At 38.7% G+C, this 122,573-nt stretch overlaps 4 protein-coding genes and 1 long non-coding RNA gene across 17 annotated transcripts; 3 read left to right on the top strand and 2 right to left on the bottom strand.

Moving 5' to 3' along the window:
* The first annotated feature begins 1,089 nt into the window (after positions 1-1,089).
* Positions 1,090-26,006, top strand: LOC144653621 (la-related protein 1B-like). Of its 3 annotated transcripts, none has more exons than XM_078513671.1 (24): positions 1,090-1,564; positions 1,646-1,695; positions 1,799-1,870; positions 2,007-2,049; positions 10,741-11,010; positions 11,452-11,665; positions 12,056-12,110; positions 12,609-12,698; positions 13,169-13,268; positions 13,381-13,440; positions 14,654-14,809; positions 15,348-15,430; positions 15,903-16,000; positions 16,374-16,548; positions 16,751-16,792; positions 16,903-17,262; positions 18,488-18,585; positions 19,061-19,221; positions 19,658-19,745; positions 20,025-20,081; positions 20,409-20,518; positions 20,792-20,841; positions 21,049-21,129; positions 22,057-26,006. In XM_078513671.1, exons 1-24 carry the CDS (start codon positions 1,318-1,320, stop codon positions 22,663-22,665), a joined length of 3,369 nt encoding a protein of 1,122 aa, XP_078369797.1. In that variant the 5' UTR covers positions 1,090-1,317; the 3' UTR covers positions 22,666-26,006. The 3 variants fall into 3 exon arrangements, with proteins under 3 accessions (XP_078369797.1, XP_078369796.1, XP_078369798.1); XM_078513670.1 differs by having other exon boundaries at positions 2,007-2,088; XM_078513672.1 differs by lacking the exon at positions 13,381-13,440 and having other exon boundaries at positions 2,007-2,088.
* A 4,201-nt stretch (positions 26,007-30,207) lies between these two features.
* Positions 30,208-69,091, bottom strand: LOC144653620 (kinase D-interacting substrate of 220 kDa B-like). 9 transcript variants are annotated; one of them, XM_078513662.1, is made up of 21 exons: positions 65,132-65,270; positions 63,154-63,198; positions 61,628-61,780; positions 57,786-57,896; positions 57,404-57,502; positions 56,884-56,982; positions 56,226-56,324; positions 49,598-49,696; positions 48,489-48,587; positions 47,012-47,110; positions 46,097-46,195; positions 44,465-44,563; positions 42,203-42,301; positions 41,723-41,821; positions 40,654-40,831; positions 39,732-39,899; positions 37,136-39,111; positions 36,637-36,708; positions 35,706-35,908; positions 34,971-35,035; positions 30,208-34,331 (listed from the first exon to the last, which is right to left on the bottom strand). In XM_078513662.1, the coding sequence occupies exons 3-21, from the start codon at positions 61,724-61,726 to the stop codon at positions 32,977-32,979; spliced, it is 5,217 nt and encodes a 1,738-aa protein (XP_078369788.1). In that variant the 5' UTR covers positions 61,727-61,780; positions 63,154-63,198; positions 65,132-65,270; the 3' UTR covers positions 30,208-32,976. The 9 variants fall into 9 exon arrangements, with proteins under 9 accessions (XP_078369788.1, XP_078369786.1, XP_078369791.1 ...); XM_078513660.1 differs by lacking the exon at positions 63,154-63,198; XM_078513665.1 differs by lacking the exons at positions 61,628-61,780; positions 63,154-63,198; positions 65,132-65,270 and adding an exon at positions 69,071-69,091.
* On the top strand, positions 49,816-77,187 carry LOC144653627 (uncharacterized). 3 transcript variants are annotated; one of them, XR_013570775.1, is made up of 3 exons: positions 49,816-49,963; positions 56,243-56,368; positions 77,057-77,187. It is a non-coding gene; the product is annotated as an uncharacterized LOC144653627 (long non-coding RNA). The 3 variants fall into 3 exon arrangements; XR_013570777.1 differs by lacking the exon at positions 49,816-49,963 and adding an exon at positions 52,959-53,710; XR_013570776.1 differs by lacking the exon at positions 49,816-49,963 and adding an exon at positions 54,654-54,706.
* Positions 77,188-77,258: 71 nt separating this feature from the next.
* Positions 77,259-110,504, bottom strand: LOC144653623 (P protein-like). Its single transcript, XM_078513674.1, has 27 exons — positions 110,018-110,504; positions 107,374-107,431; positions 106,091-106,163; positions 105,400-105,474; positions 104,816-104,889; positions 103,420-103,520; positions 102,851-102,947; positions 102,650-102,703; positions 101,346-101,417; positions 100,906-100,971; positions 100,644-100,700; positions 100,031-100,111; positions 99,651-99,694; positions 99,262-99,344; positions 98,812-98,867; positions 97,587-97,666; positions 97,277-97,329; positions 96,786-96,927; positions 83,142-83,190; positions 82,057-82,165; positions 80,977-81,104; positions 80,367-80,426; positions 79,958-79,984; positions 79,708-79,809; positions 78,961-79,048; positions 77,527-77,620; positions 77,259-77,399 (listed from the first exon to the last, which is right to left on the bottom strand). The coding sequence occupies exons 1-27, from the start codon at positions 110,323-110,325 to the stop codon at positions 77,324-77,326; spliced, it is 2,307 nt and encodes a 768-aa protein (XP_078369800.1). The 5' UTR covers positions 110,326-110,504; the 3' UTR covers positions 77,259-77,323.
* A 243-nt stretch (positions 110,505-110,747) lies between these two features.
* Positions 110,748-117,689, top strand: LOC144654835 (uncharacterized). The gene is made up of 7 exons (XM_078515058.1): positions 110,748-111,172; positions 111,304-111,391; positions 113,931-114,105; positions 116,164-116,305; positions 116,430-116,492; positions 116,699-116,780; positions 117,270-117,689. Exons 1-7 carry the CDS (start codon positions 111,085-111,087, stop codon positions 117,304-117,306), a joined length of 675 nt encoding a protein of 224 aa, XP_078371184.1. The 5' UTR covers positions 110,748-111,084; the 3' UTR covers positions 117,307-117,689.
* The last annotated feature ends 4,884 nt before the right edge of the window (positions 117,690-122,573 follow it).

The following is a 122,573-nucleotide window of genomic DNA, read 5'->3' as shown; positions in this document are numbered from 1 at the left end:
TTTTGTATATAAGTCGCCATTTTGCGGTGCCCCGTTCACAAGGTTCCTATCTCAAAAAGATTGAAAAAAATAATAACAGGAAAACTGATAGTAAAAAATACAGTAGGCCAAAATAAACGAATTCCAAAACAAATAAAGCACAGGATAGCGAGAGTTTGCTTTAAAACTCAATTTATATTTGTGCCAGAAAAAAAATATTTTGGACGCGTGCCGCGCGCGTGATCCAAAGCATGCCTCATTGGCAATAAAATACATAGGCTAATATATATGGATAGAGCATGTCAAGAAACAAGTCACGATCAAATTTTTTAAACTTAAATAGTCCTCAAACAGTGTCAAATATTTATTTAAGATTCTCGCTTTTCCGCTTTCAAACTTTTCCAAGAACTTTATGACCCTCCAATGTGTCACTATCAGGTTTCAGTCAGAGTGAGTGGACATTTAGCATGACTGATAAAATTTAAATTAGCCCGCCTCGGCAATAGATGCGCTGGATGCGATTGATTCACCCTGTGAAAAGAAATTATGAGCGGATCTTTCGTTCGCTGTATAAAATTGAAGCATTTGATTTTTATTACTTTTACGCAAATTCTACGTCAATACGATAACGCCGGTTTCCGGGACTCAGATAAATGTGCTCGCCAAAGGAAAACACTGAATCGAGATGAAAACAGCTGCTTTCAATAGTCATAAAACATTATGAATATTCATGATGCATAATCACACTTTTTCCTAATATATTTTTTTTCAGAGATATTTTAGATGCAAATAGGTATCTCATGACTGAAAATTGACGCCGTATGTAAATCCTTTGTCTGGTAAATTTGTTTTTCCAGGTTTTGTCACTAGAAGGGGTTGGGAAAAATATGGATTCGCGTTTCCAATACAACAGGTACAGAGGGTATCGCCATTATTTTGTCTTTAAAGTTTCATCTTGCCACGGGTAAGCGCTTTCATATTTGTACAGCTTATGACTGCGTTCAAGTCAAGCTTTTATTTATTTCATTTCTTTGTTCTATTCTCGTCGCTGATTGGCTAATCCTCTATCCTGATCACTTGCTCCGCGCATGGCTACTAAGGCGCTTGCGGAGTCAAGATTCTCTCTCTCAAGCCACATGGCTGAATGGTAAAGAAAAGCTGAAAATTCGCCGGATATTTTAGGTTGTTTGCCTTTGGGAGAGCGGAGGAAGCCTTCGCGGACGCAATCTGAGACTATCTGCTCTTCGTGTGTGGGGTTCAGGGTTGTTCGTCGGCTGAAGGTGTCCTTGTGGAATAGTTTGAAATACGTCGACGTAATAACACGTTAAACTCCGTATTATGACTGAAGTCGAAAGCGTTCCTAAGACGAAACTCGATATCGTGGAGGATGAAAATCACGTTACCAACAATTGTGAACATGTTAAAGAACACGTAGAAGTCGAGAACCATACTTCTGAAGGAGAAGAAAACGGACTTTTCAGCGAAAACTCATCACAGAAAGAGGAGAATCGCAATGATCCCGTCGAAGCACCTCCCCCGCCAAAAAATCCTTGGACGAGGCACTTGAAAAGCAATGGCGAGAAAGGTACTTAAGGGAAGCTATCCTTTCGGCTAACTATTGTATAAAACAACTATTTTTAAGCCACTGTGTGTATATTTCTTTCAGAAGAAGCAGCGAAGCCAACTGTTGTGAAAGCCGCTAAGCGGAAAGGCAAGGTAGGTAACTCAGGGGTATGGGGTTAGGTGATGAATTTTGCTCGGTCGAAAAGGATAGCGGGTCATTTACTCAGGTGTTTTTCGTCTGTTTTATTTAATATAGGGCAGTGAGTTTACAGATATAACGAATTGGCCGACCCCTGGTGAATCTACAGCCTCAAATAAGGACGGAAAGGTACGGTTGAATAATAATAAAACTTTAGCGTGGGACGATAATAGATGTGCATTTATTTGGTATCGTGTTCGTCCGTGTATATTTACGAGCGCAACGTTGATTTCGCTAATGCCCTGTTTGTTTTCTTCTCTATAAGACGACTGTTATCAAGAAAGAAAATGCCGAAAACGAACTTTCAGGTGATGACGAGAACCAGAAAACAACGCCGAAGAAAAAAGGTTCAGTGATCTAATTACACACGTCTAAAGTGCTTTCTACAAACACTAGAACTTTGCCTTATGGGGGATTCATTTGTTTTATACTGGGCCACCGACTGGCTAAGGTTTCATCTTCAAATATTAATGATTTGTATTTTTGGAAATAATGGGACATTAAATTGGGTATAGGGGTCTGAACACTTTCTTTCCTATCCTTAAAATAGATCTCCATACAGGAAGGATATGCTATTTTTATTTTTAAAATTCACAGAACACCCCCTTTTAAAACTGCAATATTTTTTTCCTCTTTAACAACATGCTTTGTTGGGGTTTGAAATATATAGATCTTTCAAATATTCTTTTTGTATGGGAATTTTTTATCACCTCTGATGAAACAACTAATTCAAAGTTTGTTCTTTGTGTGTCACCTTACAAGGCTTTTTCATTTAAAGCTTATGCGCATATTACTAGCTTCCCCTAGGTCAATGGTCCTACTGATCAGTTTATTGTAAAAAGGGTGAAGCAATGCTTATGGTTTTCACTAAGGTCAGTCGAAGCTCTTTGTTCGTAGACCCTGGTTAGATTTACCTTTACAGACAATCCTCCTAAAGACCATTTACAATTTATCAAATTCTTCTTCCCTTATCAAATTCAAACAGTTGGGTTTTAGCCCACTCAGGATCAAAGATCCCATGTTATATCCCCTTTTATTATTCAACAGATGCGCGCGCTGCCCATATATGGTCAAAATGTTAACGATATCTGTCATCCGTACATAACAGATATCCTGCGATATTCGTAGGTTGCGAAGATTGGTCCGAAATCTTGTAAAGCGCTACATAGTTACAGTTTTTCTATGTGCAAAATGTGTTTCGTTGACAATTTGTTGAATAATAAAACAATTATCCTGCTCAATCTTGCGGAATATCGTCTGATTTTAGCCAACTCGGCCTACGGCCTCGTCGGCTAAGTATCAGGCGATATTCCGCGCGATTTCGCAGGATAATTGTTAAATATTTCTCACCATATCCCCAAGGTTGGCCGGTGGCTAACTAGGGGATAAGCCAGCACATTCATGCAGATGCTCTTTTGCAATTGATACTCCTTTTAGTTTTCTGAGGTTGAATATGCCAATTGTGATGTAAAACTGAAATTTTACATGTAAGCCATATTTACAGGGCTGCAAATATTTTTTTCACATGAAAGGACATATGTCCTATAAAGACACCATCTTGGTCGGACAAAACAAAATTCTGGTTGTACAGATTTTTTATTCATTATTGCTGTGAAATGATTTATGATCAAGAAAATTGTACGACCACACTTGGGATTTAGTCGGACATGAGCAAATTTTGGTTGGCCAATGTGTCATTACCGACTGTTATTTGCAGCCCTGATTTTGAAAGTATAAAACTGACTCGTAGATGAATTACAACTCTTAAACTGATTGATTTTGTCTTGACCCTAAATAGTGTTTTTAAATTTTAATCCAACATATTATTAAACTACATTGTTTTAATTCTCATTTCCAATTATGTTAATCCTATTGCAAGAGAAACAAATAGTATTCTAACTGAGGATGTCTAGCTGCTTGTCTGAAAAGGTTATATTGTCTACTTTATACAAATATTCAGCTGTTTTCATTAACACAAACACTTAAATTCAACACTGTTTCTGCCAATTAAACTGACTAAAACCAATTTCTTAAGCCAACCAGAAAGCTACATCTAAGAGCATGTGTACGACAATTTTGTTTTCAACATTTGATAGAAGCTTTTAATAAAGATGTATTTTTCAACAATGACACAAGCATGGGACAAAGAAAAATTTTGAGTCCGCGACGGGAATCAAACCCATGGCCTCCCAGATACCGGTTGGGCGCTTTAACCAACTGAACTACGAGAGACTCGTGGTGAGCTGGACCATTTACTAGGTTGATATGTGACATGTGTCCTGTATACTGCTAGGATCAGCAATGTCGAAATCATCAATTCTTTGTCCCATGCTCATGTCACTGTTGAAAAAGACATCTTTACTATTTATCACCGAGCTTAAGGTGGCTCAACTGGATTTTTTAGGGGAAACATCGCTCAAATTTGAGAATTGACTACGTCGCCATTAACAATGCTTTCGAAAAACGATCACCACAGTTGTATCAGATAAAGATGAAATTTTTTACGACCAGTGTTATATTAACATCGGAGTTGCCATAGCGACGAAATGACGTCATTACGTTTTTTACTTTCGCTCGTATTGCTCGGCACCAGGAGATTTTTTTCGGAAATCGCTCAAAGGAGCTTGTACCATACATAGTTGCCTCGATGTTGGCAAAGTTTGAACAAATTCTATGAGAGCGTTTTCGAAATATTTGGGGATGAAGTTTTCGGGCCTATAAATACAGTCAAAAACATAATAACGAGAAAATGGGGCAATATTTAAAGAAAACGACGCGCCTGTGAATTGCAATTTCATCTTATAGTAGTTTGATTCCATTTAAAATCGTGTGTAAAACAGTGGTGGGGATTGCTTTGGTCGATTGCGAGAAAAAAGAATTTGATGAGCGTGCCTTCAGGTGCGCTTGTTGCCATTTTTGTTTATAATTTGGTCTATGCCTACATAAAAGATAATAAATTAAAAACTGCTCGATGAATTCTTTTTAAAATTTGACGAACACGAGGTTTGTCATCAATTGATATAGCTTGCAAGTTTCAAGCTTATTGAAAACATTTAAGGCAATAAAACTGGGCTTCCCATGTACTGATTTTTTCTCGAAGATTTCGTGTTTACAAGCAAGTGTCCTCATTATTCACGGGTATTGTTTTCAAGTGTCATATCTACGTGCACCACTCCAGCAAAAAAAATCATTTGCATTAAACAGAATGCTCGATTGCTTTCCGAAAATTTTTCCGAAGCATACTAATCTGCGTTGGGGTGAGAATAGCAATGACAATATATGCAGAATAATAGCTTTTGTTTTCTGGACAGAGCCGGGCCCTTGACATCAATCGCCCGACAAATGCTGTTACAATTTCTTAAGCAATTAGGCATGTTTCGGAAACTGTTCGGAAAGCAGTCACGCGTCCTATTAAATGCACATGAATTTTTTTTTTGCTGAAGTCGTGCACGTGGATATGAAACTTGAAACCAATACCCGTGAATAATGAGGACACTCGCATGTAAACACGAAATCTGCGAGAAAAAATCAGTACATTGGAGGCCCAATTTTACTGCCTTAAATGTTTCAATGAGCTTGAAACTTGCAAGCTACATCAATTGATGACAAACCTCGTGTTTGTCAAATTTTAAAAAAATTCATCGAGCGGTTTTTAATTTATTATCACTTTTGTAGGCATAGACCAAATTATAAACAAAAATGGCAACAAGCGGACCTGAAGGCACGCTCGTCAAATTCTTTTTTCTCGAAATCGACCAAAACAATCCCCACCACTGTTTTACACACGATTTTAAATGGAATCAAACTACTATGAGATGAAATTGCAATTCACAGGCGCGTCGTTTTCTTCAGATATTACCCCATTTTCTCGGTAGTATATTTTTGACTGTATTTATAGGCCCGAAAACTTCATCCCCAAATATTTCGAAAACGCTCTCATAGAATTTGTTCAAACTTTGCCAACATCGAGGCAACTATGTATGGTACAAGATCCTTTGAGCGATTTTCGAAAAAATCTCCTGGTGCCGAGTAATACGAGCGAAAGTAAAAAACGTAATGACGTCATTTCGTCGCTATGGCAACTCCGTTGTCAATAAAACAATGGTCATTAAAAAATTTCATCTTTATCTAATACAACTGTGGTGATCGTTTTTCGATAGCATTGTTATTGGCGACGTAGTTAATTCTCAAACTTGAGCGGTGTTACCCCTTGAAAATCCAGTTGAGCCACCTTAAAATTTACCATCTTTATTATTTACCATATAGAAGCTTTTGTTATCTGTAGAAAATTTGCCTTGCCGAAACAGTGAAAAAGTTATTTCAAAATAATATTTAGGAAGCTTGTAATAAATTGCTCCAATAATCTACAAAATGTCCACCAAACTAGAATATGTTCTATGGTAACAGAGCAGGACTTTCTTCAATCAGTCAAATCATGAGTCGCAATTGGTGGATTTTGATCCATTTTGTTTATTAATATTTTTCTAACACTTTCTCATTAAGATTTCTGTTGTAGTTATATCTGATTACAGCAGTGTAAAGTGCAACCATTGTTTTACTTTTGAACTTCACAATTTGTGTTTTATTAAAAATTGGTGTGAATAGTATCAGGAGTTTAGAACAGTAATTTTGATTTGAGGTTTGAGAAAGATCATTGCTATGGCAGTATATCATTTCCTCAATAATGCTTCAGCAAAGTTTCTGAACATGTTCATTATTTTATTACAAGGTTGTTTTTTTCCCATCAATGTTGATAATGTAAAATACATGCTGAATAATGGATAAGAATATCAGCCAGTGATATGAAGTTACAGATCAAAAGAAGCCAAAAATAAAAAATAGCCAAAATTGCAAAAAAAAAAAACAGACAAAGATAAAATAAAATTGCAAAAGGAAGAGAAAGGGGCCTGTTGGTGAATGTTTTTCACCTCCAATCAATATGTTTTTCCTTATTAACATCACTGCTGATTGTCAAGTGTCAGTGTATTTTTGTTAGTTTGTTCACAAAAAATATATCTTTAGCAACAATAACCATTGCAGCTTTTTTATTAGGCTAATTGGCATTGTGTTGGCCTGATTTGTTTGCTCTTTTTTTTCTAAGAAAAACAGACTACATACACATTTCTAGGTTATTTTTAAGAACCACGAATCATGCTTTTTTAAACTTTGCATCTTTGGTCTTGTTTGAGAGTAATTACACATGCATCAAAGGGCTGTCATTGTAGATTGACACTATCACAAGCAAAGGAATAAAAAAATAGTTTGTCTCCTGTTCGGTTGCTAGGTTGCCATAATACGAGAGTGCAGTACTTATTGTTTAATATCAATATAATTTATGGTCGCAATATGCTGTCAAAAAACAGATACAAGTGGCATGTGTATCCATTGTGATTGTAATAACATTCCAGCTGAGTTTTCCTTTTGTTTTAAAGGGACAAAAAATCAGTTTGAAAGAAATGCTTGTTTTATAGTCAGTTTTATTAGTAACACAATACTGTGATAATATTTTTTCATCACACTTTTTGTTATTTGCTTTAACAAGATTCTTTTTCCCCATTGTGTATGTTGTGGTTTAAATTTATCTTTGGTTTAAATTTATCTTTGGTTTAAATTCAAACCAGTTAGATTTTAATTTTCCTTTGTCTCATATTCATTATCATAATCTGAAACAAAGGAAAATAAAAATCAAACTGGTTTGAAAAAAATTTGAACCAAAAAAAAAAATTAACCACACCATATCACAAGTGATTTTGCTGTAGTACCTAGAAAGCTACAGTAGACATGGAAATTTTTGAAATGAAATGGTTTTTAAGCCGACTTTTTTTTAAACCAAAATTTTTGTTGACTTTACTGTTCACCTTCATCAGAGTTCAGTGACAACATGCAAATTGTTGATTTATTTTTCATACAAATCAGCATGTGATAGATTTATAAACATGGACATGTTCCTTTGTGTTAGTGAGGTAATGTGCTATATGGCATAATATTTATTGTCTCTTTTATCAGGCCATTATTCATATAGCGGCTTCCAAAAAGTACAGCGTTCTCTTTTTATCTTGATATTGCAGTTTTAGCTTTCTACAAAACGTAGATACATGCAGAGCTGTGCTCTAGCAGAGCAAGCGACTTACTTTTGCCTCTGGGCAACTTGTATAACTTGGCTATTATGAAAGCTTTTAAGAGTTGGACACCCAAGATTTCTTACAGAAGAGCCTTTGGGCACCCTGCAATTATTCTAAGAGCACAGCTTTGACATGTAAATATGTTATGTGCTTCTATTTATACCTGCTGCCTTTGAAGTAGTTACAAACAAAAATTCAGGCAAGCAAAGGGCTTTGTGGAGTGGGCAGTAGTTAAACAATGAGTGAGACCAAATAAACTGATATTCAGTCTGTCAATTCCATTCATTCCAGTGCACATGGAACAGATCTAATCGGGTCTAGTTCTTTGCTGAAATTCCAACTGTGATCAATGTCCATTTTCTCCTTGGAAAATCTATTCAATATCAAGCAGACAGTGGCAAGAATAAAGAATGTCGTCAACTAAGCGATAATGTCTTGTTTAACAGTGCACCGCCAAATTATTAGAACTGATCAGTGGCTTTCAGTTATGAGAACGTCTAAAGCTCTTGGTACTGAAAGTGTTGGCTTATATTGAATGAACGAACCAGTTGCTATATATTGTGAAATAAAAAATACTGGACCATGAGCAAATGGTATGGGCCTGTTTTTGAAAGCTGAATTCATCCCTTTGATCTTGAACCATGAAATGTTGATTAGTCCCACTATACAATTTATTAATGCCAGTGCAGAGAATTTGCCAGTTCATCATTGCAATACCCCCTAGTTAGTTCTTTTCAGTTTTCTTATCGTCTGTCTGCATAGAACTATAAAAAACATTTGTAAAAATTTAGTTGTCCAGTGTTTATAACTCGCAATGAACTTCTGGGATTCTATGAAGCATCAAGTTGTCAAGTTGTTTTCAGTTTTCTTATCGTCAGTTTGCATAGAAATATTAAGAACATTAATTGTGTACAAAGTCAAGTGCAAAACATGTGATTTTGCCTGTGGGAGAGAGCAAAAGATCTTGGAATTTGCACGGCGCAGAACACAAACCTGGCGCAAAATCAAGCAACGAAAGCGCAATAAAACTTTACGCGGAAACAACAGACCATGACATCCAGATTACATAGAAATTTTAGAAAGAAACCTGAATAATAGACAACAACACCTTTTCCTAGAAGCGCTACATTCCATTCAGGACATCAACTGCGTGAACGAACATATACATCCCTAGAGACCGGCGGCATATAAAAACTTATTATAAAGTAAATGGTTTGAACCCAGGAGTATCAGTAGTTCGTATAGTGTGATTGTCCGGGTGAGAGTAGTTCTGAGAAGAACTGTTGTTGGTGACTGACGTTTCGACAACCTGAGCGGAAGTCTTGACTCTGAAGATGAGTTCCGCTCAGGTTGTCGAAACGTCAGTCACCAACAACAGTTCTTCTCAGAACTACTCTCACCCGGACGATCACACTATACGAAAACGTATTATGCAAAAAAGAACTGAACCAGTTTAACTCTGATGAAGGTAACAGAGAGTTACCAAAAATTCAGTTTTTATACGTTTTTTTTAACAGCTTTTTAAAACCAATTTTAAGATCAGATACAGAGTGAGACCGTTTTTAATCATAAAGAACATTAGTGAAAATTTAATTGTCCAGTGTTAATAACTTGTGACGAACTTCTGGGATTCCATAAAGCATCAGACGACGTTTGAATAGTATCCCATGATGCATTTCGTTTCATCTTATATTATCACTGCGTACGTGACCTAATCAGTATTGTTCAGCTCTCGCGAAGTGAGAAGAAGCGTTCGCCATGGCGTGTTTCCGGACTAGTTTTGATTCAAAAGCTGCTGCTTTCGAGGAAAACAACTTATTCTACGTTCACTGCGTTTCAAAGGAGAATTTCAGTGTCACATTGAGGGGATTTACCTGTGTTTCGCTAGTATACAGAGAAATACATGTTAGTGTTATCGAACAATTGGACGAACGTTGAAGAGCTCTCATTCCTGTGTCAGTCAAAAATTCAGCTATAGATGAGCTATTTGTTGCTGGAGTGTTAATAAAGAAGTCCTGTGCTGATCCGAATCGGTTTTCTTACATTTCTTCTTACATCTCTATCGATCTCTAGTCCGTCCACTTCGCAGCCGGCGGGCTCGTTCGGCGTTGTTTACATATAATCTGTGAATACATATTTGAGCTTATTATTACGGTTATTTTTCACCAGTTGTAAGCATTTCACTAATTTGAAGAGTACAGTTATAAGATTACTTTCGAAATTAGTCATTTTGAATGTAAATATAAATGGCAATGATGACAAAGCGCGCACGAAAGAGCCCAGCGATTGTTGCCTGAAACAGACATCACACATGCTTCGCAGCAGGCGGCGCTGGTTTTCGATCGAAATTTCAGTCATCTTTGATCGCTGAAAAAGTCATTAAGATGTGGGTACTTTTGGGTACTTCTTTGCAAGTACAATAATACGGCCTTCATTATGCTAGCGTGAGACCCATATTTAGTAGAAACCTGCTTATTATCCGAAGAATCGTGAATATTTATGACCTCGTTGCGGGTCAGTGAACACTTTGTGAAGGAAAGCTAATCAAAATAATCAAAATAAAGGACGTTTTTTAACAAACCACGGTCATAGGACAATTGCAAATCAATGAAAGTATGACAAACAACAAAATAATACAATTTTCTTGCTTTTGACTGGAAAAAAATACGAAATGTGCCGTAGAGAAAGCGGCGTTATTTTACGGTGGAATCCGCCATAACTTCGATATTGCGTGAAGTGCGCGGAGAATTGCACCATGGGATACTATTCGAACGTCGTCTGATAAAGCATCATGTTTGATCTGAAACTAATCAATTCCTCTAAAAGACTGGAGAGTTGTAATTCCATTTTGATTAATCTTTTTCAACCAATTTACAGGTGGTCGTCAAAAGTGGGTGCCATTGCCCCTAGAAGGGGCAGAAGGTGCCGGAGAAAACTCTAGCAATGATGGCGTGTCGGACAAGTCACCAACATCGCCAGAAGCTGCCTCACCAACCGCTGTTACTGCTAAGCCAGTCAAGTCCCCCACTAACAGGTTCAATCCAGGTGGCATGCCTGGGAATTTTTCCCCTGTTAGAGGTGGTAGGGGTGGACGTGGAGGAATGAGAGGTGGGCGCGGTGGACGGGGACGACAACGCTCACCAAGAGGTAATGATATAATGTGTACAAGGAGAACAGTTGTTCTGTTAGAGGGTGCGCAGTTGGTTACCAGAAATCTGTCAAATCCTCCAAAATATTTTGCTGAAAGGCACGATGATCTTATGGTTGGTGTGATGGTTTCTGGATTAAGCAGTCTGGGTTCAAGCCCTGGCCAGGGTCACTGTGCTGTGTTCTTTGGCAAGACCCTTAACTCTCACAGTGCCTCTCTACACCCAGGCGTATAAATGGGTACCGGCAAATTTAATGCTGGTGGCTAACCCAGTGATGGACTAGCATCCCATCCAGGGTGGAATAGAAATACTGCTAGTTGCTTCATGCTACGGAATGCTACAAGCCTAGAGGCTTGATGGGTCACTAGGCTTGTATGCAGACTTTACACTACCTCCCAAAATTTTCGAGGTGCATTATTTTACTATTGTTTGGTTGTAGGAGATGGTCATCAACATATGCCATACAACTCAGGTTACCGGCAACAGTTTGGGTACCAGATGTATAATGGAACAACTTACTTTGCACAACCACAGTACGGTGGTGCCAACCAGCCTTACAGCTCCAATTTTTACTACAATTCTGGTAATTACATGCCTGCCACGGCTGTAGCTTTGGATGAAGGCACTCTGAGAGAATATGTGAAGAACCAAATGTAAGTTTTTTTTTCCAGCAGAAGGTAATTTTCATATTTGAGAAATAGTGTTAGTTCAGATGTATTTCTCAGTTAGCAGTTGTTGTGATTATGCAATTGTGCCAGCCCCAGTTTATTAGTGGTCTTAGGCAATATTTACACAACCTTTAGGAGGGCTGTGTAATCCTTATAGTGTCTTTGTGGGTCAAACCAAGAAGCTTTGAGGAATTCTGCACTTAATTTAGTATCAACGTGTTAAGGAATATAGGTGTCCTACAGAAGCATTAAGCTTCATGTACAAATTAAAGTGACTTGTAGATGTGGAAGTGCATGTAGTGTGTAGTCCGGCAACTGGTAAATGATTGTCCAATGCTTAGCTGAAATGAATGTTTTTATTTTTCTTTATTTTAGAGAATACTACTTCAGTGAACAGAACCTTCAGAAAGACCTCTTCTTGAGACGCCAGGTATGAAGATAAATTGCAATTGTCTTGTAGTGTAAATCTAGCAAACATATACCTGGTTTTTTTTTTTTTTAAGGGGCTTCGTCACGGATTTTACCAAATTTTTGATACAGCCAAAATTTATATTTAAGTCGCAGGAAACCTAAAAATAATGGTCCATTTTTACTAAAAATTGCTATATTAGAGCACTGAAACTGTTAACAAGCCTCTTTGGCTGCAGATGGCTCGGATGGAAATGGATTCATTTTGAAAAATTAAGGCTTAACTTTTCAAGTTGTTTCCACGCATCTTCAAAAAATCGATCTTTATAGCTGTAGCTTGATTTCTATCCGTAAATTAAGGTTACATCTTCCTTTAGATGTTCAAAGATAATGATTTTCATGGGTTAAGTTGCGTACCGCTAATTTCTGAACAGTTTAGACCAAAAATCTGTGAAATCCCTGTGACGTAGCTTCTTTAATTTTCGATGTTCATGTGCACTTGTTGTTTTGTTTGCCACAGATGGACTCTGAAGGTTTTATTCCTATTGCACTGATTGCAAGCTTCTACAGAGTTCAGGCTCTCACCCAGGACTTTAACTTTATTTTAGAGGTTTGTAAACAGTGATCTTTATGCAGGGCTGCAAATAACAGTAGGTCATCAGACATTGGCCGACCAAAATTTTTTCATGTCCAACGAAGTGTGGTCATGATGTTTGGACAAGTTTTTGATGGTAAATCATTTTACGGCATACAATGAATAAAATTAAACCTTTTGTTTTTAGTGATGTCCGTCCAAAATTTTGTTTTATCCGACCATGATGGTGTCTTAGTAGGACATATGTTCTTTCAAGTGAAAAAATTATTATTATACGACTATCATCGACCAAAACACTACGAAAATGCATCCCGCTGGTTTAGAGAATGCCGCAATACCACAATTCAGTATTAAAATTACTGAAATACAATACGAAAAATTGGCCAATACTGCAAACCTCTATGTCCCCCTCAAGCAGAGTATAAGTTTAATTTTGTTTTGAGTCTTTATAGTGTTAATAATGACAAGTCTTTTAAATGTTACAGTCTCTAAAAGGCAGTGAAGCCGTGGAACTAGTTGATGGAAAAATACGGAAGAAAGAAAACCCTGCCGTATGGGCTATCCCTCCAGACCAACCCATCACAGGTATTTAATGCCACACATTTAATTTTCCTTGATCCGCTTGAGTTTCATTCTGCTAAGCAAGCATGTTTTTTGCATGATGGCAAAAAGTCAAAATGTTTTCCTTTCCTTTTAGTTGAGAACACAATTGCACATGTTTATGAACCTGTTTCTTCAGTAAAACACCAAGTCACAGGTACGAGTGTACTGCATTCAGGCCATTTTAGGTTATCGCCTTTCAATAATCACTGTTTGCCCTTCGGATAAGCAACTCTGAAAGTTGCTTGCCTAGGGGGTTTCAGTATGTTTGCCCAAGTTTACTTTCTTGTTTTAAAATCGTAATTTAGTCACCAGGGCTGGGTTGTTCGAAAGACGATTAACGCTAACCCAGGATAAAAGATGATCAAGATTTTATTTCTCTGTTTTGGTTCCCTATTTTTGTTGTGAGATGGTCCGTGTCAACTGGGGACAGAAAATATCAGACCTCAACAAAATTATATATTGTCATCCCTTCCTGGATTAGCTAACGCGACACGGGCAGATAGCTTGGCTAGCTGTTGCCCATTGAGCAAGTGAGCATGTAATGTGATTTGCCTGACAGAAAATCTGTTGTCCCAGAATTATCAGGTGGAACTCTTTGGAATCTACCTTATTATAGGAAATTAACGCTTGTGTTAATTAAGGTATTGGAAATTAAAATTAACGCGAAATTAAATTAATGCGAATTGAAGGAAAAACTACTTCCCAATAAAGGAAATTAACGCGAAAGAGTGGGTAACATTTCGAAATGAAGGAATTTAATGCGACGTATACAAAGAAAAGTCTTCAAATTGGCGCATAAACGCAATTTCATGAAATTCCCACTTGAACGCTTCGCAGTTCAGTGGCGCGTGTCCACCCTGAAGATTTTTCTTTGGTCAAAAATCTGACGCGAGTGGGGCCAAAATAATAAATAATCATGTCCTATAAGGTGCGGATAAGTGACTTAAATTAACGAATTTTTGAATTCGCGTACTTAATTTATGAGGTGTTAATTTCCTTTAATATATTTAAGAACCCACTAAACCAGTCTTTCAGAACACAAAAGAAACCTGAGCTATTTTTTCAGTGGAACCCTAATTTCTCAAACCTCCTGATAACTCAAACCAAAAGTTGTTTCCCTTTGATCTGCTTCACTCGGTCCAGCATTGCAATTTCACCCCCGAATTTCTCAAACTCCTGATCTCTTTGACCAATTTTTGTTTCCCTTGGAAGTTTGACAAATCATGATTTCACTGTGTTTGTTGAAGTGTTGTTTGTTCTCTACTAAGTTTAGTTGGATAATGATTTAAATGTTATTTATATCTGGAAATACCTGAATTCAGCATTTATAACTAGACTGATAAAAACATAACTTTGGTGTTTTATAGAAGTTGAGGGGTCTTCTGCTGTGGAGCCAGCAAAACCAGATAACAGGTTCACCAACCTTGATAATCCTGCTGAAATAATAAAGCAAGCGCAAAAGGAATTGATATTCAATAACTCTGCCAATAAAGAGGAGAACCAGAAGGGTCCTGAACATAAAGGTAACTCAGACCCCCCAGATGGAATCAGCCATCCGGCGGGGACTGGGTCGTCATCATCTGGGCATCCGCTCACTGGAGGGCGCGGCGCCTCGGGCGTGGCTGGGGCGTCCCTCCATCCTCTGCTCTCTGCTCTGGCTCTTCGCCATCTTCGTGTCTGCTCGGCCCTTGTTTCGTCCCGTCCCTCTCGCATGGCTAATTAACCTCATGACCTTCCACACACCGATTGGTTGCTCTTATTACTAGCTACAGGGAGACTCGTAGCAAGCCAGGCCATAAATTCTAGGTTTATATTAGATGCGACCTGCATACTGCTAGGGTTGGCAAATTCAAAAGTGTCCGGTGTAGAGATGGAAATTTTAAGGTCATTAAATCAAATGCGAAAGATGCAATTTTCTGTTGTCACGAGGGTGGGATAAAAGGAAAGGTAGTGCATGCTAAAAGGAACTGTAACGCAACTTAACTTTATTTACTGATAATAAGAGATGTACAGTTTGTTCTTCACATTCTTTACTGACAGCTTGGTATTGTGTGTGTTCAGTTACAGAAACCAAAAAGCAGGATCCAGAAGCTTGGACTGAAGTTAAAAGAAGGAAACCATCGTCTACAAAAACAGATAATAAGGTGAGGATACATGTGGTGTATAATGGGAGGGTGGTGGCATAATTTACAAGTGCACTGTGTTTGTGTGCTGGACTTGCTTGTGTTCTTGGGTAAGACACTTTACTCTCACAGTGCCTCTCTCCACCCAGGTGTGTAAATGGGTACCAGTGAATTTACTGCTGGGGGTAACCCTGCGATGGACTAGCATCCCAGTTCATGCTACTGAAGACGGGATTTGCTCCGGCCTGATGGGCCACTAGGCTTGAAGGCAGACGTTTCCTTTACATACTTTACCTACTTATAGTGTGTTATTTTTTCCAACATTATTAATGCAACACATTGCAAAGAGGCCGGGGAATACAGTCTGAAACAAGTCAGCAAGGGAACAGAATTAATTGATTATATGAGGTGGTTTTCCTAACGCAATGTCCTTTTGGGATTGCATGTATGTATTGTTTCTTACTCAATTTGTTTTTGTGGGTTGTTCCATTAGATGACTGGCTTCTCTAACGACCAAGAAGAACTGGACTTCCAGTTTGATGAAGAACTAGAACATCAAGGCAAACAGCCAACCATTTGCTCCGCTGATTGGTAAGTATATTCCTGCAATGTTTTGGGAAACCTGCGATTGTCTAGCATCCCATCTAGGAGAGGGAGAGGGAGTAAAACTACTAGATTTTTATACTGAAGAAACTCAAGTAAACGTATGACTGACATTGATAAGTGGTTAGTTACTTTAAAAATTTCTGCTTATAAGCCCAACGCGTATAAGCCCCCACCCCCCTTGGATACGAGCCCCCAGTTTACAAGGCCATCCAAAACCCCTTACGAAGTTGTATAAGCCCAGGGCTTGTAAGCAAAATTTTACAGTAGTTTAATACACAAATCTTGTTTTGATACTGATGCTTAAAGAACCCACAGACCATGTTTGTTCCAAGGCAATGATGTGTTTGTTTGTTTGCAGGGATGACGATTCAGATGATGAAATAGATGATTCAGACATACACAAAATAATGATCGTCACTCAAACCCCACCCCCAGTCAAGAAACATGACAGGACAGGAAGCTATGTCACCAGAGTCAAAATGACACAGGAACTTTCCAAAGCCATTAATGATGGACTTTACTATTATGAGCAGGTATATAAATAGAGGTTTTGAGGTCATGGGTAAGCATGGTGAATTAAAGTCACATTCAAGTACACATAGGAATGCTTGGTAGAATGCATTGAATAGGGTTCCTGCGGTAGGGGAAAAGCTAAGGTTAACATTAATTTGTGTAGCACTGCTATCAGTTTTTTTCTAGAAATAATTGACAGTTAATTACATTCTTTTCTTTTAGGATCTTTGGGATGACAGCGATGATAGTTATCTAAACAGGAAGGTACATTGTTTTTTTGACAGTGATAAAACAAGCAAAGATGTGCATTAATTTGTCCTCACTTAAGTTATTGTGGTGAAGTGTGAACAAAATTTGTGTTTTTCTGTTGATAGATTGTTCTTTCTTCATCAATGAAACGTGTGGAGTTGGTTAGTCAGGACAAATTCAATTACCAGCGTGATGCACTGGAACCACCAAGAGCTCGCTCATTCACCGAAGCTGAATTCCCTCCACCCAGCCCTCCCATAACCACTGTTCCTCACACTACATTATCACCTTCAGCTGAAGTATTCCGTCCACGGGCAAACACTGCTCCATCTCAGCCCCTGTCCAGGTCTCTTCCCACCACTGTTCCTACATCCCCCACCCAGGAACAAGCAACTCGACGTGGTTCACGCACACCAAAAAGAAAGGATGTCCAGGTTGCGCCAAGGTTCTTCCCTGCTTTCAGCAAGGAGAATGTTAGCGATCAGGTGAGTGTAACCCAGCAGTAAACAATTCGTGTTGATTTCTTGTGTCAATGTGTTGTTCAGAATATGTTCATACCCTTCCCACAGGTCTGAACTCTCCACCCACCCTCACCCCTTGTTAAATTCCAATTTGATTTCATACTTTCCATTACAAACTGTGTTTTTTGAACCCCCCCCCCCTCCCCTTGATATTTTCAATGACCTTCCTAGGGGTGGTGGGGATATTTCCTGGAATTTCACAATTTAAACAGGCATCTTGTAACTTAGATTTAAACAAGGGAACGTATTTGAGAAAACTCTCAATGCCACACCATATTTTCTGTTTGTTGTGGCACAATAGTTTAGACAAAGGTAAAGGTGCAGCACTCTAGTTGTTGGTGTACAGTAAAAACCCGCGTATAAGAACAAGTGGATTAAGAACACCCAGGCCTGATTTTAGGAAATAAAGTACCATTTATATAAGAACACATTCAGCCTGAAAAATGGAAAAATATTAAAGATCAACACTACTTTTCATTGCACACATAATAGTTCCACCCCAATTACAGTACAGTATTGCCTTGATTTATCAATTTTATTAAAATTAAAATACAATTGTGTGCATATAATTAAATTGATTTCATATATTGGTAGCCTAGTATGTGTATGTTTAAGAAACTTTTTTTAAGAACACTTAAGAACACTTACAGGCTGATTTTGCAGATTATAACCCTTTATATAAGAACCAAATCAGCCTGAACCGCCAAAATAGGTGTTCTAATACGCGGGTTTTTACTGTATTGGACTTGAAATTGGGAGGTTGAGTTTGAGTGCAAATGGGTGTGAGAAAATTGTTAAGGAAATCTAACTAAAATGCTGAGGGTAACAAGCACAAGACCAGCATTTAGTCAAATGATGCTGTACCAGCATTCATGAGCTATAAGGATGCTCCATTAGTCCATTTTTGTATTCTTGGTATTGCACTGGAACTAGCTTGCAACTGAGGCTAATGTGGTATGCGTAATATTTTCAAATGCAAATGACATGACACTTGTTTTGATTATATTCCCCTGCATAAGCCTCAATTGCAAGCTATTTCCAGTCCAATACCAAGAACATAAAAATGGTCTATTCCTTAAATTGGTATGGACTTGCCTATCTGACCTATTTTTTCTAATATTGCAAGAACCATATGAGTTTATTATAAAATATATTATAATTCCATGTTTTCTTTATTATGTGTTATCAGGGTCCAAAGAAAAGAAAGACAAAGTACAGTCAGAATCCACCTGTGGAACAGCATGTTGGCTGGGTGATGGGTTCTAGGGACTATCCACCACCAAGAAGGTTAGCTTCCGTAAACTGATTGTTACTATATTTTATAAACCCAATGGTAGCCTCCTTGTTGATATGTTTTGAAGCAGGCAACTTTCATAGTCATGTACAGTTTCAGACTGTTAACCAAGGTTTGAAAACAGGCATTCATCCTGGAGCCTCCAAAATAAAAATCAGCATGAATTGTTATGTCATTAATTGTCTTGGCAAGTCACATGTCTCATGAATCTGTAATCTCCAGGGACTAAAATGTAAAGGAAGACCATATGTTGTGGTTGAAACTTATCTTTGGTTTAAAATTAAACCAGTTTTATTTTTATTTGCCTTTGTTTCAGATTATGATAATCATTAGGAGACGATGAAAAAAGGAAAATCAAACTGGTTTGAAAAAATTTGAACCAAATATAAATTTGAACCACAGCATATATACATGTACCTGTGGGTACATGTGATGTTACTAACTTTATTTGCCTCCATTATTTTGCAGTCCAAGCTACAGTATCTCAGAGGGTATGGCTCCCGTTGTTGGAAGTTATGGATCGACACCGCAACCAATCCCACGCTTCCAGCATCCCTCACATGAACTTCTCCAGGACAACGGCTTTACTCAACAACTCTACCATAAATATCACTCCAAATGTCTGAAAGGTTCGTCCACATTAATTAACATGCATGTACATTTGCTGTTTGCGTTGGTACATCAGCACCAGCAACAGAAATAAGGGCTGAGACAATCTGTTACTAGCGACTTAGAGTTGCGGTCGGCTTGCCAAACTTATTGACAAAGATTTGGCAAAATCTTCGTCACATTGCTTCTACAGACAGCCGATTGTTAATAGCATTTAAACTGTCAAGTCTGACTTTAATCACCCACAATCTTTGCAGTTGAGGATTGATTTACATTTGTACAAGATTAATCCTGAAACTTTATTGGTATCAAGAGTACGTACAAAAATTTGTATGATTTCCTTGTGAACAAGTAAAAATAGTTCCACATAATTAAAGGGAAAACTGTACATGTTAGTGTTGCATTGTAATATTGCTTTGTTGTGAAGCTAACAGTGAGCTTTGTTCTTTCTTACAGAGAGAAAGAAGGTTGGAATTGGTCAATCACAAGAGATGAACACAATGTTTAGATTCTGGTCATTTTTCCTCAGATCACATTTTAATAGGTAAGTACCTAAACAATACTTTGTGAAACTTACTCCCAGGTGTTACATGTATAAATACTTTAATTTTATTTAATTTTAATTTTTTTTATCGACTGTATATTTAGTTACAATACTGACTCCACATTTTGAAATGAGACCATAAGGCATTGTTCTCTAACAGAATGTTTCCCCTTAGACAAAATTTAATGTGGGCCTTTAAGAAACCATTTTGTGGGATGGCTGTGGATGTGTTCACTGTGTATTTATGATAATTTTTATTTTGCTTTCTTATTTTTTTAGGAAAATGTATGATGAGTTCAGATCATTAGCAGTAGAAGATGCATTGGCTGGTTACAGGTATGCTTTGTAGTATAAAGCTGATTTCACTACCTGAAAGAGAGCTTATCGCTGGCTAAAATTTCGCTGAAAAACAATTATTTTGAAGGTACCGATATAAGACCAGATTAGCTGCCTAGGCTTGTTCATGAGCCAGCTTAGTATTTTCTTAGCCACATCCTGGAAAAGATTGGAGTTCACCACACAAAAACAAAGCAAAAGCAAAAAGGAGAAGAACAACAGAACCTTTTCCTAACATGCTTCTTGGAAATATCCTGGCAGTTCATTTTAATTAGTAATGTTGCTTACTTTGTGTTAACCACATGCTACCCCTTTCTCTTCTCTCAGATATGGATTAGAGTGTCTCTTCAGATTCTACAGTTATGGCCTTGAAAAGAAGTTTAAGGCAGACTTGTTTAAAGACTTTCAGACAGAGACAATGAGAGATCATGACCAAGGTATGGCAAGTTTTTTGTTGAGCACAGGAAAAATTCACCACTAAGCTTGGTCTTATGCTTTCTGCCTGAGTCATGTTACAAGTTGTTATGACTTTGATGCTTTTCTTTCAAATTAACTCAAGAAGTTCTCTTCAACCAAAATTATCTTGTTACCTGGTAGTTTTACTTGGTATTTTAATGTAGATGTTGTTAACAAGGTTGCAGTATTGTACTGGTACATTGTATAGTTATGTGCACACATGTAGGGTCCTTCACATGCTGTTTCTCTTTCAGGGAATCTTTACGGTCTAGAGAAGTTCTGGGCATTCCTCAAATATTACAAAGTGAGTCGAAATACTTTTCCTACTTGCTAACTGTGAAGCGATGTATTCTTGTTTATGTCTTTGAGTGTCAGTGATCGTTTGAAACATTAACAAAATCAGTTTGTTGTACTCAAAGATAACAGCTAGTCTCCGTAAGAAGAAGGTTTGTTTACTATAGTTGTAGTGTGATTAGTTGTGTGTAAATAACAAAGTATTTGTTATTTCAAGGGAAAAACAAGATTTGAAATTGATCCAGAGCTGCAAAAGCGCCTTGCAAAGTACAAGACGATAGATGACTTCAGGAATGATGTAAGTTGGCACCCAAAGTGTTGTGACAAATTCATTTTAGAAGCTTTGTTGTGGTTCAGTTTTACCCCTGGTGTAATCTGGTATTTTCTGTTGTTTTATATTCACTATCATATTACCATAGACCAGAACAAAAGAAAATACCAAATTGTACATACAATAGCACATTTGCACAATGTCGTCATTTGACTACAACTACCAGAATTCATTTCGCTTTTCTTTTATCATTTAAATTTTGAATCCGCAGTGGGATTTAAAAGACAATTGCTCTAATTAGAATGACAAAAAGAAAAAGCGAAGGATTCTGGTAGTTGTAGTCAAATGATGTCATCATGCATATCGCCTATTGAACCCCATCATCACATTATAGGTTGCAAGTGTAAAGAACCAGACTCTCTTCAATGCAATCATGGCAAATGCATTTAAAATACTACAAGGGAATTCCTGCCTGACAAGCCAATTCTCTATTTTCCAATAATGCACTTTGTTTGCCCCCCAAATTTTGCATAAACTATTGTTTTGGAAATATGCAGTCCTCCCAAGAGAATTTGAAAATAATAGTTTATGCAAAATTTGGGGGGCAAACAAAGTGTATTATGGGCAATTGGAAAATATACAATTCCAAACTAATAAAAATTATTTTCACACACAAAAGACGTTTATCACAAATCACATTGATTTTGCTTGGAGTTCATGAGTTATATGTAGGTGGCAAATGTTCTTTAAGTCTTGAAGCATTTAATAATGAAAAAGAAGACAATTCCTTGTGGATGAAGCGCTAGGTGTAGCCTGCGATAGATGTGCGTCTCATTCGGGGAAGGGGGAGGGGATTAGCAATACCCAAGGTGACAAGCGCAGACTTTATCTTGAAACCAAAAGTAGATGATGAGCTGTGGAAGTGATCTGATTGTGCTTCTGTTTTCATTTCAGCCCATGAATCAGTTCCCGGTAGACCCACACAGCAACAAACCACGATCCAGACACAACTCACACAGCGACAAACATGATCACCATTCTCACGGCGGCAAGGAGGAGCATAAGACTACCAAGGAGGAAAAAAAGAGCCACAAAAGCAGTGAAAGCAGCGATTCAAGAAGGAAGAGTCATGAGAAAAAGGCAGAAAAGGAGAGCTCATCTGAGGAAAAAGACAAAAAGAGTGCTGCAACTGGTAAACAGAGCCACACAGCTGCAGCCTCCGAAGGTACTTCTGGAAAAGTTCCCTCCGGTAAAACCACAACTAGTAAAACCACTGGGAAAACAACTTCGGACAAAGCTTCACCCAACAAAGCTACTTCTGACAAAGCTACTGCTGATAAAGCTTCTCCTGATAAAGCTACTTCTAACAAAGCTACTTCTGATAAAGCTCCTTCCAACAAAGGTACTTCTGACAAAGCTACTTCCAACAAAGCTACTTCTGATAAAGCTTCTTCTGGTGCCGCAGCCTCTTCGGAAAGAACAGATGTTGCCAAAGACTCATTAAACAAACAAGAGACTTCTAAAGAGCATGCATCAGCTTCTGACAAAGGAGTGACCTCTTAGAGGAAGGATGCACCATCACTAAGACATTAGTAAAGCACAAGACTTGATTCTAATTTAAATGCCATAAAAAATTTAAAAGATGAAAACACTGAAAAAAAAAATAGATAAAATCTTGCTAGTGTATTATTAACCAAGACAATACTGGCTGTGGTTTATAACAAGGCACATCTTGAAAACAAATGAGTTATTTACAAGTCAGCAAGAGAAGGGCTAATAATTATTGATATGGCATTTTATCACAAGCGGGAAAGGATTCTCCTTTACTTAATTTCATTATATGCTGTTTGATGGCCTTAATTTGGCAAGTCTTCACCAAGGTCGTGTTTCACCCTTGGGGTGTGGTGATGACTCACACAGTGATCTAACGATGAACTAGAACACATCAATTTTGCAATTACAAGGGAACTTCTGCTCTCATTATATCCTGTTTGATGGTCTTTAATTGGCAAGTCTGCACCAAAGCAGTGTTTCACCATTGTGGTGTGGTGTAACTTGACTCAAGCAAGGATGTAACAATGAACTAGAACACATCAATTTTGCAATAATAAAGGAACTGCTCAGCTGCTCTCCTTATATGCTGTTTGATGGCCTTAAATTGGCAAGTCTGCGCCAAGGTCGTCCCTGTTTCACCATTGTGGCATGGTGTTGACTCACGCAATGATGTAACGATGAACTAGAACACATCAATTTTGCAATTACAAGGGAACTGCTGCTCTCATTATATCCTATGCTGTTTGATGGCCTTAAATTGGCAAGTCTGCGCCAAGGCAGTGTTTCACCATTGTTGCATGGTGTTGACTCACGCAATGATGTAACGATGAACTAGAACACATCAATATTGCAATTACAAAGGAACCCCTACTAATGGCGATCAGGAAGAATATTTCCTATCACATGCAGAAAATATGAGTTGGTTATCGACTGCTGTGGAATAATGATACAAAGTACTTGATTCATCCCTGATAATTATGGAGACAAGTCTGTTATCTAACAGGACAAATATGGCTCCATAACAAACGGCTGCTTCTCATCTTAATGATTGTTATATAACTTAATGATTGTTATACAACTTCTAACTTCTCTGGTCAGGTTATGAGAATGACAAGCCAATTGTTGTTGGGAAAACTGTCTTAGAACCATACTCTCCCATGGAGAAGTTAAATACAACACACAGTGACCTTGTGAGAAGGCCGAGGGATTTTCCCAAATACTTAAAAACTATTTAAAATTATTTTTATCGTTGTCAAGGTGAGTCACGCTATGGTATTGCTGTTATTATTTTGGTTATTCACAGAGAAAATTTATTGAATTATATATATAGTGTGAAAATTGCACAGAAATACTAATCGCTTCTGTCTGTTCAGTGAGGTCTTGCAATCAATTTTCTTGAAAATCTACTTGTTTCTCAGTCAGGTGTGAGCCTGCGGTGAGGGTCAGCCAGGTTGCTAGGTAACGTGAAGTGTGACTGTTGCTGTATTTTGATTGGTTAGAAATAATTTTTTGCCACATTCTCCTGTGGCATAATCACAATGACAAAATGTTGCAAAATACTCACTGGCATACTGAGTGTGAAGTGTTTTAAAATAACAATTGATCAATAATTCTTATTAATCAAGACAAGAACATGTTGATGTCTGTGGTGGTAATTATGGTGGTGATTGTGCATGATTTCAACAACGTTACAGCAGGAACATGCCAGGTACTAGTATGACTCTGTTTCCTGCAAATTGGCCTTCACTCTGAAAATCGAATGAAACCTTTCAATACATGTACATTCAGATCGATAAAAATAGAATTGAAACCTGGAAACTGTTGTAGAGGGTCTATTTGTATACTTAGGTTATTCGGTCATATTCAAACTGGCGTAAAAGTAAAAATTAAAAAAAATCTAAAATAACAGTTTGGTATGCGAGAAAAACACCAAGAGAATACAAGGAAACTGTTCACAAATTTTTATGGTCAAAACAGGACAAACTCGGAACAAATTGTAAAAGACTTTTCTGTCAGACCCCAGCAAAAGCTACTTCAGCCCAGTGCATAGAATATGATGCTAAGAAATTATCTGTTTCATTTTACAAATGACATCATATCATTTAGTGAATATTTCATTGGCATTTTTGTTTCGAGGTTATTGTAAAAGATTATGCAACAGTCGTCAAAAACGGCACAACCTGGCTGAAAATGTAATGATAGTTCTGCAGGTCTGCTTTCCACTATGGAAAGTGTTTACGGATGTTGAGGATGTTTTAAGTATCTTATATGAAGTGAATTGAGTGAATCACCACCGAATCCTTTTATTAAGCTCTTTTAAGTGTGATCTAAATTATACGCGCTGAAGCATTTATAGTCTGATTTAGTTGTATATAGAGATTTGTAAGTTATTAATTGTCACCCGAAATCTCTTCCTTTAAATATAATGTTGGACTTGAAAGAACAAAATATAGAACCTTTGGTGGAAGGTAGTTTATACATAAATGTAACTGCGCAGTTATCAAAAACGTAAGATTTTCTTTTTTTGATGAGGTGAATAATTATTATTACTATTATTATTATCAAGTTTGATTTTAAAAGAAATGTTTACACCTTCACGAACATTCGTGGAGTATTGAGTAGTGTTGAAATAATAATTATATTCATGTAGCTTGTAATATTGTAAGTTAACTTGCACTCTGAAGAAGGGGAAATTTGGTCAATAAGATTGTAGATTTATGGTGGCATTCCAGAAGAAGTTGGAAAAATTTAATATGGAAAATGTGAAATTCAAATATACAGTCGGCAGGGGACAAGCTCTTTCAGTCGGAGGCTTTTGCAAGGGATGTCGCCTGGTGACATGGCATACAAAGCTGCTTGTTTTGCTGGCAATTAAACAATGAGAATCGTAAATCCTTCGGGTACACCACGAGGATTTCTGAAAATATTTCTCGTTCCGCCGACTGTATATTGAGAATGGTGAAAGGAAAATTTGTTGCGTGACCAATTTCAGGAATTTAAATTAGGTTATTTATCACGTTTAACACACCAAGTTATAAACGAATTTTTAAGGGACTGCTGGCTTGTCTAGTGAGCAAAATTCGTGGCTCGTTTAGACTGCGAGCATTCTTTTCACATCGTCGAGCAATGTGACTGAAGCCGCGCCGTGCGTGACCCTAGTTCTTGTCACGCATTCTTGTCAGATTTGGTCACATTGGTCCAGGATTTAAGTGGAAAAACTGCTCCTAGTCTGTGGCTCGTTAATTTGCAGTTCTTTATATTAGCTTCATTATAAGGGTTTCATTATGCATTAGTAGTAGTTGTACAAAGGTAATTACAAAAAAATCAAATAAATTTATTTTAAAACAACATTCCATTGTTTCGTTGGTTGCAAATGTATCACTATAAAACCCGTAATGGAGGATGTTGTCAACTCCTTGCTGCGCCTAAAAGATTTCGGGGCTATTGCTGGTTTTCACTGTCCCGCCGTCCGCCTGCCCCGCTTGGCCGTTCAGGTGTGGTGTCCGTTCCAGTCTCGGTCTTCGGTTCCGTCTCGGGTTCCCGCCGGGCCGGCCGGTCCCCGGGGGCACCGTGCCGCACATGTGCATTCCTCCTGCGTCGTTCACCTTCGCCCTCCTCTTGCCTCTTTTCGTCGCGGATGGCATCTGCTCGGCGCCTTCGGCGCCGTCGGTGGCCCCTGTTTCTCCGGTGTGCTTCGGCGCCTCGTGGGCGTCTGCGGGGTCGGGGCTCGCGTCGGAGATGGGGCAGAATTGCAATTGTCACAACAGGCCCCAACCCGTCTGCGTTCGGAGGCTACTACATTGGCTTAGCAAGTAATATATCAAACACGATTAAGAGTATTTCATCGGGATATCCAAACACCGAGAAGAGAGTTGAAAATACGACCCGCAGCGGAGTATTTTTGACGAAATTCGAGGTGTTTGGATAGCCGATGAAACACTGTTTTGAGTGTTTGATAAATCTTAAAGCCTGGTTTTCCCTAGCGACGCAAGCAAGGCAAGCACAACAGCAAGCATAACAGCTTTTATTTCACCGTGGAAACGGCTTCGACGCAAGCATAAGCACAAGCACAAGGATCAAAATTTTTCCTTTTCTTGTGCTTGCGCTTGTGCTTGGGTTCGTGTGAAAACGAAACGCCGCATAAGCACAAGAAAGTTGTTAACGTTTGGCCGTGTCTAGCCAATTAAAGCAGTCGTTTCAGATTCCCGCGCTTCTGAGCACTGGAACAAAGTGGCGGAGGCCGCGGTTGATTTTGATAAATGTTTTCCGAGGTTTTTCGGAAGAGTGTAGGGAATTAAAGACAAAAGCAAAAAGGCACAAGCCAAGGAACGAGTAGCGAAAGTCAAAACTCTTGCCCCTGCCCCCGCCCCCGCGTCGGCCCGGCGCCCCCGGCCCCCCCCCCCCCCCCCCCCCCCCCCCCCGCCCCCCCCCCCCCGCCCCCGCGGGCCGTCCGGCCCGGGCCCGGCCGGGCCCCGGGCCGGTGGGCCCCTCCGCCCCCCCTCTTGCCCGCCCCTCTCTCACTTGCGGTCGCCCGCTTTCTTCTCTGGCCCCCCGCCGGCTTTCTCGTCGCGGAGCTGGGTTGGCGGTCCCTCCTGAATAATCAGTCGTAAAAATGGAGATGAATGCTTTCTTTAAAAATGTCTATAGCCCTAAATGTTTCGTTTTCATCCTTTTTTTTTGTTTTCTTTTTCACTTTTTTCGCCACAAGAGTAAAGGAGACAACAACACTCTGCCTGGAGCTTCTCCAATGTTTGCCGAGAAAACGAAGTCGAGAACGGAACCTTCTGCCGACTTCTAACTAGTAAACATCGTTTATGCTTGTGCTTGTGCTTGTCGACGTCGTCCGCCCTTCTGCGCTTGTGTGTGCTGTGCTTGCGTCGCTAGAGAAAACCAGGCTTAAGCGAAAGAAAAACTACGAAGTAAACGGAGAAAAAATCGTAAAATTCTATGCAAATTAAGACCGGGTATCCAAACCTCTTTCTCGGTTATGATTTTCTTTGTTTTAACTTGATGAATTATTAATGAGTTTGAGAATTGGTGTTCACTGTTTTAATAATGTAATAATAATTCATCAAGTTGAAACAAAGGTTTAGTTTCCGTTTGAAAAGATATACTCGAGAGACTGTTTTGTCACATTTCTAAAAACCTAGTATCATCAAAAAGAACTCCGCTGGGTGGCTCACTTCTCAGTGTTTGGAAATGTGACGAAACGCTGCCTCCTGTGTTTGATGTTTTTTCAGTCAATAGATTTTTCTAAAACTGAAGCTCAAGGTTTCTATCTACTTCTCGCCCCAAGTCGAATGGTTGCATAAAAACACTGACTCGTCCCCAGTCGTCTCTTATGAGAAAAATGCATCACGCGAAGGATGGTGGGAAGGAAAGACTACCTCCTCTTCCTCCTTCCCATCATTCCCTGCGCCTGTTTTTAGTGCAGAATGCACTATTGTGATGGCTTTTAGTGCAGATGCACTATTGTGATGGTTTGTTGGGACTGTCATCCGCTAAACCCCTAAACCTCTAACGCGCTAAGGTGTAAACTTTAATGTCAATTAATTTTATTCAATATTTTATTCTTCTTGAAGGGGGTAGGGTGTGGAGGCCCTACCGACCGTAAACTGGGGCATATCTCAGTTCAAAGATCTCAAGGTATTTTGTTTCAGCCTTTGCTTCTGTGGTATCTGTAGGGCAAAGCACTTTGCGCGCAGAGTCACGTTTTTTTCTGAACTCTCATCGCTGCTTGTATTGCGTGTTTGAGGTAGGATTCCTCACTTGTGGCAAGTGAAACCCAATTTATAATTTGACTTCGCAGCGCTTTCGACGGTGAGGGTAGAGGCGGAATGAGTTGCGGAATGGCGGGATGACTTGCGGTGGCATATCGGAGCGGGATACTCATTAAATATTATTGAGGGCGCCAAAATTTACCCCTGGCTCAAACTATCAACTGGAGTGCGTTGAAGACTCATCAGCGTTGTATTTCACGTTCGTCCTTGCGCTTCCGAGGACTTATTTCGCACCTGTCTCCTGCGTGATCGTTCGTCTTTCTCCTCTCATTCAATTTCCGCATGAGTGCTGTGGTCGCCCGCTTGTTCTTCTTCTCGGGTGGGGCTATTTTCGTTTTCTTTTCGGCGCTTTTTGTGTTCGTCCGGTTTCGGTTTTTCTGTGTTCTCAAGTAGCGGTCGCTTTCATCGGGTAGTTGCGATACTTGTTTTCGCTGGTGTTTCTCGCGGTGGCTGTCGCTTTTTTGTGTGTCTTCCACTTTCTCGCAGGGGGCTAGTCCGGCTTTTCGCGCCTGGCGTTCGAGACGAACCTGGAAGCGTTGCGTGATTTCGCCCGGCGGCTGCGAAGGGACCACGAAAGCAGGCTTGACTTTACCCGTAGTGTTCCAATCTCTCTCTTTTTCCTGTCTTATATCGATCTTCCGTATGGGCAGTTTTGTCATTGCAGTTTTCCCGCTTGCCGCTTCAGTTTTGGTCTCCCGTATTCTTCTTCGCTCCCTTCTCTTCCCCTTTTACCTCCCTTTCCTTCCCTCTCATTGCATTTTTTATTTTTTTTTTCGGCTTTTGCCCCTGGGCTGCGGTCGTCTTTGCCGCGGGCGGGGCGTCGGGGTGCGTCTTGTCGGGGGGCGGGCGGGTGGCGGGGTTCCTCCTTGGTGGTCGTGGCGTCGATCGTGTCGGCCGGGTCATGGTGGGCCTCTTCCTTCTCTCTCGGGCGGTCGTTTTCTCCAAGGGGTCGCGGTCGTTCCTCCTCGATTCGTCCCTCTGTCTCTTTTTTCTCTTCTCCCAGTTGTCTTGCGGGTCTTTGGGCCCCGCTCTCCGCGTGGGCCCTTCCTGGGGGTGCGCTCTTCGGCGGGGCGCTCTCGGGGCGGGTCGCTTGGGGGTTGATGTTGTGGGGGCTGGGTCGGCTGGTGCTGGTCGGCCGTGGAGGTTCATCTTTTCCTTTTTCTTTTTCCACTTCGGCCGGTCACTGTCGCAGCTGGTGTCGTCGTTGGCTCTGGATGGACGTAGTGTCGTCTTCCTTGACGTCTTCGGTTCATGGTGGCTCGTGGCGGATCAGTTCTTCACTCTTGTGCGGTGCGTGCCGGTGGGTCGATAGTTCGCCAGTCTCTTTGGGCCTGGTTGAGATGTGCCTTTAGATGAGGCTGCTTTTTTTTCTTCTCTGTCCCTTGGACGTCTTTCTGATACGTATTGGATTTTGCTTTATGAGGAAAACAAATTCGATGTCGCCGTGAAACAAAACAAAAACGAACAAGTCACGCGAGAACTGATTTTGGTACACGCAAAAGTTTGCGGTAGAAAACCAGGGAAGGAATACAAGTGGTGTTTCAACGTCTAGTTGAGTAAAAAAGCAACAACAAAAAAAAAACGCGAACATAAAACAAGATACTTTCAATTGTGCTCATTGCATTCTGCACTGTCCTTAGAGTCTCTGAGTTTCTCATGGGATGAGTGGTGACGAGTCAGATAGAAACCTCGAGCTCATGGGCTCATTGTCAACTATTCAGACGTACCAAGATGAAATTCATTTATGTTACAAATAAAACCACACAAGTGCGTTCATAATTACGTTCAATTTATATTTCAACCATTTTTTATCGATACATTCTGGAGCATAGTAAGCTCATAGGATCTGATCGTAAATAAATAGATCACAATTACACCTGAGCACAAATAGAAACTTACTTTTCTAAGAAAGTAATTCTGGCCCTATCAGAATACATTAAAATGCGACCTCGTCCACAAGTGCAACAGTTAAAAGGTGACTGCATTGTCAAAACTTGAGCGCTTGTGCACGCCGGTTGCTACGGACGCGTTGACAGGTCAAATTTCAATTGCAAGATAAAGCCTTGTCTTTGTTGAACACTCCTGCCATCGGAAGAACTGTAAAAACCTATTTGGAGCCGTTTTTGCTTGACTTTGAAAGTAGTTTTGTTTATAGTAGGATCTGTATTGGTTTAAAAAGTTCTTGCGAACGCACTTAAGCAATCAGAGCAAATGTGTTTTTTTAACCAATCACGAACAAAAACCGAAAGCACTCGTGATTTTGCTTGAGCGCGTTTTCCCGCGCTTCTCATGGTTTGCATATTTTTTCTTTGAGTCGTGATTCGTTCATTACGTTATTTTAAAACTTTTGCTTCGATTGGTCAGCTCTTGATTCTACCTCTTCATAGTCTACGTCACATAGGAGTCACGTGAGATTGAGTCAGCAAGCTACAATGTCAGCCAAGACTATCCAATATACCGAAACGTTCGACCAAAATAGCAACACTTTATACCCCAAATAAGAAAAAAATACAAAAATACCTATTTTTGTGTAAAAAATACACAATACCCTGTTTTAAAGTGCATTGTATACTGTATTCGTAATAGCAAAATCCCTGGCTGACCCTTAAGCTAGCTGTCTAGTCTGCAGTAAGCTTTTGAACATGGCGGATCAGTTCCAGAGCGGGAGATGTAAAGATATCGAACCCAAAGACAAGGAAGCTAGACGCGCCTTACTAGCAAAAGAAAGTAACGAAATATCTGATAATCCCACCAATGGTGGCAATCCTTCTTCACCAGACAAAAGTTCGGCATCTAACGAAGACCTATAAAAGCAGATGACTGAGATGGCGCGAACGCTAATCTGCTACGACGCCATTCGTGAATTGTAAAGGACCACGAGGCGGCGGCAAGTAAGGTTGGTGCTCGGCTGTCAGCAACGACCATCCCCTGAAAGAAATCGAGGATGACTACAACATGGCAACACTCGTGACTCCTTTGTTCCAGACTATAAATCGGTAGAATGTAGTTCAAACTTCAACTTATGAGGTAAGTCGTTTAACTTTAATCGTTTACGACAGTCAAAACAAAACAAGAACGCTTTAGTAGTCCATTGTCTCAAGCCAACTTCAAACATCGAGCTTCGTTTCGACAAATTCTCAGGTGTTATTTTTTATTGTTAAAATTAAAAAAAAATTATAACGCAAGTACCCTTGAGTACTAAGAATATTGCTACGTCTGTTTCGCGCCACCAGTACGTTCAGTTGCTTAGTAACTACTGTTGCTTAGCAACTACATACACTTCACACAGTATTGGTTAGGTAACTTAATTTGGTACCACATACGAAGATTGAGTGCTTAACTGGGCCTGTCAGCATCAACCACAGGCAGCCCAAGCTAAGAGCCACAATTATCTAAGAAGACTCGATTTATAAGGATTTGTATGGGAAAGAAACAATTTTGTTTTAAGAGGTATAAATTCGAATGGTTTATGAATAAAATTGACTTACACTATTGCTGTATTGTGCGTTTGTTGTCTGCCAGTTCCTCAAGTCGATTTGAAGCGAACAAGTTAACTTAAATGAATATTAGCAAGGATGGAAGCAGTTCACTACACCACACTCGAAGCTCGATACTGTGGTAATTAAATTGAGTCCTTTTAGGGTACTGTGGCTCTTAGCTTGGTCTGCCTGTGCATTAACAGAACGAAACGCCTCGTTGTGTAAGCTTAAAGGAGCTATGACACTATATACATTTAGATGATCATTGTGATAAACAAAATTACTTTCAAATCGAGGGAACCCTCAAGTTTACTGAGGTGGAAAAACACCAGAGGTTATAAACTTATAACAACCGAAAATAAACAAAGATTATGAACTTGAAAAATTTAGGCCAAATTTTTCAAGTTGTTCCATTTGTGAAGTAGCTCCTTCAAAACTAAGAGAAAAATCATAAAAAATGAAATGAACACTATGCTAAAAAAATCACAAAATACTTCACTCATCTGCCTGATTTCCTGTGAAACTGCCAACATTCGTCGACTCCTTACCAAATTAATACAAAATAAGAAACAACCCTAAAAAATATTCCCGTCAGCTCAAAATGCCTGCTCATTCAACACTTTATCCTATTTACTTACAAAACTCACACCAGTAATCAACTCGTTCCACGAGTGCACAAAAATTCATTTTTGATTGTATTTTTCGGCTACTATATTTATTTATGTTTTTTACTACATCCAAGTACACCATAACGTTACATTTTCAAAGTACGCTAAGTACTTTACTTAAATTAGATTTTCACAATTACACTCTAAACCGCACAAAAATGTCACTGTTTCTCAATGTTCATTCTATTTAAAATTAACGGTACTATTTCTAAGACCGTTGTTACGACTTTAACACCCAGCTTAAAGATAACATATTATTCACTTGCCTGCGCGAAGGCAGACGAGAATGCTGAAACCAAAACGAGGCTATCACCACAGCGAGGCTGTCTAGGCTCCAGGGAATGATCGGGCTTCTTCATCGCAAACAAACCACGCAAAATCGTAGAAATCGTTTCACACGCAAGTCTCGCTTTTCAGGTTTTCTTGCTGGCTGTTTTTATTCTCCACGTAAGTTGGTTTCAGTTTCGGCGTATACGTGCGGAATTTGGGCACTTTTTGTTCGCTTACGCCCGTTGACGTTTTGGGCCTGGGGCGGCGCTGCGGTAACAACGGCTCCTCACTTTCTGAAACAGACGAAGCGCCAGCCTCGACCTGAAATCGAGTCATAAGTGGCACCCAAGGGGAGTCCCCTTGGTCATCGGTTGAGTTGTCTTCGATTGACGGTGGAGGTGGCGGAAAGTCGTTTGAATCACGACTAAAACGTTTTAAGTCTTTCTCCTCTTTCATTGTTTCAGGGATTAACGGGTCCGAAGCCAGCGCAAAAGGCTCTGGTTCGTTGTCCGAATCAACCCGCGGGTTCTCGTGAGTCTTTTTAAGGAATTTTGGCGGGTGCTCGATAGTAACGATATCCGTCGCAGAGTGCGGCCGCGCCATATAACTGGGCTCTGGGAGCGAATTCTGCCGTGTTGACAGAGAGAGACTGGGCGTTGATTTCTCACGACCAAAATCAGCGGAAACTGACTGCGAAATAGGAAGTCGACCCGAACCGGAACTACTTGTGCTACTTCCGGAAGAGCTGTTGCTTCTCTTGACGGCCACAGCCGACTTGACTGGTCCATTCCTGTTCAGTGTTAACACAATGGGCGCAGGGCGACCAACCTCTTCGCTGTCCTCAGTGTCAAAAAACAGCGAATTCTTGGACCGTTGGCATTCTTGGGCGGGGTCGATTGTTTTTAAGGGATGCAGGCTTTCGCACGTGCACTCCATTGCTGTTGAGGTATTAGTTTTCTTCCATTGTGTAGCCGATTCAGCCGGATGAGCAGTGAAAATATCGTTTTCAAGGTCCGTGCGTTCCCGCTGGTCTTCCGATTCACTAAACGTGATCAAATCGGTGCCGCACGGGGGAGGGGGTGGGGCAGGGAGCTCGTCGTCATTTTCATCATCGTCACCAAGCGCTGCAGGAAGCTCGGGCTGAGGTGGGAGGTTAATATCATCCTCCAGAGAAATAAGAACACTGTCTTCCTTTGTTTTAATACGATTCAAACCGGCATCAGTTGCTTCGACTTCTACTTCTTCTTCCTCGTCGAAAATCTCGTCAATTCTTCTTATGCTTTCCTCTTTTTCAAGTTCCGTCTCCGCCGTGTCCACAGTTTCGCCGTTATTGTCCTCCTCCTCGCTCTCCGGCGCCGAAGGAGGCTGCAAAACTATATCCGGGGCTTTCGATGAATGATACTCGGGCGGAGCTTGTTCCGCTGAATCTGCGCTGCTCCTCCCAGTTGCGGTCAGTGGATTGACGTGATCCCACCCGCCTGAGGAGGAAAAAGAGAACAACACCAAAAAATATATGGCAATCGAAACGAAAAACTGCTTTATAGTACCCTGAAGAATCAGTGACGAATGCAGATATTGTGCAGGCGAAAGACTCCACATAAAAAGCAACGAAATTAATTTTTCTGTACTTTCCTCCTAGCGAGCGTACACAATACATAATACCGGGGTATTTTGTTATGCGAGTGTTAGCTTTTCACTCTGTAGAGCTTGTAATCTTTTTTCCTGTCCACTAAGTACGAATCGCAATGTCAGCTCATCGCAACATCGTTCTATGGGTCAGAACGGTAACGTAAAAAGTCTATCGGTATAACATGTACTTTGATATTCATTGTCACGCGATTTTACATCGCTGTGACGTCATTTCACAAAATTGTGACGTCACAGTCCACAGCAGTCACGCCGAGAGATCGTTACAAAGTAAAGAGGCTAGATTACATAGAAATTTCCGTCATTTTGGCATTTCTAACATGGTAGTGACGCCATTTTGGCTTCACAGAGAGTCATCGAAGCAAAACCAAGCACAGGGTGAAATGGGCTCATGCAGATACATACCAACCGACTACCCCTCCGTGCAGATTGAAATAGAGCAAAGGATAGTACGCATGCATGATTCTAACCTGAAGATGTCTTGAGTAGCTGGCAATTCATCTCTCCTGGACTTACACATCTGCTAGTCAAGTGACTGGAAGAGAGACGATTGAGGAGGAGTTCAGATGGAGACACTGGGGACCCGTGTGAGTAGTGACAAATAACACACACGACTGGAATGTTCACAAATGAAGGTGAGACGTACGAGAAAGACAACAAACACAAATGGCCACAGACGGGTGGGACTCAAAGGAGAAGCGCGCACAAGCCTACTCTTTATTGCGCGCCTTTAGGCAGAGCGCTCCTAGGGGTCCGGAAGCATGCAGATAATCCGGAGGTGGTCTAACCCGCAATAGCTGGGGAAAACCCGGTCCCTAATCTCCGGCCCTTACTCCCCCTTCATCAAAAAAAAAAAAAAATTTTAATTTTTACAAACTCTTTCTTTTAACCCCCCCACAAAAAAAAAACAAACCCCTTTTAAAAAAAAAAAAAAGTGTGGCTGACTAGGGTCCTTCAACGACAGCGCTGGTCACTGCATAACTGCGAATGACGCGCATTAATAACATAAATGCTTTACAGGAATGTGTATTGTTCTTACCCTGGCCTAGCTCCCTAACAACACTTTTATTTGGAGAAAGTTGACAAAGAAAGCAATCCGTCACAATAAAGAAAAGGTGCCCAGACAAGTCTGACATTTGTTTTCAAAGTGCAAATCTTGACAAATTAAATAAAAGTGGCACACAAAGGTGTTAACAGTCACATACCAGGCAGTGCATTCCTGAGCAGGATTTCTGGCCGCTAGTACCCATGCGCGGAACAGCTGCCAATCACCAAACGTCATGCCCATGATGTGCCCCAGCTCGGTCAAGTCGCACGTGGCCAGTACTTTGCCATTGATGTTATTTTCTGTTATGACGGTCTGATAAGTGGATATCTGTTTCTGATCTAGGCCCTCCAGCTCCGCAATCTGAGAAGCAAGTGAAAAATAAGCAAGATTGAACGCATTTACAGACCCATTCACGCTGAACAAGTTTTTTGTTACAACTTGGTACCAAACGCGGTACTCATGCTAATTAAAGAAGCAATGTCACAATATTTTAAGATTATTTTTTGATTACTCTTAAATTGAAGGAAACCTCAAAATAATAGTTTTCTAACATGAAAAACAACAAAGGAGTAATAAGACGCCGAAAATAACCAAGAATGGTTTCGACTGACAAAGTTTAACACGGAATACGAATGAAAAACTTTGAAAAACTTTGAAAAATGCCAACTTTTTTAAGATTCATTGTACGTCACGTAGGACTACACAAAACTGACCACTGTCTTTGTCTGATGTTTAATGGCAAAACAATTTCCCACAGTGCCTCTCTCCACCCAGGGCAAGCTGATAATACTTTGGGGGTTGGGGGGGGGTTGGGGGGTACCCTGCAATGTGCGAGCATTCCATCCAAGGACAGTTTTAATTCTTGTAGTCCCTTAATGCTACAGAAACTGAAGTAAGGTATGGTTTGAAGGGCCGATGGATTTCTCTGATACTCACGACGAAACCGTAATAGGCAAAAATTCCGTGTGGTGTTTCAAAGAAATTTACATCGCTTGCAATTGGAGAGTAAGTGTTTTGCATATTTTCTTTTATACGCGTGCCATCATATGAATTTAGCACTCCAACGACAATAGTATACTGTTACCAACCTGTTTACAAACATCCTCGATTGATAGAGAAGGTAAACTCGCTTGTTTGTCAGATCTTGATGTGCCACCAACCTGGATGAAATAAGTGTAATAAGAAGTGTTTCATGATGAACATTATTTCTTTCTGTCTTCAATATTACTTATAGGCAAAAACAATTTACCAAACTAAATAAGTTACTACAGTATGCCATGGCCAAGCTTACCTTAGACCGTCTTTGTATTTATCACATTACTTGACGCTTTCGATTGAACCGTTCATAGCCGGCAGTATGCAGGACGTATGTTACATAGGAACTTAGAGAAATGGCCTAATTCGTCATGAGTCTCCCCCCCTGTATCTCAGTGTATAATTAGAGCGACCGACCGGTGTGCGGAAGGTCGTAAGCTCTACACCCTGCAGGGGACTCGGAATTGTTTCGTTGTCCCTCGCTCGCTCGTAAACGGAATACAGTTAACTGAGTTGTTTGCTAACCTCGGGTTGATAAAGCTAATATCTTACCTGTAGATGTGGGTTTCCTTTTCCTACGCTCCCAGTATCAGATTTATTGCCCGCCATGCTGATCCCTGACTGTAGGCACTCCACCATCTGCCTGCGTAATGACGGATCCAGATGCACGGTGCACGGCAGAAAACGCCGCACGTCCGACGTGCTAAGAAGCGGGTGATGACTCGCCAGGAACGTTTCAAAATACACCGGGTCTCCGTCCACCGCGCAATCCACTTCATTGATCACTGGCATGGCAGACAACGTCGCCTCGTAAAGATCTTTCAGCGACACGTTGTCTTGTAGACGAGTGTTGCTGTCCTCGATAAGAAGAACAAGCCAGGAGGTCTTGTAAGGCCATCCATCCACGATGCTGACCCAGGCAGCCAGCCGCTTCCACGAGTATTCGATACCGCGCGCGCGTAGGAGGCGGCACGTCAAAGAGACGATATTCATCAGGCGCTTTACACCCAGAGGGTTCACAGTCTCGTTGTCAGCCAGTACTTGCGCGAGGTCGGTGGAGATGCGTCGCCGCTCTTCAAGCTCCAGCTCTCGGTCAAGAAGCTTCTGATGATCCAAGCAGCGCTCTTCCTCGTGATCTGGCTCGTACAGCATCGAATGATGCAGCTCCATATCGGGATGAACCCGACTCGGGACACCGCCGTTACAGTTGTGCAAATCTCGGGACAGTCTGTGTGGCTGAGGCACGCAATTATCACCATTTAACTCCAGCATTTCACCGTCCCACTCCAGCTCGTCAACCGCCACGCTCGAACGCTCGATAGGAGCTGGGTTCTCAGACTGCAGTTCGCCTCTTAGATCTTCCAGCAGGGTGACAACCCCTGGCTGAAGTACTCCCGTGTAGTTTGACTTCGGCTCTGGAAGGTAAAATGGAAGCTGCACGATGCTCTTCAAATAATCCGAAGCGCTAATGTGTGACTCGCGCAGAATACTGCTGAAGCTTTGATCGATCGCACGGATTATCACGCGAGGATCCAGCGCCATTAATATAATAAAAGGCGCGTCGGGGTCAGTGAAAAGCAAATTGACCGAGTCAAGAAGCTGCAATACTTTTGACTGCTCAGAGTTATCCAGCCCATCAATCATTATAACTACTCTTGTCTGATGCCGTGTGAATCCATCCACACAGTTTACCAAGTCCGTTAACAGCTCCACTTCCTGTTTAAGGGCGTGTATGAAACCCTCTTCCTTCAACCCCAGCTGCGTTGCAACGACGGATATTCGCTTTTTCTGCGAGAAAACCAACGAGTATAAGATTGAGCATAAGGTGGGTAGGTGAACCAGTACAGCCACGCCGACGATCGAAGCAGAAGCAATTTCTATGCCCGTAATAACAGAACCACCATCCGTCCCGTAAACTTTAAAAAACACGATACCGATTATTCCAAGCGCGAGAATCACGAGAAATACGGTGAACGTCGGCACGCAACAACAGCATCGTTTCCAGCGCGCCTCGGTCATCGACGACTCGTCGAAATCGGAAGGCTGGGAGCGGAACACTCTATATAACCTCGTCACGAAAAATCCGAACTCCTTCTCGACGACGTCACACAGCGTTTCAATCATTCCGACCAATGATGCAGCTTCGCTTCCACTGCAAGTTAGTTTACTAAAGTCCGTGAACAGAAAGCGAACTGGCATATTCGGCTTCGTTGCGCTAGGGCTGGGAGGAATACAAAATACAAGCTGGCATAAGAGTTTTACAGTAGCTACGGCCTTGGTCACATAGCCGCCGATTCCACATGAGGGTTCGCCGCGGTTGTAGCGTCTGTCCGCCAAATAAGCGCACAAAAACAAAAGATAACACGTTAAAAAGATTCCGACGCCGACAGCGACTCCAGCAGCGAGGTTTACTGTCGCCGAGAGTAGAACACCGACCACTGTACAGAAGATCAGCAGAAGAACGAATATGAAGCGAGAAAAGTGAAACATCGGGCGGAGATCTTGATGAGCAAACTCACGCATTTCCTCTGAAACAAAAAAGACAAACGAATTGAAGTAGGTCAAACTTACCCTTCTAACATTACATGAGAACATAACGACTTAAGGGTGCCACGGTATTGGTCGAAAAAAGAAAGAGGAAAACACCACTCACTTCCTCCGAATAAATGATGAATTCGCGCTATAACCAAAACGCGCCACTTTTCCCCCACACGTTAAAATAAGGGGGGGGGGGGAGTTGAAGTCTTAAATACCCCCTCCCTCCCTCCGAATCAACGATGGATCCTCGCAAAAATAAAACGCACCATTTTTACCATCATTGAAATGCGTGGAGTGGGGGATTACCCCCAACGATTCGCCTTTATTCATTTCACGTCTTGCTCAAGAACACATCGTAATACCATGACCTTGGTGGCAACAGAACTTGGCGTCTAACGTACTAAACATTTAGGTATTGAGCCTCAAATTAAGAAAGGGAGGGTGAAAACGATAGAGTTGGAAAAAAAGTACTAACACAATTCACGTCCGTGGTGGAATGAAAATATTACAGAAGAAATGTCCCGAAACACAGAGAAAGATGGAAGGCTAAGTATCAAATGTTGAGATAAAACTTCGTCGGTTACAATGCGTTTCTCGCTAAATTTCATACCTTGCAGCCTTCGCAAGACAAAGGACTTGCCACTACCCCAGCGCGCATACATTCCGACAGTCAGCGGCATGGTGAGCGAAGGCTCACACAGCACGTCCGCGAGGGCACTGGTATACACCTCGTAACCCATCACTTCTTCACTGCACTTCTTTCCAGGAGTAAACAAACCTGTAGGCAACAATATCGCGAACATTTTAAAGTTTTCTAGGTAAGTTTGAAACATTAGTTGTCTTTAGAGATTACCACACAAGATTTTAATGTTAGTCATAAGAATTTTCTGGTACATGCAGACAGTATCCCTTTGTTAATTTAGTAACGCAAACCTAAAATTTGTTGCTCTGTAGGAAAGCATACATATCTTGGCTTTTATTTGTTCAAAGAGTTTTTTTTGGTAGGCTTACTTTCGGATAGCCTGCGAATACAGCCGCCTCTCATCCCCCGCAACGGGCGGTGCCCCGTTCGGGCGCGGGGGGTGTTCGCGGCTAACTTTCGGAAGGAATTTTGCATTTCAAAGACGTCTGAGTTAAAATTTTGAAGGGATGTTGCTTCTAAAAAATTTTAGGTGCACATAAAATACTAAATAAGCTCTAGGAGCCTTTCAATCACTATTAGTCATGTCTTTCGTAAAGGGCTAGATCTAAATATTCGGGGGGGGGGGGGGGATATTATCGAAAGCAAAATCGAAACAAGTTAGTTTACTATGCGAGCAGTCTCCATCGTTTCCTCAGATTCCACGACCGAGCGGAAATTTATAAGTTATTCAAATTAAACTTCATACTTCGTTTTCTTCTCGCGTCATTTTGGAAATGAAGTGACTGCACACCTTGTTTCCATATACTGCGCTAATTTCTTAAAGGTTTAACCCAAGAAGGTATTTCATTGCGTGACTTTACCCACAAAACTAATCCGAGATAAACCTTACCAGTGCCAAAGATTTGAGTCAGCAAACTATGCTTGTGCTGGCGGTCGATGTTGTACGGAGTTTCTCCGGCTTTGTTGGGTCGATAAAGAAGACGAGCGTCCTTTGGGTTCCTTAAAAGAAGCTCGCAAATTCGTCGGTATCTGCCTCGTACAGCTATGTGAACTGCTGTATCTCCTCGCTGTCGAGAAATAAGCCGAAGGTTAGAGTGTCAAGTGCCTTGCAAAAGCGATACGTTTAGGAATTGCTTTGTTTGTTATTCAAAGACGGAATACAGATCAGAGGGTCTGTATGGGGTATGACAGCTAAGAACTGGTCAAATTTGAACTGTCAGTTAAGAAATAACGCGTTTCTCTTTTCACTAATAGCTGAGATCTGCAAAATTTGCTGATACCGTAAAAACCCGCGAGTAAGAACCTAACATTTAAGAACCTGTTAGGCTAAAATTGCAAATTAATTACCATTTTTATAAGAACCGCTTTAGCCTCAAATTTGGAAAGATGTTCTTATTACTAAAATTGATTAAAAATGTTTACTTCTGGGAAATAAGTTTGGACAAAGCATTATTGTGCATGTATAAAATGTCATATTCTAAGTGTTTCATTTTTACACAAACGCTTTTGTGGTACGGTATGCGAATTTTATACAAGGAATAGCCCGAATACCACTGAAAGTTCTTTTAGCATCAATGTAAATTTTCTTCAAAGAATAAGAACCTGTTAAGAACCTGAATAGCCTAAATTTGTGTTAACTCAGTACTATTTATATAAGAACCTGTTTAGGCTAACCTGGAAAAATTAAGTTCTTACTAGCGGGTTTTTTACTGTAGCTGAGAAATTGCCAGAAATGTTAACAGTCAACTGAAATTTCAGCACTCCCATCTAGACCCTCAATACATATTCTTCCTTGCGGAAGTGAAGGTCGCAGAGGTTAAAAGCTTTCTCAACACTCGATCGCGCACTATGTTTTAGTTGCTGCTTAACTGTAAAGAAGGCTTCGAAAGATATTTTCCTCGACTGAAATTCTTCAAGAGACAAACATTTACCGATGAAGCAGTTAAAAGACAACTTACCTTATCTGCTACAGAAACACTAGCGCCCTTGTCAAGCAAAAGAGAGACAATGGCCGTGTGTTTTTTCTGTGTCGCTCTAAGAAGTGGTGTTTCTCCGTCCTGCAATGAAAACATGACACTGCGGTAAGCAACAGATACCGAAAGCGTAGTGATTTTTTTATTTTTTTATCTTTAGGGGCGCTAGGATGACTAGAACAACAGAAATTACTGTAACAATATCTGCTATTTAAACAAAAACACGTGTTACTTTAGCGTAGTTATTTGTTGGGAAAGATAAAATATTGGAAAATAAAGACAAAAAGCGTCTAAATACAACTAGTCTGAAAATAAGTTCTCCAGAAGGAACGTAATGTTTTCGATTTGTAGAGAGAGCACACATACGTTAACGCGAAAAGAAGATTTTTTGAGATAAGTCAAGTAGGTATTAGGTAAACAGAAGGTGGCCATTTTGAATTCCACTGAGGGGCAAAGCTTTCATACCTTGTTCTGAGTTTCTGTGTTTGCTCCAGCATCTAATAGCTCCTTTACAATTAAAACGTGGCCTTTTTCCACTGCGTGAAACAAAGCTGTCTTCCTCTCCTGCGATAAGAGAAATAACTTACAATTTATTTACATGTGGAGGCCAATGAACGAATACAAAAGCATTTCCAACCAAGCATGCACTCGTTATGTAGATGATATCGTAGAAAAATGCTATTTTAAAATGCTTCACGAGCCAACGAAGTCTAAACATTGTTACTTACTTACCATGTCCGAAAACAACAAAGAGCGAACTCCAGAACAGCGAATGAAAGTGTAATTAAGCTATCCTCTAAGCTGGCTTAGTATTTATGTATTAATCGCGACGACTGTAACACGAGTTTCGTACTTCAACATTTAATGCTTTTTCAAAAGCACAAACACGCAAACTATTGTAATATGGGGTATTATCAATGTCTTCAGATCTCCATCACTCAAACGCTGTCAAAACAATTTGCGATTATCAGATATTTGAATTAAAAATCTTGTCTCTTGTTATCAAAACAGGTTTCCATTTCACGACCGCGTCAAAATTTGGAATTGGTATTAGAAAAAAAAAAAAAGGTTTTTAATAAAAACAAGCCTCGCCAATACAGGTATAGATAGCTCGGTTTAGCCGTTTCAACAGTTACACACAGCAAGCGGTGTGTGAACTCTTCAGATAAAACGCAATCTCGCGGGAATCTTGACATCGAGCTAAGCCAAGACATATGCTCGGAAGCGTTTGAACAGATCAGTCAATAGAGAGAGTTGTGGAATTTTTACCGGCTGCAAAATTTACGCATTTTCTAGAAACAAACCACCTACAGTTTATGTCAAAACAAAATTAAAATAGAAAAAACTGACGATGAAATTTAAGAATATTCGCCACCCTTAACGCCTCTTTTTATCACATGATTGATGGGGACGGCGCACTCAAACGGAGTCCTGAAAATCACACAAGATCGACTGACCTTAAAAATTAGTTAGAAACTGACCACAAATTAACAATTTTTTCTTCTTGACAGCAATAATATCTTAATTTGAGAGCAAAACTACTAAGAAGTAATTTTTCTTGCTTCGGTGGAGAACAGATGGGAGTTACAAACTTCACGTTCAATTATTGCTTTGTGAGTGATACGGTCAAAAGTCAATATGCTAACGTCAACAGTCTTTTTAGCCGTCACGACAATTTTACATCATACAGTATATCTTATTCCATAAAATTCTATTTGAAGAAATTTGACTTCACCTTAAGAGCTTGCTTATTAATTTGCTATAAATATATATGTAGATGTAAAATTTGGAATTCTTCAACGCAGTTTTGACGCCACGCTGTCCAACGAAGAGATTATGAGAAGTTAAAACCATTCAACAACCATACATGCCCCAGTTTGATTTGAAAAGTTCTGATTTAAGCGAAAACTGTGCAAAACTGCACTTCTGCTAAACTCCACAAGGCTAAGATAGACTCATTATGGACTGAAGCCCGGAAAAGATCTGTTATAAAAGACTAGAACTTCTTCGCGATCATACTCAAAGAAATTTTACACCGACTGCGGTGATCCACGTTTTAACATACAGGTGAATGTTGAGTCTTGAGGTGTTTTTAACCACTATAACAGACATCCTTTTAAAGTGGTTTTCAACCGAAAAGGAACAGCAAAAACTATTTAGTAAACACTGACAACAAAGATCTGTCGACTATTTACTCAACAGGTGTAAAATCTGTAGCGATGATTTCACGAGAAAAAGACGGCTTTCTGTCCCCGGAAAAACGACTTAAAAATATTTTAAACATTTACACGACACCGCAGACTGACCTTTATAAGTTTTTTCGTCTGAACACGATACTCGAAGGAGTGCGACATCAAACAATCGTCAGCGAAATGGCTGAAAACAACCCGAAATCACAGCAGTTTATCACGAAGTTAGCGGCATTTAACGACAATTACCAGCACGAAACAAGTTTATAGCGAAATCAACCATTAAGCAAACAAATGCTATAGAAATCGCACAATGCTGTTTCCGGAATCTCCAGGTGGTATAGTAGTGAAATGTTTTACTACACAAACGTCGTTTTCTGTTTCTTCAATTTTCTTGCAAAGCACAGTTACAAGAAAGAAAATCCGCATAAACTGCAAGCCTTGACGCGACTCCATTGCAGCAAAGAATTTGAAGGAGAAAGCGACAGCAATTATTAGGGTAACTTGACGTTAAAATGTTCCAGTTTGAAGAACTTACAGAATCTGCAGCCTCAACATCTGCATATTTGCTTAGTAATGTTCGCACTACTTCTAAATGTCCGTCCCTGGCTGCTGAAATAAGCACCGTCTCGCCTTCCTGTGAACGAAACAAGAGCATACATGATCTAACTGACGAAAAAGCAAAATGCTTTACATGCTTTCAGATGCATTTACCATGTGGAGCTTTCCCGGTTCCAGTTGAATTCATATCTCAGTTATTTGAATTCAATCAATTAAAAGAATTCATTCATTTCCTTAAATGCGAACTTTAAAATTCAATTAGAACAACTAAAAGGTCGAATTTTTCTGTTCTTACAAAGAAGCACGTACGCTCATTATAACAGTATACAGACCAACTATTCCAAGTATCTCACATGGCGAAAAATGCTTGAAAGATGAAATGCGTTGAAAATACTTACCATTAGCTAAGAAATAAACCTGAAATTTTGTATTTTCACGCCAAAAATCGTACCTAAATTACTTAAAACGTCAACAGAAAGCCACAGAATTAAAACAATTCATGTCAGATGGCCGAAAGTTGCGTCGCGACGTAACCAAATGTCATTTGTGATCATTATCAGTAAAGCTCTGCATTACCTCTGCAAAATTCAGCACCTGTCGTTTGATCGAAACCTTTTCCCTTCAATTATGCGCTTTAAAAACTGTGCACTCCCTTAAATTTAAATTTGCAAACGCGAACAGATACCAGCGATTTTCGTAGCAGACATATCTCATCTCACCGCAGTGACCTGTAAATTTAGATACATTGTTCCGGTTCAAAAACCTCTCGGACAATCGAAACATCAGGTGAACATATGACACGCGATAAAATCGACTTGATGTTTGCTACAACAATAAATAACAAAAACAAAACAAAAACAAAAACATAATAACAACAGATTGAGGGTTCACGTCATGTCGTATAAGATGCAAACGAGAAACAAGTGAAGTTTGAATGAATGAGAACAGGGACTGAATCGAACCGGCATTGGCCTCCCACAAAGAGAATGAAAAGAAAAAAATTTCAGTGCCCTTTTGGGAGATAACAAGGCTATGTTGCTGGGTAACGACCTATCCAAGGCGACAAAATCAACCGCGTGTGATCCTCGCGCGGTGCGGACCCTTCGTTCGCGATCGCTTTTCTCGACGATCTATTGTACTTTCTGAATTAAATTTACGCGCGTTTTAAATTCGCGAAATAGACTCACTGAAATCAACGAAAGCCTCGTCAAAATGTTAGGTTAGGTAAGGAGGCAGTAAAGTAAAAAGTAAAGGCCTTTTTGTTGAATCACAATTTCAGGCGGACGGAACATAATGATAACAACAACATGCAGCGGTTAGGAGGATTGCTCTTTCCCTGGAATGGGAGGCTAGTCCATCTCTTGGACCCCCCTCCCCCCCTTCCCCCACCAGCATTTTGTCATGTTCTCCTGGGTGGAGAGAGGCACTGTGGAAGTTAAGTCTCTTGATCAAGAAAAGAACACAATGACCCGAGCCACGGCTCAAACCCGGACCGCTTGTTCCCGAGTCCAGCGCGCAAACCATTAGGTCACCACGCCTCTCCCACAAGATAAGGCGAATTATCAATAAACCGCAAAAGAGAAGCACTACAGCTGAGAAAGCAACTTACCTTATCCGGTAAGTTAAAGTAAGCTCCTCTCGCTAGAAGCCGTTGTACAATTTCTTCATGACCGTGTTTGGCAGACCAAGCTAGAGCGGAATTCCCTTCCTACGTATTAACAAGTTATCATACTATTAGCTTAAACCTCGTTCAAATAGTTATCCAATTTTTTCTGAGTTAATTAATTGATATTTATCTTAAACTGGGAAATAGTTGATTCCAAGATCTCTTGCAAAATTGGATTCGACTTCGCTTAATCAAATTTGGCATCTGTAATTTTCTTTCATCTTATTAATTCCGAAATTGGTTTGATTCCTGGGACTAGTCGCAGGGGCCAATAGTTCCACAAATCGGTCAATTTGAACTCTTGTCTACTTTGCGCAACATGTTGCCGCAACTTTCAGCACGGGAGGTGATACTCGCAACAACACATCACAACTTGCAATGCAAAAACGTTGCGATCGGACAAGTTGAAAGAAAATGTTGCTCGTAATACAGTGGAACCCCGATATAACGATATGCCAAGGGGGCAGTAAAATTATATCGTTATATCGAGGAATCGTTATATCGGGGTTACGTCCCATACATTTTACTATTGCCGGGACATAACATATTCATCGTTATATCGGGAATATCGTTATATCGAAGATCGTTATATCCGGGGTTCCACTGTACTGGGCCTTAAACCACACAAAGAAAACAATAATAAGCGGATGGTATTTTCATTTTAGGATAGAAAGAACGAAATAAGCAACTAAATTGAGGGATGAGGAAATTCTAGTGGCTGTGCCCTTTTTTTATTGTAAATTTTTTCTTCTTGCTTGTATTTATTTATTGTAACTCTTCGGGGCACAAATAAAAGATTGTTGTTGTTGTTGTTGTTGTTGTTGCTATCGGTTATGGAATTATTGAACAATGTTCTACCTGATCTGTGGCGTTGATGTGCGGGTCTTTATCCAAAAGACACTCCACCACCTCTGTGTAGCCACCTTTGGCCGCCATTATCAAGGGAGTCCAGCCTCGCTAAAATATCGCAACAAAACCCATTAGAACAGCTTTCTTACGTCTGTCGTGAATTTAAAATGAAACGAGGCACAGAATAAGATTGTCAGAGATAAGACTTGCTCTGCTAAGAAATTTCTAACTTCACTATGGTCAATACGAGGTACTTTTTTTTTGTAAAATTACGAATACTAACGGAAATATCCAATTTTGAACATTTACGTGTATTTTATTTTTAATTAAGATGAACTAAATACTTCCATCGATTGTCTTTCGCTCAATAGACCATTTCAAGGTTACCGACGCCATTTTGCCGGGGGTGCAAAACTACTGGGGCGAGCGCAAAAGTTACAGTAAATGTATGGAAAAAAAATCGGGAGTTTGATGCTCAATAATTTGAGAAAATATTGACATTCTGCAATTTCTATGAATTACAAAGTAAGGATACCTAGCAAAAGATTTTGACAATTAAATTTGAAGGGTTCCGGATCACTGGGCAGCGAGGAATCGTATATTTAGTTTTTCATAGAAACGCTTCTAAATTTTCCCGAAAATGGCGGCTCGATTTTACAGACAAATGTATGGAAAATCAAAATCTTAATTTGCGGCTTTCTTTATGAGACTTAATTTCTCAAATTTGATCGGTAAACTCTCTCAACTGGTATCTTTAGTTTGTGATCAATAGAAATTGCAGAATGTCGACATTCAGTCAAATGTTTGAGCATCAAACTCCCGACTTTTTCTTTACATTCACTGTAAACTTTGCGCTCGCCCCAGTAGTTTTGCACCTCCTGCAAAATGGCGTCGGTAACCTTGAAATGGTCTATAGTTTTGTTTAACTTTTAAAAATGGGCGCTATTGATTATACAACCATTCGAGCATGCAAAGGAGGTCTGGGCTATGTGCAGTGAGCCAGTCGAAAGGCGAGGCGAAACTATATGTCTTTCATCTGATTTGATCAAAACCCGGATTGGTTAGACCAGGCGGAACAGTTTAGTAAGCAAAATATAGAGGTCAAATAACCCAACACTAACGCAACTGTCCAATTTTGCTAGCCAGAGCAACAAAGTAGTCATCATGCGTGACATCATCAGTAGAGCGGTTTTCACTTGAGTGTCGAAAGTAAATTGCGTTTGCTTTGGTTTTGCATTACTACGCTTAGGTGATTGGTTTAAAATTCTCGCGCCACTTTCTTAGCCAATCAGAAGTAAAACCAAAACCAATCATGACGCGCTCGCGCACGTTTTCCCGCGCTTCGTGCCGGCTACGTGTATTTGCTTCGAGTTTTGATTGGCTGACTGGTCGGTCTGTGTCTTTTTTGATTGGCCAGAGGAATTAGTTTGGTTTTGGTTTAACTACACTCAATTGAAAACTGCTCTAATAATAACAGTTCACTTACACTGCTTGCGGTATCGACGTTAGCGTTTTTATCAAGAAGACTTTTACAAGTTCCTAAATGGCCTTTCCTGCAGGCCCATACAAGGGCAGTCGTTCCATACTAAAACAAAGACAAAACGTTAATTTGTTAGAGCAGTTTTCCATCGGATATGGAATAACAACTTCATATACAACTCCACCCAAACGTAAAGGCAAGGGGATCCAACAGCTACAACCTCTGGTAAAAATCTGCCACCAGATGGTATTAACGAGCGGCCGACTTAAGGTGGGGTTCTACCTGAATTTGAATGAAATTTTAAGAGGCTTAAAGAAGGGATTGAAAGAAGAAAAAAATTCAGGGTGACTGTCTGGTGTCCGTCTACTAATTTTTAACTTTAAATTCTAATTTTAAAAACATATTAAATCTTCAATATATCTTATTTCTTTAACTTTTATTAATCCTGTGAGAAAAACTAGGCTTCTCCCAAATATCCCCCAAAATCACCCAAATATTTACAAAACACCGCAAAACATAGATATACCGTAAAATTCCGGTTATAAGCCCTGGGCTTATACAACTTCTTAAGGGGTTTTGGGTGGGCTTATAAGCGGAGGGGCTTATATCCGGGAGGGCTTATAAGGGGAATAAAAAAAACGTTTCGAAACGAGCCAAAGGAGTGTTGATCAAAATACGTTTTTAAGTTAAAAACACATAAAAAAGCCACATTTAGCCCTGTTCAGTACTGTAATCTGGAAGAGGGGGGCTTATATCCGGGGGGCTTATAATCGGATGTATTTTTTTGTTTCCAGGTAGATGGGCCTATAACCGGGAGGGCTTATAAGCGGGGGGGGGGCTTATAACCGGAATTTTACGGTATGCAATGAGAGAAGGGTTTTTATATTCCCTGAAACGCGAACCGGGATATTTCCGTTAAACTCATGTTAAGCGGTGAAAAAACAGCCTTCAGGTAAATCTCCCGCCTTAAGGCAAAGAATTCGGCAATTTTGGGCGCAACGATCAGATTTCAGTGTTCTATTAAAATAAGCAAAAAGTACTTCGAGAAATTCATGTACTATTCCAAGCGTGATGAACACACGAGAATCGCCCTCGCACTCACGCGCGTCGTGTACCTTGTCAGCGGCGTCGGGGTTTGCTCCAGCTTCTAGTAAATGATTAACCACTTCAGAGTGTCCTCGGCCTGATGCCCAAATAAGGGCAGTCATACCATGCTGTGGAAAAACAACAGTTCATTCATGATCACGTGATCGAACGATCAAATCTTGCAGCGAATCACATGCACGCGGACTCCTTTCAAGCGACCTCTGATCTGAAAAAACTTGAAAGCGCGCCAATACAAAAAAAATCAAGTTTCATGTCTCGGGCCTGTTTATGCTACTCAATCAGTCGATTGGCTTTAATCGAAATGTTTCGAGATATGCTGCGATAAAACAAATATAATATGGTTTCAGTTGTCACGAACTATCTTCAGAAAAAAGGTTAGTTATAGCTTGTGTACACATATCATTACACAAATCTTTCAACAATAGAGTACCATGTTAAACACGTACACGACATCTGTTAGAAATGCCCTCGAATTTTCCAGTTTGGTTTAGTTCGGTTGTCTTTTATTTTAGCATTTTTTTTGTTAAACAAAGGATGTGTTAACAGCTTTTCAATCTTCTTTAACGGCAACTTATGATTACAATAAAATTATAACATAGCTAGCAGAGCCGCGCAATCAAATTCAGTATACATGAGCGTGCATCATAATTCCAATAGCGCGCGCTAATAGCTTGAGCAAATCGATTAATTTGCCAGAATTTTTTTCTTCTCGCGCGAGTTTTTGGCGCGGATTTAGAACTACATTTCCACTGGCAATTTTTTTTAAAAAGGTTCATACTTTTAGACGGTGCATTACCAAGTTATGATTCACTTGGAAAGTTTAGAGAGCATTCAAAAAGGTGGTTTGCTCCCGGTTATCGCCTGGAGCAACTCTGACACCTAATATTTCGTATTTCGCTGCCGGGCCCCCAAAGTATGAAAAGGGCCCAACGTTGTCCTCGAAGGGGAATGGGGGGGGGGGGGGGGAGAATAATACAATAGTACAATAGCATGCTTTTGTGCAGAAATCTTAAAAACGAATGAAAATAGCTATAAGCGCATGAGAGTTTAAAACTAAGAGGTTTCAGTGGAAATGAAAACCCAAAGCATTAACTAGAACTGAAATATTTTGTAAAAGTCTTAAGTAATTTTCTCTATCAGCCAAATCGTCACAGCTTTGTCATAAAGAATTCCTGTGTAAGTTACTATACCCCCATAACCCCGCTGTTTTCTACTACATTGAATTATTATTTGAAATTTATCTCTATTTAACGTGTTCATAACTTTTGATAAAACGACAGAAAGTATCCGTTTTTGGCTGCAGACTCGACCCAAACATTGCAAGGTCACCAATGCGGTGACCACAAAAACCGCGACGGATAAGAATAACGACAACCGAGTTTTGCGGTCAAGCATCGCTTTTAAACTGCTATTAATGTGTTCGCCAAGAAATTTCAAGTGAATTTTTAGATCTTTATGTAACGAGGATTAAAGAGCTTGAAGATTAAACGATACGAAAAAAAAGAAAAAGGAAGAACATGGCATCACACGAAAAAACAGTTTACATGAAGGCGAAAATCACGATAAATCTACATGTACACCGCAAATAAACTTTGGACGATAAATATACAAATAAACTTCACAAACATTTTTTGGACGGAAGAGCTCAATACAAAGTAATTTCAATCTTCGTCCAACAAAACTTAATCACCTCTGATAAAATAACAAATCTTGCGCAATATTACTGGACAAAATTGCGCCTTATCAAATACTAATCGAAGAATCGTTTAGTGAACAAAACTAGGTTTTATTATATTTGGGGGATTATAATTTCTTTTACAGACTTTTGGCTTTGTTTATACAAACGCATACACCACAAACCGGTACGCAATCATCAGCAAAGGAACCGAAATACTTTGCCATAAAAGGATCGCAAAATTTATACAACGAACATGTGAAAACTATTATCACTTCGCTAACAAACGACTAGTATATCGCCATTTCTTTTTATTTAAGTTTAGAAAACAAGAAGACTCAATAGAGACAAAACAAGCCGCTTATTGTATCAAAAACCACACATAAATTAAATATGTTTTTACGGTTAAACCTATCATCACATATACACAAATCAACATTTTCGATTTTGCACGAACGAGAGAATTTCATTTTGAATACAATTACAAAACTAAACCGTCTTCATGTTCCGAATTAAGAGGACAAATATATGTTGTTGCATGTTTCGCAAAATTATTTCTCATTTTCAAATTTCTACATATTAATTTTCCGCCACTTAGGCTCAGAAGCTATTGAAAAGCAATCTGAATTCGTCCTAGTTTTTTGCCGAAAATTTTGCAATTTCGCTTAAAATTAATCCACAAAAAAAAGAAAATAAATAACACGAAATTAATCGGACGAGATCAAAATTACAGAAACTGTTCTAAATGTGAACTAAGGTAGCGAAAATAAGTTAAACAGAGAAAAAAAAAACAGTAGTTTGCACTGATGGCTGCAAAACGAAATAACTCCTTTTAGAAAACATAAAAGATATGAAGACCTATTATAAATGAATAAATAAATAAAGTGAACGACTGCACTCCTATAAAATAAATCAGTTGAAGTCTTTGTGTGGTAGCTAGCTGAACAATCCATTTTGACAGCCGAAGCCATTGAAATACGTAATGCTGGAAAAAATCAACAAGGCCATGTCGTTTTCAAATAAATTTCCAAGCACCGCCGCCAAAAGAAAATCTCTTTGCTGCTGCATCTCATTATTTATGTGATATTTCATGGAACAAAATCTCCTTTGCGGCCCAAATTAAACGCAATTTCTAGAGCACGAATTACATGAAAAGAAATTATTTCTTTTTGTGCCAATTTAGTTCCATACAAAGATCAACCCTTTTAAGATAAATTCAAGCTGGTATATTTCAAGATGAAGCAATGCACTAATGAAATCCATGCTTCGTGTCTATCAAGCTTGCGTCGTTAAAATCGCTTACAATAGCAACGCAGAGGCCGTGTGTTAATTCCCTTATGCGCCTGGAGATGTCATATACAACAACTTATCACCTCCTTGTATCAACCAACTGCAATGAAATAACTTGTCAACTTACGTTTCGACGGATTCATGTCGAGTAATATCTCCTGGTCGTTGTAAAAAGACGTCCACCGAGGAACAATATTCCGAAGTATAATTAGACTAAAGAGCCACACAAAGTAAAAAGAACTCAATTTGCTCTCAGCCGATCTCAACTGAGTCTCGTTCACCTGTCGCACGAATCGCTAATGACTTTTTAAATATATGCAAAACCGAATTCCACTTAAGATAAGCAACGAATGGTTACCGCAAAAATTGTATACAACGTCTATGCAACGTATAAGAGTCTGAATTGCGGTTTCACATGACCAGGCACCGAAAAATAAACGTCTTTAGTGAGACTAAGCTCCAAATTTCTGCCAAGATAGTTTGGTTAATAAACACCGACATCAAAAAAGACGATTATATCTTCGACCTTCGCAAAGCGGATAAGCCGGATCTCACAAATCCATGATAAAATTCTGAATCACCTGTTTGCCTAGTACTAAGTAGCAATTGTTAACATTAACAAAGTCCTACAAATTTTCAATTCTTTAGTTAAATAAAAGAGATCTTACTGGTATGATTCGTGAGAGTTTCCGTCGTTCGCCAAAGATTGCTCTGTTTCAGGGGCTCAATACGTAATTTAGTGACAAACGAATCATAGAAACTTGAAGACATTAAATTAAAACTGTTGACGTACTTCGCCTGTCGAAGTTTTTACAATTAGCATGCAATTAAACCAAAGATGGTGAAATATTAATATCAAAACACAGCAGCCTAGCTCAAACAAAAAAAGTAATCCTCTTTTACTGAAATGCCACAAGAAAGCGAGCTTCCTCTAATTACGGTGAAGAGCCGACACGCTTTAAACAGGCAAAAACAAAACATCAACAACCATAAGGCAACGCCACAAATTCTAAAGAATGTTATCTTTCAACTGGCTTCAAAGGTCAATTGGTAAAAAAGACACAGAAAGATTTTATTATTGATTTGAAGTCGAGAGATGTTCATCGCAGACTTGATGAGGAAACAGCCGGGCAAAGAAAACAAATGTTATACCCCGGTGAGTGAAGATTGTCATTTTACAAAGATCTTTTTTAGCCCCAAGCATTATTTATAATTAACAATAGGATATACACTTTTTTAGACGCTGCGCAAAAGTGTAAATTAGCACTGACAAACCCGTATTTTCTCTTGGGACAAAGATTAGATCTATGTGTCTGTAAGAAATTTTGCTGAAGAATGAATGATTACAAAACTTGAATGCGATTCAGTTTGATTTTGAAAATAAATAACACGAGTTTTTGTTGCGAATGAATATGTTCTTAAATGGTTACCACCTCGAGTTATTCTACTCAGGAACCTAATTAGCCCTTGTAAAAACATAATAAATAATTGAACATGTTTACGTCTTTAGCTAAAAGTAGTGCTGCTTGTGTTTCGCTTTCTGTACCACTTTGTAGAAATTGGCTTAAGGCTGACAATGGCGCGAAACAACAAGCAAAAACAAAAGTAAAATGGTATCGCGGGCCTCTCTACTCTTCTATAATATCTCAAGGTTCAAATGAAAACGTTTTTGGAAGCTGATATGTAAGAAGTTATGGTCCTCCTACTCCCAAACGAATACCCCCCTTCCCTTTATTATTTTAAACTTTAAGTTACTTTATAAAGGTAAACAATCGAAGGCAAAGTTTGAAACAAAATTATGGAATGACTTAAAATCGAACGCGCGCTCTCATTGGTTTTTCTTGGTCACGTGATAACGATTTTAGCTTTGATTAATCCGGAGATTCGCAAACTAATCCCCGAGCCCCTACATAATAAAAACTTTCTTAAACTAGCTTGTTCGGCATGTAAGACTTGGCAATTTATCAATAATTCAATAACATGTACGCTCTACAATGGTTTATTTTGCCTTTCTCTCATTGGTTCAAATTCTGCACGTGACCCAGTAAACGCGGCCGATGCGGCCATTTTGAACCCAACCCCAACAACAAAAAAAAACAGGGCCCGAAAGGGGACGAAAGCCATCGAAACAGTGAGATTATTCAAGCTTAATGTGAGTTTACTTTGCTAACACTACCTAAAGCATTACGGCAAAATCGAATAAGCTATAAACAAACACCACTACCTATGCTGTAAGTTCCTATCGCAAATTTTAATGCATAAGCAAGTCAAGCTTGAACTATGGAGGCAGTGTGGGCTAGTGGTAGGGCGCTGGACTTGTAATCCGGAGGTCCCGGGTTCAAATCCACCTCCCTGCCACTAGATGGATTTGTGTTTGGTGGTCCCAATTCAGTTCAAATTCCCCACGCTTTGTAAATAGCTTCGGCTGGTTAGCCTCCTGCCAGTTGGGGTTTTTAACAAGTTTATGTTTGATTTATAATATTTGCTTATCTATTTACCGTGTCCCCAATTAGCACAGCCGTGCTAAATACATTGAAACTTAAATAAAGTTTTTTTTTTAAATTTAAACAAGTTCTCACCAGAAGGGATTTTCAAAACAGCTAAATTCTTTAATAGCGTTTATAGAGAAAGAACAATTCAGTTGACTTTTCTAGAACTGAAACAATAAAATTTTGTTAACTGTAGGGTCTTTCTAGACCTGTCCACCAGTCACTAGTTTTAAACAATTACTTTTTCGACATATAAATTTAAAATATACATCATATACAAATGTTACAAAAAAGGTATACAAAAAATCGGTAATTTACGGTTAATATCAGACACTTATAAGAGTTGAACCCTTATAGGCTTTTGATAATATACAATCTGGGTGCTAACAGAATCCAATCTATATTGCAAACCACGCATAAAGTGACGTTGAAAATAATGAAAAAAAACTTAAGTATGATTCAGAAGCTTAAAACACAACTGCATCATAGGAAACCCTACAATAGAAGTTTGATTGAGGGTCACTGACAATGGCAAGGGTAGAAACTGATATAAATTAATTTCATAAATCAAGAGTATTAATTTCCCACATTCCTTTCAGTTAAGCAAAATCAGGTCGGATGACAGTGGTATCTTAAAATGACATTGCAGGGCTCGAGACTAACGGTAGCCAACTAGCCAAAGGCTAGTAAAAATGCAGTTTTGGCTAGTAGGTTTTGGCCTTTCACTAGCCAAATAAAAATCAGGTATTAGTGGCAAGAAACCGCATTTATTAAAATCGTCTCTCAGAGAATATAACTAACAAGTAAACTGTTGACATTATAGAATGTGAAGCTTTTTAAACAAAATTCTAGTTCACAAAAACGCATGTACATGTACAATTTTTATAGTGAAGAACAAAGCCCAATTTTTTAAGGGAAAAAAACGTGAAGATTTAAGGAACATTTTACGGTTAAAGGTTTAAACATTATCGGACATTGTTTTCACCCTTCCCCCCCCCCTTTTTTTAAGCAGAAATAATAAGAAGAACTATTAAAGAAACCTTATTAAAGAAGAACTATGCTTAAAAATTGTCGCTAGTAGAAAACAAGTTTTGGCTAGTGAAATCAAAGCTGTCACTAGCCACTTAGCTAGTTAGCAAAAAAGTTAGTCTCGAGCCCTGCATTGATAAAATGTATTCTTACTTGTCCTCTCTCATTAGGGTCAGCACCATAGTCCAGCAACTCTCTAACAATGTCGTCATGTCCTTTGTATGATGCCCACACCAGAGGAGACCAGCCCCCCTGCAATTGACAGTGTTCTGTTAGTCACAGGTGGACGTCACCAGGTTTGTTTTGCTGTTGTTATTAATTGTCAAAATTGGTCACATAGTTCATTAATACAGTAGAATCCTGTTTACTCAAGCCTCCAAGGGAAAGGGAAATTGGTTTGAGAAATCAGGAGTTCGAGAAGTAAGGGGGGGGGGTGGAAATCGAAGGCAAACCACCATTGGTTCAAGTTCTCGGGAGTTTTGAGTTATCAAGGGTTGGCAAAGTCAGGATTCCATTATTCATGCCTAAAAATTTTCCAGATAAAATGAGGAACTTATTATTCCCCTTAATTTTTTTTAGCACCAATATGGGACACTGAAGTTTAATCCCAAAGACATGTATCACACCGTAATACACATTTGTGTTCTCTTGACCTTATATGGTCAAAAAATAAAATAAAAGTGGAAAAATTATAATAAAATGAATTAAGTTCTGTTTTTCAAAGTGGGCCAAACATGGCTATAAAACTTGATTTTTGTTTCATAATTATTTTAAATATATTGAAATAGTATTACATATTAAACATATTTACCAAGTCTGGTAATTGAACTTTTGCTCCACATTCCAGAAGTTCTTTTACAACCTCATAATGCCCTTCCTTACAAGCTGCAATAAGAGCTGTCCAGCCATCCTTTAAATTTTAAAAGAAACTTAACTTAAGTGTGAAGAGTAATTTAAATTACTGAAAACATAACAAATTCTTGTAACATTTTGACCTGGCAGTCAGTGTCAGACTTAGTGAAACCCAAAACAATGCTCACAGTAAAACTTGAAAAATAAAACTTGAAAATCTTACAGACTTCTTTAGTTGCAAAAAAGCATCATTATGACTATAATTTATCAATCTGTCCGTAATTTGTATAAGGGTTTAAAAATTATACAGTTGAATCTCGAAAATTCAAATTAAACCATGAAAATTTGCACCTGACCAACTAGCTGTTGTTTTTACTACTTTTACCCTCAACAAGTCAAACCTTTTTTTGATTTTCCTAGGTTCAAATCATTGGAATTCAACTAGTATACTTTAATTTGTAATTAGAATAGCAACATACCTCATCTTGTACATTGACTTGGACGTTCCTTTTCAAAAGCTCATGGACAATTTCCACATTTCCTTTCTCTGCTGCAATAATCAAGGGGGTTTGGCCATTCTGATAAAAAAGAAACTTCATCAGCAACATGTATGTGCACATGTAAATTACCAATTAATTTTTGTATAAGAGAACCACAATAAAAGTTATTGAAAAAAAAATGGTAACAAATTAAAAAAAAATGTTATCTTTTATTAGTTCACAAGAATTCTCTGAAACTAACATAGCAAAGTTTTTATCATTTCTTCCTATTTTAGGGACATGGTTTTCAGGAATATCAAATAGTGATTTTGGTTTGATTTCTTTTATTTTGGCAAGTATTTTTTTATTCTTTTTCACTTACCTGGTCTTTTTGTTCCAAGTCAACTCCTCCACTGTCCAGCAGATTCAATACATGAGTACAACTTCCATCCCTGACTGCATTGAGAAATCCTCCATCATTTACTGTCATTTCCTGGAAAATCAAATAACATGATCAGTTTTTACAATTAATAAAGCAGAGCGCCTTTTTTCACTCTTTGAAAAATTTAAAAAAAAGCCCTGTGTACTAAGTTTTAAAGTGTTAACATCCTTTCCCGGGCTGGGAGTTATAACATTATATAATTCCTATATTTTTCATAGGATAAAGGCACTATTTAGAAACATATTGAATTGAAATTGTCAGTTATCAAGAGTGTGACATAATAAAAATAAAATAAAAAATAAATGAAGTGTTAATGTTAAAGCTAGCCCATAAACATCGGAATAAAAATAAGCGCATGTTAGCTTTCAATTCAGCAAGATGCAAGTTCTGCAAGACTAGTATATATAATGTTCACTGCTTATAATGTAATTTCACAAATATTTGAACTGGCCATATTTATGTACTAACCAATTACAATATTAAAAAAAAAGAATACAGTACAATAATATAGAAAGGTGCATGTGGTATATAAAAATATCACTAAAACGAAAAGTACTTAAGAAGTGACAAAGATTTAAATTCTAAAAAAAGTTAAAATATAAATATTATATCATATATTGAATAATTTTGTACTATAACCATTTTCAAATAATTTTGGAAGTAACAGTGGGTTCCCAAACAAGGGAAAAAAATCAACTAGCAGACTTTCTGATTGGCTGTGAATAGAATTTATTTTATCACCAGCAGTAAATAATTTTTATGCAGATATTAAAGCTTCTTACGTGTACTTTTATGTACCTGTATGTCATACCTACATACATGTAAAAAACAGAGGGAATTATTTTTAAAATGTAAACCACATATTACAGAAGCAAAAGTAGGCAAAACACGTAAGGTTAAAAGGTTGTAAGGTTAAGGTTATTGAGCCAAACTAACTCCAAACACTAACTCGTACGATATGAATTGTATACAAGTTCACATCAGGTGTAAGAGCTACTTCATCACACTCAGTCAAGAATGACGTGCCAAGGCATGGGTGTTTTGAAGAAACATGCATCTGTATCTAAATAATAATAATTGTATATTTTTTGAGTACATATTGAAGTAAAGAAAATTCAATCATTGATTTAAAATGACATACAATTCTTTCCAAAAAAATTCCTACCTTGTGTTGTTTTGAAACAAATATTTATCACTGAACAACCTTTAAAAATCAACTGATTCCTATCCTATTGCCTTGCTGAAAATTACTTATGAAAATACAGCCAATTGTTAATGTATAAATAATAAAATAAGTCAGTCTAGAATACGCCTTTGAACTACATAAATACAAGCGCTAAATTTCATACACAAATCCATTAATCAAAAATTAGTGAAAAATTCACACCCTGCAGGCAAGTAAAAAAGTTTTAAAAATGTTCACCTGCATCTATTATAGAAAAAATATTTTGGGTCCATAAGTGCTTGTTCTTCAAAAATTCCAAACAAATTTGTACTGAATGTTTTCACATTGATGTACTGTAAACAAAAAAAATTGTTCGTGAAACTTCTGCATTGACATTGGTCCATTATAAAAAATGCATGACTTTCAACTTCAATTTCTATTTATCAGATTTAATTTACATTGAATGGTTTGCAGATTAAGCTTTATCTGTTGTAAAATTTTACGAGATTAAATACAAGGTAAATTCAGTTTTTATAGTCATGAATTATTTCAGATATTTGAGATTGTTATTGATATGTTACAAGCATTGCTACAGAAAGTCATGTCAAAACACTAGTCTGCTATCCAAAACTCTCAAATTACATTTTTTTTTTAATTTTGTAAATTAATGTGCACCATTTACACTCAAGATTTAGATGGTAAAATCTCCTCTTTCTAAGACAGTCTTGATTAAAAGTACAGTGGGGGGGGGGGGGGTACGGTGGCCTAATGGTAAGCATTCTGGACACTGGATCTAGTGGTCCACTAATTCAAACCCTGGCCAGGGTCATTGTGTTGTGTTCTTGGGCAATACAATACTCCCATAGTGCCTCTCTCCACCCACGCACACGCACAGGTGGATTTAGTGCTGGGGTTAACCCTGAGATGAACTAGCATCCCATCCATGGGGTAGGTGGGGGAGGAGGGATTATTCCTAGCTATGGACGAAAGTGTTAAGCTCCAGCCTGATGGCTATTCCAAGGTCGTCATGAATAACCATGCGGTCGAGCCACTTTATGTAACAAGTTATTTTCCTACAAATTTTTTTCCTACATTTGTCCTGTCCAGGTCTAAAAAAAACAAGCCAAACTTGACCACACAAATATATCATTTTGGATTAAGATATACGACTGAATAAATAAAATGTCATTCAGATGATCTTGTGATTTTATGATTGAATTCTCATGTTTGTATAAGCAGCTGGTTTCAAACAGTCCAAAGTAATGTGAGTTATAATATAGGGAATTTAATTAAAATGGATTTCATTGCATAAATTTGTTGTTTTCAATCCATAAATATAATATTAATTTTGGCGCAGACAGTCTTTTCTATGGGTACAAATGTACATGTACAACTGCTATCACAACATCCTTTGCTTTTATTTTACTTCACCAAGACCAATTCATGTCAGTGGGCAACTAGATTAGGGATTCCTCAGCCAAGAACTGACCCTTTTTGTAGCGTTGCTGCACTTTTCAAACTACAAACTAACATGCAGTTCAATCCTAATTACAACGACAATCCGAACAAAATGAATCGAAATATACCAATGACAACCTACAGTAATGACCTTTTGAACCTATTGATCTGAGGTGAACTTCAGTGTATTTACCAGGTAGTTACCTTTTTCATCCTGTGAAACTCTCCTCCTACCTAATCCCCACATATGTCTATTTGTGTTTACTGACTGTTTTTTAAAATATTTGCTCAAACCAAGATACTTGATCAATGTAATCATGTTTTCAAATTTTTCATGTTCTATTTCCAAATATGGTCAAATGACATCATACAGTATGTATGTAATTGTTAATGACACTTGAAAACAAAATCACTTGCAATGTCCAAATTCTTAACCACTGTAAAATCACTTTAAAGTACTATTTTAAAATTTATCAAGAAACAAATTGAAGAAGGTAAAGTCTAATCACATTAACTCAGTGATTTTAAACCTTCATTTACTCAGTTTAAAATTTTTACACAAACTTTTATATTGCACTTGGGTTTTCTAATTGGCTCCTTTAAGTATTAATAGGACTACAATTCATTTAAGAAAAATGTTAGTTAACGTTTTATTTCTCTGATATTGCACATGTTATAACCATCAAATATTACAAAGTGGTCCAGTATGGCCATCACAAAATGGGTTCTACGTACAGCAGAATCCAGATTCCTCAAACCTCTGAGGGAAATGAAAATATTGGTTTGTGCCCGAAACCGGTAGTTCAAGAAAATCAAGGATAAAATTGCAGTGTTTAAACTACTTGGTCGTGTTCACGCTTAGTGCATAAGCACTGGTAACTAAGTACCCATAAGTGCTCAAGTATAAGTCTCAACCTTGTACTCGGGCATGGGCACTGTGACCGAATTACGGCATGGGTACTTGAAAAGTGTGTTCACATTAGTGCCCAGCGAGAATCATGCTTGGCCATCGTGCCCAGGCACCAGGTGTGAACACAGCCTAAGTGAATCAAATCCAAAGAAAATAACTTTTGTTATCAGAAAGTTCGAAAAGTAGAGGTTTTGAGAAATCGTGATTCTACTGTATATTTTTAATTTTAGGCACTTTAGTGATACTTGCCATTCCTATAGTAGTTGTAGTCTGGATTCTGGTGAGTTGCGGCAAGTATTTCTCATCTTCAGCTGGAGTCTGATCTGCCTGTGGCCTCCACGACCACATAGGCGACTCTTAGACAAGATGGCTTTTAGCAGACAGGCAGTAATTTACATCACACTGAAAATTTAGACATGGTGGCTGTTTATATAGTTTCCTTCACAGGCAGTTTTTGGGATGTCACAGGAGTGTTGCGTGACATCCCAAAAAACAGCTACAAAGGAGACTACTGTTAATATTATCAATGTGTTTTTAAAGAGTAACCATTTTTTATTATACTGAAACCATATTTAATAGTTTTATGCCTAATAGTTGAATTAGATTTATATTTGTAAATGCATGAACATGTGTAATATTTTTAAGAATTACACTGTAACTTAATTTTTAATATTTTTTATTAAATTATATTATGGTGAGGTAGTAGGAATTTGAACTGGCTTATATTTAAACAAAACTTACTAATATTTTTTTACTCATCTCAAATATCAAATGGTATATTGCTTACTGACCTTGGTATGTAAATTACTGGATATTTCAGTACCTACACGTATTAGTGTTGGCTTGTAGTCATATACATTAACGTAACAAAATTTGAAAAAGGAAGTCTGTACTGTGTGCATAACCCTTTTTAGTCGAAAAGTCAGTGATATGTAATTTTCATCAGGTTAACAAACCGCATAAGAAATGACAAGAATAAGGAACCAAATCAATTTAACTGCACATAATTGCTGAGAGAGTAAAGGGCTGGCTACCAATTATACAGTGATTTAATTATAAATAGTTGTTATTGGGCAGCTCTGATGGTGCATCACATAATCAGCTTCACACTCCAATTATCTAACACTAAAGGTGTTCTAGCTAAGAACTAATCAGAAACTAGAAATATTGGTTATTAATGTGATTATGTGAGAAAATAAGGTATACATAAATGATAATTATGCCGCATCAGCATTAGGTTTTTTGGCTTGAATCACAGACAACAACGTTGGGGGTAAAGAAGATGAGACAATGCCTGAAGACAGATACCTGCTTTCTCAAGGAGAATAATAATAACTTGTTATTAAAAAATAATCTATTACTGTTTAATTTGTTTTAAAAGAAAGCCAAATTCAGCTCTGTTAATTTTTTTCTTCAGCAAACAAATTCTACAGATTATATTTTTTTGAAACATAGAAAAATTTCACAAATATACTCTTTTTTTTACAAAAGCTTAACATATTTAAAGATAAACATAAAAAAATCTCAGCAAACAAATTCTACAGATTATATCTTTTTGTAACATAGAAAAAATTCACAACAATATTGTTTACAAAAGCTCTACATATTTAAACATAAACATAAAAAAAGTATACAATATAAAAAAAATGAAAAAATGAGTTTCCAAAAAAAACATTGCTAAAAGAGCATGTATTTGTAAACATGTACATACTGTAAGGGCCTCAATTCTCTTCCTGTAACAAATTTTAGTTTTCAAATAGAAGTTATTCACTTACAGTTCTTTGATGATTCTCGATCTTGGTGGCCTGAAAGGTCACCTACTAGTAAATGTTTTGGCAGAGAAAAAATTGTTAGAGTGACATGCAAAATTGGTCATTTTGGAGACTGGCTTTGTTCTAAACTTTTTCAACTTTTCCAAAAAAAAGAAATTACCGTAACATAATTTTGTCAGCACGCATGTTGGATCAATGAGTTGTACATGTAGCTTAAAAACATGATGACAGACTTTTAATGTAAAACGACCCCCAGAAAGAAGGGGTGAACTTATACAATGTTCATCTGACTTCCCCAGGGGCTTAGGGCAGCATCCGATCAAACAATCTTTTGTTTTGCAGGATAAAATATTAAACATTCACGACCGAAAGAACGCAATATCTGCATGATAGTAGATTAAAATAAAACACCGGCTTTAACTCTGTGGGGTGCAATAAAATGGAACTCAGTTACGCTTCGGCGAATAGACGTGAAAACAAACCGTAAGTTCTCCCCTTTTCTTCATTAAAAACACAAAACTGAAGTACTTCGTGTGTTAGTTTCATTGCTAGGTCACTTCTAAAAAGGTTATATCACTTTCTGAAGTATATGCATAACATTGTTTACTCGGCAAAGACACGCGGACAAAAGAATAATAGAAAACGAATTTCGCATGGAATGTGTGTTTACACTATATACAGAACTGTCACACGCTCGATTAAGAGGCCGAAAATAATACGCCCTCGAACCTTAAATCCGTTTGTTTACGCCTTGAAACTTAAAGATGGGATTTAGACTCTTTTATTGTGGGCTGCTCGAATTATTCCGCGATTCCGTGAGAGATAAGAACCTAGTTATTATTTTTTAAATGTTACACTAGCTGATTTGTTCGGAGGCAATCACTTTCTAGCACGAACGTGCATGAGTAATTTGAATGTACGGTAAAATTATTTTATAAGTCGAATATTCGTATCCCTAAATAAAAAGACGTGATTACTGATCTGGCTGACGAAGATCTGTTTAGAACAAGGTCCCTTGCTACGCCTAGACAAAATAAATTGAAAGATTTTGTCGAGAGAATCGCACAACTGCGAAAACCGTTTCCGACACCAAAACGCGACTTGCGCGACAAATCAGTTACCGCTTATGAAAATAAGTCATTTATATTCTTTAAAATGTAAAGAAATCTCAGTTTTTTTAATAATACCAGTCAGAAATTACAGTTTGTATATCTCCTGTACAAAACCCTTATTTTTTGTTTTAAATAAAAATATCTTCTCTTACTAAAAACTGAATCGATATTTCAGTCGTGTTGTCAACAGTGACGGGGTATCACATGTAATAAGTGCCAGCGTTCTTGCGAAAAAAAAAAAACATCGAGAATTTCCCTGAATATCGTGAAATAATGACTTCAGTTTTGGGTGATGAACGAAGGCTAAGCAGCGTTATCAGGCGCACACTTGTGCAAAATGGTCACAGTTGTAGCAAAATGTTCTTGTCGACCGGCGATGTAGTATTTGAAAGTAGCACCCGAGAAGGCATCAATATATTATTCTTGTGTGGGCCAAAAGTGGTGTCGAATTTCATCAATTTCTGGAAATATAATCCCTAGTTAACTGGTGGCGGTAGGTCAAGTTATCGCCTTGGATTTATCCTTCTCTTCCTAGAACATTTGCCACATTTCCGGTAGAACCGCGAGCAAGATTCTCGAAAAAACACACTCGACATCTGTCAACAAGACTTTTATATGAAGAAATTTGGTAAACACCGACCTTTTCTCAATGGCTAGTCGACCATTTAAATGAACCATGCTCCCTAAATAGTGCATGCGGAGGTCGTTTTGGTGTTGCTTTTCAAAATACCCAGCAATTTCCAATCAAACCTCGCATGTTTACGCACGAACATTCGCTTATCTACACAAACCAAGCCGGTATCGACTCGCAAAATAGCGAATGTTTTTGCACAGTATAGCGATTGTTTGTAAAATTATTTCTAACTCACCTTTTAGAAACCCTGATATCTGTAATTTGAAGGGAAGATCGGTCGCCTCGATGGTATTTATCGCCCCATGAATTAAGCGATGCGAATATTTAGTAGCTGGAAAACTGCCGGCCGCCGAGTATTTCATTTACTTCGGTCGACTCTGTTCGCCCAAGAAGCATGCGCGAATGAAAAAGCACATGAATTATTCACCGCGGTAATTTGGGGCACCAGGGGGAAACTTTGCCGTTTCTTTCACCTGTCGTCTGGGTTATTGTTAGAGAACAAATTCGTGTCAGTACTGTCTTGAGAAAAATATTAATTTCCACAAAGAAATTTTAAAAACAACTGCCGTTCTAGTGGGAGATGATAGAAAATTTCGTGCCGCGCGCGCATCGAATTAAAATCAGTCGAACCACGAAAAAAATCCGAAAAAAGGCATAAAAGATTACATCCATTAAAACATCGCGGTTGAAAATTTCATCGCACTGCAATCTTCCAAGCTTTTAACTTAGAAAGCCGACTTTGTAATTCAGCGTGTGATTTGCGTGGCTTTTTAAGAAAGGCTCACCGCAGTTTAGACCGCACGCACGAAGAACGACAGGTGAAGCGAAGAATTTCCTTTGCAAAACAAATACAGCCGAATGCAACATTTATGAAGAAATTGAAAAGTTTTTTCTAAAACGTTAACTTTGTCATAAGCTACATATTCATCAGACAAAAGATGGGCTTGGCTTAATTATTTCATGCTACATATCCTTACACAGGCGTTCATCGCCTTCGACCGACTTCGGCTGGTGGCTTCTCTTCCGACAATTCAGGGGCACCCATCGAGAATATAGTTCAAAACCACTTAAAGATAGCACCGTTGAACGTATTTTAGTATTTGAACGGTAGATATAGGCATATTTTTATCCCCTAAAATTTTTTTATTTGTTCGGATTTCCTAGCTGAAAGTCTAGTGATCCGAAAGTTATAGGGATCAAAACTTACCTTTTCGAAAAAAATTCCAGCCAGGTGACCTTTTTAGAGTAAAATCCGTTAAAAATGAACAATTATACCATTTTTTAGATATTCGAAAATCCTAGGAAAGGCAGGCAAGCAAAAAAATTTACAATGAATGTTGCGAAAATTCTAGATTTCAAATCGTCTTCCGAACAGATATTTTAACGAAATATTCCGTTGGGTGCCCCTGACAATTATCAGACGAAAGATCCGACATTTTCACTGTATTACACTGACCACAAGGAGAATGAAACAAGAGTTTTTATTACATTTCTCCCTACTTTCACACTTCATTATTGAAACAAAAAAATAAATAAATGAAACAATCCATAACAAAACCGTCAAAAAAGTGACTGTGAAAAATAAGGCAAACTTCATTTGAAATCGCCTCGCCTTTTTCAACACGGTCAAAAATTGACATTTTGCGGGAATCACGAGTTTTGAGCTAGATTATAAGTCAAACAGGGATACACATGTATATTGCGTGATCGAAGCATATACTGAGGAATAATACATATGTGTTTATTTCTTTTTTGTTTTTGTTTTTTTCGTCAGGCCGTCCCCTTGTTTTCTTTTTTCTTTTTCGTTTAATGTCGCCTGACCGACCCAAATATTAGGGTTTTTCCAAAAAAAGTTGTGATATTAGAAATAACAAAGACTTGCTATTTCAGCGGTTGCTGGAAAGTCGCAGATGCTCGCAGATTGTAAAAGAGTATTGGTGGTTCATCTGTTTTCGCTTTTCTCGGCTGAGTGTACATGTAGCCACTACAGCGATCTTTTCCTTCTCCATTGCCGCCATGTTGATTTTGTGACCTCGTTTCGTTGCTTCCAGGCTCTTAGTTCCAGCTTGCTCCTTATTTTTTAAAATTTTTTATCTTTTTATCCGACCGACCGACTCAAAACTGTAGAAAAAAGAAACTCGACGGTAAATTTAGAAAAAAAGAATACGGCCTCTGACGCACAATGGCGAAATAATCAAAAGAATCTAATCATTTTAAAGAAAAATTCATGAAAATTAAAACGCAGTTCAAGGAAGCAAATAATTCCTGTTCACGTCCCTATCATGTATATCAGACTGAATTACAGGTGAAAAACACACTGCATGCTGTTACCACCCACAGCGCTGGCGATAAGGGGCACATATCAAACGTCCAAAACTGATATGAGCGGCCTGTTCGCAGGCTAAAAAAGTGGCGAAACGGCAAGCTGATGCCATAGGATATTCGACAGACCAGGAATCGTTTGATTTGCTGAAACGGTGTTTGAAAATTGACAGAAGAAAGGTACAAATGTACAGACAACCTAACTGCTTACAGTTGAATCACCTAGTTGCTGGTATTACTTCCTGTGCTAAAGGCTTGTCAAGCTTCTGTTTTCAGTTTCATCGGTTTTTACTTAAAATCTTATTTTCCGCCTGGTTAATAAGTCTTTACTCGATTCGCAAAGTTCTACTCTTCATGTTTTTGGCGTCGTTCGTCAGCTGCTCGGTCGGCAAAGAAGTCGTATACATGTAAGTCTTCTGACGTTAGCGCTGTACAATTTGCACAATTTTTGTTCACTGTGCACATTCGTAATTCCTGTATATTTGATTGCCTTGATTGGTCCCCTGAGTTACACCCATTGAGTTGTTGTGAATAGACTAACATATTGCTAATAAATATATAAATACTTACGTGACTGTGCTACACGTATTTCAGAATAAACTGAATTATAAGGAGGGATTCCATCGTTTAAGTTTTAGCACAGTTCTCCCGCATGAGAGTCACCCATTCTAGGCTCTCAGAGAACGAGCAAAATAGAGGGTGGTAAGGGGGGTGGGGGGGGGGGGATTAGATCACGTTTCACAAAATATGTCACGTTTCACGCAAAATAAAATAGCCATTTCACAAAAGCAATCGGAGAAGAGTGACCACCATCAGTCACGGTCATGCACTGGTCATGCAATTTACCACACGCAGTCCTGTTTTCAAACGCCTATTGTATAACTTTTTGGAAGGAAGGAAGAATCACGGTTTACATTCCCGTTCCATGAGAAAAAAAAACAACAATCATTTCGCAATTTTCATAAATTTAAAACGATTCACGGTTAACGGCTATGTAAGCAAATCACGTTTCACGAGAAAAAATGGCCATTTCACGGAAAAAATAGGCATTTCACGGACCACGAGAAAACCCTTTATCAAAATAACTAAGCGAAATTCGCTAAAGAGAAATACTGTTTATTTGTCCATTTTCCTGACTCTCGTTAAACAAACCGCGTTCCCCACAGGCTGAAGTTATCGTGCGCGATGGTCGGAAACAACAGTCATGTGATACGCAACTTCGCAAAAGGTCAAGTTGGATTTTTAACGCTCGCGTGTGCCCCGGTAATAAATCTGCTAAATTTTCAGTTAACACCCATTCAGAAGATTTACTTATACGATAATCCTCTCTCGAGTTCGAGTACACCTTATTTCTAGCTTAACTGTTGCTGTTAAAATCGGGAAAACAGGATAAAAGCACACAAGAATAACATAGAAAATTGAAAACAAGCCTTTATAAGGCGGCGGCGAACTTCAGGTTTATCTTTCACCCGTGCGGCATGCTAACCTTAGCCTGCGATCACGCGATTTTTTTTTCTTATATTTTTTTTTCACGATAGTGGACGAGAGGGGAAAACGCCTGATCGCCGGTAACCTAAGTTTGTCACATGAAATAATAATGTCCCGTTTAACAAATCTTGTAAATTCATGACCATCTTTCTGTGAAAGCGTTATGTTCAAAATAATGTCCGGTTTGAGACGTGGCAAACTGATTGAGCAAGAAAAATGAAGGCGAACTCCAGGACCCTTCTTCAAAAGCGGCGGAAAATAAATTGAATCACGATTGCCAATACAACAGATACAATGTTACACCAAATGTGCTTTTGAGAACAGAAAAGACAAAGATCGACATTAATGAAATTTTGCGGCTTACCTTGTAGAAGAACTATTTTTGTTTTAATCTCGATATCTCCTATTCTCAGCATTAAAAGTCGGCTTGTGCTAGGCGTATGCCACACCTTATAAACACCTTGCTTGCGTGTGAAGACAAGATCCAAACTGTTGAAACCCAAAATACATTGGCTAAAGCAAAACAACCGATGAAGTATGATGAGGGATCATGAAGAAGCGAGTGTCGTGAGGATTTGACTAACTGGGAGAGGGGTGAGTTTTCGCTGTTAATGTGATCCAAACCGGAAATGGTGGTACGAAAACTACCGTCACACAACCGTGAATTGTATCCACGACCATTGCTGTGGTATAAACAGCTTGATTGTTACCATGTTCGTTTTTTAAGACCATAGACATACTGATATTAATGTACAAGGATAAAAATTTACTGGCACCTAAACACATTTCTGACATATTTTATAAACAATGTAAGAATTATGATTTGCGTAGTAGCGATTTTCCAATACCTAGCGTTCAACACTGTAAATTATGGTAAACATAATCTCCGGAAAGCCTGTTCGCAGGCTAAAGATATTTAGGTCCCTATCTGTGGGGTAAAGTGGATAAAGATCTTCGTAACAAAAAAAAGCCTTTTTGAATTCAAAAAAGTAGTTCGGGACAGTAACATTACTATTGTGTTGGACGGACATTGCAGATGCTACGCTTGCACAACATGATAATGTAACTAATTTTAGTAATCGTGAAATCATTTTAACTTATTAGAATTTTAAAACATATCTGTGTCATTTTAACTATCTATCGATATATCTATTTTTTATAATATTAGTATTTTTATATTTTATATCTATTTATATAATATTAGTGTTTTTATATTTTATATCTATTTATATAATATTAGTATTTTTATATTTTATATTTGTAATATTTATTTTAGTGTCCCCAATTAGCTCTTTAGCTAAATACCATTGACACTTAAATAAAGTTTATGTATGTATGTGGATGTATTCTTCTTGCTACCCTTGTTTAGCTCGCGATGACATTATCTTAGATCATCAAGGTCGAGGCCCCTGTTCTTCTCCTGCTGGCAGTGTTTTGACACTTATATCTCGTTTTTAGCGCTGGGTCAACGGTATGCCCCGACGTTACAAAACGTTACGTCAGTGGGACTGGGAATCACAAAGATAAAAACAATAGAACAGGGAATGAATTCTACTTTTTATCTTGAAAAAGTCCGAAAATGCTAAGATGAACCGACCATTCGGTGGGTCTACCTGATATAATTTAATAGGCTCTTTAAAATACCTAAGCCCCAGTTTTCCCTTCCCTTTTGTTTACTTCAACTCGTGAAATCCCTATCCTTTTGTAATCATCCAGCCTGAAAAGGTACCCCTTTATGTCGGAGCCTCCCCGTATAGTGCACTATAGGAAGTACCCCCGGGGACGGGGCCCAATTTTAAGCCCTGGTTTACAACGCGTCATTAGGAGTTCTGAGCGGTCCGGAATTTACGCAAAGCTAGGTTTCTTCTACCCCGCGCAAGGTTGCAGCCGTATGTTCAGATCGCTAGAGGAGACAGTTGAAATTCTACTCTGTGATTCAAGCACATTTTGAGGGACCGAACGCATGAGCGAGCGGGCGAGCGCCATTTTGCGGTCGGAAAACAGGGAAGGTTTGAAGTCAGTGTTTAAAAGCGGCCGGCGGAGTAAGAGTGAGGCTGACTTGACCCCATTCCTCTCTCTTGTCCTCGAATTAAGGACGAGAGTCGAGGCTGAATGGTTCAACCACAGGGCGCCCAGACAAACTGTTTGTGTATGGACTGTGCACATTTACATTTTTATAGAGAATGTATGGAATTTACCGAATGGTTTGTAGAATTGCGTAGAATGGTGCAAAATATATCAAATTTGTGCTGAATAAATGTTAAGTTTCCTACCTTTTGTGTAGTGTCGTTCTTTTGGCTCGAAATGGCAAATTTGAGTCGATTGAAGGGTATTTTTCTTTCGCTGTTTACTATACATCTAATTATATGGAAAGGGTGGAAACTCCAACAGCTCTAAAGTAGAACACTTCCAGCGCCGAGCCGATTTTCGACCTGATAATCCCATCGCACAACTTTCAAACTATGCACCAGAAAAGAGGAAGGCTTGACGAATCTTCTCGTATCATTTGATCGAAAATTTATCCAAACGGTCAGGAACAAGCCCTCAAACGAAAACGGGTATCCAAAATTTTTAAGCCGTCCGAATGCGTAGCACCAATTTGTGGTGCCGAAGGGAAACGCTATTCCCCAGCCTCTTTGTGATTGGATACAATTGAACAATGGTCGTTCAAGATTTTGTTTCGTGGATAGGGAGGCAAAGGCAAAACCAATACTCAATAGTATAGGGAGTGATGTCAATAGTGCGACACAACCTTAGGACCCTCGCGCAAATGGCAACAAGAACATTGAGAAGCTTGCGAAGCTTAAAATCGGGCGCTTTGCCTTGAAAGGCAGGGTTCAGTACAGCAGAAACCACGAAGCAGTTACTTAAGTAGCACTCAGTCCGACTGTGTTTGTGTAAGTCACAGGGCTTGCGTAACTAAAATTAATGTTACTCGAATTCCTGATGGATTCTGTCTTAAACTGTTACGAGCTTAGTATTTCCAAATTATTGCATGTCAATGTAAGGCAAGACAAGACATGCCTTGGTTCTTATGTAATTCTCTTAAAAACACATAAGATATTGACTATAATTTTGTCTGTGCTATGGCAATTCACAGTGGGGTGGTCTTGATGTGTCTTTAACTTGTAGACTGGACTGGACTAGTAAAACGCGGACTTGTAAAACGCCTCTAGACACTTCGATTCCTTGGCCACAATCATCTTACGGCTCTCTTCAATACATAATGTCTCAAAAAAAGTAACCTAGAAAAAGTCAGAAGAAAAGGTCGAAAGACCGATTTGAAATATAACGGAAATGTTCTAATGTCACGAACGTAGGAGTCGTGTAGGCCCGTCACCTTTATTTACCACATACTGCCCCCAAATTAAAACAGTACCCTCAGAAAGAAGTCAGAAGCAAATAAGGTCGAAAGACGAATTTAAAATTAACGGCAAATATTCTATGTCACGAACGTAGGAGTCGTGTAGGCCCGTCACCTTTATTTACGATTGACTGTTGATTTCTGGACGGGCCCCGTTCTACCTCGTGCGAGCAATACAAACGACTGCACTCAACAGACGTCAAGTAGTGGAAAGAAAGAAATATATGCACACAACTCATAGCATCAATCCCGTTGTTTTAGTAGGGGTTTGCAGAACGAACATGTGCTATACTGCAAAAACATCTCCACGCTAAAAAACATAGAGTGCTCAAAAAAGCTAGAAATATGCCGTCGAAGAAACACACAAGAGTTAAAAAATGTTTCGCTCGCTAAACCGTTTAGTTTTATCCGATTTACAAGCGCTTGTTTTACAAGTCCGCGTTCTACAAGTCCGTGCTTAACAAGCCCTCGTTTTACAAGTCCACGTTTACAAGTCCTCTTACTAGTCCTCGTTTACGTCCGCACTGTCCGCGTTACTAGTCCGCGTTACAGTCCCGTTTACCTGAGTCCGCGTACTAGTCCTACGCGCTTACACCGCGACTCCCACCTATCCCTCCTCCCCTCCCCTCTAAGACCTACGTCCTTCCCCTGTCTTTTCGTTCTCATCCCGGCGTGCGCCAATCGAGTAATATTTATATATCTCAATAAATCAGTGATCAACCGTTATACGCCGTCCAGCTCACGCAACTAACCCCTCTCACAACCTCCACTTAGCTACTATATTTCTAAAATTTTTTTTTGACCACCACGTACCTTTCTACCCAAAAAACTCTGCCGCCCGGTTAACCTGTTTTAACCTTCAAAAATTAGAGCGTTCGAAACTAAATAGACTTACAAATACGTTTTGTTTTGAATTTATAATTTTATTTTTTCCCTTCCTATTTTCTAAGTTTTATTTTTGCCGGCCGCATTTATTTTCTTCATTAACCTTACTTTTCTCTCCGTCACTCTTCATCTTTTTTGACAAGACTTGACGACATTTCATAATGAAATTCTTGCTAAATAAAAAAAGTTTTACGGCGGAGTCAGCTCAAAAATATAGCATACACCCCCATTCATATCAGAAACCAGCAAACCATCTAGTTTGCTAAAAAAAAACTGCGTGAATCAGGACCTTTTTCATTTACAAAAATAATTTAACTTGTCAATAGTGCATTTCACAATGGTGAATATCAGTAAGTATGGGGCCCAGTTCTCGGCCACTTTGTGTTTAACGCGTTTTTTCACACTCCAGTTGAATCAAAAAAGGATTCCTTCAAAGATAGATGATTCATTGCTTTAAGTATCTTGAGTTTGATCGTTCAATTCGATATAGAAAGCTCAAGTCGAGTTTACGCGGAGGTAGGTGAATTTGCATTCCCGAAAAAGTTGTTTACGGCTCCAAATTCATGGATGTAGTTAAATTCGTATTTTATCCAAAGCCCCCACCATACGAGTAATTTTTGGCATGTAAACGTAGAATAATTCACTTTCTCTTTAGTAATTTTCGTTGACGGTTGTATTTTTGGTCTTTTTCTTTTCTTCGACGTTTGCGTTTTTGCCACCCTGCTCGCTATCACAGCTTAGCGCTTGGTTTTTAAAATCTGTGGCAATGCTGTTCTTCTTATTCACTTTTCCGTCCTCGGTTGCAGAACCTGCACATAGGCAACTAGGCGCGTTAAATCCTTCTTTTCTAAAGTAAAACAAACATTAATATTTGGGATCGTATAGTATATATGCTTCTGACGATGAGCTTGCGAAGAAGGCTGAAACAACTATTTTGCCGGCACGGGATACAACACGGCCTGGGCTCCAGGCCGGTGCATTATGGGGGTTAGCCAGGGGTATATAAAGGGAGTATAACACGTGATAGTCATCTAGGTCTCTGAACCAACCCTGTTCAGTGCTCCGTTAATTTTTTTGTTTTTTGTTTTTTCATATTTTCTTCCGCCTCGTTGCTGACTAGCCTTGATTTTACTTGATAAGCCTCCGTAGGACGGGCTACAATCGTTGGACATGAGCCATGGTTCCTACCCAGATTTCCGGCCTCTTTATGGCAGGTTTTTTCTGGCCTCCGTGCTATCAGTCTTTGCTCCTGCAGTTTTTTAGCCTACCTGGTACTAATTGTTTTGTACTTTTTGTTTTGTATGAGTAGGTTCTTCTTTTTGGTCCAAAGTTGTGGATTACTCAGCCCATCTGGCAGTTTACACTAATTAGAGTTTGTTTATCTTGCAACTATATTTGCCTTACTGGCTCTACAAGTTTGTATATAGGGGATTAAGGTCCAAAAAGTGGGCCCCTCAGACTAACTGCCAGTTGAAACTAAGTTTTCCTTGCACTTTATTTTCCTTACTGGCTCAATTATTTGTATTTAGGGGGTCTTAGTCTAATGTAGTGTACTCCCTCGTACCTTGCAAGTTTGGCATGTCGCTTTTGTATGTGGGGTATTTTGGTCCAAAGTTGTGGACTCCCCAGCTTAACTGGCAGTTTGAGATGTAAAGCTTGTTTAGTTACCGTTTGGTCGGGCACTTACCAGTTTATGTAAACTTTATATCATTTTTTCGTAGTATTCACAGTGTGATGTCATTCTACTTCACTATACGTATGAGTTGTTACGTATCTGCTTTTGTTTATACTCGCTGTGTAGCCCTTGCAGCTGTTTGTAGAGAATTAGGTTTGTAACTACTGTAGTTTATTAACTGGTACTTAACGTTTTTTCTGACGAATGAGCTCGCGAAGAAGGCTGAAATAACTATTTTGTCGGCAAGAGATAGAACTAGAATTGGGCTCCAGGCTGTGAGGTCACGGGTAATGACGTAGGGCTATATAGGACAAAGGACATGTAGGACAAAGAGAACTGAAAGCTTTCTTAACATTTCGCTACATTTCGTAACTTATATTATGCGTAGTCCTTTCTTGATAGATTTTTAATTGTAAATAGTTGACTTATCATTTCATGTAAGTGTTACTCGATGATTCAGTTCCGCTCAACTGCAAAAGAGTTTAAATTAACTATAGGAAGGGTATAGCAAGTGGCTGTCAAGGCCTCAGAGCCAACTGCTTTCTTGGTCTGCAGTTTACGTTTATTTTTATTTCATTTTGTAAAGCCACGTAGAGCCATGGTTCCTACCCAGGTTTCCTGGCATGCATTTTTTCCCCACTGGGGTTTTTTGTGCCAGGTTTTTCTGGCCTCCGTCTAACCGCATGCGTTTTGTAAGCGGTTGCTCAGCTCTGTACGCTTTAGGGCTTTTTCATTCGTTTTTCATTTTCTATGTTATAACGGTACGACCATGTCGTTAGAACATATGAGATTTGTAAACATCCTATCTTGTCTTATCGGAGTTTTGGTTCTCCGGCCTAACTAGCTAAGCCTGTGTTTTAGAGTAGCTCCCTAGCCTAACTGGCACTAAGCCTGAGAGCTTACTGGGAAATGTAGTTCAAGGCGTGGGTTTTCGTCCACGTCGTTAAAACATATGAGATTTGTGAATATCCTAGATTTCTGTCTTATCGGAGTTGTGGTTCTCCAGCCTAACTGGCTCTTAGCTTGTGATTTAGAGTTGCTCCCTAGCCTAACTGGCAGCCTAACTGGCACTAAGCCTGAGAGCTTACTGGGAGATGCAGGTCTAGGCGTGGGTTTTCTTTGTAAATTTCGCCTTACTGGCGTCCTATCGCCTTGTCCAGTTGATGTCGTAGCTACTATTTGTAATGACAGTCATTTAATTAAGTTTAATATGGATAAGGATATTTTAATATAGATGTGTCCTGTAACTAGAGTTTTGAATGTGTTCTACTTGTATGTAAACATTGTAAAATAGTGTAAGGAAATGTATGGGATTTGGGTTGGTTCGTGTCAGGCCGCCCCCCTAAATAAACTTATTTGTCCTATAGCTGTGTGCTTGTTTGTTGTGTAGTGGAGGCAAAATATAGGTTTACAGAGTGATTTTATGACTGTGAAAATTAATTGAGCATTTTTTTTACAGATAATTACGCACAGCTTTTTAGTGGCCGAGAACTGGGCCAAGGTGGCCGAGAACTGGGCCCACAGATGGAGCTTTTATTTTTATTATTGCTCGGGCAATTAATTTTTGACCGGTCGTAGCTTTACACCAAAAAGCTGAATAATGTAGCTAGCTCTGGGAGAAATTTCATTCCCGCGGTTCTTCTGAGGTAAGAAATACAAGTTTACGTCAAAAGTGGCCGAGAACTGGGCCAAGGTGGCCGAGAACTGGGCCCACAAATGGAGCTTTTATTTTTATTATTGCTCGGACAAATTAATTTTTGACCGGTCGATAGCTTTACACCAAAAAGCTGAATAATGTAGCTAGCTCTGGGAGAAATTTCAAGTTCCTGCGGTTCTTCTGAGGTAAGAAATACAAGTTTACGTCAAAAGTGGCCGAGAACTGGGCCCCATACTGTACTTTGCCCCGTAAGCTTTTTTCTCTGTCCTTCCGCCGAAGCAAAAAAACACAACCTGATTACACATTAACCCAAAAGTCGACCAAGTGTGCCTGCAACGATTTCCTGTCAAAACTAAAATGAAAACCATTGCGGTATGCGTCACCCGTAGCGGTTTTGTAGCAACCCCAAGCTATCCCCGTCTTTTTGGCCGCGCCAAGAGACTACGCTCTAGGACGACCAAAGGGTAAACTATAAATCGGCCACGCCCGATTAATTATGAAACCATAAACAAAAAAATAGTACAAAAAATGCGAACGGTAAAAATGTTATTATCTACATTGTGCATTTTTGTCATTCATAAATATTTAAACTGCTTTAAATTGCTTTCATAAGGAAATGTCAAATTCCTTCAAATTCCTATCTACATTTTTAAGTTCATCTGCAGGCATACTTGTTATCCTAATTATACGCTTTAACATTTTAAATCACTGTATATTTGAGACATGTTTAGCCAGCTTACATGTCATTGTTCATTTTCATATTTTTCAGCACTTTCTGGTGCCCAGTGTCAAAGATTGAGCGCGGGCTTACTACGTTACTCCCAGCATGGCGGATGATGTAGACTACTGTCTGTAGTCTTGACCAATCACAAAGTAAGGCGGACGCGTCACGTGATCATCTGAGAGCCGCGCAGCCACCCCTAAAACTACCGCTGATATCAAATGTCATTTGACTCATTTCACACGCATTGCTTGCCTGTCTAGACAAGACTAACTTAGTATAAAAATTTTGTTCCTTTTTGGCCTCTTTTTTTTTCTATAACATAACTTGAGCGATGAGAAGATACGCTGTGGCTGTTGCTGTCGTCGCAAGCATAATGGGAAATCCAACTCTGCAACAAAACAAAAGTTAAACCGGTGATTAACTATTTTCTGCCTTTGAGCGTTTCTCGATAAATGTGTGATGTTAAATCTGTGTTTATTGGTTTACAAAGAAAAAACAATTGAAACAACTCTCACTTGAAAAACTTGTTGAAAGTAATGGGATATCCATACTGCTCTGCAAGCCCAGCGCACACCACATTAGCTGAAGCACCAATTAGAGTGCCGTTCCCTGTATTTAAAAAAAACAAAAACAAATAAAAATTCTTGTCAGAAGTAAAGCCTAGTGTGTAGCTCTTGTTTCTTTAGCATGGTGCGACTTAAGCGGCCTTCACACGACAAACTATTGGCCAACTAGTGTTGGAAACTCAAGTTGGTGTGTGCAACAACGGCAAACAAGTTGGCCAACTGTTGGCGACAAAATAGAACTTGTCTCTATTTTCACCAACAATTTGTCAGCTTGTTTGCCAACTGTGAGCCTCTCTATGGGTATTTTCGAAGAAATCGAAGACGCAAAGATCACTGCCGAAAAAAAAAAGATTTCAAGATTGAAGCGCAGATCTGAAATTGACCAAAATTTGCGTGATCAAATTGAACACTCATATACTAAAACTCGTAAACAATACAGAAAATATTTGCAATTTCTGTATTTTGGCATTTGATCACATTTCACGAAAAAAAAAAACGAACGACGATAAAACGAAGATTCGCTTAAAAAACGAAGATTTGCAAAAAATATGCGAAGAAAACGAAGATCGTAGGTACCCATAGAGAGGTTCAACTGTTGTTGTGTCGTTCACACAACAACTTGAGTTTGCCAACTTTATTTTGTCGTGTGAAGGCCGCTTAAGAGTATTGGATGGGAGGCTTATCCACCGTCTGACTGAGACTTGGCCCAAAGACTCCCATCCTGATGACATAGCACCACAGAAATGTGTGTATTGTCGCTGTTTGGTAGTCCCTTGTTTACGAACTTTCGCGCAAGTAACAGACAGCCAATCAGAGACAATTCTTGGATCTCGGAAGTAATGTACTATCAATCCGTCATCGGTGCGCCATGTGATATGAAAATATGACATTTTCTCTTGTGAATATTTAATAAAGGAGTTCAACTAGGAGGAATTAAGCTTCCAAAATCCTGAATTCAAGATTTTGTCCACCGATTTGGCTTTCAAAATCTTGATTTCAGGATTTTGGAAGCTTGACTCTAACTTCACGCCGTAACTATAAAAATAACTCTAAGAATAGCTGTGGCCTTATAAAGTTGTTGTTTCCTCAAGGCTTGACAGTACAAACATCCATCTACTGGGGTGGGAGTACAGTATTCGACGAAAAGAATTCAAGGGACTGAGTCTCAACGGCTCAGTGAAAATTTCCCTGTAATTTAGGTATGTACATGGAATTCATGATCTAGCATAAATTAAAATGTGAAAAATTTAGATTGAAGACCGACCATCAAGCAAAATAAAATTTTCCAAACATGAAATTCTTGCACCTTTTGCTACAAAAACTATAAGGGTGCCTGTTTACAGAGTCTGTATTGATACAGATGGTACTACGTTTGTGCCTCACCTCCTAAACAGGAACCCATAGCTAAGGCCCATACCAGAGGATGAAGATCTATCTTATTTTTCTGGTTTAGCTCCAAGACAACAGGAATCTGCAAAGAAAAGCAAGATGGATTGAGCGTTTTGCCTTGTGAAACTGTTGTGACCCGTTGTCTGACAGGAGACGACCCGCGTACGCCTGTAGAACCCTGCCTCGTCCCCAGATGCTGATCGGCCGGATGGTTAAGGCGGGAAAATAGGGAGCGTGGGGGGTTGATGGTTAGGTTGCCTGTCCGCCTCAGGCCCACAACGCCAAGCGAACTCGTGCACGACCAAGGAGGAGATCGCCTGGGGACGAGGCAGTGTAAAATCCATGTTAAAACCGTAGAGGATAGAACATTATGCGGAAACTGGGGCAGGATTTTCATCATCATCGCCTCTTTCGCTTCCCTAACTGGAAAAATAGGGCCTTGCAATCTCTCTCGCCACTTTCTCGGTGTTTCGCACAAACTCCAGCATCACACCAGCCTTTAAAACCAACTCCACCCTTCTCTCTCCTCTCTACCGTTCTTCTTCAGGTCTCTTTATGTCTGCCTCTTTTGATGTTTGTCCTCAGGGGTCTAAGTGATTGCTACTTTGGGATGGTCATTCGCGTTTATTCTCGGGAGGGAAGGGGTGGGGGTGGCAGAATTCAGTTTAGTTTGTTTCACAACTGTGTTAAGAGTAAATATTTCAAAAACTGGAAAAGGAAAAGACAAAACAACCTGCTTACCATAGCAGTCGTAAAAGGAATGTTGTCTATAAATGATGACACTAACGCGGAAACCCACACAATCACTATCAGTGCAACAGCGAGCTGATTGTCGTCTTCATGCTACAAGAAAGTAAATAAAACGAAATTAAACACAAGTTAGTGTAAGCATCGTATGTTTGCACAAGTTTATAGGTTTTATGTGTTGGCTTTTCAAACTACTCAACCATATTGGTTAGCGATACATAAAACTACAGACAAAGTACCTCACCTTGTTTCCAGGATCACTACCAAGATGCTAAGGAAATTGAAACAGAAATAGAATATATTTAAATATCGAGAAACAAACCTGTTCAAAACAAACTTCAGGGCCCTTAACTCTTAAGAAAAAGCTTATTGACGCTAGAGCGATTTTCACGTGAGTGTCGAAAGTAATTCGCGTTTGATTTGGTTTTGCATTACTGCGCTTAGTGATTGATTTAAAAAACTCCCGCCGCTTTCTCAACCAATCAGAAGTAAAACAAAAACCAATCGTGACACGTTCGCGCACGTTTTCCCGCGCTTCGTTCGCGTCGGCTTCATTTCTATCTTTCGAGTTTTGATAGGTTCTCTGGCTATTTTCAAAGGTAAGAATTGAATACTTCTGAACCTGACAATGGATGGATTTTCAAAGGTCGCACCTCTATTAAGAGTGATGTTTGGTTTCCAAGATAATCCATAAGTCCAAGCTCATTCAGTGACTAAAAAAAGAAGAAGATATGTTAAGTGATAATTTATAATCACAAGGGGAAAGGAAGCCTATTTTTTATTACACTCCATTCTATTTCTCAGAGGGGTCTGTGCCCTTTAGCCGGCGGGACTAAGAGGAACAGGCGGCTTTGGAAACACATGATTTGATTGGCTAGAATTTAACAAAGGGAGTTTGAAATCTAGGCAATCAAATCAACCGTTTTAAACTATCTTATAACAAAGGGATTTTTAAACGGTTGATGTGACTGGCTAGATTTCAAACCCCCTTTGTTAAAAATATAGCCAATCAAATCATATGTCCCCAGAGCCCCCTGTTCTTTGTGCGCAGGCCCCGTCGGCTATGAGGGACAGGTAGCTCTGGGAACGAGAACGAATACATTCCTTCTTTTCCGTGACGTCACCCGCATGGATCACACTAGTTATCAGCTCCCCACACTAGTAACCAGATCCCGCACATGCGTTAAGGTAAAAGCATGCGTGATGCCGCAAACTTTATCCCTTATTCAACAAGTAAATTAAATTGCTGTTGATCCAACTCACCTGCATAAGAATGAAAAGACCGCTGAAGAACACCAGTGTCGTCCACTCCACTTGTTCCATTAGATCTTCAATGTGTGTTACATCAGCTAGCAAGATCAGAAGAATGGCGCCAAGCATGGCAATCCACCCTGAGACATACAACAGGTAACAACAAAAATTAATTCACTGAGACCACGTATCAGTATGCGGCCTACAAATGATGTTCGTTGCGCGTTTGCGTGACGCGAGAGTTGATAAGTTATTGGGTCACGCAAACGCAATTTTTTTTTAATCAATGCCCGCTTCAATGCCAAGGGGATGGGGTGTACCCCTTTCGGGGAGCCGGGTACCTTTTTAGAAAGTAGGAATATAAAGATGAGGGGTTTTACGAGTTAAAGTATACAAAAGGGTGGGAAAAACTGTCATTTAGGTAGTGAAAAGGAACTTTCAAAATTTTCCGAACAGACCCACTGAACGGTCGATTCAGTATTAAAAGAAGTTATTCAAGGGAAAAACTAACAAAAGAGATGTAGTATCCCTTCTGTAGGTATATGAAAGGCGTACCATTTTTCTATCGAAGGCATACAAAAGAGTACCACCATTTCTGTCGAAATTTTTTTAAGTAGACCCCCACCCCCAATCCGGGCTTCAACGTAGACAACGCGCAAACTTTGCGAAACCAAACTTTTTCTCATCTTTGCATAAACCTATGTAAACACGCGCGCCCTTTCTTGTTTCTTAAATATAGGTATACATGGCTCTTTTGTTGAATTACAAGGATTTCTTTCACTAAAGAACAATCATGAAGATACCGATGATGTCATGTTTGCTGACGAGTCTTTAAATACTGAAAGATCCTAAAGTTGAAGCATTCTCTGGACTTCGGCAAATTTCGTTAATCTTCGGAAAAGATCGAAAAAAGCTCGGAAACGTTCATATGGTCTTCGAATAACACTGGAACAATCTTCGGACTACAAGGTTGCTCGAAAGGAAAAAAGTTGCTCGAACGATGAAAAGTTGTCAAAAAGTTGCCGAGCAACTTGTGGAAAACCCTAACAAGGAACGGAGAGCTTCATAAACAGTGCATAGCAAAACACTCACCTACTCCGAGGTAAAGGCCGGTTACAAACGACTGCACGAAAAACAGAACAATGACCACCGTGATAACAACTGAACTCTTCATTAAAAGCATTTTGTCTCTTATGACGTACTGAAAACAGAAACATGCATTTGGTTAAATACAGCATGTTACAGTGGAACCCCGCCTTACGGCCACCTCGTTATTACGGCCACTTTTGTTTGTCCCGGCAAAATGCCCTTTCATTTTCTTATAATAAAACACCGTTAATGCGGCCACCCCGTTAATACGGCCAACGACCACATTCTGAAAACCCAACCTGTACAATCCTTTATAATTTTACCCCGTTAATACGGCCACTCGAACCAAATACATAGCCCTTAATAATTGACCAAATGCGCTTTCGAGAGTGATTTCCCATGCCCAAAGTGATTGGCTGAAATGTAGAAGAAGCCAAACGAAAGTCAATGATGTTTTTTTCAATATCGTGAACTTGAAAGTAAATTGATGTTACTCATGTACATTATTATACCTTCTAGCCTGTTCACGTTTCCTTTTCAATCCAATAATGTTCATTTTTCCATGCATGAATTGTAAATGTGCTGATTTAATCTTCATTAGTTTTTAATTATAGTACTGTATATTTGCAGTCGTGATGTTTATTAAAGAACAGTTGTGTAGAAGTACCATTGTGATATAAATCTGTCAAGACGTCACTTGAAGTAGACCAGCCATGAAATTTGAAATAAACAATTTCTTTACCATGAAATTTGACCCTACCCCGTTAATACGGCCAAATTTCCATGGCCCGTTGGTGGCCGTATTAACGGGGTTCCACTGTATTATATTTATATTTAAAAACGTTCGCGCGAAAAAACTTCTATCACTGCCTTTTTTGTAAAACTTTCATCACTGTGGCATTATAGGTTACTCATGTAAGAAATATAAAAAAAATGCGGGATTACCGAATAATTGAAAATCTATGGGCAGTTCTATTTCAGGGGAATTACATGTTAACCTGTTAACATTTCAACAGGATGTAACATCGTTGTTTCTCTCTGGCGTGCAAAAAATTTCATTTATTCTGCCATATACTACAATTATTTACCTTTCTTTCCAGTTCTTGTAGACTTTGTTGGAAAGCTTCTCTTCTAGACCTGAAAAGAAAAGAAGTCATTTACCTTACACAATTCCTTTTATAGCAGAACTTCTTTTTAACATGATGTTAACCATGTTAAAATGGTAACATGCTAGCGTGTTATCTTCATGTGATTAATAACCATGTTAACATATCAACATGTTAACATCATGTTCTCAAAGTCATCAATTATTCATCAGGTTAAAACCGTGAAGGAGGTTTGGATGCCAGATCTTAATTAGGATAGATTTTTACGATTTTATTTCTCCGTTTACTCTGTGGTATTTCTCTTCTCTGTAACATGTTCACCATGACACGTGTAATATGGTTACCATAGTTAACAAGTCAACTCTCAGCCTAACCCTAACATCATGTTAACCAATGTTAACACGTTAACGTGTTAACATTGGTTAATATGTTAACCCATGTTAACATGTTAACCCATGTCAACCCATGTTAACGTGTTAAGACGGAATCCACTAGGAAGTCGAGTAATATTTATTAAAGTTGGACAAAAATCAATTTTCAGGATCATTTAAATCCTATTGCGTTATTTCCTACCCTTAATAAAAGGTAAAGATGTAAGTAATTATCCGTGATAACACCAACAACAATTTCTTATCAGAGTCTGAGAAAATGAATTTCAAAGTTCACAAGGTATAGGAAAAATCTCACGTGTAGCCATTTTGTAATTCAGCGGAACTTCAAAATGTGTTTTCGATGTTTGGTGTTGTTAGAAAAGATTTCTTTTGATAAGATATTTGAAGCAGTAACAAAAAAGTTTGTAATCAGGTGTAAATAGTTTTGGTACATAATTTTGTCCAATAACTACTCGAAGTCCTGGCGGATTTCCTCTTAAAGATGAATTCCAGTCCGTACTGCGCAATCTCGGCTGCAATGTTTATGTGAGCCCACACGAAGGGAATGTTTACAAGCAAAACTAAAAATTCCGCGACAAACTTACCTTTTTCTTCATTATTAACGATAGATATCCTTGCAGAACAAATAATAACGAGTAGAAGAACCTTGACGCTATTTCAAACCGACGTTTTAGCTCATCGGAACTTCTTGAACGAAACGAACTGTAATGGCGGACTAAAAAACGTCATGTATGACTCACCGAAGTGTAACGTTTCAACGAATTCAAAACAAAAACGTAAACAAACCCCGAGTCTGCGCAGTACGGACTGGAAATCATCTTTAACATGTTAACCCATGTTAACATGTTAACGTGTTTACCCATGTTAACCAATGTTAACACGTTAACATCTTAACATGTTAACATGTTAACACGTTTACATGTTAACATGGGTTCACATGTTAACCCATGTTAACGTGTTAACTCATGTTTACATGTTAACGTAATCGCGCTTGTGCTTAACCCATGTTAACATGTTAACCCATGTTAACATGTTAACTCATGTTTACATGTTAACGTGATCGCGCTTGTGCTTAACCCATGTTAACCCATGTTAATACGTTAACATGTGAACCCATGTTAACACGTTAACGTGTTAACCCAAGTCAACATGTTAACACGTTAACGTGTTAACATGTTACCCATGTGAACATGTGTTTACATGTTTTAGCGTGTTAACCCATGTTAACACGTTAATATGTGAACCCATGTTACAGTGCGTTTCACAAAACTTTTGACAAGCGGTTTGCGAAGTTTGTTTGAAACTTCCGAAGTTCGCCGCGAACTTGAGAATTTCATTTTGAAGTTGTCAATAAAATTGCGAACTTCGTAACGAAGTTGCGAATTTCACGTGCAGCTAAAAAGTTCGCAAGATGAGAAGTTCGAGTTGCTTTCAAGTACGTCTTCTGTCTATTTTCGATTGAAATGCCACAATAAAAAGAAAATTAATTGTCATAGACTGAAGTCAAAAACTAACGAAACTTCTCGGTGGTAAAAATACGTAAACAACTTACCTGGCGCATTTCCACCTTCGACTGCAATTCTCCGCTGGTTTTAGTTTCACAAATATTTCTTCGCTCTGCACTCTTACCTTGAATTAATTGGGAGCGGTGATTCTTCCTTCAGCAAATCAACTTGATACATCAGCGAGTGTTTTGCATCGAAAGGTAAGCTTAGTTTCTTTGAAAACATCATATCGACTTGATCCGAAGTGAGACGTTTCAGCTGAAGTCTACTTGTAAATAATTCCGTTCGCTGAGAGTAATTCAACAATTAGCTGCTATGTTTTTCGTCCTTTTTGCCCCTAAACACAGCAATACAATTCGGCAAGTCTGCCATTACAATCGAAAATAGACGGAAGACTTGGAACTGTCTCGTTGAAAGCAATTCGAACTTCGCAACTTGCAAACTTCGTCGCACGTGAAATTCGCAACTTCGTTTCGAAGTTCGCGATTTGATTGACAACTATGTAATAAAATTACCAAGTTCGCAGCGAACTTCGGAAGTTTCAAACGAACTTCGCAAGCCGTTTGTCAAAAGTTTTGTGAAACGCTCTGTAACAGGTTAACATGTTAACATGAGTTAACATGTTAACGCATGTTAACATGTTAACCCATGTTAACATGTTAACCCATGTTAACATGGGTTAACAGGTTAAAGGGTTAACATGTTAACATGGGTTAACAGGTTAAAGGGTTAACATGTTAACCCATGTTAACATGTTAACATAGGTTAACAGGTTAACATGTTAACCTATGTTAACATGTTAACATGGGTTAACAGGTTAACTATTAACATGTTAACATGTTAACCTGTTAACCCATGTTAACAAATGTTAACAGGTTAACTCATGTTAACCCATGTTAACATGGGTTAACAGGTTAACTCATGTTAACATGTTAACCTGTTAACATGTTAACCTGTTAACCCATGTTAACATGTTAACCTGTTAACATGTTAACTCATGTTAACATGTTAACCTGTTAACATGTTAACCTGTTAACATGTTAACTCATGTTAACCTGTTAACATGTTAACCTGTTAACCCATGTTAACTCATGTTAACATGTTAACCTGTTAACATGTTAACCTGTTAACCCATGTTAACATGTTAACCTGTTAACTCATGTTAACCTGTTAACCTGTTAACCCATGTTAACATGTTAACCCATGTTAACATGTTAACCCATGTTACAGTGCGTTTCACAAAACTTTTGACAAGCGGTTTGCGAAGTTTGTTTGAAACTTCCGAAGTTCGCCGCGAACTTGAGAATTTCATTTTGAAGTTGTCAATAAAATTGCGAACTTCGTAACGAAGTTGCGAATTTCACGTGCAGCTAAAAGGTTCGCAAGATGACAAGTTCGAGTTGCTTTCAAGTAGGTCTTCTGTCTATTTTCGATTGAAATGCCACAATAAAAAGAAAATTAATTGTCATAGACTGAAGTCAAAAACTAACGAAACTTCTCGGTGGTAAAAATACGTAAACAACTTACCTGGCGCATTTCCACCTTCGACTGCAATTCTCCGCTGGTTTTAGTTTCACAAATATTTCTTCGCTCTGCACTTGAATTAATTGGGAGCGGTGATTCTTCCTTCAGCAAATCAACTTGATACATCAGCGAGTGTTTTGCATCGAAAGGTAAGCTTAGTTTCTTTGAAAACATCATATCGACTTGATCCAAAGTGAGACGTTTCACCTGAAGTCTACTTGTAAATAATTCCGTTCGCTGAGAGTAATTCAACAATTAGCTGCTATGTTTTTCGTCCTTTTTGCCCCTAAACACAGCAATACAATTCGACAAGTCTGCCATTACAATCGAAAATAGACGGAAGACTTGGAACTGTCTCGTTGAAAGCAATTCGAACTTCGCAACTTGCAAACTTCGTCGCACGTGAAATTCGCAACTTCGTTTCGAAGTTCGCGATTTGATTGACAACTATGTAATAAAATTACCAAGTTCGCAGCGAACTTCGGAAGTTTCAAACGAACTTCGCAAGCCGTTTGTCAAAAGTTTTGTGAAACGCTCTGTAACAGGTTAACATGTTAACATGAGTTAACATGTTAACGCATGTTAACATGTTAACCCATGTTAACATGTTAACCTGTTAACATGTTAACCTGTTAACCCATGTTAACATGGATTAACAGGTTAAAGGGTTAACATGTAAACATGGGTTAATTCAACAATTAGCTGCTATGTTTTTCGTCCTTTTTGCCCCTAAACACAGCAATACAATTCGACAACATTATTGAACATTATGTAAGTGACTTATATACATCAGGGATATCTATGTGTTCATTTCCCGCATTCTGGTCCCTCTGCGAATGCCACGCTTCTAGGAAAAGCCTCTTGTGGTAATCGCCTGACTTGTCCACCACCGCTGCACGATTGAAATCCATATCATGGCCAAACGTGTTCGCGTGTTGCGCGATCTTAGAGTTTTTGTCGCAAACACGGACTGCTCTTTGATGTTCTTTAATTCGAGTAGCTAACGCTCTGTCCGTTTGTCCATAATAGGTAAAATTGCAGTCAAGGCAGTTAACTCTGTAAACTACACATCTAGACTGGAATGCTGTGAGTTTGTCCTTCGGTTTGGGGAAGCGTGTGCGTAACGTGTTAAATTCTGTGTTTCAGAATTTATAAAGAGTATTAATGAGTTAACATGTTAACATGAGTTAACATGTTAACAGGTTAACATGTTAACATGGGTTAACAGGTTAACATGTTAACATGAGTTAACATGTTAACAGGTTAACATGTTAACATGAGTTAACATGTTAACAGGTTAACATGTTAACAGGTTAACATGTTAACATGAGTTAACATGTTAACATGTTAACTCATGTTAACATGTTAACCTGTTAACATGTTAACTCATGTTAACATGTTAACCTGTTAACATGTTAACCTGTTAACCCATGTTAACCTGTTAACCCATGTTAACATGGGTTAACAGGTTAACATGGGTTAACATGGGTTAACCTGTTAACATGGGTTAACATGGGTTAACCTGTTAACCCATGTTAACATGTTAACATGGGTTAACAGGTTAAAGGGTTAACATGTTAACTCATGTTAACATGTTAACAGGTTAACATGTTAACATGAGTTAACATGTTAACCTGTTAACCCATGTTAACATGTTAACATGGGTTAACAGGTTAAAGGGTTAACATGTTAACTCATGTTAACATGTTAACTCATGTTAACTCATGTTAACTCATGTTAACATGTTAACTCATGTTAACATGTTAACATGAGTTAACATGTTAACATGAGTTAACACGAGTTAACATGTTAACATGTTAACATGTTAACCTGTTAACCCATGTTAACATGTTACTACCATTTTCGAGCGACCGTGAAAGGCAAACTTTTTTCCGCGTTTTTTCAAGGGTAAAACATTCAAGTTTGACTAGACAAACCGTCGCGTTTTTCAACTGAACCAATTAACGTTTGGAGCGTCAACATGTCAAGTTTGACAGCTCCGCCGGTGTGTTTCTGCACATGAAACAATGGTTTTGAAAACTTTTGCGTCGACTTTTTATATTTCTTCAATGAATGTCGACAGAAAAGGGCGGCTCTACATTTCTGGCAATTGTTGTGACAGCGATCAGCGATTGTTTATTTTTTTATTTTATTTTGAGAGTATTTTTTACGTTAAACAACGTTAAATGGTTTACTTGTAAAACGCGACAGTTTGTCTAGACAAACTTGAATGTTTTACACGTGAGAAAACGCAGAAAAAAGTTTGCTTTTCACGGTCGCTCGAAAATGGTAGTAACATGGGTTAACAGGTTAACATGTTAACCTGTTAACCCATGTTAACATGTTAACATGGGTTAACAGGTTAACATGTTAACAGGTTAACATGTTAACATGAGTTAACATGTTAACCTGTTAACCCATGTTATCATGTTAACATGGGTTAACAGTTAACATGGGTTAACAGTTAACATGTTAACCCATGTTAACATGTTAACATGTTAACTCATGGGTTAACATGGGTTAACAGGTTAACTCATGTCAACATGTTAACCTGTTAACATGTTAACTCATGTTAACATGTTAACCTGTTAACCTGTTAACCCATGTTTACTCATGTTAACATGTTAACCTGTTAACACGTTAACCTGTTAATATGTTAACTCATGTTAACATGTTAACATGTTAACTCATGTTAACACGTTAACCTGTTAACCCATGTTAACATGTTAACCCATGTTAACCTGTTAACTCATGTTAACATGTTAACCTGTTAACCCATGTTAACATGTTAACCTGTTAACCCATGTTAACATGTTAACCTGTTAACATGTTAACTCATGTTAACATGTTAACCTGTTAACCCATGTTAACATGTTAACCTGTTAAGAATGCCGGTCTCTAAGAATCAGACAATTTCTCGATTTCGCGGCAAGAGGATGGAACTTCGATTTCTTTCATACTTTTATGTTAGATAGGCTAGGGTATAACTTAAATCACTGTATAGTTCTTTCGATTGAATATCCTTTTATTTTAAAGAAAAATGCAAATAACAAAAATCCGTTAAAATCGTCATTTGAGGCGCTTAATTATTCATGATTTTTGCACGAGTTTGAGAGCCTCGCGTGCAAAAACAAATCACTCTACCGTCTTTTAAACACTCAAACCATAGTTAGCAATCCTTAAACATCTACTGAAATGATTTTGGGAAATACTGCGTTGTTCTTTGTAGACAAAATAATTTTATTTCGAAGGCATACAATTCACTGCCGTAAAAGTACTTGGTAAATAAAATTAATTTTCACCATGTGCGAAACCTTCAAATCGTTTAAGCTTCTGGTGGTTGAATGTTAGAAGAATGGTGTATAAATCCCTGTAAAAATTTCTCCGGGCAAATGATTAAAAGCGACGTGAGATCTTTTCGAATTCGGTTAAATATGCAAATATTTGACCTTCCGCGGTCAACTTTGAAGTTACGGGTCAGAAATAATTTTTGTTCCGTGTTCCAAGTCCTAACCCATTTAAGACCAAATTAAGCATATGAAAAAAATATGTAATTTTCTAACCTTTATCTGCTGTAAAAGGTAGGTTCAAAGGCCATTTTAGCATGATTACGGCTCTTATCATTCGTCGCATCTGAGCTTCGTTTTCCTTCCGCGGTCAACTCTGAAGTTACGGGTCAGACATGAATGACATGAATATTTCAATCCGTGCACAAGTCTTAACTCATTTTGGGTCAAAATAATCACACACAAAAACATTATGAAATATTCTAACCTTAATCTGCTGTAAAAAGCAGGTCCGAAGGCCTTTTAAGCACGATTTCGGCTCTAAGCATCCGTAGTAATTTGAGCTTCGTTTGTATAAGTATGTCATATTTAGTGGTCGAAATCCAATCTGTGATCAACTTTCGGCGCTTCTCGTCACCACTGCATCTTCTTCGACCGCGGCATACGCCGATTGTTAGTACTGCCTCGTTAATAGTACACAAAAAAATAACATCCTATCGCTAAACGGCATGATGTCGGCGCTTACAGTAGCTTACAGTCCCATCTTGCAATGGGCCGTCTGTTCGTCACGCAATACTGTGTCATGGACATTTTTTTAGGGGTGGTAGGTGGGTGTGGGAAAGGTTGAATATGCGGAAATGCTTGATTTAATACTTAATGACAAGTACGTACTCGAGCCAGCAACAACAACAACAACAACAACAAGTACAGTGATATCTTTAGGCAGACAAGATAAAGCACACGTACTGTCAGTTGATAAGCGTTTGGTACAGTGTAATGCAACTGTTCGCGAATTCGGTTGCTCGCGCGGGCTTGGTTGTAATACGGGGGGTGGAAGGAGGATATAAATCTTTACTAAACAAGTAGATTTTCTAAGTAGTTATTCCCTTTTTTACTGTAGAACCGAAAACGAAGAGAAAAACTCGCGTCTATGTTTTTTTGGGGGTGAGGGGGTGGGGGCCGGGGGGTTCTTGGCTGGTTGGTTAGCAAAGTTTTATTTTTTTTCACAAAGATGCCTAACCAAATATCGCATGTCCTGTATAAATGGTTAATGATAGAAGTAACGATAAGTTTTGATTTGTTTTTTCGTGATCGAGTGGCAACTTAATAAAAACATTGCATCGCAATTTTTTTTCGCCCTACGGTAAATCTGGGTGACCTGTGGCTTCGGGTGGTCATTCGTCAACCTGTAACAAAGTACTTTCTTGGGGTGCCGGTTTGAACATACTGTCGAATTCATGATGTCTAAATTCAACAATAACTAATTTGAAGTTTAAACGAAATTAAAACATGTTAAAAAAACTCAGTGCTAAAACTCTATGCTAAAAAGGATAAGCAAATTGCTATGGCAATTCGGCGTGTGAAAAAATCGCCAAATTTAATTTACCTCTGGCTTCTAAAAAAACAAAACCTTGGTCGTGCTAGTTATTGGCACCGTCTGTTTGCTTAAAGGCAGCGCGTGAACAATTTTTTCAAAGTTCAGTTTATTTCACTGGAAATGGAAGGTTGTTGTTCTTTTAAGGCCCTTGTTCGTGGAGTTTGCGGTTTTAATTCTAAAGATCGAAAGCGTCTCACTGAAATCGCTCCTCTACTGTCGTGTGAGAAGGACATCAGCAGTCACAAGTCCCAGTATTAATTTAGTTAACTCTAACATGACTCTTTCCCGTGAAAAACCAAACTTCAGAAGCTAGCTATTTGTTTGGTGTTTTCAAGGCAGCTCTTGAAAACTTCGTTAAGGCCCAAAACCGAAAAATAACAATCTATTCAAGGGAAGAAAAAGCGTTCCTTGCCGACACAAATAACGGCTAACCGCACACGACAAAACACAAATCTTTATAAAATCGCTTTACTAATACTTGAACAAAAAGTTCAGTTTTAAGATACCTTTTTTTCGTTTAGCTGGGCGTTTATTTTAGCTGATAGAATTTAGGTACCCTATCTAAGGATCACACCGGAACACATTGCCAAAATGATACCCTACTTATGGATCGAGAACCTCAAAAAATATTCCCTATCCCGAAGTTTTCATAACCTGCGATCAGGCGTTATTTTTCTCGCGGCGGAGAAAGCCTGATCGCAGGTTAGAGTTTTCAGAGCAACTCTCACCCGGACGATCACACTTAACGAACTGATACTGGGTTCAAACCATTTACTTCTTTACTATAATAAGACTGTATAACTTTGAAAAAATTGTTCACGCGCTGCCTTTAAGCAAACAGACGGTGCCAATAACTAGCACAACTAAGGTTTTGTTTACTTAGGAAGCCACTAAATTAAATTTGGCGATTTTTTAACACGCCGAATTGCCATAGCAATTTGCTTATCCTTTTTAGCATAGAGTTTTAGCACTGAGTTTTTTTAACATGTTTTAATTTCGTTTAAACTTCAAATTAGTTATTGTTGAATTTAGACATCATGACCCCAAGAAAGTACTTTGTTACAGGTTGACGAATGACCACCCGAAGCCACAGGTCACCCAGATTTACCGTAGGGCGAAAAAAAATTGCGATGCAATGTTTTTATTAAGTTGCCACTCGATCACGAAAAAACAAATCAAAACTTATCGTTACTTCTATCATTAACCATTTATACAGGACATGCGATATTTGGTTAGGCATCTTTGTGAAAAAAAATAAAACTTTGCTAACCAACCAGCCAAGAACCCCCCCGGCCCCCACCCCCTCACCCCCCAAAAAAACATAGACGCGAGTTTTTCTCTTCGTTTTCGGTTCTACAGTAAAAAAGGGAATAACTACTTAAAAAATCTACTTGTTTAGTAAAGATTTATATCCTCCTTCCACCCCCCGTATTACAACCAAGCCCGCGCGAGCAACCGAATTCGCGAACAGTTGCATTACACTGTACCAAACGCTTATCAACTGACAGTACGTGTGCTTTATCTTGTCTGCCTAAAGATATCACTGTACTTGTTGTTGTTGTTGTTGTTGTTGTTGCTGGCTCGAGTACGTACTTGTCATTAAGTATTAAATCAAGCATTTCCGCATATTCAACCTTTCCCACACCCACCTACCACCCCCTAAAAAAATGTCCATGACACAGTATTGCGTGACGAACAGACGGCCCATTGCAAGATGGGACTGTAAGCTACTGTAAGCGCCGACATCATGCCGTTTAGCGATAGGATGTTATTTTTTTGTGTACTATTAACGAGGCAGTACTAACAATCGGCGTATGCCGCGGTCGAAGAAGATGCAGTGGTGACGAGAAGCGCCGAAAGTTGATCACAGATTGGATTTCGACCACTAAATATGACATACTTACACAAACGAAGCTCAAATTACTACGGATGCTTAGAGCCGAAATCGTGCTTAAAAGGCCTTCGGACCTGCTTTTTACAGCAGATTAAGGTTAGAATATTTCATAATGTTTTTGTGTGTGATTATTTTGACCCAAAATGGGGGTGACTTGTGCACGGATTGAAATATTCATGTCATTCATGTCTGACCCGTAACTTCAAAGTTGACCGCGGAAGGAAAACGAAGCTCAGATGCGACGAATGATAAGAGCCGTAATCATGCTAAAATGGCCTTCGAACCTACCTTTTACAGCAGATAAAGGTTAGAAAATTACATATTTTTTTCATATGCTAAATTTGGTCTTAAATGGGTTAGGACTTGGAACACGGAACAAAAATTATTTCTGACCCGTAACTTCAAAGTTGACCGCGGAAGGTCAAATATTTGCATATTTAACCGAATTCGAAAAGATCTCACGTCGCTTTTAATCATTTGCCCGGAGAAATTTTTACAGGGATTTATACACCATTCTTCTAACATTCAACCACCAGAAGCTTAAACGATTTGAAGGTTTCGCACATGGTGAAAATTAATTTTATTTACCAAGTACTTTTACGGCAGTGAATTGTATGCCTTCGAAATAAAATTATTTTGTATACAAAGAACAACGCAATATTTCCCAAAATCATTTCAGTAGATGTTTAAAGATTGCTAACTATGGTTTGAGTGTTTAAAAGACGGTAGAGTGATTTGTTTTTGCATGCGAGGCTCTCAAACTCGTGCAAAAATCATGAATAATTAAGCGCCTCAAATGACGATTTTAACGGATTTTTGTTATTTGCATTTTTCTTTAAAATAAAAGGATATTCAATCGAAAGAACTATACAGTGATTTAAGTTATACCCTAGCCTATCTAACATAAAAGTATGAAAGAAATCGAAGTTCCATCCTCTTGCCTCGAAATGTTGGATTCTAAGCGACCGGCATTCTTAACATGTTAACTCATGTTAACATTGTTAACCTGTTAACATGTTAACTCATGTTAACATGTTAACATGTTAACATGGGTTAACAGGTTAAAGGGTTAACATGTTAACAGGTTAACATGTTAACATGGTTACACGTGTCATGGTGAACATGTTACAGAGTAGAGAAAGCCACAGAGTAAACGGAGAAATAAAATCGTAAAAATCTATGCTAATTAAGACCGGGTATCCAAACCTCCTTCACGGTTATGAATTTTCTTTGTTTTAACTTGATGAATTATTGATGACTTTGAGAACATGATGTTAACGTGTTAACATCATTGTATCATTGTATAACCCATGTTAACACGTTAACATGTTAACCCATGTTAACATGTTAACGCATGTTAACCTGTTAACATGTTAACCCATGTTAACATGTTAACCTGTTAACATGTTGATATGTGACACGCGTCCTGCATACTGCTAGGATCAGCAATGTCGAAATCATCAAATTTGTAGTAAATAATAAAGATGGTAGATTTTAAGCTCGGTGATAAATAGTGAAGAATATTATTCTACATGACACGAGCGTGGGACAAAGAAAAAAAAATCTGAGTCCCCGACGGGAATCGAGGCCATGGGTTCAATTCCCGTCGGGGACTTCTTTGTCCCACGCTCGTGTCATGTAGAATAATATTCTTCATGTTAACATGTTAACCTGTTAACATGTTATCAGGTTAACATGTTAACAAGTTAACATGTTAACCTGTTAAGAAGTTAACATGTTAACCTGTTAACATGTTAACCGTTAACCCATGTTAACATGTTAACCTGTTAACTCATGTTAACATGTTAACATGTTAACATGGGTTAACATGTTAACAGGTTATTAACCCATGTTAACATGTTAACATGTTAACCCATGTTAACCCAACATGTTAACCCATGTTAACCCATGTTAACGTGTTAACATGTTAACCCACGTTAAGATGTTAAACCATGTTAACCCATGTTAAGATGTTAACGTGTTAACATGTAAACATGTTACCCATTTGAACATGGGTTCACATGTTAACGTGTTAACCCATGTTAACATGTTTTATGTTAACGCGTTAACCTATTAACATGGGTTAACATGTTAACCGATGTTATTATACATTGGTGTCACTAGCTTGATTTTGATTGGCTATAAGCACGCAGCTAATTCTTGCTTGCTGTTTCTCTTACGTCATACCTACAGACATTAGATTTTACATATGTAGAAGTGATGTCATACCTACAGACAATAGTTTAATGCATGCAGAAGTGACGAAAGGTTGTAAGCTTATAAAAGTATATAAACAATAAAGTTGTTTACTTACAAGTTGACTGTTGTATATTGATCATTTTTTTTGTGCGCGCTCTTGTCTTTACAAGTGCAGCTCAGGAATGTGCATAATAAAACAATTATTGGATTCGGTTTTCGCATGATAGCGATAATTATCAAGGCCTCAGTTTCTGTTATCCGCCTCAGCCTTCGGCTTCGGCAGATAACAGAAACTTTGGCCTTGATAACTATCGCTATCATGCTCAACCTCATCCAATAATTGTTACTGAATTAACATGTTAACATGTTAACCCATGTTAACATTGTATCTAATGGTTATCCTTTTTCTTTCTTGCAGAAGATCACCAAGACTAGAAAACCGAACACCAGTGCTGAATTCGTGGCTGAGTTTAAATCTACTGCCGTTCTACCTTATGTCAAAGGTCTTTCTGAGCAACTTCGCCGCTGCCTACAACAACAAGGCGTACGCGCTGTTTTCAAGTCGGAAACTACACTACGATCACAACTAGTACGGCCGAAAGACGCTGTTGATTCGACTAAGCAAGATGGCGTTGTTTACAGAATTCCCTGTGGATGTGGCAAAGTTTACATCGGCGAGACTGGAAGACCTATGCAAGATAGGATCAAAGAACACGACCGGGACATCCGACTCGCCCGCACCCAGACTTCCGCCGTTGCAGAGCACACCAACAACACCGGACACTACCCGCTTTGGAATGAGGTAAAGTTTATTGATCGTGACTCACACTGGTACACACGCCGGGTCAAAGAGGCGATTCACATAAGACTTCACCCTAATAATATCAACAGGGACAGTGGAATTGAAATTCCTGAAGCATGGATACACGTTAACACGCTTACACGTGTTAACATGTTAAAACGTTAATATGTTAAAACGTGTTAACATGATGTTAAAACGTTAATAACATGTTAACGTGTTAACATCATGTCAACACATTACTATGTTAACACGTTAACGTCACTAACATTATATGGTTAACCACGTTAACATGTTATATGTTAATAAGTTAACATCGTATTACCATGTTACAATTCATCATATTACCGAAACATAGTAACAATGTAAGAGGGAGTACTTACTACGATAATTTTAAAACCCTCCAAAAATGAACAAATCGTTACTTACATGGTTCTTTTCATGTTTCTGACAATGTTTTCAAGAGCCATGGCCTTCTGCATTAGCAACAGTTTGACAGTTTTCTCTTCGGCGGAGACAACTGGCAGGCGATCAGCTGATCGCTTCCAGATCTCGGCTTCTCGTTTTAGCTCTGCACAAAACAGAAGCAACACACTCAGGATGTGTTGAGCTACACATACAGTAAGAAGCTCTGTTAAGCCCCCCACCCCTCTCTTTTAAGCCCCCCTATCTAAAAAGCCTTCCCCACCCCACCCCATCTGGAAGTTCAATTTCTTAATAAGTCCCCTCTATTGTACATGCTGTCTTATTGAAATGTTCCTTTACTGTTTTATGTGGTTATTTTACATTTTACCGAATTCAATGGCCATTTGCTATGCCTAAATTTGGCTAAAGTGCGTGACACAGTTCCTTTAAAACTGTTTGGTACTCAAAGATAACAGCACCCCTGTAAGATACAATTGTGGTCTGTTATAGTATACCTTCAATGATAGGCGGATCGTCATTGACAATTTTTACATTCCAGTACAGAAGCCTGAAGACAGAAAACATTTAAAATAGAGGTTAATTGTTAATTAAACTTTTAGCATTACATGATATCATTATCGTGAACATTTTTTCTCAAAGTTGTTGTTCAAACTGAGAAAACGAATTGTCGGTTTTCCGCGTGATCGATGGAAAAGGAAATTAGATAACTGAAGCCAGATGAAAATTATTTGGTGCATGGTGAAGTTTCATCTACACCAGCAAATACATGGACACCAGCCTAACAACAGAGTGTTTCAAAAATACCTTAAAACTCCGTAAGCCACCACAAGACAGAAAACTATCCCTGCAACAAGGTGTTTCGTGAAATCTGCAAATGTGATACCCTAAAATGAAATTTAATCTGTTTTAGCAGTTAGAATGACAAATAACTCTGGAAAAAAAATGTCGCACAGTTCTGTCTCCTGATAGATCCGAAAATAAGACTCATACCTTGGAAATGCTAAATAGCTTAGCACTGGTACATCAAACGTTCATGGCTTGTTAGCTCTTGGCAAGAGAAATGCTGCCAAGACTCAACTTAAAGTAAACCAACACAACGACGGCAACGAAAACGTAACTAAAGTTAAAAGTAAGTCTGCACGTGCTTTTTATATCTTGGTACATTTTTTAGCCGTCCCGAGTTTAATTCAGAACGTAGACCACGAAGGTTTTTTTCAACTATGGTATAACTCTAACATTCAGAGACAAACTTAATTCATCTGGGCCGGGTTGTTCGAAAGCTGATTAACACTAACCCAGGATTAAGTGTAAATCAAGAGTTCGATTTCTCTTGTATAAAAGTGATTTTGTTGCTTACGTTTTGTAGAGTTTGGGATTACTGAACGGCAAAACTGAAGGGTAGAAAATATAAACAGAAAATCTCACTAAAAGGCTGTTAAGCTAAAATCAAAATTTGCGCTAATCCTGGATTAGCTTAATCGTGCTTTGAACAACCCGGCCCAGGATAACTGTGATAAGGTAAATACAAGTCATTTTTTTATTGACTTATTCGATTAAGCGCCCTGGGCGCTTATTAAATTTTTGGACCTTGAGGGTGGGCGCTTATTAGAGGTGGGCGCTTATTCGAAGCTGGGCGCTTATTAAATTTTCACCATTTTTAGCAAGTAGTTAGTTTATTGTGCAACAAAACAATGAATAATAATAAAGCGTTGAGACGTACCAAAGCAAAACTTTAACTGTTCATTCAATTTGAAAGTTTTTGTAAAATACTAAGGAAACTCGGTCTTCGAAGAAGTAGTACTAAGCCAATTTCATTCGCAATTTCAAAAATAATCAATACTCCTCTTGTGCACTTCAGGGTTTTTTTTAAGGAAGGTGGGGGGGTGGGCGCTTATTCGAGGCTGGGCGCTTATAAACTTTTTCTACCTTCAGGGTGGGCGCTTATTCGAGGTGGGCGCTTATTCGAGGTTGGGCGCTTAATCGAATAAATACGGTAGTAGAGCTAGAAGGAGCCGAGTCAGTAACTTACATGTGTCTGTAGGTCCTTGTTAGAAACAAGAATTACATTAGGTGGATCACCAATTGCTATAAGAAACAAAATTAAATAAACACTCGCAAGAGCAAACTGCAAGACAGTACAGTTTACTAACTAATAAAGGGTTTGAGAACTACAACATCACCGAAATGACTATTGTAATAAACAGTAAAAGTAAATTTATCATAAAGCCAATCACTATGAAGCAAATAGAGTAAAGAGCCAATCAGAACTCGAATAAAAAATGAAACTACTGGCAAGCGCGGGAATCATATGGCCATTGCAAAGCGCGGGAAGTACCAACAAGTACCAAGCGCGGGAAAACACGTAACACACGTACCTAGTTCTGACTGATTAGAGCAAATTGCACGAGATTTTTTTAGACCAATTATCGAGCTCAACCAAACTCAAATGTGGCACTGAATATAACAGAAATTCATTTACCTGTCGCTGTTCCACCAATGTTAGAAAAAATCACTTCGGCTATCAGGATATTCGTAGGATTCAAGTTAAGAACTTGACACAACCTGGAATATAATCATTTCTTATATATACTCAGTGTTTACTTCAACAGCAGTCAAACGACAGAAATTTGCCAAAAAACAAACAAAAAAAACAATAAAATTACTTAAAAGATAAGGTTTCAAAGTTATCACTGTTCAAATTTCGATATTTTACAAATGAATACTGTTATCTTAATCTTTATGACACTCGGCCAACATTCTCGATGGTGATTCTCCGTCCATCTCTAAACTCTTTTCGTATCTCATTGCTGTTGATTCCTGCTAACAGTTGGTACATGACATTTTAAAAAAGAACGATGTTCTACTTACGTTACTGTAACTGGTGTCAACAGCAGGATGACTGTCACATTATCCTGTTTAAAGTGAAACAGCAATAAATAAACCTCCCTTTCAGTTTAATTGCCTGAATAGCGACGGCGTAACGAATGATTTTGCATGGAGAAGGCGATGCGACTTTCTATTGCAGCGCAAGTTGAAAATACTTTTATAGCGATTTTGTGCCATCGCCTATGCAAGACAGCTTCAAACGGGATTTTTATCGCGCGTTAGAAAAGTTACACCAAACGTTCCGTCGCCTATACAAGGTAGCGGCTGCTCTAACGCCGACCAGTGCTTTTGTCAACTGTACATAAGGATTCCCTCTCGCAGTAAACGCATTGCCACTCTTTGATATAGTAAGATATACTTACCAAAACAGCAGATATCACTGCCGTACAGGCACATAGAAGAGTAATTAGCCCCCATACATGACCTCTAGAAAGCTTGTACGCCTGGTAAAAACAAAAGCAGAATGTACTCAAATCAGCTTGACTATGAATCGGTTATTTGCGCCTCGTGCTCGCTTCCGCTACAATCTTAAGAAAGAAAATTGGGACTCTTTTAAGTCTGAAGAAAGATGGGCGGTATTTTGATTTAATGAAGCCTGTATTCTCTACAAGCCTGTGCGATGTCCAAGGTAGCGACAATAATCATAAACATGGCATGGTGCCTTTTTCTGAATCTAAGTGGTGAACGAAAACTAACGATATCTGACCAATCACAACAAATGCAGAAAATGAAAATGAACCAATCAGAATTTTTTTAAAACATGAAACCGAGGCCGAGCGCGGGAAAACGCGCAAAACTTAAAGTTGCTCCAGACTGGTTGAAAAAAGCGCATAAATTTTTTGCTCTGGTTGGCTAGAATATGAACCAATGAGCAAGCTGAACAAACGATAAACCAAAGCAGGCACATAAAAATTAACAGTTAACAGTTAACTTTAAACTGCTTAGTTATTATAATATTTGCAACTTCCCACAAACCTTCAATGCCACATAGTCAAAAAATCCTGTCTTGGCAAAAATGGCAACAAGAATCATCTGCCACAAACGAAAATAAAACATGCATCATTATATTAAATTCAACATACACAGGGAAAAATATAAAAAAGTAAACAAATGCGAAAGTGACCTTTGAAAATCAGTTGCCAAAGTTAGCCATCCTTCAAAATGACAAACAACATCCAGTTAAAAAAACCTTTAATATTGAATAGAAATTAATTTTATATTTAAAGAAAACACATACCATTCCAAACAAAAGAGCCAGAGTCTCCCATTCAACCCAGGTGATAATAGTTTCCAGTGATGGTCTCTAATTAGGATGAAATGGTAAATTACAGTCAGTGATAAAACGACAGCATGTTGTACTTTGCTCTGTGTCCTAACTTTTTAACTGGGCAACACGCTTTTCAATAATGAAAATAAAAGCAATCCTCCAAGTTAAGGTCATTTCATGGCGACTAAAATTTTGGAACTGGTGACTAAATTGGAACCGAAGTCGCCAGCCTGGTGACTAAAATTGAGAAGAAGGATTAAAAGCATGAGCTTAACTTAGCGACTAAAATTTTTCACTGGCGACCGAACTTGAGCAGTCAGTGGTCAAATGGACACTAAAGGAAAAAATAAACTTGGAGGGTTGAAAAGATAGGTAAAAAGAGAAAATAACAAAAAATGTTCATAGTTTACCTTGTTTATGAATGACAAGAAAGACAGAGCTGCTAGAGCACCCAGCATTGCTGCAGTAGCTCTGTGAACAAGCTGCATGAAGAAAAATTACAACTCAGCTTTGGTAAAATTTGATAAAATTTTACCAAAAAGAGAGAGCCAGGAATTTTATAATGCAACCAAATTTAAGCTATATTTGAACTCACATCAAGTCAAGGTTATTTAGTCAAGGTTATTCTTGGCATCGGAAAGTTTTCTCACATTACACCGGCGCTTTACGAGCTGCACTGGCTGCCGGTTTCTGCCCCCGTCAGCTCCGAGGGTAAATAAATTTTATTGATTGATTGATTGATTATTGATTATAAGATTTTACTTTTGACTTTTAAATGTATTCATGGCCTGGCGCCAACTTATCTTAGCGATCTAATTAGGATAAAATCGAATTCATTATACAATCTTAGGTCTACTGGCATGCCCTTATTGGACCATGCCAAGGGAAAGATGCTGTCAACATTGGGAGCTAGATCATTTTCAGTGGCAGCTCCGAAACTTTGGAATGTTCTACCTGTGGAGCTTCGTCAAGCGACATCACTTGACTGTTTCAAATCTCAACTTAAAACTTATCTTTTTAAGAAGTATTTTTATAATCTATAACTTTATTTTTATTTTCATAAGATGTAAAGCGCTATTGATCAGAACATGAAAATATGCGCTATATAAATTAGCAAATTATTATTATTATTATTATTATTATGGTCCAATCAGCACTTGGCTGGTTTCAAAAGGGGCCCTGCATAAACTAACCTTCTAAAAAGCTAAAATTTTTGTTTTTATTCAATTCATTTATTTTTTTCTTTTAAAACACCTTTCTACCAAATGTCATAATGTTTTGCTCTTGCTCACTTAACCCATAAATATTTTTCCCTGTGTGAATCTGAACACTTCAATTTACTTTGGGAATTGTTCCATGGCCATTGAGATGGTTGATAAAACCTATGACTATGGGGGGGTTGTGATTTATTCATTCATACATTCATTCAGCCAGAAACAATCCTTGACTATATAGATATAGTGTCCCATGCTGTTCTGATCTGCACTTTCCCACCCTCCTATTGCATGTAAAACTCAAAATGACAGCTACGTTTATTAATCTGGCAATTAATTTTCCTTTTAAATTTACACCCAGTTGACAACAAAATAACGCGGCAATTTTCTTAACAACAACAAAAAGTAATTTGGGTTTCTGACATGTAACTGCATTGTAATTATTTTAATTTAAGACTGTACATGCACATGTAGATCTATCAACTTTGCCATTTCCATACCTCAAATATGATAAGTATGTATACTCCAATTAGGATGGCAAAAGCAACAATAACCTAAAACAACAAAAAACACTTCTTCAGTGAAAGATAAATAAGCTAGAACGACTAAATAATTATAAAATTTTTTTTGACAGACTAATTAACTCAAGGCTGAAAAGCTGAAAAGAACATGAATTAAAATACAATCCTGATAATTCTTACTTGATCATCTGCATTTACAGGCTCCAAATAGTGCTTCAGCGAAATTGCAATTGGAAATGAAAGGTTTGAAGTTAATGACAGCATCAAGTGTGTTATACTGTAAAGAGAAATGTAAGATATTTCTACATAAAACTGTAGCAGTACCCTAACCTTGATTAGAGATTACAGTGTACACTTTAGTGACACTAGGTAAATAACAAGTCTGCAGTCAGAGACCAGTATCACCAATTAAATAGCATACAATCTCAGAATCACATAATATACACTTTGTCTGAAGCAATATTGGTCAGAAACTGATTATGTGAGTTTAGATCGGATGAATCAGATTCATCAAAACTAAAAAAAATTTCTGTCACTAAATTTTCAGTGGCCCTCAGTCCTTCTGTGTGCTTACACTCATCTTCTTGGAATTTTCAAACCTCACTTGCATTTAAAACAGTGTAATGAACATCATTAAATTTTTTAACTCTGATCTGAAGGTGGACAAAGGCCACCAAAAATTTAGTGACAGTTAAATCTTAGATCGGCTTGAATCTTAATAATCTTAGCTCCAAATAAAGACCACTAACTTGTCTTCCTTTGCAAGATCAAGTCTCCTTTGTATGGTGACAGGATCAATAGTTGTTTCACTGATGGTTGAATTACAGTTGATTCCAATGTGAGTTAAAACCTGTAAGAAAGGGCATTATTATATAAACTGCAGTGTTTTAGCAAGTGGTAGCAAATTGAGAAAAATGGTATCACACATGTGTGGATAAAAATGATATCCACACATGTGTGATATCATTTTGACCAATCAGCTTGCAGAGTTTGCCATGTTTCAATGCTCAATGGGCCAAAGTAAATCGATCTTAAGTCGAAACATCTTCGGATCTTCCTCGGCAATCTTCGGCAATCTTCGGAAAACTTTCGGAAATTTTCGGAAACTGTGCGGAATTGTTCGTACAACCTTTGGACAACAGTTTGAAAATTTTCGGAAATCTTCGGAAAATCGTAAAAAAACATCGTAATTACAGTAGAACCCTGGTAACTCGAACTCGGATAACTCGAACAACCCCGCTAACTCGAACATACTTCCATTTCCCTTGGATTTGAACTCACTTTAAAGTCATTTTTACTCGGTTAACTCGAACTCGGATAACTCGAAAACCCCGCTAACTCGAACTAAATTTCGTTTCCCTTGATCAAAATTTGGGTCACATTTACCCCGATAACTCGAATTCCGATTCTTGCAACTCGCCACGGTTGCCCATTGATAAGAGCAACAAAACAGATCACCTATTTGACAGCCTTTTTCCACTCTTATCCTAAGAATTTATGATCGTATTAGAGTTTCTGACGAGATAAGTTTAATTTGCACTATGCTGTATACTGAGGTGCTGAAAAATCAGTAAGCTATCAATTATTAACTTGGCAAATTAAATATTCAATCTACCCCGATAACTCGAAACCCCGCTAACTCGAACGGTTTTTTGGTTCCCTTCAGAGTTCGAGTTACCGGGGTTCTACTGTAGTAGGTTTATATAATAAAAAAAAATAATACATGGTTGCTTGGAGATATGAAATTTATCTTCTCGTGTTCAAATCCGATATCTCGCTTGTTCGTGAGTGAGCGCACGCGCAACCATGTATTATCCTCTATAAGTTATACGGTGTCATAACCCAGAAACTTACTTAAAGGTAAGAACATCTTGTTATTGCAGTCAACTCTGCTAGTCTTATAGGACATTTAGTAATGTACAGTAATATGACTGAAAAACCTAGGGACGGAACCAAAACCGGGTGTCCATCTTACATCTCTTAAGAGAAAGTTGACTGTACTTCTTTTTATAACTGGCTATTTTGCAAGTGTGCACTTCAGTAAATATAAAGCAAAGTATTGCTTGAATGATATGATCAATACGCATTGCAGATCAGAGTCCCTGATCCTGTGACTTATTTGCATACAATATATGTACATTGTACCTGGCTAACTTTTGTCGCCGTGCCATTCCTGGATACTAAACCAATGGTGAGATTTTGCTCGGATTGGATATGGCCTAATAAAACAAGAAAACACAACTTTGTTGAATAAAACAATGCAAATTACCTGAATTAAGTTCATGAAAAGGCAAAACATTTGATTCTGCAGATAGAAGGATGCAATATTTACTTACCTCACCCCTCTAGTTTTTGTAAGCTAAATCATTTGACTTTTTACCATCATTACCCCCTTATTAATTACAGTCTATCTGTAGAAGTTTTCTTCAAAGGGTTCAAAAGCTCTTGCCTGCAACTTTGTTTGCTTCTTTTTTAGCATGCTAATTCATACCTGCCAACCGCCAGAGTACAAAAATCTGGAGATGTCAAGAAATCTTTGCATTGTAAGGATATCATTTAAGACAATGTATGAATACTCTCGAAAAATCAGACCGGGAGAATTGATGAAAAACTTGGAGACTCTCAGGAAAAGCTGGAGAGTTGGCAGGTATGATAATTGCAGTTGTGATTTTAAGACTGATGGCAGTGGAAAACAATGTACAATAAGTCAATAAGTCTTTTACTCTAACCTTCATCTTCTCCTGTAAAAGGTCCAGACACTTCAATAGTCACTACTGCATCTTTTGTGCCACTCAATTCAAAGACTGGCATTTAGTTAAGGCATTTTGATTGATATAAATATTAGAATATTCACTGAACAGCGTGCAAATGCTTATAAATACACAAATATGTATCGTAACATGCATGTATGAGTATCAACAGACAGACAGTTAGAGTTTGAAAAAAACTTGAATTCCAGCTTGCCCTTTGGACAAGCGGGTCCCAAATTTTGCTACACTGTATGCCATGGCGAGACGCCTGCTTTTCTTAGTTTACTCTTTTTACGATTTTATCAGCAGATGACTTGCCTGGGCCTCTGCCCACTTTGCAAGTGAGAATGTAAAGTTACCTGCCCAGCAGAACAGTCTTGTTGACCTGGACAACCGGACGCCACCTTTTTTGAGCCCTGATACATGAATTAATACCCTGCAGTCAGTGACTCCCCCCGCAGTGACTTGGAGTCATGGACACAACATGGATACCCAATAAACAACATAAGGTCAAACACAGAAAATTTGTCAGAGCACATAATATTTTTTATGAAAAAAAAAATTCTAGAAATAAGAAATTTGCAGGTATGCCATTGGGCCGGAGTATAGGATATTGAAATGCCTGACTTGCATTAACATGAATATTTAAGAGAAAAATAAGAAAAGATACATTCTGGAATAGAATTCGAGACACAGAAAAGCTTGGCTGTTTCAGGAACTTCATCATGAATAGAAAAAAACACCTACAGTAGAAGTGAAAGAATGGTCAGTACTAATAATGTGATCAATGAAAACAAAAGAGTTTTCAAAGACAAAGAATGTTGTTCTTTTTCCACACTCCATAAGGACAGCAGCATAGGTATGCAATGCGTGCAAAAGGCTCTGTAGCTATACCCTTAGTATGCATTACATGTGTATGATGTAATACAATGCAATACACAGCTAATTATGTAGGCATAATCTCTGCACGCATTACATGCCTACAACACTACACAGTCTAACTTACTATTGTTAAGTGATTGCATATACCAAAAAATATTGAATTCTTTATTCTTTATAATCTGAAACAGGATAAATTAGTGAACTTGCAATTGCATTAACACATGGATAGATCCACATGTAAACAATCATGAATATATTACTTGAATTTTAGAACAATTTTCAAAAAAAGAAAACACAAATTACATATTTCAAATTGCATGCCTCTAATGGTAAGAAAACATTGCTTGCTAGCATATACAGTCAATTCTCGTTATAGGGGACACGCTCGGGGCGTCATTTAGTGTCCGTTATAGCAAGAGTCCATAATAGCGGGAGTCATTTCCATGCAGTCAAACCTCTTTCGCCGGGCATCCCGATTTTGTCCGTAATAGCGAGTGTCCGCAATAGTGGGGTGTCTGCAAGGCGAGAGTTGACTGTATACAAAGTCACCAACCACCTCCCTGGGGAATTCATTTAGCATTTGACCCGTTTAGCCACCATTATTTACCTAATTACATTTCTCACACTCGCTTGCTTTCTCTGAAATTATATTGTTTTATTTGTTGGTATGTGGTTTACAATAACATCAATGGTTCATCCCCAAACATTTATAGCCAATTCAATAAATTAATGCAGATTGTACACCAGCAGACTTAATTAAAGCCACCATAAGTTTAACGCTCTGATTAGCCTGAATAATGCTCCATTTAGCCTTGATAATGGTCTCCAGTTAGCTTGTGTACAGTTAGCTCTCAATGATAATAATAATAATTAAAACATATTTGTACAGGATGACCATTTCAGTTATAAAAACTGCTATCAACATGGGTCCTGAATAATGTGTGAATGAATGAGTAATAATCGTGTTACCATGGTAATGGTAACACGATGTACACTTTAACATTATAATAATCTGCAATTCTGCAGGTCTGCAGTCTGCATTTGTTGCACACTGCACAAAACGTCACTTACTGAGAATACAATAGCCAAAAGAAAGAAAAACCAAGGTTTGATTTTCTTGAACACATTTCTGTAAGAACAAAAACCATAGCATTAATGTTTTATGGTGGAACACAAACTTATGCAGTGTAGATAAGGAGTTACTGCAAGAGCCTAACTAAACATTTAAAATATGTCCCCATATCAGGATCCCAGGATTCAGGGGCTCTGGGCCCAAAACAGGCAGCTCCAAGTCTCTGGATGTACGGTCCAAAATCAGGGCTCTGGGCTCTGCACCAAAGGACATCAAGCAGCAAAACAATGGGGCTCCAGGCTTAACTACAAAAACGTTTCAGGGTTCCCAGGCTCTGGGAATCCAATTTGTTTAAATTCCCTCCTCACACCTCCCATATAATGTCATATTCCCCACCCTTACATTAACCTGCGATCAGGCTTTCTTTTTTTCGCGGCGGAGGGAAGGAGAAAAAAAGGAAAGCCTGATACAATTACTTGTCAAGTCGTCTGCCGCCCCCTAATTAAAATATCTGTCAACGTCGTCGAGAATGTCGGCGATGCCATCAGATAAGCGTGATTAGCGCCTTCAAATTATATTTTTACTCTCACAAGCATGTGTTTGAATTACCCTTTTTGAACGAGCTGATCGGATGGTTTTTAAAATTTGTTTTCTGCAAAGGCTGATTTTGTGTAAGGCTCAGGTCAGACATTTCAAGGTCGTAGTTTTCGTCACTGTGTACTGGCACGATAGTCTGGCGTCTTTGGTGGTGTGATGTAATACTCTTCGACACCATTGGTGATAGATCACGCTCTTACCGAATTCCGTCGGAAGCACCGCCAAAACATCTTTTCTTTCACAAACTATTCGTCGAATACACTCCCTTTGTTCGTCTTTAAATGTTTTGTGAACAAAACTCTTGAGAGATTTTCTAAAAGCTAGAAGAACCCGCTTTCTACTTCATTCCGCTCAACAACCGCCATGATAACAATCATCTACGCGCGATATTTTTGGACCGGAAATTAGACTTGAACTCAATTAGCCAATCAGGATAGAGTTCTAATGTTGCCTTTTGTTTTCTGACCAATCAGAAAAAAGTCCAGATTCTGGACTTTTTACAGACGACTCGACAAGTAATTGTATCAGGCGTTCATTTTTCCGTTGACCCCTCCGCCGCGAGAAAAATAACGCCTGATCGCAGGTTACCCTTACATCAACCACTTATGTCAAATTCTTGTCCCCCTGGGCGAGTCAAATGCCTGGGGTATATCTGGAGGGGGGAGGGGGGGGGGAGGATGTTGATGTCTCTATTGTAACACTACATTATCATGCTAATTCTGCCCTTTACGCTATTAACAGGTAATCACATGTGTACCCATAAAATCAAGGAATAATATCACATGTTTTCAGAATTTGCAAACTGTTGTGGTTGCTATGTTGCTGGCAAAAATTCTGCAAATTTCTGAAAACACATGTCATATTTATAAACAATTATTGGATGAGGTTTTTGTGATATCCGGAATAATCAAGGTCGAGGTAAGCGTTATCAGCCGAAGCCGAAGGCTGAGGCTGATAACACTTACCGAGACCTTGATTATTCCGAATATCACATAAACCGAATCTAATAATTGTTTTATTATACATTGTTTTTCTGGAAAAGGAAGTAATGACAAACGATTTCAACCTGCTTCAAAACTTGTGCTAATTCCAGCTGGTCGTCCTACTAAATCGTGGAATAGTTCCTTCCCAATTTTTGTTAGTCATTTTGTGTTTTCCGAGACTTTATTGTCCAGCAGTTTTTGAAGTTTGGTCAAACTATTTCTCGTTTGAAGAAGTGAATCGACGAACTATGAATTTCCTTCACCGCCAGATGCCTAACACATTGCTCTTGGAAATCATGCATTGCGCGCGCAACCTACAGATTAGTGAATAATCTGCTAGCAGATTATTCACTAATCTGTAGGTTGCGCGTGATTCCCAGAATTAGCTGTAGGCTCCTAGCCAATGAGAAGACAGCTAGTGACTACAATGTATAATAATCCTTATTATTTTAATTGGTCAAAGGCCCTATTTCCCAGACAGGGAAAAGAAAAAAAAAATTATGACAATGATGACTCACTTCCATCAATGATTAACTTAATTAATAATGGTAATAGGACTGAGTGGAGTCCAATTCGGTCAGTAATCATACGAATGATTAACAAAATCGGACGACCGCGAAGCGGGAGTCCAATTTGTTTAATCACGAGTATGATTACAGACAGAATTGGACGACACGAAGTCCTGTTACCAATTAATCAAAACTATGACAAAATTTGAGAAACAAACTAACCTTTAGTCAAATAGTTTAACGTTCTTATAAAAACTGCAAAACATAACAGTTTACTCAACAAAATGCACAACAACAGCGCGCGCAAAATGACGCGTACTGTCCAATTACACAGGCATGACGCGTAAACTGTCCTATTACACTGTCCAATTACAAGCATGACGCGTACACTGTCCTATTAGTGCTCAAATCGGGCTGCTGATAGCCAATCACCGATCGAGAATTTTGTTATAGTTTTGATTAACAGTTTAATTTGCTACTTGGAGGATTTGCAAGGGCTTGAATTAAAAACTGCATAATGTGAACCTAACTAGTATATAACTATAAAAACACACCTTATATGTTTCCAGAAAGGTACAGCCTCGGCTTCAAAAGAATTCGAACTACCAGGGAACACAAGAGACATGGACAATTCACTTTGATTATCTGCAGCTCGTCCGTAATGATTTTCATTTGTAATCAACGGTGTATTTTCGTTAGGAGCTGCATTCTCGCTTCGCATTCTTTCAACGTCTGGACTTGACCGTGGAGAGTGAAAAATTGGGCTGTCTGTTCCATTCAGCGATTGACAAGATCGAAAAGGACTGTTTGTGGTTGGAGGCGAGGAATTGGTGACATCATAAAATCCACTACGCGAAGACATGTTTTGCAGAGCGAAATATCAACGATTGCAAAAAAGTCTGTGAGGCGTTGCATCCATGAAATGATTATGAAATCGTACGTCGTTCATGTAAACTTTGATTTGGTTTATATCGAGGCGACATAGCGATGAGTTCTTGGAAATCAGTTCTCCAACGGCAGCTGGAGAGAGCTGGAGATGATTGTGCAAAGAACGGTCCGCTGTCATGTTTCTGGGCTCAGACAATCGTACAGCGTGACACAGATTGCGTGATGCCAAAGTGAAGAAAATTTGCAACGGGTAATCAACGGTTATCAAGACCATCCTTTGCAACTTTTCTTTAATAGTTTTATTGTTTAATTTAAATATTGTAATTATTGTAAAAAAGCACAAACCAGCATGCAAGAAAGAAATTGTAACAATTCCTGACTCACGCTCTCCCGTGGCGGTCACGCTGTGCATCGCGTGAAATCTGCCATAAGAACAATGTTACATAGCAACGACTGTCCAATGAGATGTAACCTTCATGTTTAATGATCGGAGAGCGGATAAAAGGAATAAATTACTACTTCGAGATCCTCGCCAAGCAGAACTTTTCTGCTGAAAAGATCAACATTGACAACAATTCGGTGTAGAAACAAGATTTGTACGTGATCGAGAAGTTTACTGATCGTAAAGGACTCGTTTGATGAAGATCGCTTCCACTTCATCTTGAGTTAAAAGTCTGGAAACCGATCCAGCTGTCCACTTAATTCCGGCTTCTTCATCAAGTGAACAACAACAATGCCAGAAGAAAGAGAGATCACTTCTCCCGTTAAAAGCCACGTCAAAAATCCACCATGGGGAACCGAACCACAGACGCCTGGAACAGGTTTGCAATCTTTCTGACCACGATTATCGTTTCAAGTTCTTTACTCGACAAATATTCAAGAGCGATGCTGTGGCAAGCGTGTGCAAATTGATCCATCTAATTATATTGATTGTTTGTTAATTTGCTTTTAGCGTCTGGGATAAGAAAGAAGCAGTTTCCATGGACTACATATGCTCGAGATTATGTTGGAGCTACTGGTACACCGGCACATCCACAAAGGTAAAGCAGGTTTACTCGTACAGTATAAAGATTTATCAAAACGTCCGGTAATGTGATATTTGTTGTCAGACGTGCATGATAGCAGCTTCTCACCGAGCTCCCACTTCAACCTTTCGCCTCTTACGTACAATATATAAACACAGTCTATAAGAAACGCGATCAGTCGCAGTGAAAACACGATACCGGCTTCTGTATAAAGCATGGCAGTCTGATCTGCAGTTTCGCAGTTGATAAAGAAAAAAAACAAAGGAATTTTGCTCTAATTTAAAAACTTTGCTGGCGTTCCTTGAAGAACTTGAAGCGCAGAATCGCACAAATCTTCCAGGTGTCTCACGCTGTATTAGCAAAAACAGTTAAAAAACAAAAGGAAATGGTCTTCACTTAACGCTCTCCCACCGCCGGACCGTGCCGGTGTCCTAGCCGATTTTGTCCCCCCTGGATTTTGTCCCCCCGGACCAAATCCGCTAGCGGATATTGTCCCCCGGACAATATCCGCTAGCCGATATTGACCCCCAGGAGACAATATTCGCTAGCGGATTTTGTCCCCCCTTCGCGAATTTTGTCCCCCCGTCAAAAGTGATCATACTTCGCTATCGTACTCCTGGAGTCGTAAACGAATAAAAGAAAAGACGATTAAATGTGAATACGAATATTTCATGAACATTGAAAAGACGAAATAGACAAGGTAAGTCTCGGTGTTTACCAAACACCGCATTGGAAAAGCTATGTTTTTCTCAACACGGCCCGAAGCAACGTTTTCCAATCGAAAATCAAGTGTCATTTTTGTTGATCCTAGGCTAAAGTGCAGAACCAAATTTACAATTGCTTTTTTTTTGTTAGTTTGTTGTATACGTCTGAAATTATAATAAACAATGTTCGGCTAACAAGTCCCAGTGTCAAGTTTGTTTATTAGAATAAATGTTCGGTTGAGTGAATTTACAAAAACCTGAAAAGATACAGGACAATAAGATTACTGGACTCTAATTACATTGTTTTCTTTTTGTTTTTACTCTAGACAATAGATTTCTTCTAAATAGCTTCCGACATTAAACAGTTTTTCGCTTGCCGATAAAACAAAGAGCAGTTTTCTCGACTTTTACTCTAGACAATAGATTTCTTTTAAATAGCTTCCGACATTAAACAGTTTTTCGCTTGCCGATAAAACAAAAAGCAGTTTTCTCGACTTTTGCAGCGTAAGAAGTGTTTTTTGTTGCATAAGCTTTGTTAAAAGTTGTAAACTTGAAATTAAAAAGATTTTTTCTTTGAAAGAAAGGGGTCGCTTTGAACCTTTCCCGCGAAACAAAACAACACCAAGATTCAGCAAAAGACAAAACTGTGACATTAGACTGTTCTGTTCATGTTCAAGACCAGAATGTTGGGACGACATGATTCAATGTGAATTGTGTGACGAATGGCTCCACCTTGCTTGCGAAGGACTCGAGACTGCCCCAGAGGGCGAGTGGCTTTGTCGCGTATGCAGACCACCAGACAATAAACGCGTTAAATTGTAAAATAGGAACAGAACGGAGATCACGATTTTCTGAAATCAAGTACCGTTAGTTTATCTATATTAAGCCGTAAAATAAGGATAGAACGGAGATCGCTTAAGCCGTAAAATAATAATACAACGGAGTTCGCGTTTTTCTAAGAGTTTGCGTTACCGTAAGTTGCAACTGTTTTTGTTCATATTAAGGCGTAATTAAAAGTAAGAATTTAGAATTTGTTTCATGTCGACGTTGCTTAAGACTGAGAGAGTAATTTTTGAAACAAACAAGCTTAAGATTAACGTTTTCGATTCATTGCTAACAGGAACCGTAGTTAGACGCTGTGTTTAGTCAGGTCTTTTGTTTACGACAAGCCTTGCAATGAATTATAGTAAATTTCTGAAATAACTTAGAGACCAGCATAGAACGCAAAATTGCATCGCTATTATAAGAAGTGACTATATTTCCTATAATAAATATGGCAGAATTATAACACGTTTTGTGTTGTCATTCGAGAAGTTTACTGAGTAAGAGGGAAACAAAGCTTAAATAACGATTGTTGAGAGGGGGACAAATTCGGCGAAGGGGGGACAATATCGGCTAGCGGATATTGTCCGGGGGGACAATATCCGCTAGCGGATTTGGTCCGGGGGGACAAAATCGGCGGGGGGACAAAATCCGCTGTGACACCGGCGCAAATTTTCGCGTGGTCTTTTTTTCGCTAGACAATCTTTGAAGTATGCCGCCGCGCGTTACCCACGCCCGCCTCGCGCGCGCTCTTTTGAACGTTACAAATTTATTCAGGAAACATGTTTCCATAATAGTTTGCTCGTTTTGTCATGGTTCCATGCCTCGCAGTTTGCTCCTTGGAGACAAAAATTGACACTGGACTGGCTGGAAACAATGCTTCCACGGTGGCAAAACTGGGAAACATTGCCATGCGCGCCCTCCAAACGTTTCTGGAAACACGTTCCGCGTATTGCCAGGCCTTTAACTAAGTAAAGTTGTTTCCTGCAAATTTTAGCGTTAACCAAAATATATTTACATTTTTCCAGGATGAGTACCGCAGAGCATCTTCCTTCTGGCTGGCCTTTTGAGTCAAGTCATTACATGTCCACATTCAGAACTCCCCAGCTGGGGTACTGTCGTCATAACGTACAACCGTCCTCAGTACATCGGAAAAACAATCCACACGCGGCATTAACCGACCCATGGCGATATCCAGATAAGGTAATGTATCTGCATGTTCATGAAATATTTGGAGGGTCAGGGGCTTTAGACCGGGGAAAGGGGGAGTTTAAGATGAGGCTCTCAATGGGGTGGTGGCTTTTACGGTTAACGGTTAAAATTTTGGCTTTTTTACGGCTAACAATTGATTTATTTCCATAACGGTTAAGGACGGTGCCTACTAATAACAAAGTATTTTTGCCCGGCCGATGACTATACAAGAAATGTAGATGTTACCAAGGGCTACTAAAATTCAAAAAGAAAATTGGGGGTAGCGACGCAAATTTTCGAGATAATTTGGTTTGAAATCTGGAAAAAGTGCTGACGTGGCATTTTAAAATAAAGTAAAGTAAATACAATTTCCTTGCAAATTCCATTTGAAATTGGTTTTTCATGAACAAAATCAACATTAAATATAACAATCTTTACAATAACTAACAAATAATGTCTTCGGAACTGCGTGTTACACGTTTTTATTTACAAAATAATTGCATTTCAGCCATTTTTGACTCGAGCAACTCTCACTTGCACGGCCAGAAAATCGGCCTAATTTTTTTTCACGTAATGAAAAATTAAATGTGTGCTCTATAGACTTACCACTTACATTTTATAAAATAAAAAGTAGGGATCACCACGCGTTTTTAAAAGTTATACCAGTTGTTATCAGGTTCTATGAAATCGCTTTTGGGGTCTGTTACAGTTTTACTGTCCCCTCCCTAGCGAGTTGAATATTTGCATCTCGCGCGTGCACTACGCCATTTGTCACGGTTAGCAGTTTGCGGGTAACGTTTTAGCGCCTAGCGATTTGTTTTTAACTGTTAATGTGAGCCATTTTCAGTGGTTAGCGGTCAATGGTTACTGATATGTTGCTTTTCCGCTGTTTCTGGCTTAAGATATGTCCATAAACTGGATTTCGTCGCAGAGAAAACTTTCTTGATTTTTAGTCGCGCGCTTGTTCGCGTAGTCGAATTCGTCATTTTGAGCGAGCAAATTAATTAAAAGCGTGCGCGCCCAGTGTGATCGATGCATTGCGTGATGCGCAGAACAAGTGCGCAGTAACAATAGGAGGCACCGTCCTTAACAGAAGTTTAAGTTAATTTTCATTGTTTTAAAAAGTTAAAAATTAATTTCCATTATTAAAAAAAAACATATTTTAGGTCTCAGGGCCATTCTGGGACGATGAAGTGAACTAGTTTGGTTTATTTATAATTACTGACCGATTTTTTACGGTTAACATATTTTACGGCTAACGGTTAAAATTTTCCAATTTTTACGCCTAACGGCTAAATTTTTGGCCGTTTTACGGCTAACGGTTAACCCCATTGAGACCCTCTAAGATCACATTGCACACAAAATACCTTATTACATGAAATTTTGACGGAACGTTAATTCAGCGATTTTTCGTAAGTTTTGGAACAAAAGTCACTTAACTTTCCAAAATTTCATTAAAATCCGTATTTTAACAGCAACATTTTGATTTAGCGATTTTTTGAGAATTCGCTAAATTTGCCAAATTGAAGTGTCGCCAAAATTTTGATGCAATAAGGTATATGGGTTGTAGTAATAAAGATGGTAATTTTTTTTTTCAAGGTATATGGGTGTTGCCGGGTAAATTCGAAACATTAATATTGCCAGACGGCGAGACTGGTATCTTTTCTGCAAGCCCGAGATTTTCGTAGCCTTGCAAAAGAAATCGAGACTCCGAGAAGGCGTCCCAGAAAAATTCGAGACGACGAGACCCTTGAAATTTGACCACAATTCTTCGAGGCGTTCGTTTTTTTTACGGAATATTCGCCACCCCTAATAGAATGGTAATTTTATGTTTTTTCTAAGAAAACTACTGATGTTGGAAAACGTTGCCGACCGAGGGATTAGATCGCCGGAGATCGCGCGCGAATCGCTCGTGTGGCGCAAGCCGCGTGCCAGGCTCCAAACAAACACCAGTGAAGTGACCTGTCAAACACTGCAAAATATTTCAATTAGTTAGGAAGATTTTTTACAGCTTTTGCATCCAAAAATCCAAAACAAACTAGTGAATTCTGATATTTTGCTTTCCTTCAGGCTTACTTGGTGTGGAAAAACAATCCGTCCCTAAATCTTCCGCCCATCCGGGAATCACAATCTGCACCAAACATTCTACAACACAACAAAAGCCGCTGGTTTTCAACGACGTATAACACGGTCTACAACGCTAGACCACTGGGTAAGTACACTCAGTAAGAAACGTCTGTAACAAAAGCCGTGAAATTTTGATGGTAGAATTAGGGAAGAGGTATGACGTTATAGCATTCCATTAAAAAGTGTATATTGTTACTTTGTTTTTTTAGAGCTACCAAACTACAAACCAAGAACTGCGTGGAAGACAGATCGCTTTAGACCCGACTCAAAAGGTAAGACATAGTAAGAGATAAAAAATTCTCTTGTTTTTTTCGGCGCGATTTCTTTCCAGCTACATCAGCATTATCAGAGTCTTTGCGAGGAATTCAGGCAAAAGATTTTTCGATTTACATGCACAATCGTACTCGTAAAGGTTTTGAGGGTAAGTATGCGCGTTCTAAATTTCCGTAACTTATTTTGTTGTTCTTGTTGCTTTCAGCCCAGACCCCTGCTCTTCATTGGCAGACTGAGTACACACATGACTACAAAGGAGCCCGGGGAAGACCATCCACAACTGAACGGTGAGTACAGTGCCACTGATTCAAATCAAACAAATTCAGTTGTGAATAACGAGGTTTATAAACTCCTAATTTTCTGCGGCAAAGGACAATGTGGTTCTAAATTCGGTTACGTAATACGATGGTTATAAACCTTGTCGACTTCAAGTCGTAATCTTGACTATAGCTAATTAATCCAGTAGCGAATCTAGGGGAGGGACCCAGGAGGCGACCCCTTTATGTTGAAAAATGCACGGCCCGATAGGTTTAACATCCCCCCTGTCCCAGGCGTTTGGCCAGTTGGGGAACAGCGCAAAGAATGGGATACATCCTTCCTCTGTTTTAGGCCGTATTCACTCGTCCCTTTTCCCCATTTTAAGCAAGAAATGGCCCTCTTCTCGACTCTTCAGCTTCGGTTCTCACTTCTCCACTCAAAACAGAAGGTGTTACAATGTTAAATTTGTTATTAATCGCAAGTTTTTAACGATGATTTTGTCGATTTTTATATTGCAGACCGTGGGATATGTCGTGGAGTAACTTGAACATGTGAAATGCACAACAAGCACCTCCAGACATTAAACTAGTCTGGCCTCCTACGAAGGCTTAAAAAGATTAGAATTGAATCTGTAAATGAAGAGTACCTTAATACTTTTGGCAGTGCATGCAATGTTATTTAAATTAAAATTTAGGTTCTGTTTTGTTACTCGGAAAAAAGAATTCTCAATCCTTGAGCATTTTGTGTTGTGAGTGAGTATGTTTGTTTTACAAGATTTCAAAACGTCGATAGTTGTACTTTTAAGTTTATAACACTTACTAACGAGAGTTTTTATTAGAAGTTTATAAGAATGCAGTCAGCAGTCTCTGAGTCATAAAATTTTGTATTGTATTTTGTAATGTGAAAGAAATATTTTTAGATCAATAAAACTGTGAAGAAACTTAAACAATTCAACAGGTTTCCCTTTGAAGCTAGCTGTCCCAGCGGCCATTCCTATATGATTTTGCCTACGATCATCGCATGCGGCACTCTAACGCCATGGCTAAATCACGAATCGCGCGTGTAAATCAACTTTCCACATCCTTACTACAGATGAGCACGCGTGTAAATGGTCCTAAGTCATGTTGTTGGCCTGTCGTAAGCTTGTCACAAGCAAGAATGTCGTACCGTAAATCGGCCCTCACAGCATAATGTGCCTTGTTGCTTAGCAACGAAGTATCTTTGGTGAAAACGGGAATTTTTTAGAAACTTCCACCAGTCAAGATACTTCGTTTCTTTCAACTCTGTAGTCCAGCCATCGTGGCTCGTTCCATTTTTAAGAAAAAACTTTCCGAAAGCATTTTTTTCTAGTATCACTACCACACAAAGAGAGCCAGTTCAGAACAAAAATCTAGAAATGAATTAAAAACTCCACACCAGCAATAAAGAGCCATTATTTAGGATAAACTATATCTTGAAAAAACGAAGTGATTGTGAGCCAAAATTATATTGACCATTTATTGGCACAATAAACCCCCAGCGAGAGCTAATAGCTTTGCTTTACAAAAATATTGTATTCAAATGAATTATAATCCAACATGATAGCTAGTTTCATTTCAGAAATCATTAGACAATGTTAAATGTGCTGGGGCTAGCTTCCTTGATCCTTCGCGCACTTTTGCGGGATTGTAGTGTACTGTTGAACAAGTTTAAGGCATTAATATCATGTCTTTTAAATTAAACGCAATAAAATTGATATTGGCCTTTATGTTGGATAAAGTAATGTAAACTATAATAAGAAACCTTTTAAGCGGATTACGCTAATGTTAATAAATTGTTTAATAGAGTTTTTAATGTTAAACATCCTATGATTTCCCCAGCGCAGATTCAAACACGTTTTGGTGTCCCAAAATATTGCCTTATTTCTATTTGCAAGATCTTGAAAAGACTCGCGTTTATTGCAGTTTTACACCTTCTTTGCTTAATCAAACTTGCCGCCACACCATTTTTGCATCTTAAAAGCCCATCTTTTATTTCCCTTAGGAATTATTTCAATGATGCAAATTAAAAATACAAATGACTCTTTTACTCAACGCACATAAACAGAGCACGTGTGTTGTTAGGCTAAATCCCTTGTGGCAGCAACTCTATCACCGACTAAACAAGCAAAGCAGTTTCAGAAATGCGAACGTAACGAAGTGAAATACGCAGCAAACTCCAAAGATTTTATAGTTAGGAAGGCGAAAGAAAGGAACCAAGATGCATAAAGTTCATAACTTGTCAACGAACTATGTCTTCAAGGGCGAGGTCGAAGGTATGTGCCTCACATAGCGACGTGATCGCGCGCGTAACTAATAAGTCGTCTTATTTTTAGCCGCCGTGCTCAGCATTTAAATTAAAATTTGCTATAGATTTCGTGGTATTTTCGACAAAACCGCGTATTTCCTTAATAGCCACTTGAAGAGATGATTTATTCTGACAAGATCATTCGCTGAGTAACACCAGTTCGCTAACTCCACTAAAATTTTCTTGTCTCTAAGGAACGATTAAAAACTTTCTTTCGCTCATTAGTTTAACAACCGTAAGCCTTCTTGAATATAAAATAGATCAATCATTTAATTAAAAAAAATTTTTAGACAAATCTGCGCCGAAAACGTTCTCGGACCTTTCCGGCACTATTGAATATACCGTTTACAGACCGCTTTACAATCTGGCTTACAATATAAGCATTTCGAGAACAAAAACTGATGCATATAAACTTTAAAACCGCAGGCGTTTGTAATAGCTCAACGAATCCCAGACAATCCATTCGAGTTCATGGACGAAATTTTTAACTGTTGCGCTTTGTTTGCGCGCGTTATTCGTTCTTACACGATCTTCAGTTTATGTCAATTTTAAGTCTTCTTCTGTCGATAACAGAAAACCGTCGCCATCAAATTTTAAGGAAATAATTAGCAAGTCTGCTTACTGACTCATTCCTGTGAATTGTAAATTAGCAACAAATGATCAAGTATTGTTCATCGATCGCTGTACTGCGGTTTATTTTATACTCCACTGATTCGACACGATTTTCCCTTTTCTAATGTCCCCTGTTATTGCTCATAGCCTTGATGAATTGACTGCAGTCAATCCAGTATCAATTGAAGGATATCCAAATATCCAATAAAATTAATGTCCAATCACTGCGTAACGTGGCATAAACGTACCCTGTTGAAGACATAAGTTAAGGCGACGTGATTCATTATCCATTTTTCTATTAAAAAAAAAACTGCTGATTCATGCACGATAGCAGTGATTTTCAACTGAACAATCAATATCTTTTTATAAAGTTTTAGTATGCAGATCAGGTAGTGGGTAATTTTGGTAGATTGTAGTTGATACTTTCAAATCATTCAAACGGCGAGAGTTCGTTTTACATAAATAGGAAAATAGCAGTAAAATGTTCCACGACAGAAGTTTACTGTTCGCCGAGCCTCCATGGAAAACGCTCAACGGTAAGAAATAGCAGCATTTTTTTTGTTTTAAAGTTAGGCCGGAACAGAATTTACAAAGGGTTGTTACTTTGAATCTGAATAGCCCAGCTTTAGCCATAAAAAAATCAGTTAGCTAGAAGCACAGTTACTTGCAAGCCTTATTTCCGAGTCAGTAAGCTACCAAGACCTCGTTCTGTTAAATTCTCTCTACCTTGTTCAACTCAACCTCAACGATTAATTATTAAATGTCGTGCAGTACGCCGGATAACACGCAAGCCATTTTAAAACATCCAGAATAATCTTCAAACTGACGAAAACTTCAAGATAATAGCTAAGCTAGGTAAACAATGTATACCTGGGCCCGGCGGTACAAATAATAGAATTTTTGCAGTCTGTTACTCTCTCGATATTAGATATTATCTGGCACGAAAGGGGAACCGCGCGAAAAGTTGTGGAAGGATTGGGTCGAACTCGGCTATTAAGAGAAAAGGCGCACGACGTCACAAGCAATCTATTCAAAGCAGAACTAAGTAAACACAGGGATAAGCGTCAACTTACAGTAATTCATTTTTATAGTAAAGGTACCAATAACTATGTCTTACAGTTGGTTTGGTCCGGTAGTTTTAACTTGGGAAAAGATGAAACTGTAACATAACCTTAGCAGCCAGTTGTGAAATTGGCTTTAAACGCTAGAAATAAAATCTTGATTCACTGGCTTTTATTAACCTACGATTGACATGAAAAAAGCAATTGCTCATAAAGGAGCATGGCAAATTGATTTTGTTTTAAAGAAAAGTACGAGATGGGGAGTATTATAGACTACAGGGAACTTGACGTTTGACTCAGTTTTGTCAAAGAAACCAGCGAAATGGAGAAGTTCAAACCTTTTAAGTTGTAAAAAGTATAAACTTCATTTTTTTCTATTTACTCGCCGGCGGAACGATCAGAGGAAAAGTAGCTAGAGACTGCTCATATTCTAGTGATACAAAAGCTTGTTAGCTTAAAATGTCATTTTCTCCCATAAATTTAAACTTTGAGAACTTTTGTGACAGTTCGTTAAAACAAAAATTAATATTTCCTTTTACTGGTTTCATGGCAAATTATTTTGTCTTTGTCCAATTGTTCAATACCCATCAGCTGTCGAGGAAGTTACAGAGCAGGAAGTCGGAAAGTTGCTGACTTTCGACTTTTAACCCACGATAAGGCGCTACTTTCGTGACTCGATTCTTATTTAATGTTCGGCTTTTTGCCTTCCTTCTTGTCTTCTCTCCCTTAAATCTAAGAAGAGAGGACAGGTTAAAAATTGGGGGGGAAGGGGGGAAGTTAAAAATTTTCTCCCCCCCGGAAGCGGTCCCCGCCAAAAAAGGGGGGGGGGGGGAAAAAAAAAAAAATGTTTCCCAAAAAAAAAAAAAAAACCCCCCCCGGGGGCGGACCCGGCCCCCCCACCGGGTCCCGGGCGTAAAACCATAGGGCCCCCCCCCCCCCCCCCCCCAAAAAGGCCGGAGTTCAGAGAGAGGACAAAAGTTCTTGTTTATTGGTCTTTGCCTCTCTGTTTTACTGCAGTTAAAGGCTCAAACAAAATCAATTTCTTCCTTGTAGCGGCAAAAAGGATCATGACTCTCCCTAGTGTCCCAGAAGAGAAGGAAAGGCATTACTCTGTTCCCGCCATGGGTAATATGCAGAACCGTAAAGAGGTTCCTAAGCAGAGACTGTCCTGGGGGAGGCGAAGTACAAGGTGGACGCTTATAGCTGACAATGTGAAGGTACTGACTTCAAACTGTAAGAGCAGTTTTCAATTGAGTGTCGCAAATCCAAAACCAAAAAGTAATCGCGTGCACTCTGGCCAATCACAAAGGAGCCCAGACAATCTAGTGAACCAATCAAAACTCGAAGCAAATACATGTAGCCTGCAGTAAGCGCGGAAAAATGTGTGTGAGCGAGTCACGATTGCTTTTGATTTTACTTCTGGTTGGTTGAGAAATTGGCGCGAGCCTACCAATCACTAAGAGTAGTAATGCAAAACAAAAACCAAAACAAACGCGAATTACTTTCGACACTCGAGTGAAAATCGCTCCAAATTAGTAAAAAGAATGGTTCTCGAGATTATCTTAGCCTGCGTTGCGCGAACTTACCCTGGTATAGGGTTGTTCGTCTCGCAGGCTAGAATATCTTGAAGATCGGTTAATTATAAGTGAAAGACCGTAGTAGCTTTATTACAGACCTCCCGGTTGTTGTTTGCCTGAAACTTTGCAATACACTGTATATGGTGCAGCCGGCTGCGCGATGTACCTATTTATATTGATTGAAAGTTTGCTCGGAACAATTTGTAACTTTCAATTCAAATTTGTTCGAGCAATTCGCTAAGCTCCG

Source organism: Oculina patagonica, chromosome 5, assembly GCF_052425735.1.
Source record: "Oculina patagonica isolate OP01 chromosome 5, crgOcupat, whole genome shotgun sequence".
Lineage (NCBI taxonomy): Eukaryota > Metazoa > Cnidaria > Anthozoa > Scleractinia > Oculinidae > Oculina > Oculina patagonica.
This window is presented reverse-complemented; position numbering and strand designations above follow the sequence as displayed.

What these genes read in the sequence shown, in the direction of transcription:
- LOC144653623 (XM_078513674.1), bottom strand. Translation starts at nt 110,325, where the DNA reads ATGTCTTCGCGTAGTGGATTTTATGATGTCACCAATTCCTCGCCTCCA. An exon ending in ACATACTTATCATATTTGAG is followed by an intron (nt 101,418 to 102,649) that starts GTATGGAAATGG and finishes TTCTTCATGCAG; the next exon opens with CTTGTTCACAGAGCTACTGC. An exon ending in TATGGGTTCCTGTTTAGGAG is followed by an intron (nt 77,621 to 78,960) that starts GTGAGGCACAAA and finishes TTTTAAATACAG; the next exon opens with GGAACGGCACTCTAATTGGT.
- LOC144653620 (XM_078513662.1), bottom strand. Translation starts at nt 61,726, where the DNA reads ATGTGGTCGTGGAGGCCACAGGCAGATCAGACTCCAGCTGAAGATGAG. An exon ending in AAGTTCAATTACCAGACTTG is followed by an intron (nt 56,325 to 56,883) that starts GTAAATATGTTT and finishes TGTCAATTGCAG; the next exon opens with GGGGGCTGGTCTCCTCTGGT. An exon ending in TGTCTTGCGAAGGCTGCAAG is followed by an intron (nt 39,112 to 39,731) that starts GTATGAAATTTA and finishes TTTTTGTTTCAG; the next exon opens with AGGAAATGCGTGAGTTTGCT.
- LOC144654835 (XM_078515058.1), top strand. Translation starts at nt 111,085, where the DNA reads ATGCCAGAAGAAAGAGAGATCACTTCTCCCGTTAAAAGCCACGTCAAA. An exon ending in ACCACAGACGCCTGGAACAG is followed by an intron (nt 111,173 to 111,303) that starts GTTTGCAATCTT and finishes ATTTGCTTTTAG; the next exon opens with CGTCTGGGATAAGAAAGAAG. An exon ending in AGACCATCCACAACTGAACG is followed by an intron (nt 116,781 to 117,269) that starts GTGAGTACAGTG and finishes TTTATATTGCAG; the next exon opens with ACCGTGGGATATGTCGTGGA.
- LOC144653621 (XM_078513670.1), top strand. Translation starts at nt 1,318, where the DNA reads ATGACTGAAGTCGAAAGCGTTCCTAAGACGAAACTCGATATCGTGGAG. An exon ending in CCGCTAAGCGGAAAGGCAAG is followed by an intron (nt 1,696 to 1,798) that starts GTAGGTAACTCA and finishes TATTTAATATAG; the next exon opens with GGCAGTGAGTTTACAGATAT. An exon ending in GACTTTACTATTATGAGCAG is followed by an intron (nt 16,549 to 16,750) that starts GTATATAAATAG and finishes CTTTTCTTTTAG; the next exon opens with GATCTTTGGGATGACAGCGA.